Below are 138,565 nucleotides of genomic sequence, written 5' to 3' on the forward strand. Positions count from 1 at the left end.
TAAATGTATTTTTCTAAGAAAATTTTTTGTAAAGGAATTATAGCTAGGTATATTCACTCGCGTGTTTTTAATGTGAATGACTATAGTATTCTATTGGTAGTAATTTCTATTTATTGCAGACATAAAAGCAATTAGTGCAAATTAAATGTATTTTTCTAAGAAAGTATTTTTTTAATATCATCATTACAGTCATGAATGCTTTCAATACGTAGTAATTGACAGAGCAATTAGTGCATACTGCATAAAAGTTTTCAATTGCAATCAACTACGATTTCATCAATTTTTTGTGATGCAATATATTTTTTGCCACTAAACAGAAAATTAAAGATGCTACGGCACGAAAAGAGAGCAAACTAAACTGTAAAGACAATAACATAAACTGCATTACGTACTTTTTTTTTTGCCTTTTTTACCTATGAAAAGCTGATAATATTTGAAAATAAAAACAAAATTATTCTTTCTTTCAAAGAAAAACTTAAATTATTACTAATAAAAAACTCCAGTCATGTGTTTACCAACGTTTGGATACGATAACATATTTTTTGTCCATGACGCACTTGCACTTGAAAATCAACACGTCTCCGCCCTCAATACCATTGGCAGCACAAAAACTCGTCCAACCTTATCCGAACATCACATTTGGTATGGGGTCGTATGTATATTTGAGTCTCGCAGGAATTATATTGTCATAAGGTCCGCACAACATGACGTAATCGTGATGTTTCACTCTAAGGAATTTGCCAAAAGTATCATGTAGTTCCTAAAAAAAACTGTTAATGACAGACAAAAATCGTTTATTATAGCATATATCTAATTGAATAGCAACAAAAAAACAACAAACAACCTTCGGTGATTTCGTCGATCCATATCCAACGATAGGAACTTCAAAGGTACAATAACATGATGCTGCCGCACTCATGGAATGATAGGGTGGATAATCAGCTAGTGTAATGTTATGAGCAAAAACAAAGATTTGAAATCTACTCCCACCAACGTACTGGAATGCAATAATCTTACTTCCACTAAACTCGTAGAATAATCGCAATGCACTCCAACCATTTGTCAAAACGGCCGACAAACTGATTTGTTGAACATGACGTTATGAGTATTCCTATCAGCATCTAGCAAGTGCCATTGCTCCGGTAGCTCATAGAAATATTCAACAACGAAGAATGGTTGCAGTTCTCCGACATCCTAGAAGTTAGGCAGAAAAAGTTTACGGAATAAGTTTATGGAATCCGTTCATCTTATTTAAATAGAAAAAGATTAAATCATCAAGTGAAACAAACCTGATTTTGTACATGCACTGTGAAGAACGAACATTTAACTTTAGTGGTAAAATTTGGGGGAAACTTTACCTTAAAACGCATATCTTCCTGTCACTCTATTTCAGATAGCATTAAGAGTTAGGAGACGATAAAATTTGGTAAACGCATATCTTCCTATAACTTTAGTGGTAAAATTTGGGGGAAACTTCACCTTCAGCAATCGTTAAGAGTTTCTGTAGATAAAAATGATGGTAGGAGATGATAATGGTAGAAGATGGTAATCGTTAGGAGTTATGGTGATTTGATTAGCGGGAGATGACAATGGTTGGAGATGGTAATCGTTGGGAGTTATGGTGATTTGATTAGTATTAACTATGTTTTTAATGGACATTATGACGTATCTGTATGAGAGAGGAAATGAGTAGTTTGAAACATAGCCTTTGAATCAACGACTGAGATTAGATTAACAATGAATTTAAATCAACGGCTGAGATCAGATACATGCTTAGGAGGGAAAAAAGCTAGTGATTAGGGCAAACATGATAGCTTGGCAACTCTAGCTTTTATAATAAAGGATATAATTTCGACTTTATTTAAAAAATGTATGTGTGAAACATTGTAATGTCAGTACGAAGAACACCTTTTGATCATCATTAGTTAGGGGATTGTTGACCGACTTTATTTGCATTAAATACGTCTTCAATTGCATTAACTAAGTAATATGAGAGAAAATTTGTAAACTTTGAATCAACGGGTGTGATCAAGTGTGAAAATAAAGGTTGAACGGATGAGATTAGATTAGTCATTAGTTTATGTTTAGGAGGGAAAAATGCTAGGGATTAGGGCAAAGAAGGGTGAATTAGGGCAAACATGATAGCCAAACAAGTCTAGCTTTTATAATAAAGGATGAAAGAAGTTTTTGTGTGTGTTTACATGAAAGGAGTTTTTCCCTAAAAAAAAAACAAAAAACAAAACAAGATTGTGGCTGGCTGGTGAAGGTCATTTGTTGAGGTTCACCCATAGTCCTTTTAATTTAGGGTCCATATTAGGGGCTCCCATTTCATAATCATTTACAAAGACATGGACTAAATTGGTAGTTTACTCGTTCTTTAATTAAACCAAGGTGACCGTGCGTATATCGATATATAAAAACGAAAATCTCCGTATATTAAGCGTAATAATGTAATTACGCTTTTGATCTTTTTTATCACATTCACAAAAATAGTCCTCTTTAAAATTGATTTTTGCTTCCCTGAAATTTCACATCTGTTAAAATTTTTGTCCTAGTCCAAAATTTTTACCTTAAAAATGGTGATTTTGGTTCCATAAGTGGAGATTTTTTGTTCCAAAAGTGAATGTGTTTAGCCTCAGGTATTTTCTATTCATAATCAAAATTGGGACTGTAAATCATCGCTTCTGGAAACCCACCATTTTTTTAGACAAAAAAAGGGTTGGAACCAGAATCCATTTGAACTAAAAATATAGATTTTCGAAAATGAGACTATTTGCGTGAGCATGATAAAATAGGGACTGCATAATATATGATTTAATGTTATGAAAAAAAATTAAAATTTCAAAATATGTTGTAATCTTTTAGTTTTTTTTTTTATCCCTTTATCAATGTAACAATAGCTTCGGAATCAGGTAAAAAAAATGAACGATGGCTTAGGAGTATTCATGTGACCGACCAGGATGAGTAATGCTGTCATTCATCATACCTTGAGCTATTTGAGTTATGAGACCGTTCATGGTCCATCACTATGTAAGCAGTTGATGGAGACTAGCTGTCATGTGTGACAAATGGTGAGTGTGAAGAATTCGGAATTTTAGCATTATGAAAAGATTCCACACATTTACACCGGCTCAGATTCCATCAACAACTCAGAGTCATAGGATCAAAATATTGGACGGCTCTAAATTAAAATTTGGTAAATCAACTTTAATAGCAAACTCAATTAAAACCTTTCAATCTTATGATCTCTAGATACTTTGGTGAGAAACCAGTAAAAAACATACTTTGGTGGGAAAGAGACCAGCATATAATTAAATTTATTGTCATCATGCAATTACATTACTTCTCACATTAGATTGGTTATTAGTTAGACATAATTAAATTTCGAGTACATATTGGTGTACAACAGTAGAAGTGTCAATGTGACCTTGTTTTCCTCGACAGCGACAAAAAATGCCTCTCAAAACCAATATACTAATGAGAATCTGCTCTAGAATTTGAAAAGGCGATATCTGCTACAAAATAAATAGTTAAATACCAGTTTCTTCAGCTTCTGCAACTCACGTATGACATTTATGGAGGGCTTCTTCAGGTAACAGAACTCTGAAAACAGCATAATGATGGTTTAAGCTCTTTTCTCCCTGTAATCTGTGAACACTGCCCAGGGCACCTGTTTTAGGGTTTGGAAAAGCATAAAATATCCGCCTAATTCTCTGATGGACAAGGGCCATGGCACACCTGACGTCATAGAGAAAAGCAAATATATCAGAAAACAGTGACTTATGAGGAAACTTTAACCATCAGAAAGTGAAATTTGGAGAGAATATCTCCATTTCATGAGGTACAAGGCATTCAAGAAGAAAAAGAGAATTAAAATGCTACTGACAGCTAACTTCTTTTCATGATATTCCCTTTATAGACGAGTAGCAAGACTAGTTCAGACATCAAAGAAATTCAACAGACAATGAAGTGTTTCAACGTTAAAGAAGAATCTTGTCTACAATCTTACATTGTGCAAGGTTCCCAAGCAAGATATATGTCATAACCAGTGCATAAGTATGGCCGCGAAGACAGCAGATCGGAAGTTTGACTATGAAGATTTAATTTACCATCGTCCTCAATGTGATTGGAAGTTTGACTATGACCATTCAATTTATCATCCTCAACCTGAAACGTCATACCAATATAAAAATAACGCTTTCTACATAATATACTCAATTAAAAATGAACAATTATAATCAAGGTAAATGCTATTGCATTTGTATTTTAAATTTCCATATTGCCAATGTTAAATTTGGTGTGAGAAGCTTTATTAGACCTTAGATTTTAAGCAGGAAGTAAATGTCAGTGTTCCATTACATGTATTTTTGCATTTACTCATCATGTCCATCACCGGTCGTCATCTCTACATGCCAAATTCCTTATAGGCGTAATAAATCAGATGTAGGTAAACTTACAGTTGCACTTACAGTTTTTTGCCTCTTCAAAGGAGAGCTTGTAGAAGGGCTTTCGAGATCCAATTCCAAATATTTTTCTCTACTGCCCTCATTGTTGGGAAAAAGACGTCTATCCCTGGTGGCAGATGATTCTATAGCTACAATGGCAGCATGCCGCAAAGGATGGAAATAATATGAACTCTGTGAATGTGATTGCTGCTCAGCCCATTGCCAAGGATATAGACAAGCAACACCTGTATATGATTGTTTGAGATGATAGCAGGAACTTAAATGCAACGGTTTCTCGGGATCCAAGCTATTGGAAATAGATTGAGGACTAAATAAATCTGGTTTTCTACAGCAGCTGTCATCTTTGCAAGGGTTCCAAGCAAAAACCTGATCACGTGCAGTTGAAATTATTTGCTTTGCTGAAGGATCCACTATCACTGCAGCATTGACTACCTAAATTGATCAAATTTTTGGTAAGCGAGTTGAATGTTAAGTTTTATAGTATGAAACTCTAGCCTTTATTAGTTCGGCAAGTGAGGGGACCAAATAAAACATAGCTCAAGCTGTGGTATAATCAGAAGAAATAAAGCAACAGAAGTTCAGCCTGTCCAGTCAACACATTTTTTCTTGTCACAAATTGTATCAAAAGGCCAAATTTGTAAATTTACCAAGCCATCAGATGTTGCCAACTCTACGGCAGATTGCATAAACTTCAAAACTGATTGTGAGTCCTCCTTGCTAAATCCAGTAATGCCCTCAATGCTGCTGTAATTTTATTAAAATGCCAAGCCCACATCATAAGCAAAGTCAGCTATTATCATACGAAACTTTTTGGCAATTTAATCAAGTGAGCTTATTGACAACAAAAAAGATGTAGAGTCCCCTTCTCAAAAATAATTCAACATGAGTTATTTCTTGTAAAGATTTCATGATGAGCATAATTTTTCCCGAGTGACAAACAAGCATGAGAGACTAAAAGATCTTGTTGCACCAGATGGTCCTCAATCTACCACATGTCCAATACTTACACAGTCCAAATTTTTGACAATACCCTTTGATCCTTTCCCATTCGAACTTCCCCAGTTTCTACCCATAGAATATACAACACTTAGATTGTTATATATACATCTTTTCTAAAACTACTTGCAAATCTAATGCATCAGATACTATAATCACAGGAAACATCATAAAAATGTAAACAATCCTGGGTTATTCACTAAGACAGAATACAATTTTTTTGAAACAGAAGACAGTACAATAATTACACATTCGATATCGTAGACACAACGGTGGTCAGTGGTCACATTTTCATCTAGGAAGCGTATATATTGCCCACTACCATCTCATGGACATAATCTTTTGTATTAATTTCCTGGCCATCATCCAAATCACACTTAATCAAAATGAAGGATGTAATTATTGGACTTGGGAATTTCATTTAACAGTACATGCTTTAATATGTATTCCTTTCTTCATCTGATATTCTGATGACGGATGTCATATATAAGCTACTTCAAATTTCAAATACTTAAAAGAAACCAACATTTTGTAATTTTGATAAAAGCCCGCAATGATCTTCCAAGTAAATATATAGAAATAACAATAATTTGAAGCTTACTAAGTTCTTGGATGATATGATGTTGGCCAAAACTTGCATTGCTCTTGCCACTCTTCTTTTGATGTTGCTTCATATTTGCAGACCTAAAGTCAATTAAAGTTGATTTAGCGTGCAAACTAAATAATTTAAAGACAAAAAGGACCAAGTGCCCTCAGGATCCGAACCGAAACTTAAATTGATCTCTTCAATAATCAATAATATTACTTTGTCTTGACATCTGGACCCTAAAAAAAGTGTTGGATGACCATCTAATTATCATGTTTAGTCTTAAACTTTGCATTATTAACATTTGATAAACACATGATCGAATTAAAACTCTGTTCATGTATATACTACTGATTTTTAATGTTGAGGATTTGTTGTTTCTTTGTTTAAAATGGAAGATTTAGTTAGAAAGGAGCAAAAAAAGTGACCTTCAAGATTAAACTTCAATGCTTATTTTAGTACTAGTATAGTAGTACCACAAACTAAAATATAGAATTATTTACATGAAAATGAAAAGTGATTGACCACCCATAGTCCCATAACACTATAAACATCACATAGCTTTCAGTTTCATCGCAATTGCAAAAATCGATAGCTTTCAGATGGCCACTATCCTGAAATTTTTGTATAATAACATACTAAATACATAAAAACTCAACTAGTTGTGACTAACCAATGAGGAATGTAAAAAATTACAGCAGGAGTGAGATAGAGTGAGAGATGAGAAGGCCCAATATTGTTTTGGTATTTTATAACTGTAAACATTTGTATCCTAAGAGCCTTTTTGGAATTTTCTATCTCATTATGAGGGGAGGTATTACATAGCCTGGACAGCCACTATTTTGACCACTACTGTGTGTCTTGTAGTGGCCAGGGGAAAAGCTTTTCTATGATCAAATCTTTTTCTTTGAAACTATAGGTATCTGAAAGTCACATTGGATCTCTATTGATCTGACTCCGAGTCATGATGGGTGGACTACTGGACTGACTTATAGAGAGCAAAGCTCTCTCAACGCCTATGTTATCTTATTTTCTAGTCTTCAGTGATGACACTCAAATCTAAGACCTTATTTAATAGAAATCAAGCTATGTACACATGGATCAAAAGGCATTAATGATCAAGCTATAATCTAAGCAAGCATTAACATTAACCAGTGTGAAAAATCATAATAAAAAAACGAAGACCCACTTTTGTAATAAAAGGACTCAACTGATAGGAATTGATCAGCTCTTGAAGATCAGACGGCACACCATCCAATTGATCGTCACCTTCATAGGCCAGGCACAAGACCACCGATAGCTGTATTTGTCCTGTCAAACATTCCAAATGTCACCAGCAATTGACTTGGTCTATTAACAATATCTCATATTATCAGAGAACAAGGCAGCACAAAAGTATACTTATACAAAGCAATACAACAGTACATGGTTCACACTAATGTTCACAAGCAAACAAGATCTAGCTCCAACTACATGGATGTAAAATCCCTTGTATTAACTAAACCAAGCTTTATTTGCTATTCAGGGTCTGTTTGATTGAATTGACTTATCTGAGCTTATCTGCTGGCATAAGCACCTGTGAGACTGTTTGGAAGAACTTGCGAAAAAAACTTACCACATCTTCATTGGTGTTTTCAGTTTATTTCCATATGTTCTCCAGGACAGTTTATATAAACAATTTGACATTATTTTATCTTTTGTCGTAGAAATAGGTCATTTATGCTATAAGCTGTTAATTAAGCTGGTTATCCAAACAGGGACTTATTTATATACCCCTACATTGTCACTATAGTATAGAAATTAATTTAGCAATGAAAACTACCTCCTTCTAGAACTTTCTTCCGAATCCGTTTGACATGACGAAGATTTTCGAGCGGTGCTAACTGATTCAAACGCCTAACAAGTAATTAAAGCATAGATTAGTTCACAAAGAACAAAGAGTTCATAGAAAGTAGGATATGAATACGAAGCTAACCTAACAATTTGGTTGGCATGCTTTGGGTCGATTGATGAAGCAAAAACACTAACTGCATAAAACAGAAACAAACGAAGTACCACGGTTTCAATTCAAGAAATTCCAAATTGAAAAAACATAGTAGAATATTGAAGTGAAAGGTTTAGATAACGTGACCAGTAGGTTGATTGTGAATGTTGTGTGGCTCCTCGTCAGGGATGTGCACGATTAAGTGATTATTTGTCATTCTTCGAACAACGATGGTTGAGGGAGGACGGGTGCTGAGGGGTGGATCTGGACAGACAATATCAATGGGGCTAATTTTTTTTGTCAAATAACTAAATAATACTAAATTTAATAAGTTAAACTAAAAATAGTTGTAGCAATCAAAATTACAAAGAAAATACTCTAGTATCCATATGTTGAAAATGACCTAAAATTACATCATTACTAACTGTTTTAAGAACATCTCTCTTTCTATGTACATTACAAGATGACCACTTACAAAACTATATCAGATTATTTCTACTAAATCCTGAAACAAATACTCAATATATATATATTTTTTATTAAGCAGCTAATATTATTAACGCCGAGCCGGTGCAAGCTGCACCTAACAACTCAAGGCAGTGACATTAAATACACCCAAGTAAAGGTCCTGTAACAGAATAACAATAACAAAGGGCAAAGCTGCCTAAATAACAAAAAAGCACAGCAACACAAGTGCTGAAGTAGCAGCAGAGGACCGAAAACAAAAGCATCGCAACATGGCATCACCACCTTAACAAGCATTACTTAGGACTCCAACACCACTCATAAATACTCAATATTCAATATGCAACATTTAAATAGAAAAGCAATTCTACATAAAAGTAATGCATCAGTACCACAAAACCTAAAACAACAAATCAATATTCAATATGCCTTAAATTCTACAATGTTTCATAAACCGACAGAGATTACAAACCTGAAACAAGATGCTGAGAAGAGGAGACTGGAGAGTGAGGGGAAAACTTGAAAAAAGAAAGAGGAGAAGTGTGCATAACAGAAACAGAACATGGAAGGAAGAAGGAATTGATTTCTATGCTGATTGCTGAAGAGAATGAATGAATCGCTTTTCCATTTGAGAAAGGAGATGAAGGAATCGATTTCTTCTATGGAAGGAATGGGGGAGAGTGAGCGCGTATACAAAGCAGAAGGGGGAAGGAAGAAAACGCTCTGTTTTGTAAAACTTATTGAAAGAATATTGAAATTGAAAGGGTATTGGGCTGGGCCTGAGTTTGGTTGTTAACTAAAGAATAGTGAATTTTTGAAAATTGCTTTTTTGACATTGAATACTTCCTATTGACACAAGTAAATGACCAAATTGCCCCCAGCGGTAGTTAACTACTGCTTGGAAAATTGCTTTGCTTTACTATCCCACTTGTTCAACCACTTTGCTTTGCTAGAGTTGTCGATTCCATTAACCTTGAAGCTCGCGTTAAGGTCGAAGTTTCCGTTAAAGTTGAGGCTTCAAGCGTCAATTCCGATGTGTGGAAACTTTGTGACAACGAAGTGGACACGGCTCATTTCTTTTCAACCCGAGACACATGGAAAGATAAAGATGAATTGCTCGGTTGGGTCCGTCGACAAGCAAATAGGGCTGGATTTACGGTTATCATTAGAAGATCTTGTGAAGGAAGAAATGCTATGTTGGAGTTGGTTTGTGAACGGAGCGGCGAGCACAAAGTACCGAAGACAAAAGTGAAGCATGAAGGAATGGGATCAAGAAAATGTGGGTGTTTGTTCAAGGTACGTGGATATGTCGTTAGGGAAGACAATGCTTGGAAATTGGCTATTTTAATGGCGTTCACAACCATGAGATGGTGCCGTAAGTAGCAGGGCACCTTCTTGCCGGAAGATTAACGGAGGACGACAAGAAGATTGTACATGACTTGACCGATTCTTCGGTGAAACCAAAAAATATTTTGACAAATTTGAGGAATAAAAGGAAAGAGTCCATGACAAATATCAAGCAAGTCTACAATGAACGTCATAAATTCAAAAAGGCAAAAAGGGGTGACTTGACGGAGATGCAATATCTAATCACAAAGTTGGAAGAGAATAGATATGTTTATTACGTAAAAGAAAAAAAGGAAAGTCAAACCGTTCAAGACATATTTTGGACTCATCCAACTTCGGTAAAGTTGTTTAACAATTTTCCTACTGTTTTGATAATGGATTCCACGTACAAAACCAACTTGTATATGATGCCATTGTTTGAAATAGTTGGAGTCACCTCAACCTATTTGACATATTCGGTTGGTTTTGCATTTATCACTTCGAAGAAGGAGCATAACTTTACTTGGGCTTTGCAAATGTTGCTTAAACTTCTTGGGCCAAATAGTGATATGCATAAGGTGGTAGTGACCGACAGGGACACGGATATGATGAATGCCGTAAAAAATGTTCTCCCGGTAGTAGTGCAATACTTTGTTATTTCCATATTGGCAAAAATGTTAGATCAAGAATCATCACCTTGCAAAGTTAAACAAAATGTTGTTGTGGTGGATGGGCAAAAGAAGATTGTCGACGAGGAGAAGCATAATAAGTTGGTTGATACCATATTTGATGCATGGGAAAAACTGGGTGAATCTCCTACTCAAGAGTTATATACGGGTAATCTAGTGGAATTCCAAGATGCTTGTAAGGATCATCCAAACTTTCTTCACTATGTTCAAGAAACCATATTGAACCCTTTTAAGGACAAACTAGTGAGGGCATGGACGGACCTTGTGTTACATCTTGGGTGTAGGACCACGAATAGAGTTGAAGGAGCTCATGGTGTGGTGAAGGAATATTTGTCCACCTCCAAGGGTGATTTGGGTACTTGTTGGCAAAAAATAAATGAGATGTTGGCAAACCAATTTGGGGAGATACAATCATCGTTTGGTAGGAGTATTACGGTCTTGGAACATAGGTACAAAGATGTCACTTTGTACTCCGGGTTGGGGGGTCACGTGTCTAGACAAGCCATGTACTTTATTTTTGTGGAAGAAGAGCGTGCTAGGAAAACCTTGTGCATTGAGAAGAAAACTTGTGGTTGTGTTCAAAGGACGTCGTATGGCCTACCTTGTGCATGCTTCATTGCTATGAAAATCCGTCACAACATGCCCATTCGATTGGATGAGATACACCCGCATTGGCATAAGTTGTACATGGGTGAAAAGCAAAGTAATGAAGATTTGTTTTCGATCGCGGAGGAGTGGCGTGGTATCCAAGAACGTCTCCAAAGAGTTCCGTTCCAAATGAAACTAGAAATCAAAGAGGCTTTGCGGTTGTTAGAGTTTTCGGAGACCACATTGTTGTCACCACACGTCTCCAAGAAAGGTGGCAACCAAAGGAGCTCCCAAAAAAATCAAAACCACACGTAGTAGGATCCCATCTTCGTGGGAGACTATTGATTCTCAACATCCGGAAAGTCAATCTTCACCACGGAAAAAATCTTCACAAACTAAAAGAAAAGGTGCTCGCATTGGCATTTCTCCGATTACGGTTCCTAAGCCTAGCTTGGTTTCAACAAGTTATGATCCATCCAATCCTATGTATTACATGCCAAAATTCATGAGACCATACATTGAGAGAGTTGTGGATGTTATTGGTGACGGGCATTGTGGGTTTAGGGCTATAGCGGAAGCCTTGGGTTTGACGCAAGAAAGTCATGTTATGGTGCGGAGAGCACTTATTCAAGAGTTGAAAGAGCATAGGAGCAAATACATTGAGGTATATGTGAGCGAGGACCGTTACAACTACATCTTGGATGGATTGTATCCTCCCAAAAATCCTAGTAGCTTTGCACCTCCCGACAAATGGTTGACATTGCCGGATATGGGACACATCGTTGCATCATGTTATAATAGGCCGGTGTTAGAGATGACTACATGGAAAGACTACATCTTCGAGACTTTTTTCCCACTTAGAGGACGGCCTCCGGTTAACCGGAAAAGCAACATGATTTGCCTTGGTCTAATCCCAAACCATTTTGTCCTTCTTTCATTAAAAGATGGTTGCCCACTACCTCCAACATCCACGAAGTGGAGAAATCACAGGAGCGAAGAGGTGGCAACATGGGAGGATGAATTCTTGGATCAACACGATAGTTTCCGAACACTCATGGACATTGAGCTCAAAGAGAGACCGGTTCCACCAAAAAAGCCAACAAATCAAGACAATCCAATTATGTTTGATGACACTCCGGTTAAAGAAAACATCGAATTTGAAGATGTTCTGGAACATTTAGATGATTTGCTTTTATTAGATGAAATGTGACACTTTTTGGTCGGTGTTAATCCGTTTTTTGGTTGATACGCGCCGACGTATTTTTTTGGATATATAATGTAATGACCAATTTTTTGGGTGATATGTAACTAACCTTTAACTATTTATATGTATATCAATATTTTTGGGTGATATGTAACTAACCTTTAACTATTTATATGTATATCAATATATTTGAGTTTCGTATTTATTAGTAATTAATGTACATTACGTGTAATGTTTTGCATAATGTGGAAAATTTGATGAATTTCAAACAATTGTTAAACGTTAACGCATTATCGGTTTGGTGTAATGTAACCGAATAATTGATAAACTACGAAATGTTGATGTTTATGATTGCTGGATGTTGTTGTTTCGGTTTGATTTCCTCCAGAATTGCCGTTTGAAATTACAGGTAAAACATGACACATTTCCTGGGAAAAACCAAGTGCATACTGCACTGGTTCTGTAACTGGTACAAGCGGCAGTTAACTGCCGCTGGAAGCCAGCGGTTGTTAACTGCCGGCGCTTTAACCAGAGGTATTTAACTACCGCTGGGGGTAAAAGCGTAATTTACTTGTGTCAATTGGAAGTATTCTTTGTCAAAAAAGCAATTTTCTTGCTTTTTAGGCTCCCCAATTTCTTTTTAGGCCCCCTTAAAATACGAAAATAACCGCAGTTCATTTTGATTTTTCATATTTTGCACTTCCGGTATGTACACCGACGGCACATTTTCAAATTTGCACATTTAGCACATACGGTAGTTTGAAAAGCAACTTATTCCTTCCTTCATTCCAATCCCATAAGTATAAATGGTTATCTGATTAATAATTAGTAAAAGAATCACTGTTTTTCTACCAAGAAGCTCTTTCAATGTTACTTTCTCTCCAGTACTCTTACTTTGTTTGCATGATCCATTGATAAGCGAACAATAGTTCCATCACCTTGGACTGCCATGTTTGGAATAATTAGTTGTGGAGTACTTTCCCTACTATGACCATTGACCAACATGCATAAGGAGCATTGTAGCATTCTGCAAGAGCCAAACTGTTGGGTGTTGTACTGTTATTATACCATGGCCACTTCCTTTGTTCATTATTTTTTTCATATGAATCTCTTACATTATTAATGGAATTATCATGTTAATTAATGGTATTAATGAAGAAGAAAGAGATGGTACGGTGGTGACAGGAGTGGGGACTGATTTGTAGGTGTGTACTAGGGCAGAACGACGCCGTTAAATTTGCTTTTTATAAAATAAAAAAACCACCCTCGTTTATCTGAAAAACAAGCCCAGACTCAATAAAATACATTGGGTATATGACAAAGTCAGTTCAATAAGAAGAAGGTCGAACCAGTCATATCATCTATGAATGTGAGGTATGTACCTGAACTTAAATCAAATTTAATTTTCATATTCATATTCATATTCATGTTTGATGATTTTGGTTATTAATGCACTAGAACTTAACATGACATGCTGGTGTGAATCCATAAAATCAATGCCTTAAGGTTTTGGTTTAAGAATTGATATTTAAATCACTTGCATGATTGCTCTTGGTCCAAAATAGATGATCCTTTCGAACTCTTCCATATGATCAAACGGTGGCATTAGAGTCGATAGTTCAATGAAAGTTTCAGCTGAATACTAGTATCTAAAGTCTTTCTGATAATTGTGGTCAGACATCTTGTCCTATGGTGCATTTGATAGCGATGGTGCAAGTACAAGTGTGTATAAATCAAAAAGTTGCGTATGAGGGGGAGCATAATGAATTAATGATTCATTTGAGGGACAATTATTGTGACAAATGTGAGGTGAGTTAGAAGTTACGCATAGACACAATGTCTTAAATTTTTTATTTAAGATGTAATATTCAACTCATTTGTGTGATTGCTCTCGGTGCAATATGAATGATCACCCGAACTCCCCATATAATACAAAAGGTTGTTGGTTGTCTTTCATATTTATTCCACATCTTTATTCTTGTTGGATTTTGACTAAGAATTCGAATTCATGGCAAATCTTAACTTACTACTTTTTATTTACCTTTTCCACCTATCAATTCCACTCCACATGTCGTAAGAAATGTGAAATTGCATTGCAATGGTATACACCATTCAGCCCCCCTCCATGAGCAAATTAATGTCCAAACTTTGTATGGAAAACTAAGAATTATCATTTTGTAGAATATAAAATGTTAAAATAAAATAGGATCTTATATTCTGACATACTATCCTCCACTGGTTAGGTGGAAAATACCTTAAAGGCTTCCTTTATCATATAAATACTAAGCAGACAGTACTTTAATTTAATCAATACAATGCATATATAACAAATTAATTCAAGATGAGATACTAACTTAATCATGCCTGGTATGATCAGAATCAATTATATCGAACCAAATCCAATATAGATACTAACAGCACTTGGGATGTCGGTTTTCTTGATTGATTAGTGTATATATACTCATACTAGAGCAGAGACAATAAAGGAGAACCAATCACATTGATATATAGTGCCACCTTTCCAAGTAATCAATGGCACCTTATGCACTTAATAACATTTTTATAATAAAGTCTCTATCCAAGGGAAGCTAGTGTTGAATTTTGAAGTTCCTCACCGCATGTGGTTAAGATCATTTCCTTGCTGTTTTCAAGGTCCAATTCATAATCCTAGCTAGTTGTTTATATTCATTCATATGATCCGTGGAGACTTATTGTAGTTTTATATTCTAAGAAAATCCCCCCACCTAAGCAAAACATGGATTCCGTGGGAATCAAAATATTTCTTAAGCATCTTTAAGCGATATTAGAGATCCAGGCTATATGAGCATCTCCAACTGACTTTTTTTTAAGGAACCTGTTTTATGTCTCGAACAATATTAATAAGTGGTTTTAACAATAACAATTCAAAAAGTTTAGCGGTGCAGTTTATTGCCCGCTTACCTTCTATTCATATGTGTATGTAATTCTTGAGATATATAAGAAAAAATATTAAAAAAATCGTATATATATAAGAAAAAATATTTAAAAAAAATCCTAAATTGCAAATTCAACGTCAAAATTGAAAGATGACATTAGAAAATTTGGGTTTCCAAAATAAAATATAAAAAAAACTAATAATTGAAGGAAAGCAAATGTAATCGCATTATTGTGATGAACGAACAAATCTATTACTCCCTCCGTTTCAAAATGAGTGTCGTTTTAGCCAAAAAAAATTGTTTCAAAATGAGTGTCGCTTTCAATTTCCAATGCAATAATAACTTTTTCTTTTCAATTGTACCCTCCAATTAATACTCTGCACACTACTTCCAAATTATTACTTTTAAAACTAACCAATAGTTAATAAGGATAATTTGGTAAAATAACCATTTTCTTTCTCTTAATCATTGCATTTCTTAATATGTGTGTAAACACCTAAAACGACACTCATTTTGAAACGGAGGGAGTAGAGAAATGTCAGAACGTTCATATTTGTGGTAGGAGGAAAAAACTAGGAAGGTCAAGCGATGATGATGATGTTTGTTTTCCTTCATGGGTAACCTAACTCCTTTATACCATCTTCATCTTGTATTAGTAAAAATTGATGGTTTTCTCGATTGGATATGTTAATCAATTATGTGATAGGTGAAACATTTCAATTAGGTGTGTGTTACTTGATTCGCAAAGATAACAGAGAAGGGAGAGAGGTGACGTATAGCCTGGACCTATTGAAGAATTGGTCCATGTTGGACCAATTATTTTAACGTTTTGATTAGTATATCCCACCAAATCTTATCATACTCTATCTACACCAAATCAAAGTCATAAACTCTATCTTCTTCCTCATTCTTTCTCCCATTTTGTCTCTCTCTTTCACCACTAACTGGATCCAATGTCTCTACTTCCTCAATTCAAGTGACTCCACTTCTCCATTTCTCCTTTCATTCAATCTTAGTGCCTTTTCATTCACTCCTTATTATTCCAACTTAGCGAAACTTTTTTTTTTTTTTTTAACAATATTCTTCAAAAATACTCTCCACTTCCATTGAAATGGTGAAGGTTCCAGTCTTCCAGATGAGTGGTCATAGCAATATATAACTAAATTAAAGAATTATTATGGCAATCAATTGAAACTGATCTCAAGCTTATATACCCATTAGTAGATGATATATACTAGTACATGATAGAAATCTTGAGCTTAAGAAGCTAGTAATAACAATCCATTGCCTTTGGCCATATTTTTCCTTTTTTCCTTTTCGTAGATGATATGTACGACTGGTCATAGTTATGGATTATTAATGCCACTTTTCTACATGATTTCTTTGCTTGCTCTAGCTCATTGGGAGAAAGTCATTATCAATGTTTCGGGAAGAACTGGTGCACAACATACGGACGCAGAAGTTGCTCATGAAGTTTCTTTAATGTTTAAGATAAATCAAGCTTCCATAGAAAAGAAAAGAGATCTGGGTTGTGATTTTTCCCAATTTGACAGAGAGAGTGTGTGCAAAGAGAGACAAAGTTGAGTAGTTGACACATGGGTTAGATATAATGTAGATGGGTCATGATAAGCTTCAGTGGAATGCTCTAATCTAACATTAAAAAAAATGGGTCCATTATGGACCAATTTTTTATGGGTCCAAATTATACGGAACCAGGGAGAGATAAAGTGACTTTGAAAGTTATGGATTTTAATTTTGGATCCATAATAAAATTTGGGTTTTATTGTATAAAGATGATGAAGATGGAAATAGACTAAAATATGAAAAGATCATTCGATTAAAATCTAGAATGAGATGATGGTATAGAGTGACTTCAAAAATTCTAGATTTCATATTCATATCTATGAATGATAAAATCTGTTTTTCGAAATGGACATACCCATATATATGCAGCAATTAATCGGGAAAAGAAAAATTAACAATCATGAAAAAGAATAAATTTACTAAACTTGTCCACAACTCCTAACTCAATTGCAAAATGCCTAAATTGTTAGGCTGGACATCATGATCGGATTCGAATTCCAACACCTCCACTTACATGTGTGAGTTTATAATGACTTTGTCATTTTATCTATCTAAGAAAAAACAGAGAATAAATCTACAACTTAAAACAAACATTCGTGACAGATTCTATCCGTAGGTAAAAGTTTTTTTTTTTTTTTGTTGCAAATTTGATACCTCTGCCTAAGTGTTCAGAGCCTCCTTGCACTTAGTACTGCCTTCAGCTATGTTTATAACAACATTTTTGGGTAACTTTCATGATAGCTACTAGTAGTTTATAAGGAATTTTGGATGCATTAATTACTGAAATCCATTTTATATACTCTTTATAGTTTTTGGGTAACTTTCATGCTAGCTACTAGTAGTTTATTTATAAGGAATTTTAGATGCATTAATTACTGAAATCCATTTTATATACTCTTTATAGTAATTTTAGATGAGCAAGGATCCTCTTCATTTATCAAAATAAATGAAGTATACAATTTAGAGAGAGATAGGCACACAAAAAAGGTAGTGAATGTTTTCAATAAATGGGTTCCGTCATCATTATACTTTTTTCAAGTTTTTTTGTGCCTATATCTTTCCAAATGGAGGAAATAGAGAGAATTGTAAATGGAGAGAATCTCAACTCGCTTAAACGGGTCTCATGTGTCTACATTATTAATTTTACGGTAATACTTAATAAGCACCAATTTTCTCCAACCCAAGCACCTCAAAAGAAATTATTAAATAGGTTCCACAAATAATTATATATCATTACATTTCAACAAAATTTATTTAATTTATTAAATAGGACCAACAAAAAATGAAGAGAGAGAGGCCATAACCACCCTTCTCCATAGGCACCCATATATTTTACTCTACAATGGGGGTGCCTATTTTTTTTTTTTTTGTGGTGGCCGGGGTTTGAACCTCGGACCTTGCATATTTTATGCATTGTCCATACCAACTGAGCTAAACTCACGAGGACATGGGGGTGCCTATTTAATGTAGTGCTAAATAGGTTAAGCACCCACCATTATAGATGGTCTAAAAATAGTGTTATAAGTATTGATATTGATTGAAATGATACGTGTTGGAAAAATTTCCCATTGTTAGTATTGGAAAAGAAGAGGGAGACCAAGAGTCCAAGACCATATATATGTTTTTTAGTTTTAAGATGAACATGTCAGAAACACTTAAATTTGTATTTAATATTTTTATTCTTATCTTAGAGTGTCGTTAGATGAAGTTAGACATTTATTTTGGAGAGTGTGTGTGCATTGATGGGTCAATGAGTGTTTGATAGAAGAGTTTATGTGATGTGTAACTACTTTCACATATGTTACTTTATAGACCGTCATTTCATTAAACAATAATCGTAGTTTTTTCCCTTTGGATTTAGAGTTTTCACATTATATTATTATGTTCTAATTGTGTTTATTTATTTTCTCTATACGGTTTTCTTTATGTTTTTAGTATGTACTGTGGTTGTAGAGCTCAAAATCAGGATGATATTGTGAAAGTGTTGTTTTAGAAAAGTTCTAACTAGTTTGGAAAGACTCTATTTCTCTTTCTTGAAAATCTTTATAGGTGCACAATTTACAATATTGATACATATGCAATCTCAAGTTCCGCCATAAAGTTTGAGTTAGAGAAATTTGATATAATGATCAATTTTGCTTTGTGGACAATTCTAATCAATGACATGTTGATCCAATCAAAAGTACACAATATGTTGATTAACGCATGATTGAGTATTAGTAGATATTGGTGTAAGGTGTGCATTGAGATTATGTCGGTGGTTAAAGAACTTCCTATTCTTATCGATATGGAAGTTGTACCATAAATTTTTAGACCTATTATCAACATGTAGAAATTATGGAAGTGATTTAACTTCAAGTGAAGTATATTGTTTATGATAAAATGTAATAGTTTTTTTCAACTATAATTGTCACCTTAAACAATGTAAAAATTCTTGAAGTGATTTAGCTAATGTAAAATTTTTGTTCAACGTGCCTTTTCTCATTCAGGGTCCTAACATTAACGGCTAGTCAAAACTTAATTAAGACATGAAAGACTGAAGAATTAGTGGTAGGAGGCAGAAGAAAAAAGGGAAAATGATAGAAAAGAATGAAAGTTTAAGAATACAGAGTACTGAAGAAAAAAAGGAAGCAAATCCCAAATTATGTAAAGTTAGCTATTGTATATACTATTTCTAACTATAAATACTCTGAATATATGCATCATCTCCTAAAGCTAACGACATAATTTTAGTTGAGATTAATTAATTAATTTGAATGGGTTAAGATCATCACATGTCTCGCCAACAAATTGGAGAATTCTCACTTTCCACCTCACAAACAACTCATAAAATATGACCCACAAATCATGCGTGAAACAGCTCAATTAGATTTGATCTCTCATCCACTTATTTATAATAAACAGCATTTCTCTTATTATTATTATTGTTTTTATTATAATCATGTATAGATCGCTTTAATTATCGCAATTTTTTGGTCAATCATTCCTTTATTTTAAGCAACCTTGTGGGTCGTTTTAATTAGTTAAAAAGGCATTGGACTCTTTCTTTTTAATCTAAAAAGTGTACTCTCTAGTTCTGAATAAATTGTTTAATTATAGAATTTACAGCTATGGCATTTCAGCTTAAACGTTATTTAATTTTTGGCTTAATGATGTCTTTAGTCCCTGCAAATAGGCGGCGTTTAAAAATTGGTCCCTGTAATCGCTAATCCTGGTATTTTACCCCTGCAATTGTTAATCATTTAAAATTTGGTCCTTTGACCAACTTAATCACTGCCACGTCACCAGATTGGCAAAAATGGCATGGGAATTGACCAAAATACCCCTGGGCTAATTTTTTTTCCCTTAAAAATTTTTTTTTTCAAAATTTTGAAAAAACTTTTTTAAATTAAAAAAATCTGAAAAAATAATTAAAAGTCAAAAAAAATTTCGGAAAAAAATTGTTAAAATTAAAACTGAAAAATTTTCGGGAAAAAATCGTAAAAAAAATTCGGGAAAAAACTGAATTTTTTTTTTAAGGAAAAAAATAAGCCAGGGGTAATTTCGTCATTTCCCATGCCATTTTTGCTAATCTGGTGACGTGGCAGTGATTAAGTTGGTCAAATGACCAAATTTTAAATGATTAACAATTGCAGGGGTAAAATGTCAGGATTAACGATTAAAGGGACCAATTTTTAAACGCCGCCTATTTGCAGGGGCGAAACACACCATTAAGCCCTAATTTTTTTAGACAAGTTTATTATTATCGATCAGCTGGGACAAATTGACCGTGTGCTAGGAAACCACATGCAAAGTGGAACCCACAAAAAGCTTTGTTACCTTACATCAATCAATGCAGCTAAACTAAAATAATCACCATAGCTCAAGGAAGATTGATGATCATATATATTTTTTTTTTTTGAAAGAAGATTGATGATCATATATAAAAACAAGAATCATGATAAATTAAGCAAAATGTTATTTGGACGCCCATACACACTATACAACTTAAAAGAGAAAGAAAAAAAATTGAGAGTTAGAGAAAAAATAAGTGTTAAATACGTGTTAAAAAAATAGAAGTTTCTTAAGAACATTGTTAGTCCCTTATAAAACAATCATCGATAAGTTAAAAGAAATGTTAACGAGTGCCTCTAGTCACTTTTTAAGGATTTTAAATGGTAACTTTTTTATAGGTTAATAATAAAAATAGCAATGAGTCATATTGCGCAAGTGCTACGAAACAAAGAAGCGTTAAAAGTATTTTCAATGGTAAAAATATACTTTGAATACTGTTTCGTTAAATTATTTTTAACATGGCCTTCTACAATTTTAAATTGAATTTAGGAATTCAATTTCATTTGACTTAGGTGGTTTGACTTTCTACTCACATCCCTTGTTGAGTTTAATTGGAAATTCTTTGATTGTTGGATCATACGTAAATTTTATTGTAAATTATTAATTATTTGTTAGATTATCTATAGACGGTGTAACATTTTTCTCTTTCAATTTTACCTTTTACTTAAACCTTTTTTTACCATTTTATTCTTACTTACTGATCAAATAATAGCAAAGGTAAAAGTTCTTACACCATCGATGTCAAATGTTTCATATTGGTATTGGATCCTTTATTTTTGGCTAGCTGCACATTGTTCGATCAAAATATAAAATATTTTTCATATTTTATATTTTGATTTAACGATCTACGGTCAGTTGCATCATAAAGTTGGTTGTAAAGAATTTAAATTCCTAATTATAAATCGATGTCGATTCAATAAAACCATACACCGTCTTGTTGCATACAGCATATAGTCTCCAAACGTGTGTGTATGTATGTGTATATATATATATATATAGTATATGATAGTTGGGTAGAAAAAACTATAATAAATAATAATGTAAACATGATTGATATATAATAATCAAATACATGAGTTGAGAGATTTATATTATACTTAGGCAAGACCATAGTTGGAGAGAGAGAGCATATATACAAATATCTACGTGTAGAAACAAACATATATTTATATATAATATAAAATATAACATTGAAATCTATACATGCAGAATCTGATCAATCCAGCAAGGTGGCATCAACTTATATATATAAAAACATCACTTGTGGAGGGGATCTCTCATTTCCCTATCATCACATCATCCAGTGAAAGCAGTTCTTCCAACACCTCCAAAAAGAATGGATAGCAGTAATTATTTTGGAGAAGCAAACATTGGATATGAAAGAGGAAATGGATCTTCTTCTTCATATTCTTCATCAAGAAAAGGGAAGAAGAGTAATTCAGATAAGCCAAAGCAACCTCAAAGAGGACTTGGTGTTGCTCAGTTGGAGAAAATCAGATTACATACTCAATTACCACCCCCTTATCATCATCCACCTACTCCTTATAATTATAACCAACCATCTCATTTCAATTACAATGTAAATTTATCTTACTCCTTCATTTTTGCTAAATGCTAAGCTACCAAATTTTTATTTACTATTCTTGAATAGTGAAATTCAATTGATTAGTAATTTTGTCTATCAAATAATGCAGGAAGATCAAAAAGCATTACAAATGTCATATTCATCATCATACTCACCTAATTCATATGCCTTCCAACCACATAGTAATATGGTATGTCTAATTTAACCAATGCTTAATTTTATCACATACCAATTGGTCTCACACACATTAATTTTTTGATGTATGGGTGAATATGTTCCTCACTAACATTTTCACTCCTCAGTGTTTATGCTACTAGTTCAGAGTAATTGCACTCCTCACTTATAATGTGTTACATAATACAAGAATTAATCCTTAAATAATGCAGATGGGTCTATCTGAATATGAAAGAACAAATATCACATATGGAGATTCTTACCCAAGGTAAACTCACTTCAGATCCTTGACAAATTCATTTTTGTCATGATTATCATTATCAATTTGTTCTGATATGTGAGTGTTTTCTTAAATCAGATGGCAACATGGCAATGTGATCTTGGAGAACCAATATCCAGCTCAAACTAACATAACTCAACCCTTTCTAAATTTATATGTAAGCATTTTCAATTTTATTTTATATTACATGCATAAAATTGTGTATACTTATTTATCAGTGTATATAATTTAATTGTAAAGGCTTAAATATGTTATTCGTCCCTGCAAATAGGGGTCGCTTAAAATTTCGTCCCTGCAATCGCTAATCCTTTTTTTTTGCCCCTGCAAAGTTTAATCAGTTAAAAATTCGTCCTTTGACCCAGTTAATCACTGCCACGTCAGCAATTTACCAAAAATGGCATGGGAATTGACGAAAATACCCCTGGCTTATTTTTTTTTCCTTCAAAAAAATTTTTTTCCCTGATTTTTCCCGAATTTTTTTTTACAATTTTTTCTCCGAAAAATTTCAGTTTTTTCAGTTTTAATTTTAACATTTTTTTGTCCGAAATTTTTTATGATTTTTAATTATTTTTTCAGATTTTTTTTAATTTAAAAAAAAATTTCAAAATTTTGAAATTTTTTTTTAAGGAAAAAAAATAAGCCAGGGGTATTTTCGTCAATTCCCATGCCATTTTTGGTAAATTGCTGACATGGCAGTGATTAACTGGGTCAAAGGACGAATTTTTAATTGATTAAGCTTTGCAGGGGCAAAAAAAAAGGATTAGCGATTGCAGGGACGAAATTTTAAGCGACCCCTATTTGCAGGGACGAATCACATATTTAAGCCAATTGTAAATTTAAAATTGACTGTTTCTGTCCCTCCATATATATTTAGGACTCTCAAAACATAGATATGAAGAAGAGGAGTAGTTCCATGGGTTCAGAATCAAATGACACTCAGGAGCTAGATTTGGAGCTCAGATTATCTCTCTATTGATGATTCTCATATTTTACTGCTTTTTACAAATTCAGAATTGTAAAAGCTCAACAAATTAATGAAACACAACATTGGCGTTCCACTCTTCTATTCTCTATTCTCTAATTATGAAACTTAATGTCTACCAAAAATACAATCTTACCCCTTCTTAATTTTTTGACACGTCATCAAAATTATATTCATTTGTGTCTTTTGCATCAACTTCCCCCTACTTTTTCTCTTTAAAAACAAATTAAAACAAACTCATTCGATAAAACACACTAACTTAATCTTTTTTTAAACAACAAACAAACTTATTCTTAATCTCAATCAAAACAAATTTTCCTTTAATTCAACTTCTAAATATCAAAAGAGTTGAAAAAAATTGCAATCTTCTAGAGTATTCTCTAATTCTCTAATTATAAAATTAATGTCTACCAAAAATACAATCTTACCCTTTCTTAATTTTTTGACATGTCATCAAAATTATATGCTTTTATGTCTTTTGCATCAATTTCCCCTTATTTTTCTCTCCTAAAAATAAATTAAAACAAATTCACTCGATAAAACACACTAACTTAATCATTTTCTAAAGAACAAACAAACTTAATCTTAATCCCAATCAAAACAAATTTTCTTATAATTCAACATTTAAATATGTAAAGAGTTAAAAAAAATTACAAAATATTTGCCTTTGTTTTTTCTTTATATTTTTTTTTACAAGAAAAATTATATTAAATAAAAAGAAATAGATAAAGAGACTGCGGGCATTATACCTGACTTAGGTACAACCTAAAACGGGGATACCACATAATAAATCAGATCAAGTGTATCGACCCAAACCTATCGTAACAAAAATTCACTAATCAAAAAGCGAACCCGTACACGGGCACGAAACCAGGTCACAAAAAAATATGAAAAGTGAACCTCTACGAAAAACAATTAATGGATCGACTGTCAGCACGATATCAAAATCCAAGTGCCAACAACTCCATAAAAAAATTAAATAGCATAAAAGCTCTTTCAAGCTTGAAGAACCAGAGTGTAGACAAACAAGACACTTTGAAACCGGCGGATCTCAACATATTTGGAAACAACAGAGAATCAAAGAAACCAGGCTACCATGTCATATTATAATTTTTTTTTTATTGTTGTAGAATATTAAGTATTATATATATAGAAAGATGACTCTAAAAAACACTGAAAACATGATAAATGAGTCACTAAATGATATTGTTGTACAATTCATACACGGGACTCATAACGACATCTTTATCACTAGACATGACAACAAAACCCATACCCGTGGTTACTCGCCCGAACCAAACCCAATTTGACGGGTTTTCCCCGCTTTGACTGGGTTTGGATATGGGTTTGGGTTTTCTCTGATTTCAAAACACGGGTATGGGACGGGTAACGGGTATATACGTACCCACCCCGAACCTATACCCTAACCCGTCCTGAATGCAGGAAATTACTTTATGTTGATATGTCATGTTATTTTGTTTGATAATTGTTGTGTTATAAAAACTGTCATTGATATTTTAAGGAGCAACTAAATCAATCGGTCTAACAAATATTAAAGTGAGCATATTTCTAGATAATGCATTACAACATTTCTCTAGAAATTGCAAAAAAACTTCTATTTTTTATTAAAAAAATTATTCAATGTAGGGACGGGGATGGGGCGGGGATACCCGAACCCATCGGGGACGGGGATGGGGTTCAATTTCTCATCCCCGTTGGATATGGGTAGGGTAACAGGTAAATATATGAGAATCAGGTATGGGGACGAGGAATGTAGAACCCGTCCCCACTCCTCCCCATTGCCATGCCTTTTTATCACTAATGAAATCTTTACTATTTTAAACATTTCGACATTTTTTTAATTTACCACTTCATAATATTTAATAACAACTATTTCAATGATTTTATCATGGACAAACTACACTAACATCCCTTAATGTCTTCTTAAATAACACAAACACCCGCTCTATTTTTTAACTAAACACTAATCTCCCTTATTTTTTTTATCAAATTGACAAGCACTTCTCTTATAATATAACATTGTTTAAACTTTGTAAATTTGATCCATTTATTTTGAGAAATTAACTTCTTCATACGAATATGAACTCATTTAATTTTCGACCATTTTTATTTCCATTTTTTACTTGGTGATTTTTCTCAACTTATTGTTCCTCAGTCAATGTGGTTTAATTTTTAAATGGATATATCGAAGATGATTTTATTTTCATTGATCAACCACAATGTCCATCCATCAAAATTCTTCTCATTTTTGTATTCTCCTTTGATCTCTTCTGTAATTGCCGATGTTTGATTCTATTTGATAGTAAAAACAAATGTTGTTATAGTTTCTCCATTGCGAATAAAAACCTCATTTAACTTAATTTTGAAAAGAGAAAACATATACAAACAAATCAAGAAAAAAACATCATTTAACTTTATTGTGAAAAGAGAAAACAGATACAAACAAACCAAAGTAACTGAAATTAAATTGAATATTAACAAAGTTAATGAAATGGATAAAATGAGGGGAGATTGATTTGTTTGGAAAATAATAAGTGCTGCTGGTGTTATTTAAGAAAATCTCAAGGAAAGTCAAAGTAATTTCCCCTTTTATCATTAGCCATCTTTATCATTAGTTTTTTCTGATTTTCTCAATTCATACAATATTGCAATGCGCTTTGATGTATAGCCCCCCAACTCGAATTAACCCGTGCGGAGCACGGGTTTGTTGCTAGTTATTTTCAATATATAAATCAATTATGCAAAAAAATTCTCCTTGGATATAGGGCCCGTTTGTTTTGGATTTTTTTGAAAAAAAATCTATTTTTTTAACTAAAAAATCACTATTTTTATTTTTGTTGTGTTTGTTTTAGATTTTTTAAAAATCCATTTTGCTAAAAAAATCATTTTTAGCCTCAAAATGAAAATCTATTTCAAGTAGCTTTTCCAAAATCTATTTTGTTCTAAATGCAAGGAACTCAAGTGTAAGGGTTTCCAATCTTAAAAAAACGATTCTTATGATAGTAAACAAACAGAAATAGCTTTAGATTTTTTTAAGAATCTCTAAAAAAAAATCTCTAGATTCTTTTAACTCAAAATCTATTTTTTTAAAGCTGAAACAAACGCACCCATAACTAGCATCGCTATCTATTTCATTGAATTAACTAGCTCAGAAATTTAACTAATTTGTTATTTATTTATAATGCATTTACAAGCAATTAAAATTGGTTCTGTGATAAACGATAGCTAATATAGGAATTTAATACTTCTAAGATAAAAATTCCACAAAAATTATTTCTAAAACATTTCTTCTTTTCTCTAGTGCACGAGACTAATAGAGGAAACTTTTATTTTGTTAAGCGTTATAATGAATATTGAAGTTGTTGTTAGAGTCTCACATTGTCAAATTAAATTCTCAAACTTTTGGATGTATATATGGTTTGGCACACTCATTTTATGAGCTAACTTTTAAGAGTGGGGTTGGGTCTTGAGGGGAGTCCGGAAATCATGGCTTCACACTTGGCACAACAATCTCCCCTTTAAGTATGAATCATCCATCCATTCATCTAGGTATATATATGCCACCCCCCCCCCCCCCCCCAAACAAAAGTTTTTTCATCCATGTACACTTTTACCATCGTTGTTGTGCTCAACATAATAAACGTCTAATCACCAATGTCAAAAGGACTTCTTACAACACAAGTATCTGGTCCAACCCTGCGAACCATCTGATTCCGTTGTTGGGTTTTGAGAGAAGTCCATGAGATCGTCCATATTTGGTCTCTAACTCACCTCACAATTGGCACAACAAAGAAGATACCAATTTATTTAACACTATTCACATGGAGGATTCTCAAGTGCACTAAAAAGAGATTTGTGTACAGTTTGCAAAAATTGATGGTAGCGAACACACACACTTTAGAATCATTTCATATTCTTCACATGAAATTATACTACTTTTTTAATAAGCAGGAAATTGTATGGATGTATACTAATTTTATTAACCAAAAATGCCTTACATAATACATCACTGATATTTGGACTCCATATATTCTTCAATACTCATATTTAGATTATGTGGTGGCGAAACTTATGCTTAATGCTTAAAATTTAAAAAGGATGAATTAGTTTTCCGATGTTGTGAAAAAAGTAGTAGAAAACGGGGAAAATATATGTTTTTGGAAAGATTGGTGGATTGGAGAACAACCATTTTGTGTGCGCTTCCCTCATTTATTCAGCTTGGTTTCCAACAGAGATGTTAAGGTGTCCAACATGGGCTGTTGGCAAGATAATATGTGGATTTGGAGATGGAATTGGTCCAAAAATTTGCAGCCGGACGAGGAAGCGGAAGCTGCAGTTTTGCAGCAGGTAATTCTGCAGGTGCAGCCGCGAAAGCTGCAGTTTTTGCAGCAGGTAATTAATTATGCATCTGTCAAGCTTGCAATGTGGAAATGTGGAGACAAGTTGTATGCTGTTTGTTTGGGATTAGGATTCTCTCCATTGAAAATTCTCTGAAGTTTTCTCATGTGGAATCTCAACCATCAATCATGAGAGAGAAAGTGAGAATTAAATTATAATAAAAAGTGGTTGTTGTATTTTAATGGTGGAGATTGAAAATGGAGAAAATTTGAGAAAAATTTTAATGGAGAGGATCCAAATCCGTTTGTTTGATGGTGTTGGAGTAGCTTTGCACATCTTGTGTTAGTTTTCTCCTTTTAACAAAGAAGTTATATTTGTACAACTATTTTATGATAATTTTTATGACAATTTTATTTTTTATACTCACATTATATTTTTACTTTATCTCAATTATTTTGATTTTCGTGTCAATACATACTTTTCTTTGTAAAATTATGTTGTCCTAAAAGTTGTTACACAAATGATTATTCAAATAACACATCCATTTTAATAAAAGTTTGCTATATAAAAAACACACCTGACCAAAAAAAAAAAAAACACATCATCAACTTATAGTGTGTTTGCAGATAGTGTGTGTACCATGCCAATTTGTTGTGAATTTGTGAAGCTAAAAAGGAAAATGTTATGTCGACCACTCTTAAGTGGTACACCCTTATACCACTCCTGATTTGGCAAAAGAAATATTTAAAAAAGAGAGAGATAATGACATGGAAAGAAACATAATAAGATGAAAATTAAAATAAAAAAAATAAAAAAATACCAGATCTGTTTTCTCTATGTCTCAATCCCACTATTTCATCTCTCTCTCTCTCAACTAACACGCGATCTCCAATCACCGCCATGTCACCTTCAGTGATCTCCTCCCACTGCTCCGTCCCCTTTCAGCCACCGTCAAGTCACAGCAACTGTCGACACACAGTCACCGTTGCGTCAGGTCTCAATCGCGACCTTGCTCCCTCACTCAAATCGTTGGAAATCCTTGTTACAATCCTGTCGGAAATTGAATATATCTGTTGAAGGTGATGTTTTTATCAAATTTTTCATTTCATTTTGTGATGAGGCTTTGTATTTATGGTTTAAGGTTCTGTTTTGAATTTTTGTTTCCAAAATTTAAATTTGTTTTGAAATTAGTTGTAAAACCATGTATCCAGACCTAGTAAAGCCTGATATTTGCTTTGAAATTAGTTTACCCATTTTGAAATTGCTTTTCAAAATAATTGTTTAAAGTAATTAGAAATCCATGGTGAAAAAATGAATCATAAAAATGACTCACATAAGTGTATTATCTAGGTTTTTTTTAACCCTTCTCATATGTAGTTTGTGCTTGTTGTTTATTACAGTATAACTAAAATCCATCTATCCAACTTTATATTGAAATCAATGGCTATCATGCAAGTCTCTACCGAAAGTACATGCTTTGAGTTTCTATGGAAATTTCCACCAGCAATTGAAATGCTTTTGCTTGTTGCATAAATGTTTGACTTTAAAAATTGATGATTGAAATACTTGTATGTTTGATAAAAATTGGCCATTTGTTCATTTGATATTTTTGTTGTATTAGTGTGGAAGAAACCCAAGACCAAGCCACAAGCCTTGCTATTACATATCAATTTTATTGCACAATAATAGAAACTCATCTTGCTTGATGTTCTGATATTTATGTAATGGATAGAGACATTGAGTGGTGGAATTGGTTGGAAGGGCTAGTCCATTTGTTTTGTGTTGAACTTATAGTGTATTGGTGTATTGATTTGGATTATAGTATATTGTTTGTTGAATTTATTGATGTGCTGCTGTTTATTTTTGGGAATTTAGTGTAGTATAATTGTTGATGTTATAATGTTGTCTAAATTTTAGTGCAGTGAGAGAGGTAATTTATTTGACGTTGCTATGTTTCTTTGCTTTTTATTAGGAAGAGTATTGTAGTTGAATTGAAATTTTGTTGCTGGGTCGCCTTATGGTATGCTGTTCTTTTGATGTTTATAAGAGGAATTGATTTTCTCATGAAAGCTTCAAGTGACTTGTTATGATCATGGCCTTTTGAGATTGATCCTTGGAATATCATGGTAGCTAGCATGGATGGAAGATGGTACTAGTGAATGGAAGGATGACATGTGTGAAATAGCATGGATGCAAGATAGTTATGGTTAGTGAAAGAGGTTTATGTTTATTTATTTTTTATTATTGCATTAATTTTGTGCTCGGTCAAATAGCTGCGTTCTTGATCTTTATAAAAGCATAATCATGAACTTTTCTTTATAGTTGACATACTGGTTAGTTCTGCTACACACTTTGATGATGACTAGCTAGAGTTTCACCACAAGACTCACGATAACTTATGAAAAATGACATTTGTTAGCAACCAATAAAATTTGTATGTGTTTTGTTGAAACAACAACAGATGTTTAATCTAGGATGTTGGTATTGCAATGCTAACTCTATTGAATTGTGAAGGGCATGGCTGAAGCATTAGGTGGTGTGCTCATGTGATGATTTTCTAATCTATATATTGAGGATTTTGTCTTTCTAGTTTTCGCATTTTAGAAGTTGCAGTTGAGTTTCGTATGTTGAAGATTGAGCGAAGACGGAACTAGTTATCTATGCTGGATTGATGGAGTTTTTCGGTGATTAATGATGATCTAGCTGTCTACAAGGCCAGATAAATTCACAAAGCATGGATCATAAATGGAATAACACCTATGTTTTTCCTGAGCATGAGGATTTGATTTCTTGTAGATAATATGCATTGCTAGTTAGGTGTTTCTATGTAATTGGTTTATGCAAGGTAGAGGTTGAAGTAGCTTTGTAATTTCTGAAAAAATAGTGGTCACGCACCTTAAACAATGTGGTCACACAGACCATATATTTGGCTAGTTTATCCTTCCCAGGTATAAATAATCTTGTTTTAGGTGAATCGAACACATAATCTAATTTGATCACTGCACTAAAAGTCTTTCCAACCATAAATAACTTCTTTTACAATCTGCGAGTTTATCACGCCTAAAGACGGACAATTTCTAATTTCTGAAAAAATAGTGGTCGCGCAACTTAAAAATTGTGGTCACACAGACCATATATTTGGTTAGTTTATCTTTCCTAGATATAAATAATCTTGTTTTAGGCGAATCGAACACATATTCTAATTTGATCACTGCACTAAAAGCTTTTCCAACCATAAATAACTTATTTTACAATTTGCGAGTTTATCACGCCTAAAGACGGACAAGTTCTAATTTCTAAAAAAATGGTGGTCACGCACCTTAAAAAATGTGGTCACACATGCCATATATTTGGCTAGTTTATGAAAATTGTGAATTTACTAATAACAATAACCATAACCCTCATAGTACAAGTGAAGGGGGGTAAACTAAACGTTATACAAGGAAATATCTTACAAGAGCATCCAAAAAGAGTAAAGGAATCCCAATTTTGAATGCCAGAAAACAATATGGTTATGCCTTTGAAGAATTGTGGTTATATTGTTCATTTCGTTGGCTATATGTCATTTTTATGTGTAAACAATATCATTTCAATACAATTTATCATTGAAATAAGAAAAAAAAGTTATCATCTTCCATGTATCTTGGACTCTTAATTGTGATACTTCGCTGTTGTGAGGTTGATACATTTAAAGACGACCAATTTTGAACGCAAAAATAATATGGTTACACCTTTGAAAATTTGTGGTTATATTGTTCATTTCTTTGACTATCTGTAATTTTCATGTGTAAACAATAACATTTCAATCCAATTTATTTGTGAAATAAAAAAAGTAATCATCTTCCATGTATCTTGGACTCTTAATTGCATTAGTTTGTTGTTGTAAGGTTGGTACACTTAAAGACGACCAATTTTAAACGCAAAAATAAAATGGTTACACCTTTGAAAATTTGTGGTTATATTGATCCGATTTAAAAATACACATTTTAGATCTGTTCACCCGATTCAAAATCTAGTTTTTTGCTGTTTTTTCTCTCATATTACATGATTATAGTAAATCATAACTTAATACACACTTATTTAATAACAAAATATCATCATAGAACCTTTTATTTCGTACCGACTTGCAAATAAAATCATCAACAAAATATAATCATTGTAATTGCTTCAACATATTACAACAATCGATTTACACCTAATGCATTTACTTCAAATAAATCCAAGAATCAATGCCATTACATAATTTTGGCACAACTTAATAATTTCATAGCAAGCATCTGAAACATATTTAAAATAAGTTCGACAGTGTTACCACGGCTAACTCTGACACATTTTACAGAACTCCTTTGCCACACAAAAAACTGACCAAGCGGGCTATACCAAGCTCTCTGTGTCATCAAAAGCTTTAAATTAGTGAAGCCACATTCAACAAAAATGCAAGTAATCAAGAGCAAATGATAGGAACAACACATTTGCACAACAAGGCAGGAACAAGCAATACCAAAGCAGAACCTCACAAACAATACTAGGACTACAATCAAATAAACCACTACAAGATCTGTAACTCTTTTAAAAAAACTATGCAGTCACAAAAAAAAAATATACACCTTAAAACACCATCTCCACCCAAATTATCAAAGAGAAAAAATAATTCACCTCTCACTCATGCTCATCAGACAAGATTCACCATTGTGCCTCAAAGGAATTACTTTTGCAGAAAGCATGTGGACAAATAGTGAGAAAGACACAAACTGGGCATGAAAATAAAAAGTGATTACACCTTTGATAAAACATGGTTAATTCAGTCTCATTTTTCGTTAGTTTTCCATAAGTCTGTCAAAGATTGACAATATTCATCAGCTGCAATTATTGTTGTGTATCAAGTGAGTTTTTGCTGCAATATGAGTACAAAAGAATTGAGTTCACAAGTAAGAATTTTTGTTAACATAGTCACTCAACTCATACACCTTATAATTTCCACGACCCTTCCATTTTTTCACTCAACTCACACCATCATGTTGTAGTGAGTATAAGGTGGTGTTCTTCACAAAATGTTAAAAGTGTCATTTGAATAATCTTATTGTAGCCATTTTGATTTACTACCTATGCCTTATATTTTCAAAAAAATTGTTTATTAAAAACGAGTAGTAAGAATCTATAGACAAAATAGACTAAAAGAAATAATATCAATAATCTAGAAAAACACAGGAAACTTACGCTTATTCCAATTTAAAGCAGCAGTAATGAAATCAAAGAAACTTCAAAGTAAAAATAAAATCAAAGGTACACCTATATTTTTGAACTTCAGATTATACTAGAAAGAGTACTTGATCATTAGAACTATAGAAAATATCCCTTGTTCAAGAACTATGGGAACATAATCATACATATACAATACAAGAGCAAAAGGAAGTTTTAAGGGCCATTATATACTCATCAAGACCCATCCAATAACAAGTTCAAATACATTAAACATCAAAGATCGGCAAGTACTTCAACATAATAAGGTAAAAAGCCCCATATTTTGCTGAAGAAAGATCCCAATACACATCAATCTTACTACAATAAGCAAAATCATCATTAAGTAAATATCAAACCAGTTGAATCCAATTTTAAAAAATCTGAATCTCAATTTCAACAATTCAATTTTCATAGACATTTGAAGCAAGTCATTCATTGAGATTCACAAGTCAATTCTTAATATTCATAAACAAAATTAGATGGTCATTCATTCAGATAAAAGCTAGACATAATAGTAATTTGCCTAAGTATTATAATTTAGAACCTAGTAATTCGCCTGTGGTCTTGGTTCACTCCATGAAAACGGTATCGGTGGCTGTCGTGACCGTTTTGTGACGGCGAAATCGCGCTACTGGACCGTTTTTTAAAACCTTTTTTTGTTAATAACTATGTCTGCTACTATATAATATATGTTCATTATCTTTGCTTTTCATACACCAAATTGTTTTAAAAAATCAATTTCTAACATACAGTTTTCTTTAATAATTGAAATCTATGAATTTACCAAGAGACTAAACCAAACTTCAAAGACTGTCAACAAACTTTATCACTCAATAAAACATTACTATAATGTAAGAATATTCAATGAAATACTTAATTTTGTTTCAAAGAAATGCTTAAATCTAATTCAAATTAGATAACAGTGAGGAGCAAAGAACATTAGATCACCCAAGATCTCAGTGAAGATCTTACATAAATCACAAATGTAACAGCCAAGAGGAAGAGGAATATGGAAGAAAATACCTGAGTTGAAAAGGGAACACCGTGAAAGAGATCGTCGGAGATGAAGAAGGAGACGGCGGCGCGCGGCTAGGGTATGACGGAAGGAAGGGTGTGGCGGAATGAATGGTGGTGGCGGAATGGATGGAACTAGGGTGAGAGAGAAATTATCCACCGAATGAATTGAAAGAGAGAGGGTACGGCTAAAATTTTATTTTTTTTGTCATCTTTGATTGTTTTTTGACATGGAATTGATTGATTTTTTTATTATTAATGGTATTGCCACACAAGGGTGGTACAAGGTGTATTGGCACCTATGGTGGTATACCTATCACTGCTCAGCTAAAAATCCCATCTCAACTTCTAGTAGACGTACGTTCGCTACCATTCCTTCCGTGGAAACAAATGTGTGCTTATTCATCTATCATCATTCTTTGAATGTCCACCAAACATTTTTCAACATCAACCATTATATTTTCCCTCAAACATCAACCATTATAGTTGTACAACTATCATTGCTAATTTTACGAGAAATGATATTTGTACAACTATTGAACAATTTTTATATAACTTTCTCTCTTATACTCACATGATGTTCTTATCATCTATCTTCTTTTTTCTTTCTCCATTGTTTTTTACCAATAAGAAGAGAGAAAAACAAGGTTGTCACTAAAATTGTCATGAAATGGAATAATTCTTGGATGAACACAAGAATTTGGACCCTCTATTTGGTCACACACACAAAAAAATGGACATGCTATAACCATTTGAAAATTAATGATAATTTAATTATTATTGTTTCTACTTTTTTTTCTTTTTATGTGTGTGTGACCAAATAGTGGATCCATATCCTTGTGTCCATCGAAGAGTTGCTCCATCAAATGGATGTACAACTATCATTGCTCAAATTCTATACATGGTTAAGAGTAACTAACTCTTCTTTTAAAAAAAAAGTGTAACTAACTCTTAACCATATTATTAAGGAAAAAACCAAAAAACTTCAAATTAAATGAATTGACACAAAAAAATTAAATGAATTGACACAAAATATAAAATCAAATCTCTAGTTTTATGCTTGCAAATTTGAGTAATAATAATATGGTTAAGAGTTAGTTACACTTCAAATTACAAGGACGAAATCCAAAAAGTTTTTTGGTTTTGTACCTTCATGAATTTTAACTGTACAAAATCGATGATATGGCAGGGGGGTAACTAACTATCATTGCTCATGAAGGTACAAAATCAAAAAACTTCAAATTACAAGAACGGAATCCAAAAAGAAAATTTTACAAGGGGGAGAACCGGAAATGTCCTATATTACAAAGGGGTAAAACACTATTAACCCTAATAATTATTATGACTCACATAATGTATTTTGGTAAAAAGTTGTAACATATTTTGCCACTTAACAAATGCTGTCCCGAAAATGATTATTACACACACATTTTAAGTTGAATTTTTCTGTTTTGAGTACAACTCAAAAAATATTCTTGGTGCTTTGCTATATTGTCGTCCATCCCTTAACATATAGCACAACGGTTTCTAAGCGCGTCCCCTCTAAAAAAAGGTCGAAACCATTTTCTATATTGGCAAATGCATAGATTTCTCTACCCTACGGCTATTAAAACCTATCAAGATGCATTATTTTGACAGAACCTTTTTTAAAGAACAGGCACCTTAAACAGAGGCTTGTAATTTACAAGCCTCGTTAAAGAGTGTCTGGGTCCAAATTCATCATTTGTTTAAGGTTTCTCATCATCCACAATGACAAATTTTTACAAGGTTGTTTTCATTCTCGTTCTTTTGTTCCTTGCCGTGGATGCCAAACATAAAACTAAAAAGAAAATCAAAATCAAAAAATCAAAAGATCATCACAAGATTTTTAAGAATAGCCTATTCACAGTCCCATACCTTCCACCATTATATGACAATGATGATGGTAATAATAACAACTACGGCGACAACAATCCACCATTATATGATAATGGTGATGATGGTAATAACAACTACGGGAACAATGACACTCCCACTTTTAAAGATCTTAAGCCTGTAGAAGAAGATCTTCTTAGGCCCGTAGAAGAGGTGGCCAAAAAAGTTGATTTCGAATTAGCTTCTATTGGTCGTTGGGACCTAATTTCACCGGATTCTGGAGTATCGGCGATGCATATTAATTTGTTGCCTACAAATAAGATCATTATCATAGATGCTTTGATTTATCGTGTGTCAAGAATCAAATTACCAAATGGGGTGCCATGTGTGCCATACAAAGATTTGAAGACTCAAGAAGATAAAATTGATTGTTTTGCTCATTCAGCTGAATATGATATTGAAACAAATCAAGTTAGACCACTCAAGGTTTGTACCATCATTATTATTGTATATATTCTTACCATTTTCGTTAACATGAAAAAGAATGAATTATAAATTTGCTAAATATCATTAGATGATTGGAGGAGATCCCTGGTGTTCCTCCGGCGGACTTGCACCTGACGGTACACTCGTGAGTACTGGTGGTTTCATGGAGGGGGAAAAAACAATCAGATACTATGGTGGCGGTTGCCAAAACTGTGAATGGAGAGAATATGACGGGACATTGTCTGAAAATAGATGGTATGCAACTCAACTATGAAATTTGTGATATATTTTCTCTTAATATGCCATTTGAAGCAATATTGATATAAGTTCTTATGAAACTGTTTAGAAGAACTTATAGAAATGGTTCATGGCAGGTACATAAAATATTTTTAACTTACTTCCATAAACTTTTAAGGACAGCTTATGAAAGTAAATTATGACTTATATGAAACGCTTATAGAAATAATTTATACAAAAACACTTAAACGTTTAATTGATCAGATGTTTATTCAAACAGTTGATCTAATTTTTTGTATTTTTTTTTTTCATAACTACATGTGATCTAATTTGATTATAATGAATTAATAGGTATGGAACTCAACAACTTCTTCCAAATGGAGAATTCATGGTGATAGGAGGACGGAGATCATTTAGCTACGAATTCATCCCACAAGAAGGACAAAAAAGTGGAAAACCTAACCTTTTTCCATTCCTATACGAAACATCTGACATAGACGAGAACAACTTGTACCCTTTTGTTCATCTTGCCCCAGACGGAAACCTCTTCATCTTTTCAAACAACCGCTCCCTCCTTTTGAACCCCACCACCAACAAAGTAGTACGTACCTTCCCTGTTTTACCTGGCGGCTCGCGTAACTACCCGGCCTCCGGTCAGTCGGCTCTCCTCCCAATAGACCTCAATGCTGAAACCACCAAGGCAGAAGTCATCGTTTGTGGCGGCAACCTCCATAATGCTTTCGAGTTAGCCGAACAAAAGAAAATATTCCTTCCAGCTCTTCAAGATTGCAATAGGTTAACAATCACCGAACCTAACCCTAAATGGGATTCTGAAATGATGCCATCAAGGAGAACCATGGGAGATGCTCTTATCCTCCCAAATGGAGAACTATTGTTCATCAATGGTGCACAATACGGTACATCTGCATGGTGGGATGCTGATCAGCCAAATTACACACCTGTGTTGTATAATCCAGATAAGCCTAAGGGTTTGAGGTTTAAGGTGATGATGGCTACTCAAATTGCAAGAATGTATCATTCAACTTCTGCTGTGCTTCCTAATGGTAAGATTTGGGTTAGTGGAAGCAACACACACGAAACTTATAAAGATAATGATAAGTATCCAACTGAGACTAGAGTTGAAGCATTCTCTCCTCCTTATTTGGATGAGGCTTTTAATAAGTATAGGCCACAAATCAATGAAGATGCAACTAAAAAAGAGTTAAAGTATGGAGATTTATTTGAAACAAAATTTTCAGTGGAAGATGGGGCTGGGTTGACAGCTAAAGATATAAAGGTGACAATGTATGCACCACCTTTCACTACTCATGGTTTCTCCATGGGTCAGAGGCTTATAATTCTCAAGATCGATGAGCTCGTTGAGCAAGAACCTGGAAGTTACACCGTTAGGATGGCGGCGCCACCATCTGGGGCTATTGCTCCTCCAGGATACTACTTGCTCTTTGTTGTCCACCGTGGCATACCTAGCACAGGAACATGGGTGCGCATTCAGTAGAAGTAGAATAACCTCTATTTATCGGGCATTCATTATTATTCTTTTATCTTCTTTTTTATAATTCTATTCATTTTTAAAAGCAAATCTGTAAACTTGAAAAGAGAAGAACATATTTTCAAGTGTGTTATTGGTTAACCATACAAAGAATGTTTATGAAAGAAAAAAAAAACGTTCTTATATGATAGTTTAATATCATATATCACTGCTCATTATTCTTCAATAGGTCTCTACTTATCAATTTGGACCTGACTGAATACTTGTAAAATTTATTGATATATGAGTTTTATTGTAATTTGTATCCAATTCAAATCACCCACTTGCTTAAATGTGTGTTGTGAATGAGTAATGATATTTGTACAACCATTTTGTGATATCTTTTGTGACAACTTTCATTTTTCTCTCTCTTTTTATTGATCAAAAACAATAGAGAAAAGAAGAGATATAATAAGAACATAATGTAAGTAAGAAAGAGTTGTTCAAAAATTCTCACAAAATAGTTCTACAAATATCATTTGTTGTCGTGAATAATTCCAATAAAAAGTCTTTCAAGTGTCTCAAAAATACGACAACTTATGAAAGTTTTAAAACTCTTGATACGGTGATGGTAAGGGTATATACTTGAGAAAACCTAAAGGTTCTTAAACTATACTTCCACCCATCAATTTTGTCCCTCCATAGGAACCAAAATAATAGATTAAAGTATAGTTTACGATCCTTTAACTTATTTCTTTGTTTCGATTTAGTCTCAGAACTCTTAATTTTTACAAACTGGTCCCTCAACTCACCTGCCTTTAATCAACGTGGTCCCTTCCGTTAGTTTTTTTTCTTCATAAAACGTTAGATTTGTACATGTGGCATGCCCGTTGTCGAAAACTTGAGATGATATGGCTTGTATGATTCAGCAGTATATAAAGGGATAAAAATTTGACGAATAAAAATTAGGGTTCATCTTCTTCCAATTTTATTCTTCTCCGCCTCTCTCTCCATTTCTTCTTCTTTCTCCTTCATCTTATCCATTTTTCTGCAAGCATGTCGAATCAAGCATCGAAAACACAGTCATCATTATTTTCATCTACACCCATTCTATGAATTCCTTCACCTTCAAATGTTACACCATTTTCCCTAACTAGACTTAAAGTTTTTTGAAAAGAAAAAAAACTAACGGAAGGGACCACGTTGATTAGCGACAGGTGAGATGAGGGACCAGTTTGTAAAAATTAAGAGTTATGTAACCAAATCGAAACAAAGAAATAAGTTAAGAGACTGATGGTTCAATTAAGCCTTGATTTTAATAGTTTAGAGACCAAATTGATGAGAGTGTTATAGTTTAAGGATTAAATTGACTATTTATTCAAATAAAGATTGTGGTTAGAAAATTTTCTCCACCCAACATCACTTCAATATACACATCTAAAATAATGTAATTTTTGCACCGCTTTGTCAACCAAAAATACCCAAATTATATGATTTTTAAAGGACAATTTGTCTCTTATTTACCCATGAGTACAACATAGATAGAGTTATCCATGTTGAATCGACACCAATCAAAATCATTTATTTTTTCCCCTAACATAAATAGCAAAAGACAAATGAATAATTTTTATTAGTGTGAATTCAATACGTGTAACTCTTTCCATATTTGATTGATGGTCAATATAGTCGTCACCTTTATAAAAACATTTTTTTTGAAAGAACCTTTATAAAAACATGGAGAGTGAGAAAAGTTTCTATCATATTCTCGTCTCATTGCACAACACCCTAATAGTCTCGTGCACGAAATGATGTTCCCTCAGTATTCCAGCTTGGTTCCTGGGATCACCACACCAGCTTCCCATGAGCCTTACGCGCACGAATCAAAATACCCCCATGGATGAGGTAGCTAGGTGCCAATTTTAAAAAATGAAACAACATAATGGAACCAGACACTTGATGTACCCGATCAGGAGCCAACTTATTTATGAATCCTGAAATAAATTCTTTAGGCTCTCCGTTTTAGAAGTAATAATGTCATGACGATAAATCCCATGAAGAGGTCAATATATCCACAGACTAATTAACTATATAAACACAACACCAAGGCAACCAATGATATATCGTCCAAGTTTTTAACTTCATAAAAACCGCGTAGGTGAAAGTATTCATTCGAGTAAACATGATCAAATTTGAAAAAATGTTGGTAGCTTTTTTTATCTTTGCATTGATGATAACCAACATAATCCAGGTGAATGCCAACTTTACAAAAAGCATGTACCTCACCTGGGGTGCTCAACATGCATCAATTGTGGGTGAAGATCTTCACCTAGTCTTAGATAAAACCTCAGGTGAAAAAATTTATATTTACCACGCATCAGTTTTGGTTTCAATAGGTTTCTGTATTCTTGTAAGATATAAGAGTTGTGAAATTAAAAATTTATTGTCTTTATCAAAATGTTGCAAATGAACATTTAGTGGGGGGAAAAATGATATTATTGCCTAATACCAGAGAATTTGCCACATTCTTCATGAAGGGAACTTTAGTGCTGATTTTCTTGCTAAAGAAAAGAAGGTTTTCTCATGGCTTTCTTAAGGCTGATGCTATGAGGATCCTTTTCCCACGTGCTTAGGCTTTCTTTCCTTTTCTATTGTTCTTTTTTCTAGTTTTGTTTCCTTTTCTTTTTTCTCCATTGTACCAAAAAAATGTTCATGTATCGCTTAATATTTGCAATCTGACTAAACATTATGCAAACTGCAGTAAAGTGATTAAACTGAGAGAAACATATTCATCGGTTTATTGGCTAATCTGGAAATATTACATGGTTGTTGCCTTTGAATTTCAGGATCAGCTGCTCGCTCAAAGAGATCTTTCTTATTTGGAAGTATTGAAATGTTAATAAAGCTGATACCTGGTAATTCCGCAGGAATAGTCACAGCCTACTATGTAAGTTCACTTGATCTACAAGAACTATAACACAGCCATAATCTCTTTTATAAATCACCCCCAAAAAGAGACAAAATTTAAATGTACTCCAGAACAGTAAGATCTAACATAAAATCCGCACAGTTATCTTCGACAGGAAGCCAGCATGATGAGATAGATTTTGAGTTCTTAGGTAATAGTACAGGACAACCATACACAGTGAATACTAACCTATTTACACAAGGAAAAGGGAGCAGAGAGCAACAATTTCACCTCTGGTTTGACCCAACAGCTGATTTTCACAATTACACCATTCACTGGAATCCCACAGAAATTGTGTAAGTTGTAACAGAACAAAGTTAATTCACCTTCTCAGTTACATGGCAAAGAACTAATATAATATTAACACCCAATTTACCATCTAATTGCTTGATCTATATGATCATCATGACTATTATTTCAGGTGGTATGTTGATAGCATACCAATACGGGTTTTCAGGAACTACGAACACGAAGGCATTGCTTATCCAAACAAGCAAGGAATGAGGGTTTATACAAGCCTATGGAATGCAGATAACTGGGCAACAAGAGGCGGGCTTGTGAAAACCGATTGGAGCAATGCACCATTCAAAGTAGGGTTTCATCATTTCAGAGCAAGGGCTTGTAAGTGGAATGGAGCAGCAAGCATTAATCAATGTGCCTCTAATGTCAAAGCAAATTGGTGGACATCTTCAGTATACAAACACCTTAGTTATGGCATGATAAGGCAGTTGAATTGGGTGAAGAAGAATTTCATGACCTATGACTATTGCAAAGATTACAAAAGATTCAATGGACACATCCCTCATGAATGCTTCAAAACACAATTCTAATCCTAAATTATAGTTCTAATTCTAATCTAAGCATTTGCCATAAATAGCCATTTCTTTGCAATTTGTCACAGTCTTGGTGATTTACTGATTTCATTTTGTATTGAATTGAATCAAACTATTATCTTATAATAAATGAAATGATAATAAATTTCCATGAACACGATGCTTGTTGTACACTTCTATGTTACTCAACTAAATACTCATTCATATCAAACATGAACCCTAAGCTAAGGATATATAATCTACTAAAGCTGACACGCCGACACCTCACACCTATAATAATTTTTACTCCCTCCGTTTCAAAATGAGTGTCGTTTTAGGTGTTTACACACATATTAAGAAATGCAATGATTAAGAGAAAGAGAATGATTATTTTACCAAATTATCCTTATTAACTATTGGTTAGTTTTAAAAATAATACTTTGGAAGTAGTGTGCAGAGTATTAATTGGAGGGTACAATTGAAAAGAAAAAGTTATTATTGCATTGGAAACTGAAAGCGACACTCATTTTGAAACAATTTTTTTTGGCTAAAGCGACACTCATTTTGAAACGGAGGGAGTAAAAAAATGACAAAATTGAATGCAATCATGTGTATAGGCTTCGATTAGAAGTTTCAGTGCTACAAGATATATAATTGAATTTGAATTTCATAAATCCAATTACACATAATATTTTACAAAAAAAAAAAAATAATAGCGAAACGGAATGAAAGGAAGTTAGGAATTGATACATAAGCAAATGCCGATGATGATGAGAGCGGTACCGAAGAAAGTGCGAGGGAGGTTGGATTGTTCACCAAGGAGAGTAGCAAAGAGAGCGGTGGAGGCAAAGGTGGTGGCGTTGGTGACGGGGACGGCGAGGGAGAGAGGAGCATCGGAGAGAATGGAGAAGAAAGTGGCGGAGGCGGAGAGGTTGATGAGAAAGGGGATGGAGTATTGCCAGATCGAAAGAAGCTTGAGCCAGTTGCGTAGAGAGTTTGAGATTTTTTGGGAGAGATTTGTTGAGGGAGGATGTGGTTGTTTGGAGGAGGATTTGAGTGCTTCGTCCCAGAGAAGTGCACCACGGCGCATGATAGCGTTTGTTGCGCCCCATACTATGCCTACTGCGATCATCTTCTCCATCTTTGCACCTCCAATTCTTCAGTAGTTCTGCAGTCAAACATAGAGGTATAACATTGATTTTGAGATTCTTCCAACAAAAAAAAAAAAAAAAATTTGTGATAAAATTGTCCAAATATAAAGGGCCCGTTTATTTTAGTTTTTTTTTTTTAAATAGATTTTTATAGTGTAATACCTTTTTGCTAAATAAATTTTAACAAGAAATATTTAAGAAAAGTTTTGAATGAAAAATCCGATTGAATAATTTATTTTAAAATGTAATTCTAATCATTTTGTTAAAAAAAATTTTGGATACTAAAATTTTGAAAAATCTCTAAAAAAAATTTCAAATAGCTTTTCATAAAAATCATTTTTGAAAGATGTCACTTTGAAAAAATATGTGATTTTTACTATGTAAAATCTCTAAAAATGAGTATTTAAGTTAGTGAATGTCAAAATCTCATTTTTAAATTATACTAAATGAGTTTGAAATAATTTTTTCTATTTTTGAATAAATTTCTAAAACATCCATTTTTAGAAATACAAAGAAAAATCTATTTTTTGAAATCTAAATCATATGGGCCCAAAAATCATACGTAATGTTTTTTTTTGACCAAAACAAATTTAACTATTATCATTAATCAACCAAGGTTCAATACAAGAAGGATAAGAATCAAAAATACGGTGACTAGCCCAAGAACAGGCCGCCCTAACTAAAGTATGAGCAACCATGTTCGCTTGCATCCTAACAAACTTCACCTCGAAGTTGGAATGTAAAGATAGCTGATAAATAATACTAGAAACAATAGCATAGAATAATTTATTAAAAAAAACTTATGTTTTATTAAAAAAAACATAAATGATGTTAAATTTGGATGAATTGTTAAAATAATTTATTTTGGATAAGTTTTTTGATATTCACGTCTCAATTGTAATTTTTCTCAAAAAAAATTGCAATTGTAATTTTTTTATTAAAATTAAATAACATTATGAAGAAACAGTAAAATAATAAGTTTACCTTTAAAAAAATAAAATAATAAGTTTAATCTTCTCAAACAATAAAATAATACTATGCAGGAATACATTTATAAAAAAATAAAAAAAAATTGTTAGGTTTTTTTTTTTTTTTTTGTGGTGGCCGGGTTCGAACCCCGGACCATTTATTAGGTTTATTGAATATCTAATGTAATCGATCTATAATATATATCAAATACATTAGATATTAAATAATATCAATTTTTACTTATAAATATAAACCGAAGAGAGTAATACAAAGTCTTTATATATATATATCAAATAGTCTAATACTATAAATGCAGTCTTTTATTTTTATCAAGTAGTCTAATGCTATAAATGCAATAAGTAATCGAGTTCGAACATCAATTCTACTTATTACATGCAATGCAATGTTTTTGTCAATTGAATTTTTTTTTTCCTTCTAAACTATCAATCAACTAAATTATAAAAGACAATCCACCTATCTCAATTGACAACTGGAGTTAAGTTGAAGTCTTGTTTTTTAGGGGAAGTTGAATTTTGTTTTATTGATTTAGGATCTAATTGGTTTTATTGATTTGGTTAGGATTCAATGGTCATATGAAACAGTAGTTTTGTTTTTAACCTATGTGAAACAACACAATCAAAGTAAGTTAACACTGAACACACACACACACACATACACACGAGGGAAACAAAAGGTTGTACAGTTACACAAGTCATTAAAGAGACAAAGTCCCCCGTGAACAAGTTAGTTACTACAAGAATACATAAAATGACGAATATACCCTCCTATTGTGGCCCGTGGGCTTCTCTTTGTCTCTAGTCTCTACAGTATAATAATATACTCTGGTTTGTGGCTCTGGTTTCTCCTTCATTCTCCATTGCCGAAGCCGCACTCACAAGCCTGCACTAGATTCTGGAACCTTCTTCAAAACATGGAGCGCATCGTTGGCGGCAGCTACAAGCTTGGCCGCAAGATCGGAAGTGGATCCTTCGGTGAAATTTACCTCGGTGACTATCCTCTCTCTTCCGTTCTTCTTTTCATTCACAACGATTCTTTCTTTATTCTTATCACTCTTTTAACGTTTTCATTTCTCTCCGCAGCTACGCATATTGATACCTTCGAAATCGTCGCCGTCAAAATCGTAAGTTTCTGCTACGCTTTTCCTAATACTCACTCTCTAATTTGCATATTCCAATTTTACTTTTAATATTATCATTCAATTATCTATTATTTTGCTAATTTGCTTCTTAATCCACCAAAACTTAACGTTACATTGCTAATTCGTTACAGGAGAATAGTAAAACAAAGCATCCACAGTTGCTTTACGAGGCCAAGCTCTACAATATTCTTCAAGGAGGAAGTATGCATTTTGCAATATTCAGTAGTTGTTTTTGTATTGTTCTAAGGAGGTAGTGGTTAGAGTCATGAGTTTGAGATTTCGTGTTTCTTGGTGCAGGTGGCATTCCAGGCTTAAAATGGTTTGGCATAGATAGGGAGGATAACGTGCTTGCTATCGATTTACTTGGGCCTAGTCTTGAAGATCTTTTTGTTTATTGTGGAAGGAAGTTTTCGTTGAAGACTGTGTTAATGTTAGCTGATCAAATGGTATATGCTTACTGACTTGTATGTTTTTCACAAAACTATATGCTTATTTCATATATTTGATGCTAATTCGTTCAATTTATCTCTTTTTTCATATTTTTTATGTGCAGATCACTAGAATTGAATATGTGCATTCTAAAGGATATTTGCATAGGGATATTAAACCCGATAACTTCCTCATGGGACTTGGTCGGAAGGCCAACCAGGTAACTGTCTTATTATTGCCACCCAGTTGAACTTGCCCGTCAGTCAACTACTTGTTGCTATTTAGTATGGTTTCACTTGTGTGTGTAATTTTGTTGTTCTTGTCACAACAACAACCAAGCCTTATTCCACTAAGTGGGGTCGGCTGCATGGATCAAATTACACCATACAGTTCTATCATAAACCATATTTTGGTCCAATTCATAAATCTATGTGCTGTTTTTGTCAGGTTTACATAATTGATTTTGGGCTAGCAAAACGGTATCGGGAATCCACAACCAATCGCCACATCCCTTACAGGTAGTTCTACAGTGTCCATTTTTGTTTCATTCTTTTATTTTTGTTTTCATTTTCGACATTTATATCTTGTAAGTTGCATTCATCTAATTATGAATTATTTTCACATCCCCACCTCCTTAGTTTTTGTGACTAACAAATATATCCTACAGGGAGAACAAAAGCTTAACAGGGACTGCTCGATATGCAAGTTGCAATACTCATCTTGGGATTGGTAAGTCTTAAGTTAGAAGAATATATTAACCTTTCAGCTTGAATAAATGTTTACACATTCTCATTCACTATATTTTTTTTTAGAGCAAAGTAGACGGGATGATTTGGAATCACTAGGATATGTACTTCTGTACTTCCTTAGAGGAAGGTATGGCATTCTGTTCCACATGATCTTTCCTGAAGTATTTTTTCCAGAACCCGCTGTTTCTCGAGACAATAATGAAATGTCATGACTTATAGTTTTAAATTTGTAACTATTTTTGTTTAGCCTTCCTTGGCAAGGTCTAAGGGCTGCAACAAAGAAACAGAAGTATGAAAAAATATGTCAGAAGAAGGTATCGACTCCTATCGAGGTCAGTATTTAAGCATTTATGTGTGTTGTGAAGCACCCCCTCCCCCCTGAATAAAGTAAAATAACTGGCATACTAATTTTTTTTTCCCTTTCCAAAAGGTACTATGCAAATCTCATCCAGTAGAGTTTGCTTCATACTTCCATTACTGCCACTCATTGACATTTGATCAGCGGCCTGATTATGGATTCTTGAAGCGCTTATTTAGAGACCTATTTGCTCGTGAAGGTGATTGTTTTTCATTTTTCAAATAATATAAAAAAAGATTGAACCATATCATTTGATTGCTTTTGCAATTGTTTCTTGGGGGCATGGACATTATTTTCAACTTTTATAACTACAAATTTGTCGAATACACCCGAAGGTATACCTTGCTAACTTACATCTGCGAAATAATGAGTAGGTGTAAGCTAGCAAGTTATAACAAAAAATTTCACACACCTGAAGACGTAACTTGCTTACTTATCTGCCAAATTTTTAATTATATGGGTATAAAATGTTTTGATTTTGGTAACTGAAAACCTATGATTGGCTAAATTTAAGGAATAGTATTTTAGAGGAATAAAAAAATATCCTTCTTGATTTCAAAGAGGTCATGTGGCAAGGACATTGAGGAGGTTAGATTAGGAGAAGTCCTCGTTTTCTCAAGAATGGGGACTCAAATTTAATACATAGTTGTTAATTATTTTAAACACATGCATGGTTTTCCTCCCTCTGATCTTCGGTACCAAATATAACTTTTCCTCTCTGTTTTTCCTTTATGTATGTCAGGCTATGAATTTGATTTCGTTTTTGATTGGACCATTTTAAAGTATCAGCAATCACAGAAGAATTTAGTTCAGCCTTCCTTATCTGTGAGTATATTTGATTTTTAGTCTCTGTGCATACATCTTTGAGCCTTCCTTGTCATTTATTGGACTGAGGGGTTACTAATGGTTTTGCAACTTGAATCTTCCCTTGCTTCTGATAATATTAAAATTGTCTTTACCACAGCCAGTTCCTGGTGCAAGTAACCGTCATGCAGTAGCAATGGATGTTGACAATCATCAAGGTTTGTGTGCAGTGTCTTAAATAGGTTATGTGATTTTATAAATTATAGATGTTTCTTATCAAGAAGTAATAATGTCTGTTGGTTGCTAGAAAAAGTCATTGTAAAGGCAACAAAATTAAGTTTTGTTGACAACCTGCAAGGTTGGCTGAATCGGATCCTTTTGTGTCTTAGTCCTGTCTTAGAAGATGGATGGAATGACGTTTAGTTTTCTACTTTATGAATATTATTATTTTTTTAAAACAAAATATCTTGTTTGTTATGACCTAATTGGAAGATTTTCATGCATATTCAGGGCATGGGGAAGAGCGAATTAGATCAGGAAATGCTACTGGTTCTGGTGTTAAAGTTCAGTTCAAATCACCAGCCGGTAGAAACTTGAGTTCTGACAATCCTCGTGACAAGAATGTAAGACATCTTGCCTTAATAAACTCACTCTTCCTGTGATGCAACATTGAATTTACTGTTCAGAGATCACACAACATTATGTCTAAAACTGAGTAGATCGGTATTTAGTAATTATTCTCTTTTTGGTAGATTTTTGGAGAAGCAAATATGGCCTCTGCTTCTTATGCTCCTGCTGGTACTTCAAAAAGGAACCCCTTAAACCCTGCCTTGTCTGCTGAACCTTCCAACACTGGACATGGGCAAGCCAGTAAAATTGGACCTTCAAGTAGCTGGATGTCATCTCTGCAGCGCATATCTTCTTCCAAATGAATGTCAAGCATGGTAATTTTCTGGTTCGTGCTGTTTATTTTTTTAGGAAAAACGTGTGGTTCATGCCGTTGTTTTGTCCCTTTTGCTGCTGTGAGTTTTGTAACTACACCTATCCTTATTTATTTGTATTTTGTAGTATTTCTATTTCCAGGCTTGAATCGTATGAAGATTCCCAGAAGAATAGATATGTGAAGCTGCACACGTGGTTTGATCGCATCTTTCCCAAAGTGTTTGGTCAAGAATATTAAAGTGGTGTATTCATGGACATGGAGACTGTGACTGTGCTGGAAGGTTGGCAAATTGCATAGCTCCTATTTGAGGCCTTTACATGTTGCTTCTTTCCTGTGGTGACTGACTACAAAAAATTGTGAAGTATGAAATACAGACTATCCAGGCTTGGGTCCCGGTGCTGTACATAGATGTCAGATGTGGCACACAGCATTGTGTATTCGCGTTTCATGTAACATTAATGTGTGAAGTAGCTTCTTTTCCTGTTATGTTACTTGATGATTATTATCCCCGTGCCATATGATAAGTGCCAACGCAGCTTTTGGTTTAAATTTTTTGAACTGATTGACAATATTATTAATTGCAAATGTATTTATAGTTTTTTTTTTTGAGAGGATTTTTTCTTTTACATATCTAATCACCGTTTTTGATAGTCTTTGTTCCTCCTTTTACTTGTTCATGTTTGCTCTCTAAATAAGAAACAGTACACTTGCATTTTTACAGCTGGCATAATTTATTAGAATAAGAGATATCTAAACTGAAGGAGTTTCACAATATCAATTGTTCTCATTTAGACTAATTTTCTTTAATCACATCATCTGTCTTTCATGATGGTAAGTTGCATTTTTTCTTGTTATTTTACCAGGTTAGAAATTATATTAATACACAGGCAAATATTTTGGCTGAAAGGTTACTGAAATAATGGTTTCTTGTCAGGTATTGAAGGCAGTTCTTGGTGGCATCAATGCCACATTCACATGATATCATGATTGCCTTTTATTTGGGTGATCGGATGACTTAATTATCAAGATCTGTATCTCATCATTTAGAAGACATCATTTTGGTTTAAAATCTTGAAGTTTTTATTAAAAGAAATAAAAACCTGTCCCGCCTATTGATAAGTTCTGCTTCAGATTGTCTTTAATCTTATCAACTTGGTTTATGTTTTTTTCAACTATAATTTTGATGCTGGTTAAGTACTTCTTTATGTTTTTATCAACATGTTTTAAGTGTTTTATTTTACTATAACACTGATGCTGAACAAGCACTTCTTTACTTGTAGGTAGCACAATTTGACACTTGCCCAGGTTAATTTGTGATGTCATTCTAGGGATGAAAGTGTAGAATCTAGTTTTGTTTCATGTGTGATTCAAGGTTTGGATAAACTGATGCATATTTCATTTTCTTGTGATAACTAACTTGTAAAACAAATTTGGTGATGCTCAGCTATCAGTCCATACTTTTACTTTTGCAGGGCTTCCTTTTCCACTGAAATTTATGAATGCCACTATCTAGGGAACATACCCATGACGCTGCTGCTTCTGATGAATAAGTCAGCATAAGCATTCTGGATGAGAATACGCCAAGGAAATATTAATATTGGTATAACTGAGATTTTGAGTTAATATGACTTCAATGGTTATGCGAAAGTAGTCATTGATTTCAATTGGAGAGAAAGGACCTAGTTATGCTGCTTCAGTGTAAGAATCTTGGATTCTTTCTGGCTCAAATATTAATGATAAGTGGGGAATGACTTGATTTGTTTTTACTGGTTGCAATAGTGTGCAAAGTATCCCCCTATCTGGAAAATTTGTAAAATTCTTTGTGCTGATATAAGGTGTCCATCCGATACCTTTGATAGTGGGGCCAAAACATTGAATTCACATTTTATCAATTTCCAATCGATGGTTCCACAATCCCATATCCCTGCATATGGACGGACACAATCTCGAAGTATTTTGAATCTGTTGGAAAAGTTGAAGGTTGGTCTCCTGAAGTATAATGAGCTTTGGATATTTCATGTCTGTTTGCTTGAGAAAGTCTTGCAGTAAGGATTTTTCAAATTTCTTCAGAACTATTTGTACTTGGTGTGACAAGCTTGAAACAAGAGTTGCTTATGATATGAATGTCAGTCCGACAAGGTCTTTTGGATAGCATTTGTTTTGCCCTTATTCAAATCCTTAAGGTTACGAAAAGACATGGTCCCTGATCAGTGTTTTGTGCTAGTCTGGATGGGTCTGAACAAGTTAAAGAGCAGACCTTTCTGGATGGCTTGTTTCATTTATCCCAAGCAAGATTTTATTATTCTCACATCCATTCCACATTTGTTGTAGACTTTGTTAAATAAACTGATAAGGCGCGTTCATCTAGTGATGGAAACCACGTATGTGCAGGACTCTCTGGAGGCATTTGGCACCTAGGGTTGTTTTCGTTAGTATTTATTCCAAAGAATAATGCTAAATCAAGCGAATTCTAGAATCATGAGCGCATCCCGAAAACGTGGCACGGTGACATGCATTTATTTTTTGTTTCTCTCTTGCGTGTCTCCCTTTGATTGGTAATTTCAGTTATATATCTCTAGTCTTCCTCTTCCACAAACGCTTCACACCTTCTATTGCATCTATCATTGGAGACAAAAGTGGAATCACCTCAACTCAATGTTTTGTGTATGTTTTGACACCTCTGTGCATTTTTGTTGCACACACCATGTGATAGGTACGAGAAGATTCTGGATCCAATTTGAGAAGTGGATATGCCAAAGTAGAACATGATGGATCTCATAATCTAGACCTACACAATAAAGTGCCTCTGTTTTATTCGACCGTGATGGGAATAAAAACTGTATGATAGAAATGGTGAGATAGCAAGTCATAGAATTACGAGACATAGCATAAGAGATGCTCAATTTCATTTTGGCCACAAAGAGTTGAAATAGTACTTATGAAAGAGGGTCTAGCCATGAAGAGCCTCATATGATATTACTTCACATATCAGGCAATCAGAGTTAGCGGTGATACAGGTTTGAAAAGTGCTTGTGTGTCCGACACGGAGTAATAGAAATATTGTTTGTGAAAATTTCGCGTGAATATGTCTTTGAGACATATAGCATTACTCTTATTCCAAATTTAAAATCTCATTTGTAAAGAAAAGAAGGAAAAAAAAAAAACAGAAGTTATGAGTTTTAATTAATAGAAATAGGAGATTGTGAAGATTATTACGTATCCATGTGAAAAACGCCTCCTTTGGTAAGTGAAGTGGAAATTGTGCTTCAAACAAACGAGAACAATATCAATGAGTGGTTCGTTACTGGAACACTAAAACTGTGATACTTACGGCATTATGCATAAGGACGTTAATGTTAGGAGAAATAGATGTATTCCTCCAATGGAAATATGGAAAAGTTTTTTTTTTTTGGTACAAAGTAATTTAAAATACGAAAGACGTAAATCAGTGCTTCTTGAAATGTATGGTCAACGTAAATGCTAATATAAATTTTGCGTGTATGCTAATGTTTGTGAAGCGTTACTTGCACCTTCAATATTCCGCTTTTACCAATCACTAGTCTTAAATTACAATAGTGATGGACAATTGTTGTTTTGATATTCAATATGTCTTAGAAACACAAGTAAATGACCAAAAAACTCAGCGGTAGTTAACTGCTGCCGGGTTTCTAGTTATAAAGTCAGCGGTAGTTAACTACCGCTGGGGGTATTTTTGTATTTTACTTGTGTTTTTAGGAAGTTTTAGATGTTAAAACAACAATTGTCATAGTGCTGTGGAATGAAGTGGAGTGGAGATGAGTCATGTTATTAAGGCTTGTCAAAGTTAGTTCAGAGAGATATTGTCTATTATGCACAAGCGCATTATGAATATTTGAGCTTATCTTTTGAATTAAATATTTCTGCAAGTTTTAGAAGACCTTAAGAAAATAACTTACATATACTCTTAAATTGTTTTCGGTATATTTTGTTAGACAGGATAATTCATGAAAACGGATTATGGAGTTGATTGAATTTATTTACATTTTCTTCTGAGATTGTCATAGTGGTGTAGGCTTAAGACATTTAAGTATGTTTCTCTCTAGATCTTAGGTTTCTCTAGATCTTAGGTTCGAATACTACTGATGCTAACAATTCCTATGTGAATTTTGATATGGCTTCAAGTAAGCCCCCACTAGTAGACGTGGAATTTTTCCTTAGATTAGTCGGTCATTTGGATCGGATAAAAAAAATTATAACGAGTTTTTAAAAAAATAAAGATCTAAGTGCTGGTCTTGATGATGTAGGAAGGAATTTCTAGGACAGTTATTCCATCCACAGGAAGCTATTTCCTTTCCATCAGTACTAGCAATGAAAACATTTCCAAGGCCTATATAATTGGAAAGAAAGAAAGAAAGTGAAAACCATCAAATTGAAAGAGATTCTCAAACTCATATTTAATAAAAAGAAGTGAAGAAACATAAACATAACAGGTCACCTATCCACAAGAAGAAAATCATTAAAACCATAGTGGGAGAACAAGTAAAATAAATATTATCAACCCTTGGTTAATAAATTAAAAGTAGATATTAGAAGTACATCATAACAAATCACAAGTTTGTTGAAATAACAATTCTCGATTGTCTCACTTATACTCAATTTAGAAGAGCTAAATTCGTAAAATTTTATGGATAATTTAAGTATTAATATTTATTGGATACTGGTTCACTCTCTTTAAGAGCTTAAGAACTCTCACTACTTCAGTCAACACAACCGCTGGTTCCTTAGTATCAACTCCAACCATTGCAGCCAACAGGTCAATTTTGTTCTTTGCTTTTCCATCATGCAGCACCTCATCCAAACTCGAGTCATTATCAGATGCATCACCATCTACCTCGCTTGACGAGTCGGAGTCTGAGTAGTTCTCAAAAGAATGTTCCTCATCAGAATAGCCTTCACTTGGAACAAAGAATACATAATTGCATCTGTTAGTGTTGCCTTTTGTATTCTCTAGCACATTGAAATTCATGGGGTAGATATTGTATTCTTCTTGTTTAGCAAAGGTTTGCAGTTGCTTTGAGTTTTCTCTGACATCCATTGTTGATGTTGAATGAGGAGGAACATGACACAAAGGTGTTTATATATACGAGGATTGAGTGTAGTACTGGTCCTAAAATGCCATAATGAGGACCGTTATAAAACGAAGAAAACGTAGAAAGCAAAAGTTATGAGGTAATTATGATAATAATTCAATTGGACCCTGGTTTTGGAAATTTGAGTAAGGTCGCATCCTTCTTTTGAAGTGTTATTATGGCCCCTTTTTGACACTGCTGTTTTACTATATTTGACTTCTGTGGTTTTGCTCCCTATATTATATTCTTCTTGCACAATATTAATTTGGTAGTAGTAAAATAAGCATAAACTATGCTTTTTGTCTCATAATAAGTGCCACATTTACGCACAAAAATCTCAAAGAAAAATGTCACTTTCAATTTGTATTTCTGATTATTACTATGTGCATCACTCCGGCGTTATTATTTTAGACTTTGCATTTTTATGATAATGAAAATATATCAGTGATTAATAAAGATAATTTAGTAAAATTGTTATTAATTTCCTTTTATTTATGATTTTTTTCCCTTAGGGTCATATTGAAAAGATAAAACGATTTATTTTGAAATGGATGAAGTATTGGTTACCAGACATAGATGAAAACACTCTCTACCCTCTTGGGTACAAACTGTTTTGAGAAGTGGGGGGGGGGGGGGGGGGGGGGGGGGGGGGGCAGAAGAGGAGAGGGAAAAGATCATTACCATCTATTTTCCCTAGAATAAACCATGAAGGTCTAGTTATATAAATGCAGGGACAGACATAATTGGGTGCATGCATTTGAAAGATGTTTACAGTGAAAATAGCACTGTCCAAGTCTAAAACCACCTTAAAGTGGGGGAACAAGATGGTAGATTTTCATTTACTAATTATTATCAGTACATGAGACCAAAAGAAAAAGCATCTAAAAAGGGCAGGGCCATCAACAAAAATCGAATCTGTCCCTTCGACTATAATAACAAGAATAGTAACTAAACTGAAACTAAATATAAAGTAAATCACTTTATTCTTTAAATATTTTTATAATACGGAAAATAAAGTAAATTTCATTCCCAAAAAAAAAAAAAGAGAAGAAAATATTAAGTAAAAATAAAAAATAAATAAACAGTTCAAATAATAATTTCATGCTCTTCCTTTCCACCAATTCAAATTAAACCTAATATCTTTCCATCCATAAAAATGGCACACCCACCATCAAAATGATACTAACGTAGTATCAAGGTAAAACAACTTTGGATTTGGTTGAGCATTATAACTGCTTTCACTCATTGACACCAACCACCAAATAGACATGATACTTAAGTTAGCAGAAAACAAGTCAACTAATTGCTGGCCACTGGCCAGTATTAAACTATTGGTTACACATGCATGTCATATGGTATAACCGTACATATTACATTTCTCTTGGTGAATTCACGGCAAAACACACACAAGACATAATTTGTAATTTCATTCAACCAAAAATTTGCTTCCATGCATGTCAGTCATCCTCTTGAGCAGCAGCTTCATTGCATGCAAGCTTGGGGTCTATTAGTAACTGATCTCAATATCAAAATATATAACAGGCACTTCTCTACCGGGAAGAATCGCATTCACTCATCATATGGCTTTCAGCATACGTTATTTCTGAAAAATCAAAATTGGTCTATTGAAACCAGTCGTGCTACCTGTCAAATCTGAAGTGATTGCTTCTACTGTTCTAAACCCAATCTACAAATAAGTTAAATATCATCCATTAGCATTTGAATGAAATTGTTATAAATAAATTGGCAAAACAAAATGAATACTTATTAATAAAACAAACTTCAAAATATAATTCCTGAAGTATTTAATACAAACCTTATCTAGCAGTATTTCCTGAAACTCTTCAGGTCGAAACTTAATATTACGGTAGTTGGCAGCAGTGATCTGCATAATGGGAAAAAAATGAATCAATACTAGACTCTTCCTTATTTTTCGTAAATAATGATGAAAAAATTTGAAAAACAAAGTTTAAATATTAGCAGATTGATAATGCATAAATTGCTCAACCAACATAAAATGAAATTATAGAAGAAAACATAGGACATCTATCCATTTAAAAGGTAGGATTTGCTTTGTTGAAAAGCAAATCCCTAAACAAAATAGGTTCAAATTTCACGAAATTGATTACACAACCACACCATGCACAACATTTACAAAACAAACGAATACAAGATAACTGAATAAAGTAAACTCAGTAAGCTCGCCATATATCATGTAAAGGTTTCCACATCTCAGTACACCCTTTGAGCTAAAAAATCAATAATCACAAAAAAGAAGGCAAGCTAATTGTTACCTCTGAGGCATTACGGTTGCTTTCATACGACTTCCATGGCTGAGGTTCCAACACAAAAATGCCACCCTGCTCAGAAGAAAGATTACATTGTAAGAAACGGAATATATTTAGCTAATTGTTACCTCTAGAGGATATGTGCAATGTTAAATCAGTCAAGTTTGAACAACGAATCAGAGCAGGAATAGAGAGTGCAGAGAAAATGCACTTGGATATAGGGGAGAGACGGGGCTTTAGGAAAGAGGGCACAAGAAAACAGGCATTATTACCAAGATAAAGAGAACGGAAGGAGAAAGGCGTAGATTGTTTACAAGGGTTCATGCACAAGCATGGAATATAATATGAAGCTAATTTTTTTTTTTTTTGAAGAAGCTAAATTAGCCCACCCAAATTGGCACCACGGAGAATCGAACTTGAGGAGGAGCACACTCCCAGGTCCCAAGTCAATACCACCAGGCCAACCCAAGTGGGTTAATATATGAAGCTAATTACAGCATAAATACATCATTCTCTCACTAGACAGGTCTCATATCATGGCCTTTTCTTTTTTCAACTGAACTTTTATATTACGTGGTTAAGACCTAAGAGAAGGAAAGAAGAAAAAAAAAACCATAGGATGGTAGGAGATGATACTTACTGGTCGGAGCAGCTTCCAAGTCTCTGCAAATAATGTAATTAATCCATCATCCCCCCAATTTAGATGTATCCATTTTGATACACTAAGACTGCAAATAATAGTTAGTATATAAAGAAAGGGTAAGTCACATGACACTTAAGAATTTCTTTCTGCCTGCAGCTTAGTAATTTAAAAAGAAGTAAATGCTGGGTGAACATAAAAGCAGTTGTGCTCATGTTTAACAATGAAAAACTACAACAAGAAGATAACCAATTGGGATATAAACTATCTAGCAGAAATAAACCCAAAAATTGGGCCAGAAATGGCCCAAGAAGAACGTAAAGATAATCAAAGGCAAACAATTTTGAACAATGGGCCAGAAAGGGCCCAAAATAACATAAAGATAATAAAGACAAACAAAAGGAATGCCAATTTCTGCCTTCCTCTCCTCAAGAGCTTAATGCCCCCAAAGAAAAGGTTCTACTTAGTGAAGCAGAAAAGGCAAAAGCAACTCACCAAAGAATAGTATCATAGTGCTTTTCTGGTGGGTGCCGACTGTGAACAAAATTTTCTCGTTCAAAAGAAACAATATTGACCAGATCAATTTGCTTCAAAGAAGAAGGCTCTTTGGAAATCTCTTTTGTATTAACATTTGATGATACAGTGGCACTGTTCTCTGAATGGTCTGTATGGCTGTTGTCCTTGAGTTTGGAAACCTTTGAAGGTTTATTCCTGGCAGATTCCAATCTAGCGGTTTTTCTCAAATTCCAATTTGCATCTTCCACTCGATCTAGCAAAACAGAGAAAAGCAAAAGAATAAACAATTGAAACTAAACAATTTGGGATTTTAAAAATGAGGACTTACTCTGTTGCCAAATTACTAGCAGTATTAAAAGAATTGAAAACTACATATTCTGATAAGCATCCAATAGGATTCAAGAGTCGGAACAAATAAGTGTGCATCTTGAATATGATGAGTTGAGTGTGTCAATCTACCCTGATTTTTCGCATAGTATAATGCATACTAGCCACCTGTTCATACAGCTTTGTAGTATTACAACTTACAAGGAGACTTTGCTAATAGCATGAGTTGGTTTAAGTAACATATAGCTAGTTATTGCTCTTCGGCATTTTAAAGATTCATTTGCAAACTTAATGTCTCATTTTGAGCACACAAATCCGAAATATGTTACCTTTAGCACATATATAAGCCTCATCAGATAGTAACATAAAAAGAGAGAAGCTAACTTTTAAATTGAAGAATACCCTTCTGCAATAGAGATCAGAATAGATATGAATCTTACCAGAATCAATGTCGATTCCAAGAATGCTCCGGCAGTTAAACTTCAGTGCTGTTGGGAGAGAGGTAAATTGAGATCATCATGATAGAAATTACATTTGACATGAAAATTATTACATAGGAATTAAGTTTTATTGCTTTTAGAGCTTTGCAATTAAATAGAACTATAAGATTAATACCTAATGTAATTTCTTTATAACATAAGGAGAACGGCTGCATGTGTTTGGTCTGCGGTGGCGAGAATTGATTTTGTATAATTAGTTCTAGCTAAAAGTGAGTTGAATGTATAAAATGGTCTGTGTTTGGATGTATTTAGGTAAAAGTGAGCTAAACAATAAATTCACTGCTAAAATCAGCAGTAGAAGCCAATAACTACACATTCTAGATTGAACTTGAATAAATTTTACAAGCAAAATTAAATCTATTTTAAAACATCGAAACATGTCAAAATCAATTATACTCTTCTAGAATCAATTTTAGCCCTTCCAAAATTGAAACCAAACATACACTAAGAGAATCAATAAAATCAACCCAATGATGCATGAAAATTAGACATTACTAGGATAACATTGTAGAACTTGATAACATGGTTAAAAAATAAATAGTTTGGTGGAAAAAAATACCAATTTGTATGGTGATTATCCCACTGTTGCAACCAATATCAAGACAATCCTTCCCTTGAAACCATTCTTTCCTGAACACTTTCAACCGAGGGTCTTCATCCACACCTTCAGCAATCTGAAACAACATTGATTCATGTAAAGTTTGAAGCTTTTGATTAAAATAGCAAAAAAGGGGTGAATTGAGAAGAAGAAGAAGAAGAAGAAGAAGAAGAAGAATAGAAAAGATTACTCGATAGTTGTAGTAACTCTTGTAGTTTCCGTATGGGAAAACTTGTTGTCGCTTTTTATTGTTGTTGTTGTTCTTGTGATTTTCCTTTAGGGTTTCAACTTGTTCGCGTTTTCTTCCATTTTTCTGATCCATCTTTCAATCAACAATCTAAAATGAGGTTAGAGTTAGGGTTTCAACGAACCAGTTCCAAACAGTGAGTACTAAAACCCTGTTTTTGTGTGTGTGATTGTTTTTTACCTTTTTTGTACACCCCCTCCAGGTGGCATCACATGCCACGGTGGAAGTGAGGACTTTTGTTGCTAACTTATTTTTTTTATTGATATGTTACGTATTCAACTTTTCTTTGTGTTAATTTTGGTGGGTTAATTTGTTTAAAAAAAAATGCATTATATTATCAATATTATATGCCCTTGAACAAATTTGATTTTTGAGCATGCAACGTTTGTCTGAACACAAGTACTAATAAAAAGTAAATATTAATGTTTACGTATGCGATTTGGTTCGGTTCGATTTAAAAAAACAAAATTATCCAAAATCATCCGATAAGAACGGTTGTTACAAAAACACATCCAATAAATTTTGATTTTGTGCATTTTTCTATTTCTTTTAGATCGTTTTATTTTGAAACAGTTTAAATGTGAATACCCTCCTAAAAGTACAAGTTTAGTGAACCAAACTTAAAAAATTTATGTCGAAACTTGTAAAAGAACAAAAGCTTGGGGAAGGAGGTTTTGGGGAAAGTTTACAAAGGATTTATAAGAAAATTAGATGACTATGTTGCAGTTAAAAGGGTGTCAAGGGGATCTAGACAATGTATCAAAGAGTATGCATCTGAAGTAAAGATCATTGGTCAACTAAGGCTTAGGAATTTGGTGCAGCTCATCTGAAGTTAAAAAAAATGATCTTCTACTCATTTATGAGCTCATGTCAAATAGAAGCCTAGATTCCCACTTGTATGGAAGCAAAAGCCTACTCAAGTGGGAAACAAGATACAACATTGATGGAGGCTTGGCCTCAGTATTACTTTACCTACATGAAGAATGGCAGCAGTATGTCATTCACAGGGATATCGAATCAAGTAATGTTATGTTGGATTCAAATTTCAATACTAAGCTTGGTGACTTTGGACTAGCAAGAATGATGGATCATGGAAAAGGATCACAAACAACAATTTTAGCGGGAACAATAGGATATCTGGTTTCTGAATCTGCTACAAGAGGCAAGGCTAGCAGAGAGTCTGATGTGTACCGTTTTCGTGTTGTTGCTTTGGAGATAGCATGTGCAAGAAAACCAATTTAAGTAAAAGCTAGCGAAGAACAAGTGCTTTTGGTAGAATGGGTTGGAGAACTCTATGGTATGAGTAATCTAATAGAAGCAGCTGATTCAAGGTTGTGTGAAGATTTTGATGAAAATGAAATGGGAAGGTTGATGATTATTGGCCTATGGTATGCTCGTCCAGATTATACTTTGAGGCCTACAACACAATTAGGCAAGCAGTACATGTGCTTAATTTTGAAGCTCCATTGCCTAATCTCCCAGCAAAGATGCCAATACCCACATACATTTATCCTTCTAGTGTTAATGCTCAACATCTTCAAGCTCAACATCTTCTAGTGTTGATGCTCTTAGACTTGCCCAACCTGAGCCTTTATCAAGTAGTTCTTACACTCACTCTTCACAATCCAACACATCTGCAGCTCTTTTGCATACATATTAAGCTGATATGTAATGTGTATTTTAACATGCAACCCATTCTAGTTCTAGAAGATAAACATTGTTGTGCTTGTGCAGGATCCGGAATATTAATTTTCTGATTGATAAACAAAATATTACTGTTTTTAAGCATTTGCTTTCCGTGTAATCTCTTGATTCGACCATGACACAACTGGCAGCCTTTTAATAACATAAGAACAGTTTGCAAACATAACAGTTTATAAATGTGCATGTTATTCATTAATTATGCCCGGTATAAACCACCCCGACAGTACAACTCGAAGCATCACAACCAACATTGTCGTCTCCAACCTCTCCATCCTCTCTGATTAATAATTAATCATTTATAATTAAGGAGTACTAAAGTAATCTAACTATAAATCTTAAAATAATTTACAAATAAAAAAAAAAACTTGATCTATGTGTATTTTTTAACATTGATCCTTATGTTCTAATGAAACAAATATTGCACTACAAATTTATTGTTGTAAAGTCTAGATTGTTTGTTCAGTATATGCGTGTATCAAATAACATAAGATACAAAAAAACAAACTTGTTATGTATATAGACCATCAAACAATATATTGAATAAATAACTGCATTTGTAATTCAACAACTTTTTTTATAAGCATTGTAATTCAATCACTTACCCTACGCTGTTCTAGCATTTGTTACAAGCATCATCGCTAGAGTCATTATTACATTTCCTACAAAATCGAATTTGGATGTGATATTCATTCTCAATCTATAGACATACCAATTCTTTGGCAGACGTTTGATACAGATATTACAAGATTGTTGTGATGATGACCTACCTAAATACTCTTCTACTCCAACTCCTTTAGAAAATCAATATTATCTACAAAAACCTGAACATTTGAGATTGGAAAAAACAAGTTAGTCACAAATGCTTGATTACAAAAAATGAACAAACAACAGAAGGGTGCTAGATCTCCAATTGACAAATAGAAGTACTAAATCAGAAAAAATAACACAATGAAATATATGCATGCTTTACACTCTAATATGAAACCTTAAATTTGTCTAAAATGGATCAATATGGCTTGTTTATGCATTATACGCAGAAAAATAAATAAAAAAACAGTCAATATTATAGTGTGTGTGTGTGTGTGTGTGTGTGTGTGTGTGTGTGTGTGTGTGTGTGTGTGTGTGTTCTTATGTAAGATGGAATTCACACACCAAAGTAAACAGAAGGGAGGCGATAAATTGAATGCAAACGTACAAAACAAAGGAATAATGGCGACTTGTAAAAAAATTGGGAGACACAAATCATACCGAACAAATTTTTTAACTAGTGCGCTTGGCACAATAACACTCAAAATCCAATTTATGGATTTTAAAAAGGAAGCGATAATGGAGAAGTTGTATGTAACAAGACCAATATGGATACGGTGATATGGTCTACCATCTCTAAATATTACTACGTTGATAATTGATTATTGTGAATACCATAAGGTACCAAAATAAGATTTCAAAGTAAAATTTGAAAGAAAACTTTAACCTTCATTTTAGCATTGGATTTTTTATATAAAATTATTATATAAATTTTGCGATAGTGTCAGTATAAAGGGAAGAGCGACAGATAGAGAGGCCAGTTACTTAAACAGTTAGGGAAGTTGAGTAGTTAGAAGTAATATTATGTTCCTTCAAAAAAAAGAAGTAATATTATGTATAAATAGGAAACATGAAAATAGATTAAGGCATTCTGTACATTTGATAGTTGTATTTGTATATGACAGGAGAAATGATAAAGAAAGAGACTGGTGACAGGGGAATAATTTCCTTCGTTGGGTTCCGCTATTCTGAGGTCAAACTTGTGACTCCTGGAACTACAGTTACCCTGAGATCATGAAGCAGGTTGATGGAATTGAGAAAAATAAAGTATATGTTGCATGAGTTGTTGAAGAGTCAGGGAATTGATATCAATGAAGAGGAGACAGAAGCACATAATTGGGCATGACAATCAAGTATGCAGCAAAGAAAACACATAGATGAAAGGGTGTTTGAATTAAAACAAGTCTCGCTCTTGAGTGACGATGGAGGAGTTGTCTGATTTTAATGGAAGACACATGTTGAGTTGGATGCCAAATAAAATATGAAGTAAAAGCAAGGACAACCTGAGAGGAGGAGTCACTTTAAAGTAATGATGGAGAGACAGTTTAGGAGAGAACTAGAATGAAGTGGAGCTTACAGGTAGAAGCAACGTGGAGCCAATGGAGTAGCCGAAAAGCATATAAGGACAAAATCGGTATTCCACAAAATGGGTATGCTTCTAGACTTAATTGGCCAAGACCACACTAAACGACTATATGTACCTAGAAGGCTCGTATAGAGTTCCTCAACAAGACTCGTCAGGTTATTAATGCCAAGCTGCTTGCTTAAAGGGCAAGCCCACACTTGGAGCATGGACAAATAAGGGTAGCCTAAGAGCAGATCTAGAATGGAATCAGATACGATCTTAGAATTTGGACTTTAGGCCTAAATCAACCTCAAAAGCTAACTCAAAAGACGAGGACTGCTCAAGCCTAACAAGGATTAGGAGTGTCTTTAATATGGTATCAGAAACTTTATGGCCAAATAGTTAACAGTTTGATCCTTGTTATCCTTATTCTTTTATATACAAAAACTTTCAACATACAGGAAAATGAGTATGCATTATAAGCTTCAACCTCAACAACCTCTTGCATGTGGTGATCTGTTAGGTACAAAACCATTCACAAGCCTTCCCTTTCCATGTTAAACGTTTGAGTGAATTGCTCATTAAAAAATCAAATCACAAGTTCAAAGAGACATACCGTCTTCCATCCATCAGGATCCAGGCATGCAGTAATTTTTGTGTTGATACCAGGCAATGGTCCAGGTTCCCGAGTAAGCTTTCCCGTGGATAGTTTAATCGCTTCGGCAGTTTTGTACACATCATCTGTACCTATTGCAATCTGTAAAGTGGGGAAATGAAATATAACTGATAAAAGAAACCATCTTCAAATAGAGGCAAGGAACTACGGAAATAAATATTCGGGGTAAAAAGCATTTAAATTATTTTAAAAATGAAATCTGCAGTAGTTTCTATTAGCACAAAAAAAAGTTCAGATCATAACCACAGCAGTGAAAACCTCTTCACAAGATTCAATCGAAAAAGAAGAACTTCTGGTTACCTGAGCATAAGCATTTCCTTTATCATATTCAGTGACTCCATAATTGTAAGTCAACTCCAGAACAGTCGTTTTATCTTCTGGACCATAACCAAGCATTGCTATGGTATACTGCACAAAAAAGCCATAACATGAAAGAAGGTAGGCAAAGGACATGCCAAAGTGTCAAAAGGCAAAAGATAAGCAATAGATACCTAAGACTTGCAAAAGATATTTAGTGTACCAATATTTCAAAACAGGTATACATCAAAAGAACACAAAAGCAAAAGGCAGATGACAGTGAAAAATACATAAAGTAGGTGGGAAATAGTACCTTGTTGTCTGGATTATCCCGCGTACGAAGCAGCTCCATACCAAAAGCCTAAATGGCAGGCAACCACGTAATTGATTTAATGTTTTGTGCATAAAATAAAAACTCTGAAGCATGAGCTGACACAGAATAGGATTGATCCTCACCTTCTCATAAAATTCAATTGAACGGTTAAGATCACCCACTCGAAGCATCACTTGGCACAATGGCTCGGGAGTGGGACCTCTTTCCAAAAGTTCAAATTTGTAACCATCAGGATCTTCAACAAATGCGATTACTGTTTTGCCTCCTTTGACAGGACCAGGCTCTCTAGTTATTTTTCCACCTTTAGCTCTTATTAGTTCCACTGTTTTTGTAATCTAATAAAGAATCATATAGACAGAAATTCCAGCATCCATGTTTGTCAAAAGGCCAATGGAAAGAAAATCCTAAATAATGACAAAAACAGAACCTCCACACCATGTGAGATTGAGGATCAAGGCCACCAACTCAACAGGAATGAACACAGCATGAGAGGTCAAGATGTTAATGACTGATACTAGTGATACTAAAGTTTGGAAAACTTACATCATCAACAGCAATACCGAAATGGCCAAATGCAGTTCCAATATCATATTTATCAACTCCGTAATCTGATATTGTTAAATGAAAAATAAATACTAATTAGAAGCTTTCTTTACACAAGCATGAACAACCTACTTCATAAAGTCTAAATTCATAATAATTCTAACATCTTAAGAGGAATGTCAACATAGTCAAAACCCATAGGTCAATTTGGATTGGCTTTTAACTTATAGAACCTTCTCAATCCAATTAAGTTTATAGTTCTTCATTAAAGAAAAAGTATTTATAAGCTTATACTAGATGTTAATGAAGAAGTTAGACGAGAGAGCTATTGAAAATATTGAGATGCAAAAGCTAATTTGAACTTATACAAAAAATCATTGTTTAAAGAACTCAAAGTTATATACCAAACCTGGTTTAGCATTTAGTACCTGTTTGGATTGACTTATTTGAGCTTATCTACTAACATAAGCACTTGTGAGAATGGTTGTAACAGCTTATGAAAACAACTTATGACATGTTCATTAGCTATTTTCAGCTTATTTTCATAAACTCTTTAGGACAGCTTATTAAAACATGATATAACTGATATGAAAACTGTTTGACTTCATTTTATCTTTATTATTTATCAAAATAGGTCATACATAAGCACTTAACTTAATTGTTTACTCAAATAGGACCTTATTTCTATAGAAATGCTTATTGAAAACGAGCCTTACTGTATGTGAGTTCAATAACAAAATGTGAATCTTCAGGTCCATATCCAAGAAAAGCATTGGTATATCTTTCTTCCGGTATGTCGCGCTTTCTAAGCAGCTTCATTCCCAGACACTCGGTATAAAATCTGAAATCACAAAGAGTATAGTAAACTAAATATGCAGAAATTGATGATTAAATTAGAACTCCAAAATAATAAATTGAATATGAAAATACTATAGTATTTACTTAATAGTTCTATCCAAGTCACCAACACGATAAACAACATGAAGCATTCTTCTTTTATCTTGTTTGACCCATTCCAGTACATTTTCTGATGAAGCAGCAGTGACTGATGATGACACGTTCCCAGATGACATCACTTTCAGAGAGTTTCCATTTTGTTTGAATAATCTACAAGCTTTCAAGCCAAAACTATGGGTTTGTGAAACTGCAGCTACATAACAATACAAAAAGATAAAAAAAAAAAAAATTAGTTCAGGAGAAAAAAGTATACATGTATCAATCAATTATCATCATGAGAAGTAAAGAAAGGTTGCAATCGTGAATAAGTTGAGAGAGAGGGAGAAATTACCGGTGGAAAAATGAGAGAAAGAGATTCGGGGAGAGCGATTGAAGAGAGAAAGAGTGGGTAGAATTGAAAAACTAGCGATGGGAATTACTCTCACCATAGCTTTGAGTCGGTGATGATTGTGAAGTGTGAGTGAGTGAGTGAAGGAAGTGTTGTGGATGATGAACTATGTATGAGGAGCACAAGAAAAGAAAGGAATGGAATATTATTTAGTACCCAAACAAAACTTTACACCTTTAGCTGTTTAACTAATTTTTTACTCACTCTAGTCTCTTCTTTCACACAAACAACTCTTTTCACTTCAATAATTCAAAACAAACAACTCCTCACTTCAATAATTCAAAATGAAATAGGCTTAAAGGAGTTTTTTTTTTAATCCCTATAAAAATTTAAATGTCCTTTGAAAAATTTCATCAATTTCTCGTCTTTAAATATTTTTGTCATTATTTTTAGTCTCGAATTTATGTGTATTTTTTAAATTTTGAATTTTTTCTTGTAATTGTGTTTAGTACATTATAAAAATCTATCTTGCGAAAGTTTAATTTTCTTTTAACAAGGGATGAATTAAATATGAACTTTTAAGTTTAAAGTTTGAATTTATCCTTCAAAATTTATATTTAATTCATACTCTTTTAAGAAATTCTACATTTTGGTGTGAGAAACTGTCATCTCTCTAAAATTTAATTAAAAAAAAATATGAAGGACACACAAGTTTAGTTAAAAGTAGGAATCAAAAGTACTAGCAAAAAAATTGAGGGACTAATACTTGATCAGAAACCTTTTTTTTTTTTTGACAAAAACTTGATCAAAAACCTTAGAAGGACTAAAAAGCGAAATTTGAATATTTTACAAGAACCAATGACTTTTTTTTAAGAAGCAAGAACCAATGACTTGTTTAACCCAATGAAATATAAAAAATTAAAAAAAAAAAAAAACATAGTTGAGTATTGTTTGAGTTTTGACTCAAAAATCAATGTTTGTTTTTTAGCAAAATCGTGACACATAGTTTAAAGATCATTGGACACTCTTTATACTCTTTCAACATCTCAATTCATACCACTAGATTTTTTCGAAATAGCATATTCAATTGAAAGCCAAGCACAAGCTGTGCAAGTAGCAGAAAGATACAACAGAGGCTAAAACATCCTTTCAGGATCAGAGAGCACAACACTCCTGATAACCAAAGGCGCTAGCACTACGAAGAAAACAGAAAACAAACTAACAGGGAGGCAAAAAAGCCATGCCTAAGATTCCATAACAGCCTAATAACCAAAAAGTCAGGGAAGCCGAGACCCAAAAACTCCCCCACCAAAGCCTAGACATCACTTCCTAGTAATACACTCTCTTGGGTTCCAACACCACTCATAAAAGAGGCAAGAAGCTATCCTCAATCTACTCAGAGACCAAACCCAAGATACCGCTTTGATTTCTTCCACAATCTCGTCCAAGTGCTTGAATTGGTTCCTAAAAATCCTCGCATTCCTTTCCTTCCAAATCATCCAAATAGATGCATGCCAAATCAACCAAAACGCTTTCCGGATGTGACTAGAATTCGCCGCTCCACTCCAACACGCAAAATGAACAAGCAAATTCGGAGGAGTGATAAAGTCGATGTCTAACCAATTTAGCACCTTACGCCAAACTAGCAACGCCACCTCACAATGCAAAAAGAGATGGGAAGTTGTCTCCTCCAAAGCACCACATAGCACACAAGCACTAGATTCCCCGGGAGCCAATATATTTCGACGTTGAAGATTTACCTTTGATGGAATACAGTTCAAAATTGCCATCCAAGAAAAAGCCACGACCTTAGAGGGAGCCGGACTCTTCCAAAGATTGCCAAACACTTCCTCCTCTATCCCACTTAACCCCTCTTGAAGAATAGCAAATTCCTCCAACAATCTATAAGACGACCGCACCGTGAACGTGCCCCCCTCTTCCGGCAACCAACACCACCTATCCTCTTCCGTACCCAAATCAACATCTTCTATAAGAGCTATTAAATTGGCAATAAGGTTTCTTTCCCATAGGAATGGTTGTCTCCTCCAAGTAAGGTTCCAAACCACCCCACCATCAACCATACTCCACATGTCCCTTACGGTAGCCTCTTTGTGTGTCGAAATCGAATAGATACGGGGAAAGATAAGAGCTAAAGATTGCTCGCCGATCCACCTATCCGTCCAAAAACTAGTATTCCTCCCATTTGACACCTTACGAACCACATTTGCTGAGAACCAATTCTCACCCGAACCAACTTCCAACGTCTTCAAATCCTTCCACCACCCCGATGCAAAGCGCAGCCATCTAGCCCCTTCCTCCAAATTAAGCTTACAAACATTTTCCCCGTATTTCTCTATCAACACCACCTTCCAAAGAGGAAGGTCGTCTTGGAGTAAACGCCACTTCCACTTGGCCAAAAGACTTGCATTTACAATCTTAACATCTCTCACCCCTAAACCTCCCTTACTCTTAGGTTGACAAATCCGCTTCCACTTTACCCAACAAATTTTCCTCCCTCCACCCACCCCTCCCCAAAGAAATTCTCTTTGGATCCGGGTAACCATCTTCACCACTTTTGCCGGAATTAATAAAAAGGACAAGAAGAAAATAGGGATTGCATTCAAAACGGAGTTAAGGAGAGTAATTCTACCTCCAAGGCTTACATATTTGTTTCCCCATGAATTGAGCCTATTCCGGAGTTTTTCCAACATTGGTTCCCAAGTGGATAGCTTCTTGGAGTTTGCTCCGACCGGTAGCCCCAAGTAATTAAAAGGCACACTACCTTCTTTACAACCCAAGAATCTACAAGCCGTCTCCATAAAATCTCTCGTAACGTTCACTCCAATAAGAGAGCTCTTGTGATAATTAACCTTTAGACCGGACACCATCTCAAATCCACTTAACATAGCCTTTAGAGTCCAAAGATTATCAATCGTTGGAACCCCTATACAAAGCGTGTCGTCGGCATATTGCAAGTGGGAAATCATCGTTCCTCCTTGCTTTATTTCAAATCCTTTGAACAAATTCCGGTTTACCGCATTAGACATCAACCCACTAAAACCTTCCGCCACTAAAAGGAACAAGAATGGTGCAAGCGGATCACCTTGTTTCAAACCCCTTTTGACATTTATTTCTTCCGTTGGGCTCCCGTTGACAAGGATTGACCTGTTGCCCCCAAACACACAAGCCTTCATCCATCTAATCCACTTGTCACACATACCCACCCTTCTCATCATATACTCCAAAAAACCCCAATCCACGGAATCATACGCCTTTTCGAAATCAACCTTGAGAATCAAACACTCCCTTTTTGATTTCTTTGCCAAATCCACCACCTCATTCACAACCACCACACCATCCACCAGATACCTACCTTTCAAGAACGCCGATTGGGAACCGGAGATAATAGTATTCATAACCTTAGAAAGTCTTGTAGCCAAAACTTTTGAGAGGATTTTATAAAGGCCTCCTAGAAGAGAAATAGGACGAAAATCCTTCAAGGATGACGGAGCTTTCACCTTAGGAATGAGAGTCACAAAGTAGGATAGGAAACTCCTAGGAAGTATCTCATTCGCATGGAATTGGTCAAACATAATATGAATTTCATGCTTCAAGAGGTACCAAAATTCCTTAAAGAACGCAAAATTGAAACCATCGGGACCCGGACTTTTATTACCATCACTAGCTTTGATCACCACTTCAATCTCCATTAGCGAAAAAGGTGCTATTAAATCCCGGTTTTCATCATCGGTTAAGATGGAGAAAGGAACTCCATCTAAGTTCGGCCGCGCCCACCTTTCATCCGCCACTTGCCTTTGGAAATACTCCACCACTTCTCTACGCACCTCCGACGGAGAGTCAACCCATCCATGATCCACCTTAATCGCCTTTAGGGAATTTCTAACCTCCCTAGCCTTCACACATCTATGAAAATACTTGGAGTTATCATCACCCTCTTTGAGCCACTTTGATTTTGAACGTTGGAACACACTTGCCTCTTTGGATTTGAGAAGTTTCCACATGTCATCAAACTTAGCTTTCCTCCTCTCAACATCTTCACTACTCAAGATCCCCAATTCCCCTTTTACATCAAGATCCGCTATATCATTTATCAAGGAAGCCACTTTAGTATCAATATCTCCATATTCAACTTTGTTCCACTCTTTAATCGCTTCTTTCAAAACTTTAAGTTTATTCTTCAACACCACCCCCATCCAACCGGTAGCATTTTGATTCCTCCACACTTCCTCCACCATTTTCTTGAATCTTTTATTTTCCAACCAAAAGTTGTTGAAACGAAACGGTTTCGGCCCCCATTCCATATTCCCACTTTTAAGAACCAACGGACAATGATCCGAAATTGATCTAGGGAGCACCCAAAGGGAAGTACTCCCCCAACAATTAATCCACCCTTCCGAGATAAGTGCTCTATCAATCCTACTCATCACTTGGCCATTAGCATGATACCAAGTAAAATTACGGCCATAGGGAATAACATCTAGTAAATCCACATCCACAACAAAGGAATTAAAAAAATTAATTTCCGTTACCGTGTTTGAAGAAGCAACCAAGTTCACACCCCTCCTCTCATCCACATGAGTCACCGCATTAAAATCACCCACCATACACCACACTCCATCTCCAAAAGTATTTTTTAGCAAAACAAGTTTCTCCCACAACCTTTGCTTTGCTGCCAAATCACATTTTGAGTAAATATTAACCACCAAACACCTCTCTCTTAATCTACCCCATTCCAAACAAACACCCACAAAACCTTCTCCCATAAAAGAGAAAAGAAGATTTGAATCGGATTTTCTCCAAATAGAGATGATACCGCCGCTATTACCGACGGAAGGCAGATACACCCAATCACAATCATCACTCCCCCACAAGCTACGACACAATGAATCCGTGACCACTTCAAGCTTTGATTCCTGAATTGCCAAAAAATCCACCTTTTGATCATACACCAATTCCCTAATAACTTTTTTCTTCACTCTCCCCCCCAAGCCTCTAACATTATAAGAGAGGACTATCATTGGGAAACCAACTCTCTCTCCCTAGTGGCTTCCTTGACCACTTCTTTATCTTTAAGTTCCGCCAATTTAGTCCCCATTGATTTATCAACCACCTCAAAATTAATACCATTTGTTCTTTGCAAGGAAAAGATGCGGGAGGCATCTAATTCCTTCCTACGCGCACTAGGCAATGCGGTAGGAGTAGATGGCTCCCTTGTCCCCGACTCGTCCAAAATCAAACGAAGACCCGATGTCGACGAACCTGGACCACCTCCTACACCCTCCTCCTCCACGTTGAAAGCACCTAGAGTTTCACCCAACGCCTCCTCTCTCCTCGTCAAAGGCAGCTCGGAGTGGATGGAGCTCCCATCACCTAAACCACCTTTCCTCTTCACTCCCCCTTTCCCATCTATAACCGCCTTTGCAAATTGAAAGCATTTAGGAACTCCCAAATCCAAAACTCTATGCTTTTTCTTTCTACCCCTCCTATGATTAAGGGTCTGTTTAGAGATATTAAAATCTGATAAGGTTTCTTCTGAGTCCAAACTCTCTTCACTTGTAAAAAGCCCATTTCCAGCACTAGGCCCAACAAAAACACCACCTGGTCCCACCTTCCCTCCACACGTGATAGGCTTGGCTGGACCCACTTTGTTGACTTTCAAAACCTCATGTGTTGCCTCTAAGGAATCATCCACGCGCTCCCAAGTATCCTGGAGTGAGACATCTTGGTGGGTCTCACCATCCACCTTCCCCAACACGCCACATGGCAGGCGTTGTTCCCCTTCACTAATTTCCTTTTCATCACACGCTCCCCCACATCCCTGCAGCAAGGCTTCCTCTCCAAGTTTGGACACTTGTCCACCTACCACAGGCAGATCTGTCTCCATATCACATAAATCCTTCCCCTTTTCCTGTGACACAGAAAAGGTCTCCTCACACCTTACTTTTTGTCTTACACCCTCTAAGGCAGACCTAGGAGGGAGATTGACCCCACCCAGTCCTAGGTTGACAAGTGGCACTGTACCATCTTCTTCTTCCTCACTACCTTCCTCATCGGCAGAAATGGAGTCTTCCTCCCCTACCTCCATTTCCGGCCGCCCCTCAACTTCATCCTCCTCCCACTCACCTCGCCTATCCTTCGACATTTCTGATCCCTCCTCCCTACTCCCTTCCCCCTCTTCAAACATAGTAACTCCCTCCACCACCCAAATACAAAAGACTGCTCCCATCACCTTCACCCTCAAAACCTCATCTATTTTCCCCAACCTTTTGGTAGAAATAAGCAGATTGGCCACATCCAGCCTATTTCTAGTGGCAGTTTCCTCATCAAAGTCAATGAAAGTTCCCAAAAGAGAGGCAACTTTTTTAAAAAACCCCTCATTCCAAATATGCAATGGAATGCCTCTAATTTGCACCCAAGTTCTTCTAGTGACAGCAACAATATTAGGGGACCAAGGCACTACCTCAATAAACGTTGCATTCCACCAAACCTTTTTTCCCTCCCTAGCCTCCGATATCAACCCCTTCCTGTCCTCCTTTAACAGCACCAACTTCTCACCCAAAGGGACCACTTTTATGCCACGCCATCCCTCCATGAACAAGCACGTTTGTAAGGCGTCGACCTCCAAATGGTACCGCAATCTGCCCACTACACAGTGCTGCAACTCTTCCAACAAAGCTTCATCTGGAAGGAACTCTAGCGCCGGCAACTCCTCCTGGTTCCGCCCCTCTACACCCTTCTGCAGGACCCCTTCCGTCACATTCCGATAGGAAACTCCAGCTACCACTTGCTTCCCCATCATCCATGGCTTTTGTTGTACTGACTGCTTTTCACCTTCCTTAGCTTCTCTGTTAGTTTCTCTTTGTACTTTGATAGGTTAACCTTGAGTTTAAGATTACCCCACCACACCTCCCTTAGACTCTCCTCTAGCACCACTGCATCCACCACCTCCCTGAATCTGATAAAAGCAAATCTTTTACCCCTTTTGTCTAGTTTCTTAGGGATGAAGACCTCCCACACTCTTCCAAACTTAAGAAAAAGTTTCCAAAGATCTCCCATGGAAACCTCATCTGGAAAGTTAGTGACAAAGAAGGAGACAGTTGACACTCTCTCTTTCTTACCACCACCGCGCCTTGGGGCTACCGGTGGAGGAACTCTCCCCTCATTTTTGTTTCCCTGAGATGCCCCTTTTTTCCCTTTTCCCCTTTTTTGAACTTGCCACTCTCCTTCTCTCTCTCCTTCTCTCTCTTCTTTCTCTCTCATGATGTTTTTTACAATATTTTGATCATGCAAGTTTTTATTCATACCACTAGATTATTCCAAGAATTTGTTAAATCCTTAAAGTGTTCTTGAATGGGAGATTTTGATTTCAAAAAAGCTTATAATGGTATTTTGATTGCATTTATTTAATGGGAAATGCTATAGAGTGTATTTGGGGTATTGATTAAGATGATAAAAATAGAAATATTGTATTGAAAAATGGTGAAAATGATAAATTTAACTTTTTAAAAGTCAAAATATTGTTGAATTCAATGTAAACATACTACTATTTTTAATACCTATCAATTGAAATTTTTTAGTTTATAATAATTAATTATAATGGAATAAAATTGTTCAACCGCTATATCTTTGCTTACTTTGCCAAAATGGTCATCTTTTGTTACTTTATTTTCACCACAATTGAACGAAGGACTTTGTTTTACGAGCAAGGCTGGGGGCGAAAAAAAATTGTGTCATTTTTTATTTGGTTCTTCGACATAATTTTTTTTAGGGAATAATTTGTTACATGTTAAAGGACACTTTAACATAGCTCAGTTGGTAGGACAATGAATTATTATATGTAGGGGCCGGGGTTCGAACCCCGGACACCCCACTTATTCACCTTACAAGGTAAATTCTAGCCACTAGGCTACCTGACAAAAAAAAAGGACACTTTAGCATTTCTACATTGAAAATATTTTTTATTTTGAAAAAACACATTGGAGATGTTAATTAACACTTAATTGTCCCTTTTTATTCAAACATTAAAGTGTCATATTTAAAAAGGTAAAATACTTTTTTTTAAGGAAGGTAAATACATATTTGAAATTAGCACAAAAAAATGTACATATTTGAAATCTATATTAAGAAAATTATGTGCATTGTATCATTGGTTGTTATGACAAAGTGTGCATGTGCCTTTCAATGATCAAGAAACTTCCTTAAAAGAAAATGATCGAAGAAACTTTGTTAATGGTTATTATTATTCAATGAAAGCAATGTCATTGCGAATCACCCTTGGTCTTCTCCGTTACCTATCAAATAGGGATAAGGCTCGAAATCAACGCACTTGTATCCTAAAATAATATCAAACAATCACCCTTGGTCTTCTCTTTTACCAATCAAATAGGGATAAGGCTCAAAATCAACGCACTTATATCCTAAAATAATATCAAAATTTGTTTTCTTATCATATCTCTTCAATTCTATTTTGAGAGTGTTTTTGTTTAAAATAGGAATGTAAACTCTTCTATATAAACCCTCATAAAAGGATGTTCATCTCAACACTTTTATCCTTTTTGTCTCTCCTTTTTCATGGGATAAAAACAATAAGGGAGACAAAAGGAGAATATCTATAAAAATAAATAAATAAAACATAAAAATATGGCAGGTGGAGGATTTGGTGATGGTGGAAATCTCAAAAGGGCTCATCTTTATGAATACAAGATTACAGGGTACTTCATCTTTTCTTGCATTGTTGGTGCTCTTGGTGGCTCTCTCTTTGGATATGATCTTGGTGTTTCAGGTGAGAGTGAATGTTTTATCAATTGTCAATTCTCACATTGTCATATAAATATTACCTAATAAATTACCAAACATAACATACCAATGTTTGGTGTAAGAAACTCGGACACCTTAAACAAATATGGATTTTCTCGTCCCAATTAAATTTGAGTGAAGACCTAAATTAGTCCCTGACAATTAATTGATTATCCTTGCAGGTGGAGTTACTTCTATGGATGATTTCTTGAAAGAATTCTTCCCAAATGTGTATGAGAGGAAACATGCACACTTGGCAGAAACAGATTATTGTAAATATGATGATCAAATGTTGACACTTTTCACCTCATCTCTATACTTTGCTGCCTTGATTTCCACATTTTTCGCGTCCTCCATAACAAAAAACAAAGGTAGGAGAGCCAGTATTGTTGTTGGTTCCATTAGCTTCTTCATTGGAGCTGTCCTAAATGCTGCTTCTCTCAACATTTATATGTTGATTATTGGTCGTATCCTTCTTGGCGTTGGAATTGGATTTGGTAACCAGGTAACTTGAATGCTTCAAAATGATAAATAATGAGTTTATGTCAATACACACACACACACACACGTGTGTGTTATAAACTAACTTCTTGTTGTTATTATTTAGGCTGTTCCCTTATATCTGTCAGAAATGTCTCCTGCAAAAGTGAGAGGAGCAGTGAACCAACTCTTTCAACTAACAACTTGTTTGGGAATTTTGGTTGCTAACTTGGTAAATTATGCGACCGAGCAAATTCATCCATGGGGATGGAGATTATCTCTTGGTTTAGCAGTAGTTCCAGCCATTGTTATGTTTATTGGTGGTTTGTTGTGTCCTGAGACACCAAACAGTCTTGTGGAACAAGGCAAAATGGAAGAGGCAAGAAAGGTTTTGGAGAGAGTTAGAGGTACGCCTAATGTTGATGCTGAATTTGAAGATCTTGTTGAAGCAAGCAGAGAAGCACAAGCCATCAAGAATCCATTTCAGAACCTTCTTTTGAGAAAGAATAGACCACAATTTGTAATTGGTGCATTGGCTATTCCTGCATTCCAACAACTGACTGGAAACAACTCCATCCTCTTCTATGCACCTGTCCTTTTCCAAACTCTTGGATTTGGATCTGCTGCATCTCTTTATTCTTCTGTCATCACTAGTATTGCACTTGTTCTTGCCACTTTGATCTCAATGTTTTATGTTGACAAGTTTGGTAGGAGAGCTTTCTTTTTGGAAGCTGGTGCTGAAATGTTCTTGTGCATGGTAAGTACTACACCATCTTTTTTTTCTTCTTAATTTTCACCTACTTAAATAATGTTTCAAAACTGGACCGAACTACCAAGTTCGACCTAGAATCAATTAGTTCACCGGTTGGTTTGATCCCGATTACATTGGAGTCTGGTTGAAATATATTTTTTCAAGGCGGGTCGATTTAACTGATTTTAATGCTAATATATGAGACCATTTTGATTTGCAGGTAGCTGCAGCAATTGTTTTGGCTCTTGGGTTTGGTGATGGCAAACAATTATCATTTGGTGTCAGTGTCTTTTTGGTTATTGTGATTTTTCTGTTTGTGTTGGGATTTGGAAGATCATGGGGACCCTTAGGATGGTTGGTTCCAAGTGAGCTTTTCCCATTAGAGATAAGATCAGCTGCACAAAGTGTTGTGGTGTGTGTTAACATGATCTTCACTGCCATTGTTGCACAATTCTTCCTTGTATCACTCTGCCACCTTAAATATGGAATCTTCTTACTTTTTGCTGGCTTGATTCTCGTCATGAGTCTTTTCATATTCTTTCTATTGCCGGAAACAAAGCAAGTTCCCATTGAAGAGATTTATCTTCTCTTCGAGAACCATTGGTTTTGGAAGAGATATGTAGCAGATGGAAATCAAGAGAGAGCATCAAATGAACATGCATAAGATGTCAAGAAATTCTACAACAACAATTTGTTGGATTTATTATTTATCTACGTAAAGATATTCAACAACAAAATATGTTGGATGTAATATATTATTGGCATCTTAAGTTGGAAGAGTACTAAGAAGAATTAAAAGTGTCAGTTGTAGGCTTCTTTTTCCTTTCTCCATAGTATGTATATTGGTTTAGGGAGGGAAGCTAGGGCTGAAAACTATGGCTAGTTAGTTGAGGACTAAGTAGTTGACCCTTGTACCTCTTGACATAAAGATGTCATATTTTTATGTTTTATTTATTTATCTATTTATTTATTATGAAATCTCTCTTATGTTTTATTTATTTATATATTTATTTATTATGAGTTTTATTTATTTATCTATTTATTTATTATGAATCTCACGATTAGCATTGCTCTTTTTCTATTACACTTTTTACTATAAATTAAATAGTAAAGAGCATAATGGAAAACAAAGTTTGCAACCACGCCACCACGTTATCACGACGTGGTTTGTTTTAAATGATGCAACATATAATATGATTATGTGGAATGATCAAAACTCCTAAAATTGCAAGAAAATGCCCTAAAATCTTCTTCCGAATTCATTTTTGTAATTTAATTAATAACATGTATATAATTAAAATCCATTTAAATGACTCTAAATCATCAACTTTACTTCAAAACACACCACATGACCGTATTTTACTTCAAAAATATGAGTGAGCGTGGGAGAGAAGCCAAAATTGTAATTAACTTTTTTTATTTTTATATCATATCTTTTGAAGAGGATTTTTATATCATATCTAATTTTTGCTTAAAGACATCTATATCATTTTGTAAATACATATATATATTTGTTTACTTTTATCTTTTAGAATTTTACTTTTATTTTCTTTCATACCAAACTATTAAATAATCATCTCATTTTTTATTCTTTTTCTCTCCTTTAAACTTTTTTTTTATAACAAGAGAAATAACCTTAGAACGAGGGAATGATGGCTCAGTCCAAGGCAAGAAAGACTTTCGATCTAAAAAGCACTTATAAAAGTATTTACATTTACCTTCATGCAAAGTTATTAGTGGAACTCGAACATTAGAGTTTTTAGATCCAAAACATGTCTTTTTACCACTAGAACAAATCCTTGGAGTTTTTTCTTTTAACTTATTTTCTTTCATTTTATTTCTTATATCTTTCCTTCCTCAACCAAACAAAATCTAAAGAAGGGAGAGACTAAAAGTTGCCGCGGTTGAAGTTCTTATGAACTAAAAATTGGTTTTATTGTTCTCAAAAACTAGATTGGATGGCACATTTTTTTCAAAGACTAAAGTGTATCTTTACTTTAATTATTATTATTACTATATATATATATATATATATATATATATATATATATATATATATATATATATATATAAACAGAGGAATTTTCTAACCATTTATTAGTGCATGTTTTGCAGTATACGTATAGTTAGTAACAATAGTTGTAACAGACTCTAAGTTCAGCTGTGAATACATCTACTTCAATAAAAACGGCGAGTACACTATCAGTTGATTTTTCTTCTCAGTTTTAGTCATCAATCTCTATCTTAGAAATAGTAAAGTCACCAAAGTTGCAAAATAGTAAAAACAAAAAATCTATATCCCTTTCAACAACTGTCTTGATAATTTCCTTAAAAAAAAACTGTCTTGATAATTGTTAATATGATAAGAATAAAATTAGAAATAGAAAAAAAATAACACCAAAATATTTTATCTAACATAATTGTAAGACAACAGTTGACTATTTAAGGTAAAGAAATTAAAAAATGAATGTATAATTGTTGGCCAACATATCAGCCACCAAGTTAGACAATACTGGACTTTTAATTCACAACCAAACATGGACGACAACCATACACTGATTAATATGAAAGGTAAGATTGGATATTTAATTTCTAAGTCAAATCTGACTGTATTATTTTTCTTTGTCTTTATCCAAAATTCAATATAACCCACTCCACATCATACATTACATATCTATCAGATTAGCCGTTGAATGCAAGTTACTACCAAGTTTTTATTAATTTTCCATTCACAGAAAATATTTTTTATTTATCCAAACGTAGTAGTAGGACTTTTCTATTGTTTGTTTTTTTAATCACAAGAAAACAGTGTCGAACCTACCTAGTTTAAGCTTTACTCTACTGGTTTCAGTGGTTTTGTGACGGGTATTTTATATATTTTTCATAATATTTTCGACGAATAAGTAAGGATAACTTTATTGTATTTTATGAAAGAGAAATGATAGATAAGATGAACATTAATTTTGTGTATATCTTTCTCCAATGTCAATCTGTTTGAGATTTCCTAACTTTGTGGAGAGAAAATCCGCATGATTTTCGTTCTATCTTTTCCTATACTACTTTCTTTCTCATTTTAACTATGATTTATTTTTTATCTATCTATTTCAAAAAATACTTTAAAATACATTAAAATCACCATAATTATAGATGAGAGATATACACAAAATTATTGTGACTTTTGCATCTTAAATTTAGCTAATGAGAGTCACAGTTCACACCATTTCATCCATCCATATCTTTCCCTAATATCAATCTCTTTGAGATTTCCTATCTTTATGGAGTAAAAATCTTTTTGATTTTCTCTTTATCTCTCACCTATATTACTTTCTTTTAACGTCTTTGGGATTTTAGCGTCTTAAATTTAGCTGATATGAGTCGCAGTTCACACCTTTTATCCTTTTTGTGGTAAAGGGATTGGATCAATTTCCTTCTTTTGCTCCAATTTGATCTCATTTTAGTTAGTAATTAGATTAGATGAAATTGAGATTTGCTGACGTGTATATGTACAGTTGTAATTTTTTTTTTGAACAAGTGTGTACACTTGGAGTTGACTAATTGGCACATTAACTATTATTAGTCAGTCATTTGAAAGCAAAGAGTCCTTCCTTATATTTATGTGAGTTTGAGTTCATTTTGTTCAGAGAAGAGAAGAGACAGACTGACACGAAGAGAGAGAGAGAGAGAGTAATGGCTGGTGGAGGATTGACAAATGGAGGTCCAGGCAAAAGAGCTCATCTCTATGAGCACAAATTCACTGCTTATTTTGCCTTTACCTGTGTTGTTGGAGCTCTTGGTGGTTCTCTTTTTGGTTATGATCTTGGTGTTTCAGGTATATCAATTCTTCCTTCAATTCAATTCAATTCAATTGCTGTTTTTATTAATATGAGTAAATATATATATATATATATATATATATATATATATATATATTCAAGGTTTTTTATTTTCTCTTATCACTTGTATAAACTCTTTAGATTCAATTTTTGTTTTGTTAATGTCCATTTTCATTTTACAGTCAACCCAAAGATCCAAATTAAAGTGTCTAATGACATACTTTTCCTTCAATACAGTTGAATGTTTTTGGTATCAATGAGTTTGCCAGAATCACGGTGAGCCACTGTGATTTTGGCAAACTCATTGATAAGAAACATCGATTGATTTTTATTTTTTCTTATGATCCCAATCCTCTTGTTTTTTCTTTTCATGGTTTTTTAGTTCTCATATCACTTGCATAAGCTCATTAAATTCAATTTTTAATATGTTAATGTTGAATTTCATTTTACAGTCTCAAAAGATCCAAATTATCTAATGATATCCTCTTTTTTGTTAATGTACAAATTTTCATTTTGTGAATGTTCATGTTCTTGTTTGTTTTTGACAAAAAAAGCACATATTCTTGTTGTGCGTCATCATTGTATTACTGTATACTATGATAATAGATAATAGTACACCACAAATAATTGTATAATTTAAGGTTCACATGACGTGTTGAATTCATGACCTGTTCTGAAAATGGACAAAAAGCCAAGTGCTGCAGACGTACTACAAGAGAAAAGAAAAAAAGGCATTTTTAACTATTTGAGAAAAGAGAAAATGGAATTTATGATTACTATTAGGTCCACTTTTCTGGTTGTTTTAGGATATTCCTTGTTTTGTGCATATCCAGAAAATGAAATTTGCACTTTTTTGGGAACATGAAACAAACACTGCTTCTGTATTTGGCTCTTTTATTAATTATTTTTTTGTCGATTATTGTTATTATTAGAAAAATTCTCAAAGTTCTTTCCAGAAAGGATATTGGTTACATCCCACTTATATGTTCACAAATTATATGTTTAACATATGCATTATCATATGACAAACTAACTTTGAAAGAAGAAAAATGACTCTAATTTGTATCCCATGTCAAGACTCATGAGCTTAGTCTGTTATAAAATGTAAATCTTAAACAGAAAATTGTGAAATTTTAATGTAATTTTCTAATGTAGCAGTGGACTTACAGTATAAGGTTATTGCTTATGGCTAACTTAATTCAGGAATCATATTCAATTATTCATATTCATATTGATATTGATGTAAAAAATCACCAGAAATTTACTCGGTTCTTTGTCAGGTGGGGTGACTTCAATGGATGATTTCTTAGAGAAATTCTTCCCGGACGTGTACAGAAAGAAGCACGCACATCTGAAAGAAACTGACTATTGTAAATATGACAACCAAGTGCTGACACTTTTTACATCATCGCTTTATTTCTCAGCACTTGTTATGACTTTTTTTGCTTCCTACCTAACAAGAAACAAGGGGAGAAAGGCCACTATCATAGTAGGAGCTCTTAGCTTTCTTATTGGAGCAATTCTCAATGCAGCGGCACAGAACATTCCAACTCTAATCATTGGTAGAATCTTCCTTGGTGGAGGCATTGGCTTTGGAAATCAAGTAAGTGACATGGATCAAGTTTTATTATGAACCATGTCTTAATAGCAGCAAATATCAAACCTTAGACTTCATTCATAATATTTTTGCAGCGTTTCAACTCATACCACTGAACTATAAATTGAAAACTATAGTCAACCTATTGACATCTAAATATAAACATAATTGACATAAGTAACTAATAAAACCATGTATTGGAATAAACTTAGTTGAAAAAGGATAATAAAACTTAATTATTTGAGAAAAAAACTGATAGAGCAGTTTGTTCCCTTGTCTAATTGTGCAGGCTGTTCCCCTGTATCTATCTGAAATGGCTCCAGCTAGCAGCCGAGGAGCAGTTAACCAACTGTTTCAGTTCACAACATGTGCTGGAATCTTAATTGCGAACTTGGTGAACTATTTCACTGACAAAATTCATCCTCATGGTTGGAGAATATCACTTGGTTTGGCAGGTATTCCAGCAGTTCTAATGCTTCTGGGAGGTATTTTTTGTGCGGAGACACCTAACAGCCTTGTGGAGCAAGGAAGGTTGGATGAAGCAAGAAAAGTGTTGGAGAAAGTTAGAGGTACAAAAAATGTTGATGCTGAATTTGAAGATCTAAAAGATGCAAGTGAACTAGCACAAGCTGTGAAGAGTCCATTTAAGGTACTTCTAAAGAGGAAGTACAGGCCCCAACTGATAATAGGGGCATTAGGGATTCCAGCATTCCAACAGTTAACAGGAAATAACTCCATTCTCTTCTATGCACCTGTCATCTTCCAGAGTTTAGGGTTTGGATCTAATGCAGCTCTTTTCTCGTCTTTTATTACCAATGGAGCTCTCCTTGTTGCTACTGTCATTTCAATGTTTTTGGTTGACAAGTTTGGCAGAAGAAAGTTCTTCCTAGAAGCTGGTTTTGAAATGATATGCTGCATGGTAAACACTAAACACTATCTGTTTGTTTATTACTCTTATGTTATGTTTCATGCAACAAATACAATAATAAATATAGATTAATTTTGATACATAGTGTATTTTTTCTACACTGTCTGTCAACCAATCACAGATCACATATGGTAAGAGTTTTATGGTAGATAATATCAAAGTCAAATATTTCTACTGAGATCCATTGATCATTATTAACTGACATTGTAATAGATCTTAACATTGTCTGTGCATATAAACTAAATCATATCATAATAAGTTATAACCATTGTTAATTAGCTTAATTGTTTGTTTGACTTTACGATTGATGTGCAGATTATTACTGCTGTGGTTTTGGCGGTAGAGTTTGGACATGGCAAAGAACTTTCAAAAGGCATAAGTGCATTTCTTGTTATAGTAATTTTCTTGTTTGTGTTGGCATATGGAAGATCTTGGGGTCCCCTAGGATGGTTGGTTCCAAGTGAGCTCTTTCCATTAGAGATAAGGTCAGCTGCACAAAGTATCGTGGTTTGTGTCAACATGATCTTCACTGCCCTTGTTGCACAATTGTTTCTTTTGTCACTTTGTCACCTCAAATATGGAATCTTCTTGCTTTTTGGAGGCTTGATTGTCGTCATGAGTTGCTTTGTATTCTTTCTATTGCCGGAAACAAAGCAAGTTCCAATTGAAGAGATTTATCTTCTCTTTGAAAACCATTGGTTTTGGAAGAACATTGTAAGAGAAGGAACAGATCAAGAGCAAGGAAAATCAAACGGGAAGCCAATAGCTCCTTAAAATTCTCGGCGAAGTAGATCGAACAAGTCTAGATTTTACTTTTCTTTTTAATCAATTGTTTATGCTTGCATTACAACTATAAATAGATTACGATGTTTCTGTTAAATATTGTTGGTTTTTGGATGAATTTATGTTTAAACTCCTGGAAATATATTGAGTAAAATTATATTATTTGACGAAGTACATGTTATTCAAGATATATCTCCATTTCTCTTTCCTTCAAATTTAGAGATAGACAAAACCAGCTTGTTATTTTACCAATCTCACCGTTACCTCTACTTATTAAACGGTAGAATGGAGACAGCCCTTCATTCCATCATAAAATATTCAATCAATGGAGTAGTAATAACCGTAAAAAAAAAAAAAAAAAAAAAAAAAAAAAAAAAAAAAAAGTGCAGGCTTCAGGACAGATAAGTTTATCAAATTTTGATTTTAATGGAAGTAATTTTTATTATTTTTTTTAATCCCTTTAAAATCACAATCTTTGGTCCACAAATAAAATTTATTTGATGGCTCAAAATAATATACTTATATGACACTACAAACGTTATCAAGTGTCATCTAAGATCAAATTCAAAAAAAAAAGTGTCATCTAAGATGGTAACATTATATTATTTCTTTGGTTAAGTAACCTAGTATCTAAAAATTTACTTGCTAAGGTGAATAAGTGAATAATCAGGATTTGTAACCGGCTCCTGTATATATAATGCAATATCCATGCCAACTAAGTTAAGTTCACAAGGATAGATGATAACATTATCTTCTATTACACATAAGTAATTAAAAGATGTCGCAGATGGGGATAAAAAATAGCCATTTTAAATTTTGTACCAAAAAAAAAATTGAAAGGAAAAGAAACATGAGAACTTTTTTGACGAGATCAAAACCAAAACCATATTTAACTTTTTTTTTTTTTTAAATATTTTATCCTACAGTATTGAATTCCATCTCATCTACAAACCATTTCCCATCATTGACACATGAACATGACCTAACGCCATTGGCAACCTAGAATATTAAGATAATATTATAAGAATAATAACAAAAGTAGTGCAAAGGACAGAGACAGCTGAATAAAAACTTAATATTTCACTGTTAAAGATGCACCAAGTAAGATTTAGTTGGGAAAAAATACACTCTGATGGCATCATAATTCCAGCCAGTATCATGTTAGTAGCTTAGCAAGTTCATCAACTCCTAATGTTCCTTGCGGTACAAGGTTCATAAACCGCTCATCAAAATTTTCTTTTCTTCGAATTCTAGGACTCCTCTCCTTTTTACCTTTCGTGGCAACGGTGGCACCTTTTGTGGTAACAGTGGTAGTTTCTCTTGTCTCCAGAGTCGGAGCTCCTTGCTTGTCACTTTTTTGAACCGCAACCTTTCTATGTTTCATAAAAACAGGTCCAGGTGGAGCTGATTGTGCAAAGGAAACTGTGGTTCGATAAACATTGTCTGCATCCAAAGAATCTTTATCTAAAACAAGTGCACTGCCTTGCTCAACAGCTTGCTCCAATAGCAATGAAATTCCTTTCATAAAAGGGGCAGCTGCCCTTGGTAGCGGACTGACATCAGCCGCTCCTGAATCATTTAGCAACTCATCAGCGTGAGGATCCACTGTGCCATAGATATTACTGTTTCTAGATCCTAGCATTGCATTTGATCCTGAAATTGAAGTAGAAAGACCGTCACCGAAGCCTTTGTCATCCATTATATCCGAAGTTCCATGGCTATCACTGATAGCGTTTGAGGGGCATTCAGTGTGCCTACCATCATGTGAAATGGTCATACCTGGGCTGGTGTTGCTGCAAGATTCTGGCTCACCAAAGGAATCTGTGGCAACAGTTGTGGTTTCAGCTTCGTAGACTTTTGTAAGCGAAGCATCAGCAACCACCGACATAGATTGCTCGCTATTTTCGGTGGGACAGGGAACCTTATCCACAGTCACATCATCTGGACAAAAGGATATGCTAGTGTCATGTGATAAATTGCTTACATGCTCCACGGGATTATGATGTAGACTTGGTGTTGAGACATCTAGGGCTTCTGACTGCAGTGTTTTGTCATTTTTGTTGTCAGCATCAGCTTTAGTGGCTTCCTTGAAGTCCTCTACGAGATCTGGAAAAGAGGACTTCCAATTCCGTCCTCTCCACATAAGTATATGCTCATTTTCGTATGAAAGCAATGTGCACGGAACAAGATCCTACAGTCAAAGAACATGTGTAAGAAAAATGTTAGAATAGAGATTTCATAAAAAAAAAAAAAAAAAACCATGATACATGTCTATCCTATGACCAAAAAAAAAATAAAAAATAACCAAGAAGAATCCAAGTGCTCTTCAACACTTGATGCAAAGTTGGTTATACCCTTAGTTTTGCTCCAATCTTTCGATAGTCACTTTTATTTAGTCCTTGACAGTTTACACGTACTAGTTCACACTCTTCAAATGCCTCTCTAACATTGTTTACAAGGTTATAATAAACACCATTTTTTCCTGTTGCAAGAAGGAAAAAAATCAATTAAATAAACATGTGTATCGGAAGAATAAAAGGACAAATAGCTAGATTTAGTTCATTGTTAAACTGTTATGAACATCCTTAAAAAGATACCTAGCTTGCATATGGGAGTCAATGTCCTTCCCTTTTGACGCATTTCAGTTGCTTCTTCTAACGTTAAACCTTCTGGAACTTGCTGAATCAGCCTAGGATATACTGGAGGCACAGGTTTCCACAACATGAGAGGAAAACGCGGGCGTGTTTTATAATTGTAATTTCTTCCTCGGAAAAGGTATATAACACCGCCTCTTCTGTAAATGACTTTCCCTCCTGTCTTTTCCTGGAAAACCACAACATATGTCAAGAGGAATATAAACAATAAAGGTTGGTCTTATTTCCATATTTCCATTTCCCCAATCTTCATATCCACCAATCCTATGTTCCATCATCAATACCCGTGGTGGTGGACAATTGATGGATGTGACTTGTGAAATATGTGAGCAAATGATAATATTGGGAAAAATAACAATTAACCTACAATCAGTGACGGAATGAGAGACTTGCTGTTAGGGAGGAAATAATTAAAGACACTGACACAGCGGCTTCCTAGAAGAGGGGGAGTCAGCAGTAGTCATAAACACCATGTCAAATGCCACAGGGAATAGCCAAAGACATTAGGGAGGGACAAACTTAATTGAGTCTGTTTTGATGAAGAAGAACATATGACAAGAGGAACATTAATAGTAAAGCATGATTTCATTCACATATTTCCATTTCCTCCCAAATCTAGCATTTCTCAATCACCATATCCATCCGTCCTAAATTTTATCATCAATACCAATGGTGGTTCGTGATTAAGGGACGTGACTTGTTAGATGTGCGAGGAAATGAATATATTATAATGAAGTGGACCGTCATAATATTCCTAAAGACTCAAAATCCCTCCATAAGGACCTGGACGCCCTCCTGAAGGGCCAAGTCGCCCACTAGAAGGGCCAGGACAACTTCAGAAAGCATATCCAGGCCCAGGCGCGTCTTCCATAAGGGCGCCGCCTCACTTATTCTCCAGAATCCTCTAAAAACACCCAAAATACGTAAATACCCCTGTTGCTTGGGAACCAAGCAACCGAAGCCCAAGCCCATAGCAGGCTATAAATACCTCTCTTGAGAGCAGTCTCAGACCATCCAATAATCAGTCTAAACCCTAGAATCCTAGTATTCCTTACCGTACTTTTTGCAAGTACATGAAGTATGGAAAAAAAATACAAACAGTGACGAAGCCAACTACCAGAATTATGGAGCCAGTAGCCAAGACACTAAGCCACAACTTACTAAGGGGGCCCCTAGTCAAAGATACCAAGACAAAGGCTTACAATCTGTTTGTTTGATATTTGTTTCAATGTGAATGTGGGAATTTGGCTTTACGAGGAACTTGCTGCATTTTCTTCTGTTTGTGGGGAAACAAATCTCAAACAAACAGGCACAAGAAACAACCAAATATCAAACAAACAAGCACAGGACATAGCAAATACACAAAGGCAATTTAAGGTTAACCACTTAAAGAAAATGAAACTAATCAAGGAATATGCCAATGAACAAAGGAGTGTTAAAAACGGAATGATTAAGAGTTTCTCGAACATAACACCCCGACCCATTTTTCTTTTATCATTCCATAACTTAATTTTATAGAAAGAAAAGGAACGAAAAACAAATATTACAAAGAAGCAACACACATTGAAACAGCTGTTGAAATTTTTATGTGAAAAACTTGTTACAACATATTATAGTTGTTATTTCTTCAAAAGAAGACCTCTAGAATCAAGATGATAAACTGGTTACACGCTATGAGGGAATAGGAAACAAACCTCCAATTGCTGGCACACATTATCCATGTCAACCGTACACACTCCTATACACTTGATCTTACACACCCTTCGACGCTTCCAATGAGCATGTATATTATCCAACATGTTATGTATGAAACCATCTCTACCTAAAATTAATGCACATGACACAAAATGGTAAATACCTACAAACATAATCTACGCATCATTGGATAAACTACTTCTTAACTAAGAGCTTATAGCATCATCGTAAGTGTTATGACATAAGTACTTGTATAAATCAATTATACCCAAATTGAGTTGGCGACTAGATTTCAAGGTACTTCGAACCAACTCGTTAATCTCCTCCTTCGTCAATGGTTCACCCAGCACCTCTTCTCTAGACCTCACATACCTCGGGCTAGTTCCGGGCAAAAACGGACCGGGAGACTGAACCGGTTTAACACCCTTCTTATGCGGCGGTGGAAGAACAAAAGAATCAAACTCCTTGAGCTTCTTCTTACTCGGTGGAAGTGGAGGCCGACCGGTCCAAGGTCTAGGCATAGTAACCGGTCCAAACGGAACAAAAGGCGGTTCACGCATTTGAACGGGTTTGGATTTAGGAGTTTCGGTGTAACTGTATTTGAATTCGAATGGAGCACCTTCGATTACGTAGGAGACACCGTCTTCGCTGATTTTTACATTTTCGGGGGTTTTGTTAACTGGTTTTAGTTTCTGTTTGGGTATATTTGAAAACTTGAGTGCTGGGTGTGATTGTGGGTCCACTTTGGGCTTTGATGGGTTTTTGTTGGGCTTTCCGGTGGGCCGCCGGGATGATTGGTCGGCATTGGAGGCGGAGATGGGGAAAGTGGTAGCGAGTTTTAGAGCCATTGAAAACAGAAAGTGGTGCTTCGCATTTCTCAGGTAAAGTGATGAAATGGAGTGAGTGGTGCGATGTCGTTTTGAGCGATTCTTCGCCGACGGCAGTGACACCGGTTGTTGTCTCCACAAACAAATGTTATCCGAAACAATCAAGACTATGTGTGTGCTTTTTTTAACAGCAAATTATTTGGTTAAAATTCTCATAAAATTGTGATTATAAATTTTTAATTTCTGACTATACTTTAGTTTTTCTGAAAAGAACAGAAAAAAAAAAACAGTTTAAATACAAACCATACATCAATTTGTAAAAATCATATTTCAACCTTCATTTTTACATTAAATTAAATTACTTCATTAATTAGAAAATAGGAAGATTATTACAACTAGACTGAATAACCAAAAAAAAAAAGTTGAGTTGGGATTTTTTTTTAGCAAAGTTGGGATATTATATATCGAACATTCAAGAGTCAAAGCAAGGCCTAAAGAAACAAAATTGATAGATAAAATACACAGATAAAAAGTAAAAAGTGCATCCCGCCTCCTCTTTAATTTTGGGCACCAACTCACCTCGAATCCCGCCTTCTATGCATCCCGTCTCCTCTTTAATTTTAAAAAATAATAATAAAAAGTGCTCCATCTAAATCACTTGTAATAATAAATTGCAAGTACTGGTAATGGTGTGAAAATGAAGATAAGTGTATCTATGTAAGTGTCGGTAAGTGGTGTGAACCATAATTGTATAATCAAAGTTGGGAGTGATGTGAAAATATGTGTTAAGGGAAAATTTAATGTGGTAAAAGAGTCCGTATAAGAAGAGTTTAGATTGTGTGTAAGAGGAGTGTGAAATGGCTAATGTGATAATGGCAACGGTAGTGTGGTGAATATAATAATGGTAATGGTAGTATGAGTATAAGTTATTCATTCTTCGGTTATTATTATAAACAAAAACGAATTTTTGTTTATACTAGTGTCCAAATGGAGTGTAAGTGCTATAAATAGTGATGGTTGAAATGCACAATGTATGTGATGTGTTTTATTACAAGTGTGGTTGTCTTTATTACAATTTGCCTCTAGTCATTTAATTGCGACATTTGAGTTGTCTCGTGTTGGTTTGCCTTGTGTTGGCTTTAAAGGGACGAATTTAGTCTCACATCGGTTAAATAAGATTCTTGATAAGAATTTATAAAGATGAGACACTCTTAACCTTACAATAAATCGATTTTGTAAAGATGAGTTAGATCTAAATTTCTATATCTGAGTAAGGATAATTAGGGTCAACTTGACAAAGCAAATGAAAATAAATATGATTTTGAGTTTTGAGCTATGCATAAATGTTTTCTCTTGTTAGGGTCAACTTGACAAAGCAAATGAAAATAAATATGATTTTGAGTTTTGAGCTATGCATAAATGTTTTCTCTTGTTTTTGCTAGAGTGACACACTGACACTAATCAAACATTGTGTCACACGCTATAACAAGGATGATTGTCAATTCTCTTTAAAGTTTGCAACAATTTACAAAGGTGAATCTAAATCTCACATAGTCAGGCCCGGCCTTGAAGGGGTGCAAACAGCTCAGCAGAGCTGGGCCTCCCTCAGCCATGGGCCTCAAAAAAAAATTAATACCCACTAGTACTACTGCCCTCCAATTTTTTTTTAATACCCCAGCCATTTTCTGTCCCCTTGTTTTAGCCTTTTAGGCCTATTAGAATTAGGTCATCTTGCTTTTGGTGTTAGGTGGGGGTTCCTTATGTATACGGTAGTCATTTTCACCTTTGGGTGTACCACATATATACGGCACCTTATATTTATCTTTTAAAAAATATAAATAGAACATTGCTCTTTTAAAAAAGATACGTTTTAATTTTATCACTGACCTCTTTTTATTCCCAGAACCGAGCCTCCGAATTCTTAGGGACGACCCTGCACAGTGCCAACAAAATTTCATTACTTCAATTTGACAATAAGAGCATATAAAAGAATACCAAACTGTTGACCATAAATAACTAAAAACAGCGTGAGTGGGGTCACAACAAACAAATAAATCAATAACTTCACAACAAACAAAATTTATGCTAATTATTATAAAATTAACAAGTTGTTGTCTTTAGATTCAAAATTTTGTAACTTTAATCAAATCTGCTTTGTGGGTTTAGTGGTTCTTTGTTCAGCTCCTGAGAAAGTTGAAGATCGCAAAACAGAAAGAGGAAAGAAAAAGAAGAAGAAAAAAACATGAAGTGGAGTGTAATAACACCCGAGTCTTCACTACACTGAGGTTAGTACTGTACTGCTCCATTTTGTCTTTTTCCTTCAAATGTAGATCAATCAACAATAATGTTAAACCCTTTCTGTTTTCTTGCCTTCATATTTACTTGATCTGAATCACATCAACTTTCTCTAATTATCTCAAGGTCCATTTTTTTTTAGGACCCTTTGATTTCTTCTCAAGCTTTCTGTCTAAAATTTACTGACTTGGGCACTCATACATGCAACTGAGTATTGGGAAGATTGAACTTTGAAAGTTCATTTTTGGAGAAAATGATTATTGAAGTTATTTTGGGGTTACCTTAGTTCTTTGCCAAGTTAACATGTTTCAATATTTTCGTGAGTTATGTCATATGGGAAACCAAAGATTACTTTTTTTGTTGGGAGCACTTGCTGTTAATTATTTACTGTTTCAATCAATTTTGGTTCCATATGAAAATGAAAAAGCTCCTTGGTCTTCTTCTGATTTCAATAATGCTGTTATGGTGGAGAAAGTGGAGAAAGTGAATATTCCCATTATTGAAGATGTAGGAATGCATAACTATGCAAAGAGTAGTTTAGTTTCTGATGGTGTTTCTGAACATGGAGTGGATAGAAATGATTTTCATATTTTACTTGAGAAGAAAGATGTTGGTAAAAATAAAAGCTTGGAGTTAGATAATGTAGGTTCCAAGAAAAGTTTCATAGCAGTTTTGGCCAAGGAGAGTAAGGTTGACTTTTCAGTGAATCCATCTTTGGAGACGAAAAGGGGAATTTCTACAATTTCTCAGTTGGTAAAAAGTAAAAATATTGATTCAAGGGAGCATGATGGAGTTGGTTTTGGTGCCTCACAGAGTTCAATTTCATTGACTGATCGGACTCGTCTTGAAAGTTCTCCTCAGATTAAGAAGTTGTCTGCCTCAGATAAAAGTGTTGCGGCGAATAATATTACTGTGAGAAAGATGAGGTGTAATATGCCCCCTAAGTCAAGAATGTTGATACAGGAGATGAACCATTTGCTAGAGCGCCGCCGCACTTCTTCTCGTGCAATGGTATTATTTTTTACAATTACGAACTTTCTTGTTGCTACCTGAAAAATTGTTGTTGTGGAGTTTTGATTATTTCAACCTGAAATTCTACTTTGATTGCAGAAACCAAGGTGGAAATCCAAACTTGATATGGAAATTCTTGCAGCAAGGTCAGAGATTGAGCATGCTCCTACAGTAACAAATGACAAGGAACTCTATGCACCCCTCTTTCGCAATCATTCTATGTTCAAAAGGTAATCTTAATGAAGTCGTTAAAGAAAATATAGACTCAACTAAAGTAAGTTCTACTCTGGCATACATTGGTTTTGACACATGCTTGTTTTGTTAACAATCTTTCCTAATTGTATGTGTAGGAGCTATGAACTGATGGAACACACACTCAAAGTATACATATACATGGAAGGAAATAAACCGATCTTTCATCAACCTATACTTAAGGGGCTATATGCGTCGGAGGGGTGGTTTATGAAATTGATGGAGGAAAATAAGCAATTTGTTGTGAAGGATCCTGCAAAGGCCCACCTGTTCTATATGCCATTTAGTTCACGTATGTTAGAGTTCTCCGTTTATGTACGTAACTCTCATAATCGGACAAATCTCCGTCAGTATTTGAAGGACTACACAGATAAAATTTCAGCGAAGTATCATTACTTTAACAGAACTGGCGGTGCTGACCATTTTCTTGTTGCTTGCCATGATTGGGTATGATGTTCGCTCTTTTATATTTTTCCCTTTAATTCCACTTGCATGATGAACCAAGATATTATTCTATTATGATGGTTGAATTAGATGCCTATTTGATGTCTTAATACATATTCATTTTCAAGTCCTTACCTAGCATTGTCCTGGCCTTTTTGATGAGGGTCGATAAGCGTAACAACCTTATTTATTGGACATCTCTTTAATACAAAGTATTTGTTGGGGTATGGCTCATAATTTAGGACTCGGATCCTCTACAACTACTTTATCTCTCTAAATACAACAGTTCCTACATCTTTTGTATAAAGTATTTGTTGGGTACGATTCAAAGTTTACTGAAATAGACATCTTTTATACAGGGACAGTTCACGGTTAATCTTGTAAACTGGATCTTACTATTTAAACACGAGTTGTACTTTATAAACCCTAAGCTTGAATAATAGAAAGGTACTATCACCGCTCTGCAGTCAGAGATGTAGGCACAATTATCCGAACTCCATAATCAAATATCCAGTGTTCTCAGTTTGCATTTTTTTTCTTGTATCTATTTACTTTTGAACCAGGTATTCTGCTGAGTTGCTTCGTCTTTTGTTTTCTACTGTAGTTTGTATGCCATTATAAAAATCAGCAATGTGTGTAGTAGCATTGCTCTTTGCTTTTGAACACATAGCTAAAAGCTTAAAAGTTTTACTTCTCATGTTGTAGGCTCCATATGAAACAAGGCACCATATGGAATACTGCATAAAAGCCCTCTGCAATTCTGATGTAACTCAAGGCTTTAAAATAGGAAGAGATGTTTCTCTCCCTGAAACTATGGTCCGGTCGGTACGAAATCCTCAGAGAGATCTAGGCGGAAAACCTCCACAACAAAGGTCCATTCTGGCCTTCTATGCTGGAAACATGCACGGTTATTTGCGTCCGATATTACTAAAGCATTGGAAGGACAAAGACCCTGATATGAAGATATTTGGCCCAATGCCTCATGGCGTTGCACACAAAATGAATTACATCGAACACATGAAGAATAGCAAATTCTGCATATGCCCCAAAGGGTATGAAGTTAATAGCCCTCGGGTAGTTGAAGCCATATTTTACGAGTGCGTACCTGTGATCATATCTGACAATTTTGTGCCGCCATTTTTCGAGGTTTTAAATTGGGATGCATTCTCATTAATCCTTGCAGAGAAAGATATTCCAAACTTGAAACAAATACTACTTTCAGTGCCTGAAGAGAAGTATCTCAAGCTACAACTTGGTGTCAAAAGAGTTCAGAAACATTTTCTTTGGCATACTAAACCTTTGAAGTACGACCTCTTTCACATGACCCTTCATTCAATTTGGTATAATAGAGTGTTTCAAATAAATGTGAGAAAAAAATGAATGTGAGCCCTCTGAACTAGAAAGCAGAAGCACATCTGGCTAAAAAACTTAGCAGAAGAAATGAAAACTTAATTATGTGAGACACTGCTTCTTAAGCTGTAGAGGCAATAAGAACTTGAGAAAGAATATGACAAGAACTAGGAATTTGTATTCAGTGTCCTAGTTTGTTACTAGTACTGAATGTATCAAAAATAAAATGTTCCAGATTATGTCAATGTACTTAACAGTTACAGGCTTCTTGCAGTTTTCAACAGTCCAATTTGAAGATAAATAACTGTAAATATATTTTTTTTCTTCAATTTACCTGTGAGTTTCAACTTTCCACCCCTACATACCTAAAATCAAACATTTTTTTTAATATCTACCTTTTATTACTGAAGAAAGTATCCATAAAATGACGCAAATATTAGTCAAGTTAAGCAACATTAGCAACCAAGTATTACATCACTAGTTTGAATGAGCTATTTTATTTTTATGGGTAATGTATAAGAGCCATTTCCAATGAGTGCATGTTACTACTTCTAAGTTTTAACATCTACTTATATCTTTACATTAGCGGGGAGAATGGTTAGAATAGTTACCTAACTATCATGAATAGTAGGAAGTAAGAACAGTTTGTGCAATAACGACTAAGCAAAATTTCTCACATTTTGTTTCGCTCATCTTTCCAACTCATGTAGCAGACACTAGCGGTCAAAGAAACATGGCACTTGTTGAGCACAAAATAATTTGCCTCCTCTAAATAATAAAGTGTAAAATGGGAAGGAACAGAAACAATGATTGTTTGTTATTTTAACATACTCTTAATTTGTTATGATGTATTTTTAATATTCACCTTTCATTTATTAATCAGTAGTTGATAATATTTCTTTATATTTGTTAGATTATTTTTAAAGTGAATTGCATAAGTTTTTTTTTTCTTAAAAGAGTGAAATATAAAAAATGAAGTATACTAACTAATCCTCAAGGTTTATGTTTTTGACAAATTATCAAGAAAAGATGGAAGGTCAAATTGTGCATGTCCACGAAATCCCAAGATGTTGCTTCCAACCCTCCACGTGTCCCATCATCATCAAAGTGAAACAGCGATGATCTCTGTCTGTCCTATCCAAAATGGATTTTCGATACAACTATGAAGTATGAACTATGTCTATCAGTTCAAACCTAACAAACCTTCTGAATTTAATGAAACAACGAAACCAACAGTAGTATAAAGTTTATATTTTATTACATACACATACATACTAAAAAAAGAAAAGTAGGAGTGGTCCAACAACCACTGAGTTGGAGAGATTGATACAACATGCCAGTAGTAGGTATATCCCTAAAAAAATATAAAATAAAATAAAAAACAAGTAGGTAGGTATAGTTATCAAATCCGATCCATTCTATAATTCTTCTGATGTACTAATAAATCTGATTTTGTATAAAATTTATTAGTCAGTGACTCGGTCTGTATTTGCAGGGTTGCTTGGTAGTGGTACTGGTACGAAATCTATCTAGTTAACATGGTTAATTAGATACTTTTATCAACAATATGTTAACTTCAGATAGAGATTCTTCCATTTATCACAAGTATAATTAAGGAAGGTAACTCAGTAGATTAATCATTTCATTTGTCACTAACATTTTACTTTAGTTCATTTTATGATAATAACATTGTTTCGAAATCTTACATGGTTCCTAATTTCAGGATATGATAATTGCATTTTGATCATTAATGGATGACATACTAACAAATCTTTTGAGACTCACAAGTTGTATTAGTGACCGATTCTTGAAATTCATAGGTGTGTTCTTGATTTCATGATCTCTACCAAGATATAGATAGCTATTAGTTATGTTCTATAACTATTACTTAGAAATAATATTTTCCATGATGTCAATGCTGCACAGAGGATTTGGTACTTAGAGATGCAGTTAGGTATACAGAAAATTTTGGGGCCACTCCACTGGTCAATTCAACAGCACACAATTCAATAGGTTATGATACAAGAAGCACATCTTTGCAACCTTCTCAAGTAGGAAGTGAAAACCATGAAATCTATGGAAGAAGAGCCATTAACAATAATAGTGAACTGCTTGTAGATTCCAGATCTATTACTGTAAATGCAAGTTATGTCTCTGCTGCTGTTCCTTCATTTTTATTAAAAGGGTAATGAGCTTTTGTTCTTCATGCTTAACCATACTACTACCAAATGACATTGCATGAATTGCTCTATCATTGAAATTTCACTTATGTAGCATCGATACTTTAGATTGAAGTTGTGTCTGGTGCCCGACATCGACATGTGTGATTACATTCAAATATTTGACTTTCTCAAATTATTACTATTGTTGGTGTCGTGTTTGGTGTCCGTGCTCAGCTATTATATTAGACTAAATGTCAGCTTAAAAGAATTGTTCATTTTCTGTTAATATTTTGAAAATCAGCATTTTGCATTTTTATATTTGCTATTGCATTATCCTCATATTTGTGCAGTTTGACACTCCCATTTCTTGGTCTACAATATGCTTGGAGTTTGGGAATGGCCTCTTGCAGATATTCTTTCTCATGCATTAGATGTGGTCAACTTCATGTTCATAGGTAAATAAAACAACTAGGTTTGTGGAAACAAACTTCTTTTTCTTTCTGAAAAATTGGGGAAGGCGAAATTATTAGTGACAATGGTGACCCCTAATGTCCAGTTTATATATGCCTTATATTGGATTTGAACTCTGTCATTTGATGTTACAAAGTCAACCTTTTACCAATGAGCTTGACACCTTGGGGACATGTGAAAACAAACTGATGGAAAATATTATTTTTAAAAAATAGATTACTTATTTCTGAGTTCACTTTATTTTCCTTTGTCCATTCATTATGGTCTACAGATTACTGAATACTGCTATAAAACTATGGAATTTCTCAGAATTACATCTCGTGTGTTGAAAACATTGCGCGGTTCTAGTGATGATATTGGGTGGTTGCAGCATGCTCCTGGAATGCCTCCAGTACAAGATGGAACTTCAAGATTCTTGGAATTGCTATCAGACATAAGGTCCCCTATCTATTTTATTATAAGGTTTAATCTGATATAATCTGGATTAAATATATATTTTCCTTTCTCATTTACCTTTTGAAGACCATGATTTTCGTGCAAAATCATTCATTTGGTACTGTTGAAGAACATCAAATATAACTTATTCACAATTTTATATTATTGCATTTCTTTCTTTTTATATGTTCCCATTATCTTAGTCTTCGATATTTTGCTTGCTTTATTTTTATACCATCAAATATTAAAATTCTTGTTCATCTTTTCTTGGGAAACTCTGTTTACATAGACTGTTCTTGGGTTTCATTTTACAGAAATGGAAAGGATTCACTACCTAGTTCATTTGTTTATTTGCTGATTCCAGGTATGACAAAATCCACATCATCTACCTTGGCAGTTGAGATTAACATATATTTCCTTATTGTTAAGATTAGAACATACAAATGTTGCAGGTCTATTTAGCAATCATGGACCCTTGTATTTTGTTGCCACTAAGAGGTTCTTTTCAAAGATGGGTCTAGCTTGCCATATTGCAAAAGTTCACAGTGAGGTAATCAATTAATCGTTTATCTAAATTAGTCAATCAGTGTCGTTTGAACCTTGGCTGAAACGATTGTAGTCAAACTTTACTTGCCTCTTGACAGAATTTGGGATTACCGAGGATCCTTTCCCTTGAGAACCGGAGGGTTAAGATATAGAAATTAGTTGATCAGTCTTAACCAACAACATATATATTTTCTGAAATGCATTTAGCTTATTACGCTTTTTCCTTTTGAAGTTTGAACATTTTTCTTAACACTCAGATTTTCAAGTCTCTTTTTCACTTACATCATTCACCACAAAATTGCATCCTTCTAGCGTCTGAGTTTCGAATATATATTTGTTTCTCTTTTAAGGCATCAGTAGAACACAATGCCATGGAAATCAAGCAGTATATTGAGGAGATTTACTGGGGTTCTGGCAAGCCTGTTATGCTACTTGGACACAGTAAAGGTGGTATTGATGCTGCAGCTGCTTTGTCTCTATATTGGTCTGACTTGAAGGGCAAAGTTGCTGGCTTGGCACTGGTACAGTGTCCATATGGTGGCACCCCCATAGCTTCTGATATTCTCCGTGAAGGCCAGATTGGCAACAAAGAAACCCGGAGGATCTTGGAACTTATAATATGCAAAATAATTAAGGTAACCATTTCACATGCCTTGAAGTTTGTGGTTTGACTAGAGTGTACTAATTGCTCATTTTATTTGTATCTAAAAATGATATCAGAAAGAAAACTCTTAGAACTTTAGATGATGATGCCTGTCCAAGCAGGAAAGTACCTGCAAAAGGCACTCGAATGCTAAAGTCAATCTCAGCATAATATGATAAGGATAGTGAATGAGAGACATCTGAAATAGGGTAAACCATTTTCCTTATAAAGGAGATTTGATTGATTAGCAGACTGACTCTATTAAGGAGGACTGAGTACACAGCCCTTCGAACAGCAAGCCTGAAGGGCAAAGGTGTTCGCTAACTTGGCCACGTACTACAGTATAGTACACACACAATGAAATTTGATACTTGGGCAGGAAGTTACTTGGCTATTTCACCCCCCTTATGGGAAAAGAATATGGTATGACTATGAGCAAATTGCTAATTGATTAAGGTGTTTTTCTTTCAAACGGACTGATATGGTTTTGAAATCGGGTTGCTAGGAATCACATGTTACAGTCCTAACTGCATCTGATTTTGGTCTCTTTTGTTGTTAATTTACAAAAACTAAACTAATTTTGTTAATTTCAAATTCCATAAGGAAAACTTATCCTTTCTCTCCCTTTCTGCTAATTGTATGTCATTTGTATGCTTCAGGGTGATATAAGGGCATTGGAGGATCTCACATATGAGAAGCGGAAGGAATTTATCATGAAGCACAAGCTCCCCTTGGATATTCCTCTGATCTCCTTCCATTCTGAAGCAAGCATTGCCCCTAGTGTTCTTGCAACAATGACACAGATAGCTCATGCAGAACTTCCCCGGCTCATTCTACCAAAATTTGGATCAAAGGTGTCTGATCAATTTGTCGAATTAGGACGCCAAGTTCCTGTAGTGGTTCCTGTATCTGCGGCAATGGCTGCATTTGCTCTCCACCTGCAGCTGCGATATGGTGAAAAGAGTGATGGGGTAGTGACATGCCGCGATGCTGAAGTTCCAGGATCAGTTGTTGTAAGGCCTAACATGAAGATAGATCATACTTGGATGGTTTACTCTTCAAATTCAAAGAAGAAAAATTCAAGCGAACCCGATGCTCGCCAAATGTGTCAAGCTCTATTTACTTTACTTGTAGAGCTTGGTATGACAGAGGGAAGTGGAGAAAGTCTTATAATTCCAGTTTTGGGTCCTCAAATCACTTAGTTGTGTTGTTTGTTCAGTTTTCTTTGGTTGTGTTGGTTATTTGATGAAATGTAGTGGTTATAACAAGAATGAACAAAGAGAAAATATGAATGCAAAAGGCTTGTATATTATTTAGCAGGAAAGACTGGTGTACTTATACAGCCATAAGGAAAGTAGAAAGGCAAATACGTTGCCACTAATTAACATAACTGATGCCTAAATAAAAGGAAATCAATTCAGCCACTTAATCTTTATTGCCTAGAATTTAGGAGAATTAAAACTGACTGAGAAGCTTCAAGGGTCATTCATTAAACACTCCTCCTTGACACTGGAGCTGCATATTCCAAGCCTCATGAACTCAAATCTAGCTTTAGGAAGTGCCTTTGTTAAGATGTCTGCATTCTGATGTTCTGTTCTACAATAGACAAGTTGAACTTCACCATCCTTCTGAACTTCTCTTAGATGAAAAACTTGATCTTGAAGTGTTTGGTTCTACCATGGAACACTGGATCATTAGCAATTGAAATTGCAGCTTGGTTGTCCACAAATATCTTAGTGCTTTCTGTTTGAATCATCTGCAAGTCTGTCATGAGCTTTCTGATCCAAATAGCTTGGTTCACAGCAGCAGCAGCGATATATTCTGCCTCTGCTGTTGATTGAGCTATAACTTCTTGTTTTTTTGAACACCATGAAAAAATTCCAGAACCCATTGTAAAACAATAACCTGAGGTGCTTCTCATATCATCAACACATCCTGCCCAATCACTGTCAGAATAACCAAGAAGGCTGAAACTTTTAACTTGACTGAACCTTATTCCGTAATCAAGTGTGCCCTTAACATACCTCAGAATCCGTTTTGCAGCTTGAAAGTGAATTTCACTAGCACAATGCATGTACCTTGACAGTAAAGTTACAGCATACATAATATCAGGCCTGGTTGCTGTTAAATACATCAAACAACATATTATGCTTCTGTACAACCTTTCATCAACCCTTTCAGCTTCATCTTCTTTGGAAAACTTCTCTTTTTGATTCATCGGAGTTGCAGTTGGTTTACATTCTTCCATATTGAACTTCTTGAGAACTTCTTTTGCATATTTTTGTTGGCACACAAATATCTCATTTTGCTTCTGTTGAACTTTCATTCCAAGGAAAAATGTCATTTTTCCAAGGTCTGTCATCTCAAAAGCACCTTTCATTTCTTCTTTGAACTTGTAAATAAGCTTCTCATAACTTCCTGTAACGAACAAATCATCAACATAGAGTGATACAACAAGTATTTCACTCTCAACATACAAGGTAATTCACTTGGACTTTTTACAAAGCCTAAGCTCATCAAGTGTGTATCGATTCTACTATACCATGATCTCGGTGCTTGTTTTAGCCCATATAAAGCTTTATTCAATCTATATACATTCTCCTCCTGTCCTTGAACAACAAAACCATCTGGTTGTTCGACAAATATTTCTTCCTCTAAGTATCCATTCAAAAAAGCTGACTTGACATCCATTTGATGTATGACCCAGCCATTTTGTGCAGATAGTGCTAGCAACAACCTAATGGTATCCAATCTAGCTACTGGAGCAAATGTTTCAGAGAAATCAACCCCAAAGATTTGGGCATATCCCTTAACAACAAGTCTTTGCCTTATACTTGTTTACAGAACCATCAGGATTAAGCTTGGTCCTATAAACCCATTTGACTCCAATAGCCTTCTTATGATTAGGCCTGTCCACCAATTTCCATGTCTGATTTTTTTCAATCATATTGAGCTCCTCCTTCATTGCATCTATCCATTTTTTATCAGTTGCAGCTTCTTCATATCCAGCAGGCTCCATGATCGCAACATTACACCTCCGATAGATGTCAGAAAGTGATCTTACTCCTCTGACAGGTTCATCGTCTACATCTTCATTCACTTCTTGAGATTCAATCTTGTCATTTTCTCAGCTCCAACTATCAAATTCCATGAATTTTACATCCCTGCTTACAATTATTTTGTTGTGGTGCGGTAAATATATTCTATAGGCCTTAGCAATTATAGCCCACAAAAATTCCTGGTTCTGCTTTCTTGTCCAGCTTGTCTCTCTTAACCTGATGTATATATGAGAAACATAGGCAGCCAAATGTCTTCGGATTAATTAGCTTTGGTTTGCTGCCATGCCAAGCTTCAAATGGAGTCTTTTTCTGCACAGCTTTTGTTGGCAATCTGTTCAGCAGAAATACTGCAGTATTTGCAGCCTCTGCCCAAAATTTATTTGGCAACCCTTTATCATGAAGTAAGCACCTTGCCATCTCCAAAATTGTTCGATTTTTCCTCTCTACAACACCATTCTGTTGTGGAGTGTATGGTGCTGTTAGTTGATGTTCAATACCTGCATCTTCACAAAATTTGTTAAATTTTTCACATGTATATTCAGTCCCATTATTCCCATTATTGGACCTGATGACGTGCATCTTGCTTTCACTTTGAGTTTCAACCCAAGCTTTAAACTTCATGAAAATATCAGCAACTTCAGATTTGAACATCATAAAATAAATCCAACACATCCTTGAATAATCATCAATGAATGCAATGTAATACTTACTGTCATTCAATGATGGTGTTTTCATAGGTCCTCCCACATCTGTATGTACCAATTGCAGCTTTTGTGTAGCCCTCCAAGCTTTGTTTTTTTGGAAAAGGAAGCCTTTTTTGCTTCCCATATTGGCAAGCAGTACATTCTGGAGGCATAACTTCTAAATTGGGCAGGTCTTTCACTAAGTTGTTCTTTTTCATGAAGATTAAAGCAACATGATGAAAGTGGCCCAACCTCTTGTGCAAAAGCATTGTATTGCTGACCTCTTTGTGCATTGAAGCCTGCTCATTGTTCATGAAATTTAAGGCAAAACTTTTACCTTTCATTTGAACTTTGAACACCTCTTTACCTTCTGAATCTTTAATCATACAAATTTTATCTTCAAAAAACACCTTATAACCTTTTTCCAACAATTGCGGAACGCTCAACAAATTTTGATTTATTTCAGGAACATATAAAACATCAGAGATAAGTTTCAGACCTGTGTGACCTTCGATAGCCACAGTGCCTTTGCCTTTTACTTCAATGTATGCTCCATTTCCAATCTTGACTTTAGAGATGACACTTTTATCAAGCTCTTTGAAAAGCTCACGATCGTAAGTCATGTGATTTGTACAACCACTGTCAATAAGCCAGCTTTCTGTGGAATGATTTGAAGCAAAACATGACGCAGTAAACAATTGTTCATCCTGTGATTCATCCTCAGCAACCTTGACCTCTTCTTGCTGCTGTTGAGATTTGCATATCCTTTCAATGTGCCCTAACTGACCACACTTACGACACTTTACATCTGGTCTCCACCAACACCTTTTTTCTGGATGATTGTTTTTTTTGCAATGAGGGCAGGGTGGATATGACTGACTGCTAGTGCTTTGATTGTTGTTGCTGCTGCGACTTTTCCCATTTTTGTTGATTTGCAGCTTGGCTTAAAATGCACCTTCCATAGACCCCTCTTGTCTCATAAGCCTTCTTTGCTCTTGTGCCTTTAGTGCATGTAACACTTCTGCAAGAGTGATGTTGCACAAATCTTTTGTGTTCTCCAAGGTGGTTATAGATGCTTCATATCTTTCAGGTAATGTCACGAGAATTTTTTCTACAATTCTTGAGCCAGGAAACTCAGCACCAAGCAATTTAACCTTATTGGCAATGTTGAGTAATTTATCAGAGTACTCTTTGATTTTCTCAGATTCTTTCATTCTCTGCATCTCAAATTCTCTTCTTAAGTTTATAACCTGCATGCTTCGTATCCTCTGGTCTCCTGCGTATTCTTCTTTCAGATAATCCCAAATTTCTTTCGCCGTTTTGAGAGTCATGACTCTGGTAAAGACGGTTTTTGAGACACCGGAAAATAGACATGCTTTTGCTTTTGACTTCTTGGTTTTTTTCTCTCTGTGGTTTTTAATCTGAGCCATGGTGGGATTGTCTGGAAGCGGAGGAACATCATAATCTTCTTCCACAGCTTCCTAAAGATCTAAAGCATCTAGGTAGGCTTCCATCCTCACAGCCCATAGATCATAGCTTTCAGTTTCACCATCAAAAATAGGAAGAGCAACATGTGAAAAACTTGTTTCAGCATTCATCTCACAGATCCCGTAAGAAAAATGCTCTGATACCAATTTGTTGGTTATTTGATGAAATATAGTGGTCATAACTGTAACACCCTCCTTTTTATTTAATTATTTTTATTAAGTTAGAGTCTATTTATGTGATTTATTTATTTATATGAGGTGTTAGTATTTTATTATGTGGCATTATTCTATTATTTATTAGAATATGATAATTATTAGAGTAAGTAGATTTGGAGGTAATTTTGAGATTAGATGTCTTTTTATGATTTAGTCGATTTATTTTGATGAGTTGGTATTTACTAGAATAATATATATTTGTTATTTGTTAGAGATATATTTGTTATTTGGTGTAGAAATATATTTGTTATTTGTTAGAGATATATTTGTTATTTGGTGTAGAAATATATTTGTTATTTGTGAGAGATATATTTAATTTAGAAATAAATAAGATTATGAGGATTATTAGTGTGAGTGGAATTGGGGGTTAGAATAGAAAGAAGAATAAGTTGTTGGGCCTAAATAGATTTGGGAAGAATATTTTAGTATTATAAATAGAGAAGCTTAGGTTGGAAAGAGTTTACCTTAAACCGCTTTTTGGAAAAGAGGAGAACAAGAAAGAAGAGAAGAGAAGAGAAAAGTCAAGAGAAGAGGAGAAACCTTAGGAAAAGAACGTTGCTGCTGATTCAGGAATTAATCTAAGGTGAGGGTGAGACTATCTTGCATTAATATTAAGTTGTTAAATCATTAGATTACATCTAACAAGTTGGGGAGAGTTTGTGAGAATTTGAGAATTAGGGTTTTGAGAGAGTTTTGATGATTAGATGATGAAAACTTGTTGAATTGATGTAGAAATTGTGTACAAACCTTAGATAATCCATAGGATGATTATTGGAAGTAGTTTTGAGGTTAGAACCATGAGATTAGGTGAAACTTGGAGAAAATCTGCATTCTGCTCGAATTTTGATATTAAAACCTGTATTGATCAGTGCGGAATTGGTCTTAGGTGTAAACACGAAAGTTGTAGGTATGGATGTTAGCTTTCTAATTTCGTTGGTCTCACGTCAATAGGATTTATAGAACTTGAGTTATGGTCAAATTACTGCACGTAGGTCACAGTGAATTTTTATGGACTTTCAGCACAACTTTTCCGAATTTAAAATGAAAACTGGTATTGATCGGTACAGAATTGGTATTAGGCGTAAACATGAAAGTTTTATATAATTTTGTTAGCTTTCTAGTGGCTTTGGTTTGACGTGAAAATGATGTTTGGTCTTTGAGTTATGATGAAAATACTACAGGGAGGTCTTAACAAAATTGTACGGTGACAGCATTCTCTGTTTCATGTTTTTGCGTTTTGTTCATATGTTTCTGTTTTGAATTGATCTTTGTTGTAAACATGAAAGTTGTTGATATTTGTGATACCTTTCCAGTAGCTTTGGTTTGACATGAAAATATGTTGTGGATAATTTATTATGTTTTTACAAAGATACATAGTGAATTATTGTTGATGTTTAAATATGATGTTATATGATGTTGTTTATGATTGATGAATATGATGTTTTAAGATGTTGTTTATTATCATTTGATATTGTTATATTATGATATGACATGAATTATTTATGTGATCCATATGTTGTCAAGATGCTAAGATGTTAAGATGTTAAGACGTTAAGATGATATGAAGTTGTTAAGTCGTCGAGTCGTTATGAAGTCGTCAAGTTGTTAAGATGTCATAGATGTTCATGAAGTTTCTAAGACGTAAGATGTTGAGTCCATGCATACTCATTTATAGATGAGGGCTCATGCCCTGGAGCTTTTGCTCAACCACGACGATGGAGCTTTTGCTCAACCACGACGATGGAGCTTTTGCTCAACCACGACGATGAGGTCTTATGCCCTAGGAGTATATTTATGCTCACAAGCGACGAGGGCTTATGCCCTAGATTGGTACCACATGCATTTGCATTTTCATGATGACTCAAGATGATTTAAGATGATAAGAGTTGCATAGTCGAGTTGAGTCGCATTGTCAAGTCAAGAGTCGAGTCGATCATGAAGTTGTTTATGACTATGATTATGAAGTCGATTATGAGTTTGATTAAGAAGCTGTTATGATGATTATAAGATGCTAAATTATTATTGTTTTTGATGTTCATGATTGTTTTGATGATGATGTTTGTTTATGAGTTGATGATTATGATTTGATGATTATGGTTATGATTAGTACTTGATGTTATATGATGATGTTTATGTCTATGATTAAGATGCTATGATTAAAAGGAATATATGATAATGCTTATGACCAATATTTGTAGATATGTGATGATATTTATATGATGATATGATACGAAGTATATGACTAATATAGGAAGAATAGTGACACTAGTTAAAGAAGTTTTAAGTTGTTAGATATGATTAATGAATTATAAGATGTTTAAGTTGTTGAATGTACTTTATATGATTTATATGCTTAATATTATTGTTTGAGAAATCTCACCCCTCTGTTTGGAAATGTTGCTCTTCGTATGGGTAACTTGCAGGTAACCAGGATTAGTTGTGGTCATGAGTGGACTCCTCACAAGTGTGTCTTAGGTGCTCTGATACGTAACGGGATGGGATTATGTCTTCTATTTCTATTCCTTCCGTATTACTTATGGATTTTTATGAATAAATGTTGAACAAGACTTATGAGATTTTTATGTTGAGGCCTGCGTGCCAAAGACTATTTTTATGATGTTGAACTAATTCCGCTGCGAAGTTTTGAATTACTTATGTTAAATGATTTGAAGAATAAATTGTTATTTATTCAGTTTATGAATTTTTAAGAAGTGTAGCATTCCGTTTAAAGTTGAAAAACTCTGATTTATTTATGAAATTTTTACGTTGGGAAAACGGGGTGTTACAATAACAAGAATGAACAAAGAGAAAATATGAATGCAAAAGGTTTGTATATTATTTAGCAGGAAAGACTGGTGTACTTATACAGCCATAAGGAAAGTAGAAAGGCAAATATGTTGCCACTAATTAACATAACTGATGCCTAAATAAAAGGAAATCAAATCAGCCACTTAATCTTTATTGCCTAGAATTTAGGAGAATTAAAACTGACTGAGAAGCTTCAAGGGTCATTCATTAAACAGGTTGCTTTGTTTTTTCAGCATTTCACCTCCATGTTTAGCTACTATAATGCACAATTCAGTCTAGTACTCTTTTGAAACATTTTCGTCCCACTGGTGAAAACATTTCAAGATTCTATTATATCTTTGTTAACAAGAAAAATTAACATCAACTTTAAAAAATAAAAGAAGAAAATATTTTAAAATTTAAACGTGGCCTTATTGTAATTTTATAACATCAAAGTTATTCATTCGGACCATCCACCAAAATTATCCAAGGACAATAAGACTCAACTGAAAACCCATTAAAATATAAGCTCCCACAATTAGCATTTAGTAAAAAGAACAAGGAATAAACGTTTTAATTTCAATTTTAATCTCTTAAATCTTGGAATTATGTAATTTTCATTCTCCACTTTTCAATACCCTGAATTAGATCCTCATACCAAGAAAAATGGCATCATCATCACCATATATAATTGTGAAGCTAAAAGTGAAACGACAGCATAAATAAAATTGAGTCACTCATTATTATTATTATTGGTATCAACCCTCCGGTTTATGTGAAAAGAAGACTTAGATAATTTAAAGTTCGACTAGAAGGTAAGTAAAATTAGAGTTTCAACCAAAATTCATATGAGTTATTATTATCGATGCAAGAATACTGTTTTGGTGGCATAATAGCACTGCAGTGCAGGACCACCACAAGCAAATGCATTAGTGGTTTGGGCCATTAATAGTTTGGTAGGACTAGGAAGCACTGCTCTAGGCCCAAAGTGTAATATTATTGTTCTAGCCCCACTATGCCGATGTATTGTCTGCGTGCAAATATAAATATACCCAGGAAACATAACTGACAACAGGAGCCATTTTCATGTAAAAAATCTGCGACTTTATGTGACATCGTAGATACAAATTTTAGGTGCAACTAACATAGTAGTATTACAAAATATTGCTTTCGTCTATGTTAGAGAATATGAATATGTTCTGTTTCACCTTTAAATACGACACATCCTGTTTTGATTGAGGTATTGTCCGCTTTAGATTTAAGTCATTCACGATTTTGTCTCTTATAAAAGGCGCCTCGTTGGATCGAGAATTGTGGGTGGTGTTCTATATAAACTACTGTTGGCCTTGATTCTCAAGTAATGTGGGACTTTAAGGTGTATCGAATCGGTCACACCTTTAGTCGAGGCAAAAGGAGAGTTTATGTGTGATCCAAATGAAGTTGTCAATGCTCCGTTTCCACGCTATTGAAGCTTGCATTTGGAGGACCATATCATATACACACCCCTTAAAATGGATTGTGACCCGAATCATCAATCTGAACCATCCAACCCAGATTCAATGTTGTAGCTCCAGATCATTATAGAAGTCTCTAAGACACGGTTGTCCAAATAAAGGCCTAATGACTAAAAACCCTACTTATTTTCTATAAAGACTAATGCATAGTGTTGGGCCACGTACGTCACATCTTACCCATAACTTGCCTCTTACTCTTGTTCTCTTATTGACTTGAACGTCAAGGCACGTGTAGTTACACCACCCCTCATCTAGTAGAGAAGGATTCACAACAGAAACCTCCGTCTTCAAAACCTCTACCAGTTCAAAGACCATCAAACTCAGGTCTGAAAGGAACACTATATATTATTGTCTAAAGTAGATTGGTATCAGCATCGATCAAATGGAAAACTGGAGCAATGTAATATAACAAGTTTGGTTTCTCCATTAGAACATGAAATTATAATTTAGACAGCTCAACAAAAAAGTTACATAACAATGCTGTAAGAAGAGGGATGGAGAAATTGAGAATTTATGATTTACGGAACCGCCAAGTTGGATAGAAAATGGAATTTATATGTATGAGACACGAACATGCAGCAGTACTTAAGATCAGAGACATACAGTAAATGATATTGTCACCCAGCGCATAACACCGGAACCGAACATTTTTTTGACGAAACCAGAAGAGAACATTAAATTGTTCTTGATTTGTAACTTTCAGAAAATATTTTTCGAAGAGCATAGCTATTTATCTAGAGAGTTTTTTTTTTTTTTTTGTAAAGTAGCCTAGTGGCTAGAGCTTACACAATTTAATTGTGGAGTGTCCGGGGTTCAAACCCCAGACCTTGCATATAAAATGTAATATCCCTACCAACTGAGCTAAGCTCACGAGGATATCTAGAGAGTTTTTATCAAGAATTTATCAAGAAAATGTCTCAACCAATTAAATTTGTTATTTGGCGGAAATCAAGGGAGGTAATGGTGTGCAATTAAGAAAAAATGTTAACAAATACACTGTTTTGAAATTTTCTTGATAAATTTTGTCACTGTATCTATCATTTCCCTCTTCCGAAATACATGGAAGTAAATGCAATCTCTTTCCATTATAATGTTTGTAACATTTTTTTTTTGTTGTAATGCCCAAGGTTTGAACCCCGGACCTTGCATATTTTATGCATTGTTCATAACAACTTAGCTTAGCTCACGAGGACGTGTTTGTTTGTAATATGTTTGAGCAGTGGCAAATGTAAAAAAAAATCATGTTATCATTATTATTTTTTTTGGTTTCTCAATCAAGTTATTATTCATTATTCATGGCAATAAAAATAATAATTTATATGAATTAAAAAAAAATTGAATTTTGTAATTTTTTTGACCAAGGTATCAATATAAAAAATTTGATCACAACCACCAAATTAAATCCCTAAAAAAACCCATCAAATTAAATGTTCGGAAGTCCAAGGTCACAAGAAAAACAACATGACACAAATGTTCCAAAACTACAAAAAAGGAAGACGTCACATCTCCACTAAAATATATAAATATTAAGGTATTAGCTGTATGGATCAACTCGTATAAATCTAACATTTTACTCATGTAAATTATGTGAGACTTGATCAGTCATACTTGAAACTCGGCTTTAAAAACTAAGCATCAACATCATTTTTTTTTTAAACGAAATCAATGAAAGATTTGATAATAACTAAATTTGAGGATGGCATTTTATATCTATATATGACTAATATTATATATATGCCTTACATGATTTGTGTATGCTCAGATAAGACCTATAAAGCATTAAGCATGCATCCTTAAAAAAAATAAAAATTAAGCATGCATATATGTGAGAATGGTAGAACATATACATGGATGATGATATGATTTCATTATGCATCGTGATTTAATTGTAACAAAGTAAGTAATGGCTCCTTTTAATTTTAAGTTTTTCTTAACGTTGATGTACTCGAGTGGAAGATGATCACATGATATCAAAACTTCCTCAAAAGTTTTAATATTGATGTATTTATAAGGATTAAACTTCAAACACTTGACTAATTGAAATTGAGAGACACGACATCATCGTTTCAGTGTTCTTTAGTGGTAAATCAGTAACGAAGATATCTCTAATATTCTTTATAAGAAGTGAAAATTGGACATTCTTTTATCCAACTAGACCCTAACCCGTGCGATGCACGGGTTTGTTTCGATTTTCATATATAAGCATCAGGTTACTATATTATTAGTTGTCAACATATTTAAATATATTATGTATAACATTTCAATAACGACTACAATGAATAAAATGCACCGAAGTTGGAACTCGTCATACAAAATCTAAACAATGAGCAAAATTTAAACAATGATCTAATTAAATAGTTCAAAATACACATCAAAGGAAAAAAGTTATTGTATAAAGTTAGTATGAGAAACATATCAAGTGATTCAACCATATAAACCTATAAGGTCACCTACATTTTCATTTTTCAAGACATATGTCATAGGAAAAATGAGGAAGAAATGGTTGAAAACCGCAGACTTTTGGGTTTAGATTGCGAAGGAGAAAGGAGAAAAAAGGGTTCGAAACTGTTTGGAAAAAAAAGAAAAGGAATTAATTGGTTTTTTGAAAAGGGAGTTTAATATTGGATATCATGTAGTGGAAGCCAAATGATATCACAAAACCAGCAAGTGGCTTGGTGGTTAAAATATTTTGAAGAACCCTAAAAAAAGGGCGGGATCAGGGTTAATCAGGGTTGCTTGCAACACTGTTTAACATTTATATAGGTCTTATAGCCAAATGATTTAGTATATAACTGGATAAAATATTGTCAACAAAAAACAAAAAAACAAATGGATAAAATATTGTCAACAAAAAACAAAAAACAAAAAAACAAAAAAAAAACACATAATAGCAGTTAAACTTACGATTGGTTATATCTGAAAGTGGACTCCTTGAATGTTGAATGCAAGACCCTGGAGATCCTGATTCCTTGAATGTTGAATGCAAGACCCTGGAGATTCTGATGGCCGATTTTCACTTTGTGTAGTCATGGTGGATAACTTCATCCTTTTCCTGCTGTCCATCTTCAAGATTTCTACTATAAACTATGGGACATCAAACTATGCGTTCAATTCATAGAGCAATGCTTCAGACAATATTCTTTATGAAACTTCAATAAATTGAAAATTAATTTCTGAAAAATTCATCCACTATAGTGTTTTAGTGCAAATAGAACATGAAAGGACATCCACTATAGTGTTTTACTGCTGAACATATCCAATAACTACTTCCTGACCATGGAATACGAAAGATTACATAAAGATTGTGAAAATTATTTTATACAAAAAGAAGTTAGGACATAAAGAATGCAAGAGTTTTAATGGAAATGCATAGAACCGTAAAATAATTAGTTTTTTGAGGGAAGTACAACCACGTTTTTTTTTGACAAAAGTGCAACCACATTTGTAACTTGTATTTAATTTTTTTTTTCAATACATAAAATTTGCATAAATAGTTATATAGCTTACACCATTTTTGGATAAAATTTGAAATGGAAACAAAATTAAAACTGGTTTAGGGCAACGTTAGTTCAATACTTTTACTAAATGTGTACACAACCTCGGTATGCATCGGCGTCATCGGCTTTAAAATATGAGGAATTTAATTTGATTCCAATACAGTTAGAACAATATTGTATGTATAGCAATAATTATTCATTCTCAAAATTGTACTGCACTTGTATAATTATAAGTTGTTACTAATAAAATTTATATTCCTAATTAGCTATGATTTGTGGATATACAATTTCACTATACTTGTAACTTACAAAACTGGATGATTATAACTACCATGAATGGACAAATATTCGAAAGTCGTTTCGAAAATGATTAGTATCTAAATATATTGACCGATTATGTGGTTACCGCAATTTCAAAACCACTTCCTATGTGTGAAGATAATAACTGATGAAAGTAATAACAGACTTTACTTAGTAGCAGACTTTACTTCATGTAATCATGATTTTCAGCATACATATAATACAATTTGAACAAAATTGGGGATCAATATATATAATACAGAGAGCCTTTTTTGCATAAATTAAACCTGACAACATCACTTGATAGTTTGAAATGGAAACTTAAAAGCAATAACATGTCTTTAGAACAATAACAAACCAGAACGACTACTTAGTGTGGATACTCCTAAGCCAAAGTACACAGCAAACAGAAAATGAAGGACCAAAAACACAAAACTAACTATGAAATCTATATAAACTCCTTTGTGACAATCACTTGTCGATTTGTTCGACCTTCACGTGAACCAATTTTGGTGGCTTGGTGGTAGAAGCAGATCCACTCTCTAGCTCGACGCCATCATTACCATCATCAACATCAGAAGACCTCTTAACACCTCCTTTGTTACGTATGACCTGTACTTCATCTGCAGCTTGTTGATAGTCCTGTCCATCTCTGAAACTGAATTATTCATCAAAGGACCTATTAAAACAACAAAGGCAGAAAAGTTACTAAGGTCTTGCTATTACAGAGATGTATTTCGAACAAAGAAAATATGAGATGTATACCAGTCAAGCAGTTATGCGATAGCAATGTTTCAATGTTACGTGAGAACATTTCTAGAATGGAATAACAAAGGAAACAAAAAGGATGAGTACAATTCCTGTTTATTTGGCATGTATTTATAGATGAAATATATGAGGGTGGAGAGATATGCGTTGGAAACTGTTACCCTCAAGGAGCTGCCCAAAAACTGACAGCAGCCACCCCACACAAAAGATGAGGCTGAGGTCCCTTTACACCAAACAAAAGCATACCCCTGCCTCAAGATTCACTAAAGTAGCACGGTCAAAACCCAGCCCCCATGCACGACAATAGCAACCAAAAAACACAGCTGCAACTTTCATATCCTATTGACAGAAGGCAAAAACCAACTGCCAAACACACCAGCAGCCAGTCACAACCGACCTGCATGCAGAAACAGAAAAAAAAAACCCTGAAACAACACCAGCAGCCGCCAAAGAGAGCACTATAAATAGGAATTAGTTATGATTGAAGCAAAACCATAAGTTTGCAACAGAAAAAAACGTGGGAGATACACACCAGTTAGGGAGTGGTAGGCCAGCAAGGTTTGAATGTTGCATCCAGACATTTGCAAGTTGAAGAAATAAAAGAATACAAACTGATAAGAGGAGAAATGGAAGAGTACAGTTTCAATTCTTTTTTGGCACTTGGTTATATAATTAAGTAAGGTATGCTGATAGTTTTGCATTGGAAACAGCTGATAGTTATTAAGTAGTGGAGAGGACATGAGAAAAGAAAGAGAAAGAGAAAGATGAAGACTGAATTTTTGCTTTGGAAATAAGCGTGCTGAGTATCTGCTTTGGAAGCGTGTGCTGAATTTTTGCTTTGGTTTACAGTGCAAGGGCCAACTGATAGTGCTAAAATCAAGCCTTAGTTAATGCACACAAAGTAGAGGGAAAATAACAAATGGCAAGGCAAAGTTTGAAATTCAAATTTAACAAATAGAAAGAGGGAAAAAAAATTTAGGGTTAAAGTGATTAGCAATTAATGCAATAGAATTAGAGGGAAAAAATTAGGTTAAGTGATGGCAAGACCTAATAAGCTTTAAGAATAAGTGATAAGTGATTATAAAGAAAGAAAAAAAGAAACATACAAAAATTTATGATTATTAACCGTTAGAATTTCTTTTATACCCTTTATAATGCTAACTAGAAATTCACTAAAAAAAATTGACTCATGTAAGAGTGGCAGTGTTGTCTTTAAAACGTAGTTCAAGTGTTTGAATCGAGACAAGAAGTATGATAAAAAGGTCTAGGGTTCAAGCAAGAGCCAATCTTATTTATGCACAATTTATTTTAGGGTATTGTTAATGAGTGTTTTTAGAGGACTTTTTATAGATTTTAAATTAAGAAATTATTTCTAAGAAAAGTAAAATACTTTAATTTTTTTAATGTATTAAATACACACAAAAATTATTAAAAATTATCATTTAAAGTTTTTAAAGTGTACATTGAAGGCTTTGTAACATTTTCTTTCGTTTTATACTACTATAGAATATTTGTTGGATCGAGATTCTTGATGTGATGTTTTTGCAATCAAATACTTTGCCTAAAAAAGATGAGAAAAAGCACCTGCATTTCCATTAATCATTTAATCCCATGATATATAGGAAAATTTCCATCAATTTTTAGATGATATTTATTTGGAGATATCTAATATGGACACGGTTCAACGGTGGACCTTTTTATTTTTGGGAAATTATAATAGAATATATTTTTTTTTCAAATTTTTCTTATTATAAAATTTAGTTTTATTAAAAATTGTAAAACTTTACCATTGAACAATTTTCTAGAGATTCATATTAAACACATTTTATTGCTTTACTAGAAGGACAAATACTTTTTTGGTCACAATTGCAAAAAAAAAAAAAAATTATTAGATACATACATAAAATTTTACATCATTTAATAATTTTTAAAAAACATACATTATTTGTTTTTTTATTTCCTTTTCTTTTACTATTTTTTCTCTTTTAAGTGTACATGTTCAAATCTTGTGACAATAGAAGATCTTCTCTTTCTCTTCTAGCAGTACAATATGAATTATGAAATGAACTTTGACTGATTTTTATTTATTTTGAAACAACTTTGACTGAACTTAGAGCATCTCCAATGGGGGGTCCTTACTTAACAAGGACCACTCCCCGTTAAGGACCCTCCATTGGAGGAAGAAAAAATGAGTCCCCGTTAAGGAACGAGCAACTATATAAGGACCCTCTCTCTCCTGGGTAACTAACGGGTCCCACGTTTAAAAAAGTAATAAAATGTGTACTACTTGGTCCCACTTGCATAAAGGAGTAATAAAATGTGTACTACTTGGTCCCACTTGTAAAAAGGAGTAATAGATAAATTATTTTTGTTTAATGATATAAAGATAGTGGGACATATTTAAGTACTTTTCATTGGAGTCCTTATTAGTGTATTACCATTGGAGTCATTGAGTCCTTAATAGGTACTTTTATTTAAAAATTATAAATAAGTGATGTGTCACGTGGGGTCCATTTAAAGAGTCCTTGTTAGGGAACTACCATTGTGGATGCTCTTAAGATGCTACGACACTCAGCTTGGAATTTCCATTTACTTACTCTATCATTTAATCCGTACGTACTCATCGTTTCTAAGTAAAAGATTCCCAGAAAGGAAAGGGTTCATAATTTTGTTCATTAATGATGTCACCAACCTCTCAATCAAAAGTTTTCCACAGTTTTCCACTACTTTAATTAGTTCAATGCTATAAATTTCTGTTTGCTTATACGGTGTATGTACGTTTTTTGTTGTTGTTGAAGATACTAGTGTACGTCTGTGATTAACTAACTACTATAGTCTATAAAATACCTTTTGGTCATTCATATAAAGTATCATACTAATATTAATATTAATATTAATGTATACAGTCACTAAGTAGATGCCAAATATCTAGGTTTGGATTTATCTCCAAGAGACATTTAGTTGAATTGTTGATTTTCCTAATAATGCTGGGACCAATATTCTTTTATAGCTCAGATTCTATATTTATCCCGAATTCAGATATCTAGCAATAAACGATGAAAACAACAAATTGTAGATTTTGTTCATGTTCTGTCATAGTTTCGTTTTCCCAAGAAAAATTGGTAATCAAGCCAAACCCCAGTGACTGAGTGTACATGATGAACAGTTCAATACAAGCAAAGAAAAACGCCAAACCCTTCTTCCAAGAGCTCACTGAAAAGTGAAACAAAGTTCCTTATCCCTCCTTGCTGTCAGATATGTGTGAGTGTGACAATGTGAATATAGTCATAGTACCCTTTAGCCTTAAATATACTTCTTTCAGCTTGACTATACAAGATGACAAAGGAGGCTAATTTAGTTATGCCATATATTTAAGGAAAATGCTATTTATCTAGAAAAATAGCATCAAGAATTTTTCAAGACACATGTGGCAAGTTTTAATTGCATGATTTATTTATCCACTTTCTATTTTTTAGCCACACCTCCTTGAATTGTGGCAAATAGTGCATTGTGATTGGCTACTCTTTATTCTTGAAGAATTCTTGATGTTTTTTTTCTTGATAAATAGGTGAGAACTAGATTACCCTCTCTTGTTTAGAGGGTATTTTACCCTTTCAACATATCAACCAATCAAAATGCAATATAGAAATGTAACATTAATGTCAAATAAATGAGTCAAATTTTATTTTATTTTTAAATAAAAAACTCAATTTTAATCCTAAGGTAACTTTTAATTTTTATTTAATTATATTTAGGTATACAAGCTTAATTAATTTACATTATAGGGCTTGTAAGAATTAAAATTTCACATCAAATATACAATCTTAATTAATTTACACTATAGGGCTTGTAAGAATTAAAATTTCACATCAAATACGTTCATAAATTTTGTTCCATTCCAAAACCTAGAACAGACATAACCTGCAATTTCTTCTTCATTCTTCTTCCCATCTTGATTGTTCAATCCAATTATCGTAAGAATCGCTGCAACCCGTTTGATTCCAGACATCGTGAGAATCGCCGTTGTTTCCAAAATCACATCAGGTATCGTGACTTATCTTTCTTATTGATTTGATTTACACTATCGTGAGAATCCTGCTGTTATTAGGCACATCGATCCTGTTGTTATCGTGAGAATCCTATCGTTGGTAATCCTATCGTGCTATTTCTTGATCTGAAACCTAGTTTCAAATTGAATCCTAGTTTACACAAATTTCTTAATCTGAAACCTATCGTGAAATCCTAGTTTACACAAATTGAATCCTATCGTGCTATTTCTTGATTTGATTTACACAAATTGAATCCTAGTTTCTTGATCTGAAACCTATCGTGAGAATCCTATCATGCTATTTCAATAAATTCTTTGGTCTTCTTTGATCGTCTGCTGTTTTTAATGGAAGGGGTGAATCCCATAGATTTGGCATACTCTTGATAAAATGAATATGCTGCTTCATGAGTTTCAAATTCAATGCCGTTAGGTGGCTCAAAATCCGTGTCCCCTTCAAAGAAAGCTATGCCCCTCTTAGGGGAAGCAACCAGTGCACCACCCGTGTGATGCTCTTCATTGACAGAGTCACCCATACTTCCACTCACTGCACTACCACCATTCCATTTTGATGAACTAGCAGGAATCCAATTGTAGCCGGGCTGCGGCCACTTACTGTAAAATACACCAAAACAAAGTTTCCAATTAGCGAAACCATCAAACTCTAGTCATTAAAATATAAAAATTACAGTGATACCAGACAAAAAATAAGAGTGCATAGCATGCAAATAAATAATGTTAACATATACTTAAGGACAGTATGTTATGCTAAAATGAATGATTTTCATAATTAAGAAAAGATAGTTCAAAATTCTAACTGTTTCCAAACATGAGCAGCCCAATCAGGAACACTGAACAGAGAAGAACAATGTTTCCACCTCTACATTCATAATTCACGTTTTACTGAAGCTCGCGTATTTAAAACACATGAGCTTGAGAAACGTTTTTTCTTTCTTAGACTACAAGTAGTGTTTTTTTTTTTTTTTCTCTCAGCAAATTTAACACCTTTATGCTACAATTATCTTCAAGTTCAATAGAATTACAAGACCCGCATCATGTTTTAGCATTCCAAGCATTTTCCACAAACCATAAATAAGCGTAATAATAATATTTATTTGTAGTAAAGTGTGAAGAACAAAACACAAGGGAAGAAGGTAAAAGAAGAAACCTTAAAGAGCGGTGAAAAATGACAAACAGCGAGTACGAAAAATATGAAGTGACTCTGCATCATTGATTCAAGCTCTCTGATGTGTGGACTTTGATGGAATATACAAATGTTCATTCTTTTGGTTTATTAGTCTACCAATCATTTTTAAAGATGTGAGGTTCGGACACATTTTCATCATGATCATAATGAAACCATGAATTTCTCTTCTTGTTGTTGTTTGAAGCTATGTTGTCAATAGCGCGCTATAGGAGTATGGTAGCGACTAGCAGTGGTTGGGTATAACGCGGCACTTTTGGCCAGCGAGCCGCCATCAGCAATTGCGGTTGCACAACATGTGTTGAAGATTCATCATCAGCAATAGCGCTTTTGGCTTGCAAGCCGCCTATCATCTTGGACTCGGTCCTTCTTGCTGAGCTTAGCAAACAAATCGAGTTGAAATCATAGTAAAGTGGTTTTGTTCATGTATAGAGCATTTCATTTTTACTGCTGCAGATAATTGTTTGAACTTGAAGAAGTCAGATGTCAATTAGAGTTACTTGTGTTGCTGTAGAGTAAATTGTTTGGACTTGTATTAGAGCCTGCACTCTGTTAGTCCGAGGCTTGATGTGGCTGATTCATGTAATTGGTTGCCGAATTCGGGGGCCTTTTTTTTTTCCTGTAAAATCATGCTATATGTTGATGTACAGCTTGTGTTTTTTCAACAATGTATGTTGATTCATGTAATTTCATTGTAATAGGTTTCGAGTACCCCTTGTACTCGTTTTAATAAAATCTTGCTCATAAAAAAAAAATTGTACTTAATTGAAGCTACTCTTTGGAATTGCATCTGTTGTACTTATTCTTATGTTGTAGATAGCTATGAACTTTGATCAATTTTATTTATGTTTGTAGGGTTCTTCTTATTGTAAAAGAAGATAAATGCATTACACTAGTGTAAAATTTTGAGAAAATTTTGATCAAATTAATTTAAAATATAAACGAGTAAGACTCAAGCCATTTAAGTATACTCATATGTCCTGATCTTGTATAAAATTTATGAAAACGTGTTGCATTATAGAAGACGAAATTTGCAAGGAGGATAGATGTTTTTTTTTTTTGAATCGGCAAAATTTATTAAGCCAAGGAGGTGAAAGAAACCCAAACCTTGGACCACAAAGAGATAAATACAAAAGTGTCGTATATATGCGGAACACCTCAATGGTGGAACGCCAAAAACTCCGTATATAACCCCTTTACCCCTATGGCACTAAAGACCTCTAACAGCAAAATGCCAAGGCCAATCACTCCTAACTATGACCTCCACTACCTGATTGTGAACCAAAGAAAAAGTCCCTAGCATACTGTCACGCCAAAACTGAACATGCAGCAGACTGGAAAAATTGCACAGCCTACACCAGCAAAAACCAGAAGACAGCAGCAGCAAAATGCGCAGAGCCAGACCACAGTTCCAGGTAGAAAACGCACACAGCCAATCCACAGACCCATACAACAGACATCCAAACAGTTACAATGCAACGACACCGCAATTACCTCAAAAGGAAATCTTTCGGATTCCACTTCCATTCGTAAAACATACAAACCGAAGTTTTGATCCTAGTCAAAAGCCATCGCCAAGATAGAATAATGTAGGTCACTACGTTGTGTTAAGTTTTACGTTTTTAAGATTTCTTACTTTAACAAAAGTTGTTTTTCTTCAATATCATATAAGCATGTACTTTAAAAATTGAAATCATCAATAGTAGGTGCCTATTTGTCATTGAGAAAATACAAAATTTTATTTTCACACCACAAAGACGGTTCGATCGTTTCTCAAACAAGAATATGTCAAACAATTGTACTTTTCAATCATAAATAATTGTAAGCAAGAGTACAATTCAGTGAGCCTGATGCGGTGGCTGGCTATTAGTCTTAAGGAAAGTAAATAACAAGTGCAAAAAATTGAAAACAAAGTATGAGAATTTGATTAAATCTGCCAAAGCTAGTTTCCACCCAAGCATAAAACTACTCTCCCTTATCTCCCTTCATGAAATGTTATCTGTATTTCACCGAATTCCGCAAGATCAAATCCCTCTTTTTATTGTAAGGATGCATTGTCAATTGCAGTGCCGTTTGTAGTCTTGAGCCTTCATCCACCTGTTAGTGTAATTGTGGTAAAGTCAGTAGTGTCAATTGCATATAATGTAATAAATTTGAAAACTTAATTGAGCAATTTTTTTGCATACTTTAATCTTATATTCATCAGCTCCTTTTTCCATCATCCATTTGATTACCCAAATCGCACAATCATTCCTAAATAAAAAATTATGAGTATTATTATTCAAAATAAAAAATAAAAAATTATGAGTAGAAACTTTAAGAGTAACTAAAATTTGATAAACAAATATTTTTTTATATCTTACGAGTTTGGCCCTTGACTTCCGTAATCACGTGGAGCAACAAACTTAAACTCTGATATCTTGTGTCCATAAGTTGATTTGAAACCACCCACATAGAAAGAGGGATCCATCAACAAGTTTTCCATGAAAAGAGACTAAAAATGTATGATTTATATTTGTTAGTGATTTTCTATAATAGTTGAAATTGTAAGATATAAACTATAAAATGTATTTTTCATACCATTTTCTTGATACTTGTCTTCCTCTTGGGAAGAGCTGACGAACTTTGATACGAGTCAAGATAAACCAATTCCTTTCTGCCGATGTCAATTATGAGAAGGAACCAATGAACGGTATCATGTATCGGCACAAATATCTGATTATATTCAAAATATTAGTATCATAGCTATGTAGATAAAAAGGGATTTGTAAGTGTTATAAAAATACATGTTAATTACCTTTGAAATAAACTCAGCACTCCCCCCCATAAATCGCTTTCGATAACCCTTTATCATTTTTTCTGTTGGTGTTTCCAATGCCAACACGAGTTGCTAAATAAATACATGTTAAACCACAATGAGCATACATTAAAATTGTAACTTTTACATAAAAAATATTTATCATTAATAATTTACCGATAATGTGGTCGGAATAAACCAATATTTAGGATAAAATGGTGATTCCAGACTCTCATCAAAAGTCAACATGCAAGCAGCCAAATCAATTACCTGAAACAATTTAAAGAGAAATTATTATCTTATAATTTAACGTTAGAGATTTAAGTATAAAATCAATTCAATATTGAAAAAGAAACTAGTTTGTACATCATCGTCAATAAATTTGTTGGGTTTCAAACCCTGCAGCAACTTCCTAGTTCCTTCAACGTAATCTATCTCTGTACTGATCATGACCTCTTGCCTACAGCAATTAAGATTAATTATATCATTATATGTACAACCTATAAAATAAGATAATATTTAAAAAATTATAATAATAAAAAAATCAAAATAAAATAAAAAGTATAATTAACTCATCAGCTTTTTGATTATATTGATGGCCAAATATGTAAACTGCCAGATTAGATTCTTCATCATTTAACTTCAGTGTGGTTTTAGGATGATATAATTCAGTCAGCCACTGCATAAACAAACATATAAAATAAATTAAATAAAATGTAAAGAAACTACAATTATATGAAGAATATGGTTAATACCTTTGGAATATTAGCTCCAATTAATTTCGAGCGAGATTCCTTGCCTTTTGAGGTATCTAATTTGTAACCTAAAGGTGTTTTGGTTACAATAATCGGAGTGGTGTCTCCTTTAGTTGAGAAGAGTTTCCTAACACTCTGATTTTGTGCAGATTCTTTGCCATGTCTATGTTCTTTCTCATATAAATCTTTTTCCTTAGCAAACTTTCGCAAAATTTCTTCCAAACTTTCGACATGAGCAATTTGTGAGCGTTTTGGTGTAGCGCTCTTCACAAGTATTTCCTTTATTTGATCTACAGATTGTTTTGTGCTGTAAACAACCGTCTCTACCATTTTCATCCTTTGTGCTAACCTCTGTAAAAATAAGAAGTGTGTAAAACAAAATGTGCAGTAACAGAATAATAAATAATAGTTTATTTTTCCTTTTATTTTAATTGTTACTTACATTATTTTACATTCTTAAATAAAAATTCCAACAGAGGGAAAAGAAAAAAAAACAAATATTCTTGGCTAAATATGATTTTTAATACAATAATGTGTACATGAACAATTATCACTATATACAAACCATTATCACTAATGTGTACATGAACTATATTGTAGTCTTTATAAAAATCTGTAACATAAAAATTACAGAACTAATCATAAAAATTACACCATTAGTTCCTACCAAATCCACCATTAAATTGTGCTAACAGATCGACCATTAAGCAATCCACACATGATATATATATATATTAGTAACACACATGAAATATATATTAACTCATAGAAACAAATAAGATGCCTACTAAAACATTACCTCATAGGGACACGAGCACCTCATTGGAAATTCAAAATCCTCATTTGTTTGATTAGGATGCAAATCAGAAAAATATTTCAGATTGTCTGCTTCTTTGATACTATAAACCACCACACACAAAAAATGACATAAGCACTTTATCAAACAATTTCATAAAATAAAGTAATAAATTGTATACCTGTCCGATAACACTATTACAGAATTTTTCTTTTCTTCATTCAAAGGTTTTTTATTGTTATCATTTTGTTTTGATGGTGGAGATGAAACGGAATCGGTTGATCTTTCTTCATTGTCATTTTGTGATCGTTTTCTTTTGTTATCCATGCGGAATAAAAGTTTGCAAATACACTGATTCAGTACAAACAATGGAGACAAAGAACGCACCAGATTTTGGTATAGCAATGATATTTAAAAGTAATGAAAATAGCGACAAATTTAAGGAGAATTATAAGGAGAATTAATTATTGGAATAAAATAGAGTAAAAATAGCGATTTTAATTTAATGATGATTATTCCAAATTTGTGTCTTAATTAAGTGAATATTTAACTGCCTTTATTTCAAAACAATTTGGGGAGAGAGATGTAATATGACCTGATTAATAGGGAAATAAGATATCTCTCAATTGGTCAATCCTTGTTTAGTGGAAAAGAGCAACAAAAATAAAATCGAGAATTCCTCAAAAAAAAAAAATCAAGATTTGTGCCGTTAGGTCAATCCTTGTTTAGAATAGAGCAAAAAAAAATCTCAAGAGATAAGATTTGGCACATGTGAGTCGAACCCGAGACAATAGGATGAAAGGAATAGGCTTTATCAATTGCCTATTGAAGTAATTCTGAAAATGTAGAAAGGAAAGATTTAGTTAACGTTTAATCTTTGGATATGGTTTACCACTTCAACAAAATTAGACTTTGGTTGAACACAAGATTAACCATAGTTGACTAGTCTAAGTCAAGCTTACACGTAGTCCATCTAACCGAGAACATTTATCGAAAACTAAACTAACCATAGTCCATCGGACCATTTTTTTATAAATGTATGTATCAAATTATATTGATAGTGTGGAACGCCTCAATGAAGTTGATAGGGCCAAACCGCAAGTGCACGGCCTATCGAAGTAATAGTAGTAAGTAGAGTATCGTTCCGCTAGGGAATTATTCAACTTAATTAACTTTTTAAAGAATGATTAAAGGAGAGGAAGTTTAGTAAAAAGGAGGGTTTTGATAGCTGAAGGTAAATAACAATATTAATAAAGAGCCTTGGGATTATTGGTTCGTCATAATAACAAACCCTTCACTAGCCAAGACTTAAACATCTAATTTCATGGTTTACACACTAATTTCTAAAGACCGGTTTCCCTTAGCCCCTCACCTTTCCGATGAAAGTCCGGTGAGAGTTTACTTCTAGTAACCAAGCCTATTTCGCTGACTTGATTACTAGAAGATGCATATAGGATTGAAACTACCTGTGTCTCAATAATTGCAAAGACTATTTCACTGTTTTGCAATTATTGTCTAGATTCACTTGTTCCAACATCAAAGCTCCGCTCTCGCTTTATGAATTGATGTTAGGGATGATGGATTAACGATTATCAAACCCTCCGCTTTCGCTTCCACAGTTTGATAATTGTTAATCCACGTTAAGACGGTGAATCTAGATTAGAAATTAGGGTTACATAAAATTAGGGTTTAAGCTTGGTTTGTTTAGGATTATGTCATTAGACTTCCCAACAATCCCAAGACAAAGAAGTCTACTCACTCATGTTCATCGTAGACATGGGGGGAGAAGAGAGAAAATAATAGTAAAATAAATTGCGAGAAAGAAAGAAAGTAATAAAAGACTTTTATTGGAAATTAAAATATTCTAAGCAAAAGTAAGGTGAATGTTTATGGTGGAGAGCTACTCTATTTATAGCTTTACAATTGACTTAGAAACTAAGCAACTAAAAGGATAAAACAGTAAAGCTGCAACATACTAACTTGGGCTCGAAGAAAAAGCAGCAAAAGAGTGTTCTGGATCGGGCACGGCCGTGCCACATGTTGGCACGGGCCGTGCCAAGCTTCTGACTTGGTGGGATTATATTTTTTGTCCCGTATCTTCGTATTTTTGCACTGTATTTGCTCCAGTCCTCTTTCTTTTGCTCCAAGACACCTTCCACCATATATTCGTTCCTAAAATATAATAAAAAGCAATTTAAAGTAAAATATTCTAAAAGGAAATAAAATGCAATAAAATTAAATCAAATCTTAAATAAAACTAAACTAAATAATGCAATAAAATAGACTATTCTATGACTCATCAGAAGTCCACCTGAGTCATAAGAAAGGTCAAATATTGTTGAAAACTCAACTAACAATAATTAGACTGATCTCAAGTCAAGCTTACTTGTAGTTGATCGCAAGTCAAACCAAACTCTTATAAAAAGGTTCTGACTGGTTTTTTAAAGTTAAGAGACTGAATTAAACTTTTAAAACAAATTAAGGGACCAAGGTGATATTTACGTAAAAAAACAAGCTTACTAAAGTTCAGTCGATCGAAAGTAAAGCATGTGAATGATAAATACGATTCACTTTTTAAGCGGAATAAGTGGGGTGTACGAGGACATTTTGATTTACCGTCTACATATTACAATTCTCTGTCTTTTTTATTTTATTTACAAGACTATATTGTATAACTTTGTAACATTATGAGATGAACTAAAGTGGGTAAACTAAGTTTTTTATGTGGGGTCAAATTACCATATAAGATTTAAGCATCTGTAGTTGATCTAAGTAGTTTTTACTAGGGGTGTTCAAAACCGAACCAATCCAATAGAAAAACCGCAAACCAAACCAACCCAAACCAAAACCGCAAAAAACCGCATTTGGTTTGGATGTATTCAGATCACTTTTTTACTCAACCGCATGGTTTGGTTTGGTTTGTGGTTTTCATTTTACCAACCGAAGCAAACCAAACCAAACCGCAACATAAGATAAAACTCTAATTAAATCTATGCCAACTAGACCAACACTCATAGAAACTTAATGGAAACTTTTATAAAATGACATTTTTTTTATTGTTAAGTTTCTTCTTTGCTTTTTATTTCAGAAATGTATTTATGATAGAATTACTTTATGTCCACATTTTTAATTTGGTTTACGTTGTTTGGTGAAAATGAAATTGTAATGTGGAATGAAATTAAAAACATTGACGGAAACATTGCTGGAAATATGAATGGTCTCGCTTGCTAAAGCGTGAGCAACCACATTTGCTTGTCGCAGATTGAACTCTACCTGAGAGTTTGTAAAACTTGAGAAAAGATGCCTGCAAGCTGTAATGACATGACCGAATTCCATAACATCTATCCGTCTTGTATGAAAAGCATCCGTTGTTATTTTGGAATCGAGCACGAAATTAGCGATGACAATAATTTATTTTTTAAAAGGTTTAAAATTAATTTTTAAGACACATGTTAAAATAACCCAAAAGTATAAAATTAGCTATGTGTCGAAATTATAAAATTATCTACGTTAATATTGGATGCAATCAATAACTTTTCTAGTTATAATAGTAAAAAAAAAAAACTTAGTAAAAAAAAAAAAACTTTTCTAGTTATAATTGATTCAATTTTTATGATTAATAGCAGATGTATTATTGTAATGAGAAATGATATTTTGACAACCACTTTTTGACAACTTTTGGACAACTTTCTCTCTCATACTCACATGATGTTGTTATTCTCTCTCTCTTCCTTTTTCTCTCTCCATTGTTTTTGACCAATAAAAAGTGAGAAAAACAAGGTTGTCAACAAAGGGCCTGTTTGGTTTGGCTTCTGAGAAGCAATTCTAGCCCAAAATCAATTCTCTACAGTGCCAAAAGCAATTCTAGCCAAAAACAACGTGTTTGGTTCAGCTTTTCAGAATTGCTTTTATCCTCCAAAAACAATTCTCCATGAAGCTACAAATCCTAGCTTCTAGCTTTTCTAGAATCAATTCTCCTTGAACAACGTGTATAGGTTTGTATATTTTATTATTACAACATGTTATTTTACTTTATTGCCCTTTATCAATTCTCATTCTTTATCAATTCTCCTTTAGCTATGTCTATTTTAGTAATTATACATTCAAAAACAATTCTACATAATTGCATCCAAACATAAATCATTTTGTTTAATCAATTCTACATAATTGTATCCAAACATAAATCAATTCTCTCAGAATCAATTCTGTCAGAATCAATTCTATCAGAATCAATTCTCTCAGAATCAATTATATTCAAAGCTGAACCAAACGGGCACAAAGTTGTCATCAAATTGATGTCAAAATATCATTACTCTATTGTAATATCCATCCATGAGATTGTTTTTAAGCAAGGGGTAGAATTGTAATCTTGCTATTCAAGATTTTTTTTTTTTAAAAAAATAGTGACAAATATTCATTCCTTCTCCATTCTTCTACACTTTTCTGACTAAAAAAAAAAAAAAATTCTCCTTCTCCCTCCACTCTCTAGCTACACGCCCTCACCCCCACTTCTTCCAATCCTCACAAATTAATCCAAACAAGAGTAAGCAATCCAACATGCCATGGTTCTAAGTTGATCCTTACCATGATTAAAATCTAATTCAAGCTTGATTTCTCCTACCTTTCTCCATATAGTCAACCAAACCTCATTCTTCTTGTAAGGAAATTGGGAGTCTTGCAAGGATAGGATGATTTAAGCTTTGTATGCAAGGGTAAGTGAAGTTGATGATAGTTTTCTATTTTGGTTGCTAAGATCAAAGTTTGAACTAAAAGCTCAAGTTGGGAAAGCTTATACTAGTAAGAGTTATTGTAAAGAAGGTGAGAATCCTAAATTTAAGCTTGAATTGAATTGTTATAGTATGAATTGTTGATTAAGCTTGATGGGTATGTGAATTGTGTGTGAAAGATATGATTTCTATGATAATTTCATTTTAGAGTAGCTTGGTTCATGAAAGGAGTTAATTTGAGAATTTTGTTTGATGATCATTGTTGATGGTTTATTGTTAATGTGAGTGAGATGAGTTGGTGATCAAAATTGGAGTATTATTGTTAAAAGTGGTTGTACTTGAACCTTATGAAAATTGGGTAGATTTAGAAATTAGTAGTATAGTTATTATTATGTTTTTCATGATAGACTATTTATATCTGTTATGTAAGAAGAGAATTAGTTGTTATTAGATAAACTATATGTTTGATTTAGGATCAATGGAGGGGATAAATTAATTTAAATTAGAAAGATGGAGAAAAAGAACTTGAATATGCAGAGCGGTACCTTAATATTGTGATTATGGTAGTATTGTTAAAAGTTAAGAATCACTTGACTATAGTATATGTTTTTCTTTGGTTGTTCCAATTCCCTGTTTAAATTTTCGGAAAAGTCCTTTTGTTTTGTGACATTCATTGAGTATGGTTGAATCCTTGTTTAACCTTCCATGTAATTAACTCTTTTGGGTCACTTTTGTACTCAAAGTGCTTGTGTTCAATGAGAAGTAGCCCATTCAGAAGAAAATTGTGATATAAAAGCAATAGAAATAGAATTCTTTAGAAATAATATTTTAATGTACTTGTAGCTTGAAAGTAACCATTTGATCATTGATTGCATATTTTTTTTTCACTGCTGTGAAGTGTTTTTGAGTAAGTGTTTGTGTGGTTGACTAACAGAGGTTAGTTTTGGTTTAACCTAACTACAAGTTACTAGCATGTCATCACTCCATTAACAGATGAATCTTCCTATATTTGTGGGCGATTTTAATTTACAAAAGGGGTATGTTAATTTTTAATCTTTTGTGCAAGCATGACTACTATGCCATATGAATGGTATATTTGAAATAGAATAAATATAAGATAGTAGAATGATTATTTCTGAATTCGGTATATATCCTTACTTGTTTATTCTAAAATATCAAAATAAGCAAACAAAATCTTTCATAGTTGGAAAAAAAAACTCCAAATTATGGGTAAAAGCTTTTCCTCCCATAGTTTCTCAATGTTTTGGTCCACAATAGTCACTGCGATGTTTTGCTAACAGCTCCACATTCTTCAACGCACTCATAAACTGTTTTAAATATAGGAAAATTATCAGAAGTATTAAAAATAATCAAATTAAATACAATTAATAAACTAAACAATCAAAATACTCACCGGTGTATAACTCGGAACATTGTGTGTTCCAGGAACATTGTGTGTTCCAGTATGCAGAGCAGTGTTAGAATGTGATGATAGGGTAGTTGTCGGAGGGAATTGTGGAAAAACTGATCCACCATTATTTGGCACCCCATAGTGCATATTAAAATAATTAACACCATACCCAACATTATGGTTCCAACTTGCACAATGGCTGTCTTGTTTGAGAGTAGATTTTTCATGTCCAAAGTCACGGGTCACACCATTCTACAACAATCAAAACAAAATAAAGAAGTAAACATATAATATTCCAAAGCAACACAATTTTCAGCAAATATACTATAACAAAGGTATTACATTATCAATGTTGATTGTGATATTTGGAGTCACACAAGCATCACCCTTTCTAGTGCTTGTATTTGTTTTTGTTTTTCTTTTGTTGACAGAGTCTTGTGTTGAAAATGCAACATTGTCACATTCCCTCTTACGTGTAATACCAGTGCTTTTCTCAACATCTCGTCCACCATTTGACACTGCTACAGAGTGGATGTCATCATTCATATCATTACTCATAGACAGCTGGACATGAAATAAACCAAAATATCATATACAATTTCAAATTCATTTGCAGATTAAACAAATAAAATAACAAGAAATGCACTATAATCAACTTACACTTAAACTTTTTGATTCATTATCAGACTCAATAGGTGAAGCCTTCTCCCCTTGATCTTCAGACACGACACCAATTCCAGCAAGTTCTGGACACGTCCGTATTGTGTGCCCAGGATTTCTACAATTAGAACAACATCTTGTCCTTGGTGTTGACTTTTTACTCCTACGGGCACCTTTGACATTCACCATCAGTGGATCATTCGCAACAAATTTGTTGGCCTTATCACTCGCAACAAATTTACTGGCCTTATCCTCGTCATGTCCATTTCCCTCATGACGGCTATTTATCTTATTACACAGACTATAAATCCCTTCTAGAGCCTCCTTATAATCACTTGCGCTCTTACACGAAACATCACATAGACTATTGAACGCAGCGGCAAGTGCCCCTCGACGAAACATGGTCATTTTTTCATCATTACCTTCTTGGGAGGCAAATGACGAGATGTGATCACTCTTTGCAGTCTTTGTCCATCTCTTGCAAATCAGACTTTCAGGAAACACATCCATGTTGTCATACTTCATGGCACAAATAATGTGGGAACATGGCAGTCCTCTACGTTCAAAGCGTCTACAATCACATAAAAATTTAGTCTGCAACTTGTCAAGGTATACCGAAAAAGCTACATCTTTTTTGCCAAATACATTAACCTTGAAAATGACAATGTTTCCATCCTCATCTTCATCTCGTTCAATGACTGATAATGCAACAACATCCTCTATCGCCTTTTTGACATCTTTAAACTTTTTACCGGTGAATATCTTTGAAGCTTCAGACTCAAAAGTAGTCAATGCAGTTGTCAGCATAGGATGATAATAGAACGACTTGAAATCAGACAATAATTCATTATGTCTGTATTCTTTGAGAGCTCTTTCAAAATTATGCAAGAAATCCACAAGGCTGTTTTTGTGTCGGACATACTTCTTGATAAATGAATTCACTCCTTCACAGATTGATGTCGTTCTAACACCACACAAAAAATGGTCTCGCATGTATGCACTTGCCCACATTCTCTTCAACCGATAAATTTTTTTTACCCACCTGTTGTTTGATAGGTCAAAATTTTCAACAACCCTCTTCCACTCAGATTCAAACTTTTCAGGTGTACAAGGAGAATACATCAGTGACTTGAACTCTTCTAAAATTTTTGAATTCTTCACATGTTGAACAGCATTTCGATGCAAATGCCAGGCGCAAAGGCGATGCCTTGTATTTGGAAACACAACTCTGATAGCTTTTCTCATTGATTTATCCCCATCAGTAATCACCGCTTTTGGATGTTTGTCATACATGGCCTTTGAAAACAAATTTAGAACCCACTTGTATGTCTCTATTGTTTCATCACAAATTAAAGCACAAGCAAAAATGGTTGTTTCTCCATGGTGGTTATATCCACTAAAAATGACAAGGGGTTTTCCATACTTGTTCTTTCTATAGGTGGTGTCAAATGCAACAACATCGCCAAAACACTCATAGTCAAACCTACTAGTAGAATCTGCCCAAAAAATGTTTTCTAGGCGTCCATCATCTGTAAATGTAAACTCTGAAAAGAATGATGTATCAGTATCAGCCTTACCTTGGAAGTAACTCAAAGTAGCAAAAGTATCCCCATCTTGTATTTTAACCCTTGCCTGATGATCCGTGAAATTATATAAGTCCTTTTTGATAAACCCAAGTCCTTCATGGCCACCCTTTTGACCCATCAAAAAACCCAAGATATGACATGTTCTTACACCTTGCGAATGTAGACCACTAGCAACTTGTTTATCAACTTCACTCAATTTACGGTAATTAGGCATCAAATGGACAAAACGCAAAGGAGCTAATTCATGGTTGTGAGAGGGTTTGAAAATAGAAACTCTCCAAATCGTACGAACAAAGTCGTAGACTACTCGAAGTTTCGCAGAACAATTAGTTCGAATGGTTAGCGTAGATCGGCTGCCATTCTTCTTATTTTTTCCATCATTAACACCCTCCTTATTGCATACTAATTGACGCATAATAATGTTCCCATTAGAATCACGCTTCACATCATCCTTTCTTACTTCAAACCCGTGGTATTTTGCAAACAATACATAAAACTTTATAGCTTCATCCTCTGTGTTGAATTCCATATCCCTTATATCATCATCTGTCACATCACTGATGCATTTGTAGCCATCAAAGTTCTCTTTCCCTTGCTCATTGCAAACACCATTACCATGGTTAAATTCCACACCGTCTGCATCTCCATCAGTACGAACATCGTTGTTGCTATTGACTTTTATATCTTCAGTATCACTATCAGTGTCACTATCAGTGTCAACATCATTAACACTATTAAATTCCACCCCATCTGTATCACTATCAGTGTCAATATCATTAACACTATTAAATTCCACCTCATCTGTATCACTATGTACATCAAAAGGCAATGTTGCTTCACTATATGTAGACATTTTAAAATTATAACCTACAAAAAACACATTATAGTGATGATTAGTTAATCATTGTGAGAAATACTACAAGTCATATAGGGTGATGACTTGGAGCCAATTAGACTATAAAAAGAGAAAGATGTAGGCAGGCAGTGCAGGATTGAACTATTATCTAAGGTAAATGGGCTATAACATTATAGTATCCTTGTTAGCCATAGCCCTTTTGTTAGATTTTAATGAACAATTAACTCGTGTTAGTTCTTAGTTTTGAAAGTATATACAAATGTTAGATTGTATCTTATGGATATGGGGGCCATGGTACATTTGTATTTAGGCCTACTTTATTTAACAAAAAATCCACCTGCTATCTATTATAATTGTTTGATCAGGCGTATAGTGTATATACGCATATATAAAAAAAATGCATGTTATTAAGAATAACATTTCTGATATATGTTAATGACTAGATGTGCAAAATTTACTTTGACATGACATATATCGAGTCTTCAAGAGAAAAATCATTTTTGCAGCAGTGAATTCTGAATTGAGTCTAATTTACTCTGATATATTGTCTTATCTCTTGACCCTTGTAACTGATATATGTTTTCTTGTAGTAAAAATCATCCTTGTTTCTGAAGTTAAAAAGTTTTAGGAGCATATAAGTCTATATGAGCAATTTCATGTACTGATAGCAGTTTCTGTTCTGGTTTAGTAGCTGGTGTTTTTATATTTTTCATATGGTTCTGTTTTTCAGTTAATTGTTATGTGTTACGATCCTATTATATAATCTATGTTGTTTTGCATCTCTGTCAATCTAGAGAGTCCACTTTTAATGCTTTTAGATAGAAAGGCAAGTGATCAATGGATTTGAGATTCAAGTTCCTCTTTTGCATCCTCTTTTAATGCTTTTTTTTTTATCAAATTGATGTTGTTTGATGAATTAGCATTATGTGAACCTTATTTGATATATATGCATGTGTGTGCATGTATCAGAGAAGTTGAAGACATTATGGAAATAAGGGGACCAAACATACATAGAAGGGATCAGAAATAAACTCTACAACATTATTGAAGAGCTCAAGTTTACTTTATAAACATTCATAGCTTGTTGGATTTGATCAAAGTGAGTGGATTGATATGTTGGTAATGGCATGCAAATTTGTAACAACCATTCAATTTAGCCCCTAAATATTTTGAAATAGCATGATAGGATTCTCACGATAGGTTTCAGATCAAGAAACTAGGATTCAATTTGTGTAAATCAAATCAAGAAATAGCACGATAGGATTCAATTTGTGTAAACTAGGATTTTACGATAGGTTTCAGATCAAGAAATTTGTGTAAACTAGGATTCAATTTGAAACTAGGTTTCAAATCAAGAAATAGCACGATAGGATTACCAACAATAGGATTCTCACGATAACAGGATCAATGTGCCTAATAACAGCAGGATTCTCACGATAGTGTAAATCAAATCAATAAGAAAGATAAGTCACGATACCTGATGTGATTTTGGAAACAACGGCGATTCTCACGATGTCTGGAATCAAACGGGTTGCAGCGATTCTCACGATAATTGGATTGAACAATCAAGATGGGAAGAAGAATGAAGAAGAAATTGCAGGTTATGTCTGTTCTAGGTTTTGGAATGGAACAAAATCTATGAACGTATTTGATGTGAAATTTTAATTCTTACAAGCCCTATAGTGTAAATTAATTAAGATTGTATATTTGATGTGAAATTTTAATTCTTACAAGCCCTATAATGTAAATTAATTAAGATTGTATACCTAAATATAATTAAATAAAAATTAAAAGTTACCTTAGGATTAAAATTGAGTTTTTTATTTTAAAAAAAAAAAATTGACTCATTTATTTGACATTAATGTTACATTTCTATATTGCATTTTGATTGGTTGATATGTTGAAAGGGTAAAATACCCTCTAAACAAGAGAGGGTAATCTAGAAAAAACCTGATAAATAGCATTGCTCTATATTTAATTGTAGTTAAGAATATATAATGCGTAATCGACAGGTGTTGGAAATGAGTAATGATAATGTAATAAAAAGTTATGAAAAATAACGAAACAATTAAGAGAACATGAGTTCAAATCATAATAATTGAAATAAATATGGGTCGTGCTTACCGGTGCCTCCGGGGCGTGCTAACCAGTGCCTCCGGAGCACCAGTTAACCATGCTATAAAAGGAATTAGTACCATAAAAGAAAATTGTTTTTCACTTTATTATAAATTAATTACAGAATTTCAATGCATTAACTATTGTATAATTTCCTTTTTCATATCCTTAACCAGTGCCCCGGAGGCACCGGTTAACATTTCCCAATAAATATTGATGGGATTTTATCGAACAACTCATTTGTACAACCGAAAATTTATCTACTGGAGTCTTGATAACAAATGTCATAATGACACTTATTAATGATTAAAAAATGGAAACATTTAATAACTTTTATGTAAAAAAAAAAAGTTTTTGATGTTTCAATCTAGTGAATACACAAATTTAAAAATAAAATTTTTATTTTAAATTTATAATCAAGTGTCTTTATAACACTTGTTGGCATTTCCCTAATAATCGATTTTCATTTACATGTCCCTCACAATGTTATATGATGTTGGATTAATTGCTTAATTTTAGTTGTACAAATAATATAACTCTTTATTTACTGTGGACATATAGAAGCTGTTGTGAATTCGTTAAAAATCATACAATAAAATATTTGATGTATGGAGCAAATTAATTAAGCAACCAAAACAACGTGGGTGACAGTTATAAACACAAGCAAAAGATAGAACAACAAAGGGGAGAGAGAGAGAGAGAGAGAGAGAGAGAGAGAGAGAGAGAGAGAGAGAGAGAGAGAGAGCAAAAGATAGAACAACAAAGGGGAGAGAGAGAGAGAGAGAGCACGAAAATTTGTTTACCCAATTCGGTCCAATACTGACCTACTCTGGGGGAGAGAGCAGCTCTCCATTCCACTATAATTTTTGAGTTTCTTTACAAAGAGATACCAAAGGGTTACAAGAATAGTTTCAAACATAAATCTACCCAAAGTCCCGAATCTCTTCCTGTGATCAAGAGACTCAATCATAATAGTGTTTCTCCAAAGTGAATCAATGATGATTGTTATACCCTAATTTTGGACCTAAAAATACCAACTCAATTCTTCTTTTCTTGCATTTCAAGTCATTTGATATGTCTCTGATCAATTGCATCCTTCTCTGCATTTTATTTCAATATTATTTGCAATATTCATGTAAAAGGGTATTTTAGTCATTTCCTGCATTCAACTCATTTTAATCTCGGAAAATTGTTTGGGTCTTTCCTTGTTTCAATCTCATGTCAAAATTCATTTCAAAAAATATCAGTTAGGTCATTTTTTAGTCAATTTAGCCCCTAGGGGCATTTTAGTCATTTCTCATGTTAAAATTTCTTTCAATCTTTAAAAATTTGTTTGAGTCTTGTCAAATAGTGTGAATAAGTTTTCATTTCAATTCTATGTCAAAATCCATTTTAGAATTGCATTTGAAGTCATTTTGAGTCAGTTTTGCTCCTAGGGGCATTTTAGTCTTTTCATGTGTTAAAACCCTGTTTAAATTCTAAAAATTTGTCTCTGAGTCTTTTAATTTGTTTGAATAAACTCTTGCTTTAATCCCTTGTTAAAAAATCATTTTAAAATTGCATTTGAGTCGTTTTTAGTCGTTTTAGTCTCTAGGGGCGTTTTGGTCATTTCACATAATATTTCTGATTCGTTTTAATCTGCTTTGTTGTTTTTAATCGTCTCGCTTTACGTTAATTTTCAATTTACTTTTTCAATTCAATTTTAGTTTTAATTTTCATTTTAGTCCGCGCACTTTTGTTATTTACGTTTTAATCCCTCTTAAGTTTGTTAGAGTCCAAGTGCCATGTGTCCAAATGTTATTGGTTCTTAAAAGTTTGTTACAAGTCAAGTGCCACATGGCATTATTTCATTGGTCCAAGCTTACCACATCACCTATATAAGTCAAACCCCTAGTCAAAATTTCACAACTAATCATTTTTTCACACTAATTATTTTTTCAATCATTTTCCAAAAAAAATCACAAAAACTTTTCTCTCAATTTTCCCTCCACCTCTAACAAACTTTAACAACCTCCATCACCACCCTAACTAACTTTCCACCACCACTTCCTCCACCCTAACAAACTCTAACTACCTTCAATCTTCACCTTCAACCTCCATAACCACCACATTCATCACTTCAACCTCCATAAACCACCACATTCATCACTTCAACCTCCATAAACCACCACATCTACACCATAACCACCTCCAATGTCGTAAATTCGAATCACAATCTTCATCTTCCTTTCTTTTTCAGATTCAACTTTTAACAACAACATCTTCAAACCCTTATCCCTTTTCCTTTTTCAAATCCGATTCGATTTTCTCCCAAAACCGGTGTCGATTCTTTCACACTTTGCTCGTTGCTCAAAAACCCTTTCTTCTTCATTCTTCACATTTCATTTCGTTCCTATTATGAAAACCCTAAAAATATTCCCGATTCGTCTTTCATCATAAACAGCACAAAGATTTTCGATGTTCGGCAAAGGCAGCAGTCAGTTTTCTCATCAAGGAACAATGTGCAAATCGTTGCTTAAGGAACTTCAGGTAATATGGGATGAACTTGGAGGATCAGATTCTCATAAGGATGCAATGTTGCTCGAAATAGAACAAATGTGTCTAGATTTGTATAAGAAAAAGTGGATGAAGCTAAACTGCATAAGGCACTGCTTCAGCATCAAATTGCTGATTATGAAGAAGAAACTGCTTCGGTTGTTCTGCAATTGGTGAACATTCACCACTTTTTGAGCCTAAGTCTTTTGGAAGCCTGCAGAAAGAACGTGAAGCTGTTATTTCACAACTGGAGGAGATGCGCAAGTTGAAAATGGAAAGGAAGGAAGCACGTAAAGCCGAGTCCAAAGAAGAAGAATTAATCCAAGGCGAATTCAAGTCTGAAGCGAGTCGAGATGCAGAAGCAAGAGAGGTAAAAAGTGTTGGTTTATTGTTGATTTTGATTGCTAGATCTAGGTCGTTTGTGTTTGTTTTTGCTAAGAACCAGTTTCGGAAACGAGTAGAGGAAGGTGAGACGAATCTAGATCCGCAAGGCTTTTTTGATTTGGAGTGTTTTAAAACTCCGGCACGGTGGCGCCACCACCGGCCACCGTGCCGGAAAACTCAAACTCGACGGAGAAGAAATGGAAAAGGAATGGCGCTGCGTTTTTCTGTTAGAGGAAGAAGAGAGTTCATTTCAACATGTGAGAAGTGAACAATCTTTTTATTCTAAACTGTTTTTTTGCTTAAGCCCAATAGTGTTTCTGTTCCACTTGCATTTCCTCTACAGTTTTCCTAACTGCGCCCCCCTTTTCTTGTGGTTTCTTGGTATTTTTATGCTGTTTACACCCCCGTATGGTTCAAAGAAAATAATAAAATTCTGCAAAAATTTCTATAATTTTCTTTGTATTTTTCGATCAATCTTGACATATTGCATGTCAAGATTGATCAAGAGATACTGGAGAATTATTTTTACTTTGGTTTATTGTTCTTTTTTTCAATTTTTGTTGAAAATCTTGATGAAAAACTTGTAAAAATTTGGGTGAGCTTTATTGCAATGATGTCGATCAATTTAGGGTTGTTTCTTGTGCATTTTCAGTGCTGGAAGTTGATGGAGAATCACATGTGGGTTTGTGTGTGTTTGTGTTGTTTTTTTGTCATATCTTGTGAAACTTTTTGCATGTTCTAGTTCCAATATCTTGGCTCATGATAAGTAGTACTTGATGGGTGATCTTAGGGTGTTGTTTGTTGCATAATATGTAGTGTTTGGTGCTGTTTTGAATGAGTGATAATTGGTTGCTTAGTTAGCAAGTTATTTGTCATTTTAATATGTGAATTGGTGCAAAAATAGGCCTAATTTCATATCATGATTTCTTGGCCTATAATTTTCTTGTAACTCTCATATTAGGCTGACCCCAAAACTCTTTAAAAAATGTTATAATGTGAGGGTTATAAGTCTTTTGTTTGCTTGGGATTTTGGTATTTTGTTAGGTATATTTTGCCCTCTTTCCTTGCCATTTTATCATGTTACCATGCTTTATTTCCTTGTCAATTTTTTCCTATCATACTATGCCTATTATCACTAACTCTTTTGTTCATCATTTCATAAGCATCTCCATTTCATCCCATATTCATCTCTATTTTTCTTGCAATTGAATTTGTACCAAAGTTAGAATGTAAACACTTAGGAGTTTTGTAATATTTTACTTTCATGTCATTTTAATTTCTTGGCAAAGAGGCCATAGAATGTATCTAGGGTATGATGTAAGGGACAATGGACTCTAATGATGTACACCGACACAAGCACCGACACATGCACACACATCACTTTAGGTATATAGCTAGAATATGCATGTTTAGATGTATGTTTAGGATTGTATGTTTAGATGTATGCTTAGGCTTTACACTTAGAAAAATCAATTTTCCAAAAAAATGTGAACAACATCACTCAAATCATTTTCAAAATAAACCTTGGGATCGAAATCCCATTGAATTTTCCTTTCATTTTCTTAATCAAATTTCAATGAAAATAATCATACTTTGACCTATTTTGCAATTCACTAATTCAACCTCACTATTTCCTAATCTCATGCCCTTGAGGCCTCTTTCTATTCTTCAAAATCTATTTTCAAACTTAAAATCAACGAACAAATCCAAAAACATTCTTCTCCCTCCAATTCTTCACTTAGAACATTCTTAGGCTTAATAAACATTTTCAAATAGCATTTAAGAATAAAGCGCGCGCGTAGAAATTAAAGACGGTTCCTATAGGTTACTATAGTCGTTATGGGTGCCTAACACCTTCCCGTAGCGAAAACAACTCCCGGACCTCGATTCTCAAGGGTTTTGCTTACTTTTTCCCTTCCCAAGAAAAAATAAGATATCACCGGTTTAAAAGGTTCAAACGTAATCAATGTTTGACACCCGAAAACCAAGATAAAACAGCTGGCGACTTCACTGGGGAGATCCGAAAAGATCCATATTGATTTCCTCAAACTTAGCACGAGTGATTGATGTAAAGAAATCAATTCCCTCAAATAAAGAATCTACCTCAATAGTGGTGACAACAGCAAAAGATAATGTCCTTTTTGCTCTTTCACATGCTGTTCTCAACCTCCTTAATGCTCTTGGGTTTCCAGTAATGTCCACCTTGTTCTTCTTCTTAAACTCCTCTGCGAAGTAGTTCACCATCCTATTATCAAAATCCTCTCCTCCGAGGTGAGTGTTTCCAGAGGTGGCCTTCACTTGGAAGACCTTATCCTTTTTCTTTTTGAATAGATCAGAGACCTTATCGTTAATTGTAAGGAGAGACACATCAAAAGTCCCACCACCCAGGTCAAAGATGAAAATATTTCGTTCCCGCAAAGAGTAAGTTCTTTTGTCCAGACCATATGCAATAGCTGCAGCAGTGGGTTCATTGATTATCTTCATAACATTAAGACCAGCAATGGCACCAACATCTAT

General features: G+C 34.1%; 19 protein-coding genes, 6 long non-coding RNA genes and 2 pseudogenes across 39 annotated transcripts; 15 read left to right on the forward strand and 12 right to left on the reverse strand.

Moving 5' to 3' along the window:
* Positions 1 to 3,284: 3,284 nt before the first annotated feature.
* LOC146934516 (tRNA-specific adenosine deaminase TAD3-like) lies at positions 3,285 to 9,267 on the reverse strand. 2 transcript variants are annotated; one of them, XM_085706414.1, is made up of 10 exons: positions 8,970 to 9,267; positions 8,180 to 8,296; positions 8,024 to 8,075; positions 7,871 to 7,944; positions 7,238 to 7,359; positions 6,064 to 6,146; positions 5,114 to 5,210; positions 4,470 to 4,898; positions 4,010 to 4,167; positions 3,285 to 3,738 (listed from the first exon to the last, which is right to left on the reverse strand). In XM_085706414.1, exons 1-10 carry the CDS (start codon positions 9,043 to 9,045, stop codon positions 3,561 to 3,563), a joined length of 1,386 nt encoding a protein of 461 aa, XP_085562540.1. In that variant the 5' UTR covers positions 9,046 to 9,267; the 3' UTR covers positions 3,285 to 3,560. The 2 variants fall into 2 exon arrangements, with proteins under 2 accessions (XP_085562540.1, XP_085562538.1); XM_085706412.1 differs by having other exon boundaries at positions 4,458 to 4,898.
* On the forward strand, positions 9,105 to 9,880 carry LOC146934517 (uncharacterized). The gene is made up of 2 exons (XM_085707923.1): positions 9,105 to 9,262; positions 9,451 to 9,880. The coding sequence occupies exons 1-2, from the start codon at positions 9,105 to 9,107 to the stop codon at positions 9,878 to 9,880; spliced, it is 588 nt and encodes a 195-aa protein (XP_085564049.1).
* Positions 9,453 to 15,743, forward strand: LOC146934518 (PKS-NRPS hybrid synthetase cheA-like). The gene has a single exon (XM_085706415.1). The coding sequence runs from the start codon at positions 10,003 to 10,005 to the stop codon at positions 11,413 to 11,415; it is 1,413 nt and encodes a 470-aa protein (XP_085562541.1). The 5' UTR covers positions 9,453 to 10,002; the 3' UTR covers positions 11,416 to 15,743.
* On the forward strand, positions 11,594 to 12,310 carry LOC146934519 (uncharacterized). Its single transcript, XM_085707924.1, has one exon. It carries the CDS (start codon positions 11,594 to 11,596, stop codon positions 12,308 to 12,310), a length of 717 nt encoding a protein of 238 aa, XP_085564050.1.
* Positions 15,744 to 21,751: 6,008 nt separating the features above from the next.
* Positions 21,752 to 23,734, forward strand: LOC146934520 (protein SPEAR1-like). Its single transcript, XM_085706410.1, has 5 exons — positions 21,752 to 22,216; positions 22,332 to 22,412; positions 22,609 to 22,664; positions 22,755 to 22,833; positions 23,551 to 23,734. Exons 1-5 carry the CDS (start codon positions 21,974 to 21,976, stop codon positions 23,650 to 23,652), a joined length of 561 nt encoding a protein of 186 aa, XP_085562536.1. The 5' UTR covers positions 21,752 to 21,973; the 3' UTR covers positions 23,653 to 23,734.
* A 4,934-nt stretch (positions 23,735 to 28,668) lies between these two features.
* LOC146934521 (uncharacterized) lies at positions 28,669 to 30,991 on the forward strand. The gene is made up of 2 exons (XR_015007793.1): positions 28,669 to 29,096; positions 29,990 to 30,991. It is a non-coding gene; the product is annotated as an uncharacterized LOC146934521 (long non-coding RNA).
* A 1,162-nt stretch (positions 30,992 to 32,153) lies between these two features.
* On the reverse strand, positions 32,154 to 34,696 carry LOC146934522 (uncharacterized). Its single transcript, XR_015007792.1, has 2 exons — positions 34,282 to 34,696; positions 32,154 to 32,405 (listed from the first exon to the last, which is right to left on the reverse strand). It is a non-coding gene; the product is annotated as an uncharacterized LOC146934522 (long non-coding RNA).
* Positions 34,697 to 35,911: 1,215 nt separating this feature from the next.
* LOC146934523 (aldehyde oxidase GLOX1-like) lies at positions 35,912 to 38,736 on the forward strand. The gene is made up of 3 exons (XM_085706416.1): positions 35,912 to 36,612; positions 36,701 to 36,867; positions 37,201 to 38,736. The coding sequence occupies exons 1-3, from the start codon at positions 36,022 to 36,024 to the stop codon at positions 38,363 to 38,365; spliced, it is 1,923 nt and encodes a 640-aa protein (XP_085562542.1). The 5' UTR covers positions 35,912 to 36,021; the 3' UTR covers positions 38,366 to 38,736.
* Positions 38,737 to 40,447: 1,711 nt separating this feature from the next.
* On the forward strand, positions 40,448 to 42,291 carry LOC146934524 (putative xyloglucan endotransglucosylase/hydrolase protein 26). Its single transcript, XM_085706417.1, has 4 exons — positions 40,448 to 40,686; positions 41,182 to 41,282; positions 41,406 to 41,599; positions 41,725 to 42,291. The coding sequence occupies exons 1-4, from the start codon at positions 40,518 to 40,520 to the stop codon at positions 42,131 to 42,133; spliced, it is 873 nt and encodes a 290-aa protein (XP_085562543.1). The 5' UTR covers positions 40,448 to 40,517; the 3' UTR covers positions 42,134 to 42,291.
* Positions 42,292 to 42,754: 463 nt separating this feature from the next.
* On the reverse strand, positions 42,755 to 43,333 carry LOC146934525 (uncharacterized). Its single transcript, XM_085706418.1, has one exon. It carries the CDS (start codon positions 43,254 to 43,256, stop codon positions 42,852 to 42,854), a length of 405 nt encoding a protein of 134 aa, XP_085562544.1. The 5' UTR covers positions 43,257 to 43,333; the 3' UTR covers positions 42,755 to 42,851.
* A 1,771-nt stretch (positions 43,334 to 45,104) lies between these two features.
* On the forward strand, positions 45,105 to 49,284 carry LOC146934526 (casein kinase 1-like protein 3). 2 transcript variants are annotated; one of them, XM_085706421.1, is made up of 15 exons: positions 45,105 to 45,242; positions 45,336 to 45,376; positions 45,526 to 45,595; positions 45,692 to 45,840; positions 45,948 to 46,043; positions 46,271 to 46,341; positions 46,491 to 46,552; positions 46,636 to 46,699; positions 46,820 to 46,904; positions 47,003 to 47,129; positions 47,673 to 47,755; positions 47,895 to 47,952; positions 48,245 to 48,357; positions 48,487 to 48,689; positions 48,803 to 49,284. In XM_085706421.1, exons 1-14 carry the CDS (start codon positions 45,167 to 45,169, stop codon positions 48,664 to 48,666), a joined length of 1,275 nt encoding a protein of 424 aa, XP_085562547.1. In that variant the 5' UTR covers positions 45,105 to 45,166; the 3' UTR covers positions 48,667 to 48,689; positions 48,803 to 49,284. The 2 variants fall into 2 exon arrangements, with proteins under 2 accessions (XP_085562547.1, XP_085562545.1); XM_085706419.1 differs by having other exon boundaries at positions 48,487 to 48,678.
* A 5,586-nt stretch (positions 49,285 to 54,870) lies between these two features.
* Positions 54,871 to 59,060, reverse strand: LOC146934527 (S-adenosyl-L-methionine-dependent methyltransferases superfamily protein). Its single transcript, XM_085706422.1, has 8 exons — positions 58,845 to 59,060; positions 58,616 to 58,730; positions 57,997 to 58,044; positions 57,209 to 57,482; positions 56,714 to 56,801; positions 56,080 to 56,145; positions 55,602 to 55,670; positions 54,871 to 55,472 (listed from the first exon to the last, which is right to left on the reverse strand). The coding sequence occupies exons 1-8, from the start codon at positions 58,974 to 58,976 to the stop codon at positions 55,383 to 55,385; spliced, it is 882 nt and encodes a 293-aa protein (XP_085562548.1). The 5' UTR covers positions 58,977 to 59,060; the 3' UTR covers positions 54,871 to 55,382.
* Positions 59,061 to 59,532: 472 nt separating this feature from the next.
* Positions 59,533 to 60,681, forward strand: LOC146934528 (L-type lectin-domain containing receptor kinase IX.1 pseudogene; annotated as a pseudogene).
* Positions 60,682 to 61,141: 460 nt separating this feature from the next.
* Positions 61,142 to 66,091, reverse strand: LOC146934529 (putative lactoylglutathione lyase, chloroplastic). Of its 2 annotated transcripts, none has more exons than XM_085706424.1 (9): positions 65,896 to 66,091; positions 65,550 to 65,751; positions 65,324 to 65,448; positions 64,608 to 64,672; positions 64,187 to 64,399; positions 64,044 to 64,091; positions 63,734 to 63,841; positions 63,374 to 63,514; positions 61,142 to 61,426 (listed from the first exon to the last, which is right to left on the reverse strand). In XM_085706424.1, exons 1-9 carry the CDS (start codon positions 65,990 to 65,992, stop codon positions 61,385 to 61,387), a joined length of 1,041 nt encoding a protein of 346 aa, XP_085562550.1. In that variant the 5' UTR covers positions 65,993 to 66,091; the 3' UTR covers positions 61,142 to 61,384. The 2 variants fall into 2 exon arrangements, with proteins under 2 accessions (XP_085562550.1, XP_085562549.1); XM_085706423.1 differs by having other exon boundaries at positions 65,550 to 65,757.
* Positions 66,092 to 67,214: 1,123 nt separating this feature from the next.
* On the reverse strand, positions 67,215 to 72,709 carry LOC146934530 (uncharacterized). The gene is made up of 3 exons (XM_085707925.1): positions 70,940 to 72,709; positions 68,928 to 70,826; positions 67,215 to 68,801 (listed from the first exon to the last, which is right to left on the reverse strand). The coding sequence occupies exons 1-3, from the start codon at positions 72,707 to 72,709 to the stop codon at positions 67,215 to 67,217; spliced, it is 5,256 nt and encodes a 1,751-aa protein (XP_085564051.1).
* Positions 72,710 to 74,453: 1,744 nt separating this feature from the next.
* On the forward strand, positions 74,454 to 76,918 carry LOC146934531 (sugar transport protein 14-like). The gene is made up of 4 exons (XM_085706431.1): positions 74,454 to 74,695; positions 74,892 to 75,214; positions 75,317 to 75,946; positions 76,161 to 76,918. The coding sequence occupies exons 1-4, from the start codon at positions 74,554 to 74,556 to the stop codon at positions 76,602 to 76,604; spliced, it is 1,539 nt and encodes a 512-aa protein (XP_085562557.1). The 5' UTR covers positions 74,454 to 74,553; the 3' UTR covers positions 76,605 to 76,918.
* A 2,661-nt stretch (positions 76,919 to 79,579) lies between these two features.
* Positions 79,580 to 83,252, forward strand: LOC146934532 (sugar transport protein 14-like). Its single transcript, XM_085706435.1, has 4 exons — positions 79,580 to 79,769; positions 81,054 to 81,376; positions 81,660 to 82,289; positions 82,614 to 83,252. The coding sequence occupies exons 1-4, from the start codon at positions 79,628 to 79,630 to the stop codon at positions 83,070 to 83,072; spliced, it is 1,554 nt and encodes a 517-aa protein (XP_085562561.1). The 5' UTR covers positions 79,580 to 79,627; the 3' UTR covers positions 83,073 to 83,252.
* An 890-nt stretch (positions 83,253 to 84,142) lies between these two features.
* On the reverse strand, positions 84,143 to 88,416 carry LOC146934533 (CRS2-associated factor 1, chloroplastic-like). 2 transcript variants are annotated; one of them, XM_085706433.1, is made up of 6 exons: positions 87,699 to 88,416; positions 87,430 to 87,557; positions 85,679 to 85,904; positions 85,436 to 85,563; positions 84,861 to 85,272; positions 84,143 to 84,734 (listed from the first exon to the last, which is right to left on the reverse strand). In XM_085706433.1, exons 1-6 carry the CDS (start codon positions 88,276 to 88,278, stop codon positions 84,238 to 84,240), a joined length of 1,971 nt encoding a protein of 656 aa, XP_085562559.1. In that variant the 5' UTR covers positions 88,279 to 88,416; the 3' UTR covers positions 84,143 to 84,237. The 2 variants fall into 2 exon arrangements, with proteins under 2 accessions (XP_085562559.1, XP_085562558.1); XM_085706432.1 differs by having other exon boundaries at positions 84,143 to 85,272.
* A 1,966-nt stretch (positions 88,417 to 90,382) lies between these two features.
* LOC146934534 (putative glycosyltransferase At3g07620) lies at positions 90,383 to 93,938 on the forward strand. The gene is made up of 5 exons (XM_085706434.1): positions 90,383 to 90,542; positions 90,695 to 91,563; positions 91,663 to 91,793; positions 91,914 to 92,262; positions 92,965 to 93,938. The coding sequence occupies exons 2-5, from the start codon at positions 90,856 to 90,858 to the stop codon at positions 93,637 to 93,639; spliced, it is 1,863 nt and encodes a 620-aa protein (XP_085562560.1). The 5' UTR covers positions 90,383 to 90,542; positions 90,695 to 90,855; the 3' UTR covers positions 93,640 to 93,938.
* An 807-nt stretch (positions 93,939 to 94,745) lies between these two features.
* On the forward strand, positions 94,746 to 106,452 carry LOC146934535 (uncharacterized). Of its 11 annotated transcripts, none has more exons than XM_085706443.1 (11): positions 94,746 to 94,998; positions 95,105 to 95,229; positions 95,333 to 95,429; positions 95,536 to 95,794; positions 96,122 to 96,226; positions 96,552 to 96,680; positions 96,992 to 97,041; positions 97,130 to 97,227; positions 97,574 to 97,858; positions 98,526 to 99,094; positions 106,335 to 106,452. In XM_085706443.1, the coding sequence occupies exons 3-10, from the start codon at positions 95,360 to 95,362 to the stop codon at positions 99,066 to 99,068; spliced, it is 1,539 nt and encodes a 512-aa protein (XP_085562569.1). In that variant the 5' UTR covers positions 94,746 to 94,998; positions 95,105 to 95,229; positions 95,333 to 95,359; the 3' UTR covers positions 99,069 to 99,094; positions 106,335 to 106,452. The 11 variants fall into 11 exon arrangements, with proteins under 11 accessions (XP_085562569.1, XP_085562570.1, XP_085562567.1 ...); XM_085706444.1 differs by having other exon boundaries at positions 94,746 to 94,994; XM_085706441.1 differs by having other exon boundaries at positions 94,746 to 94,955.
* A 5,209-nt stretch (positions 106,453 to 111,661) lies between these two features.
* On the reverse strand, positions 111,662 to 112,971 carry LOC146934536 (uncharacterized). The gene is made up of 2 exons (XR_015008464.1): positions 112,710 to 112,971; positions 111,662 to 112,574 (listed from the first exon to the last, which is right to left on the reverse strand). It is a non-coding gene; the product is annotated as an uncharacterized LOC146934536 (long non-coding RNA).
* Positions 112,972 to 115,748: 2,777 nt separating this feature from the next.
* LOC146934537 (uncharacterized) lies at positions 115,749 to 118,303 on the forward strand. Its single transcript, XR_015007795.1, has 2 exons — positions 115,749 to 116,221; positions 117,614 to 118,303. It is a non-coding gene; the product is annotated as an uncharacterized LOC146934537 (long non-coding RNA).
* On the reverse strand, positions 116,025 to 117,448 carry LOC146934538 (uncharacterized). The gene is made up of 2 exons (XR_015007794.1): positions 117,391 to 117,448; positions 116,025 to 116,837 (listed from the first exon to the last, which is right to left on the reverse strand). It is a non-coding gene; the product is annotated as an uncharacterized LOC146934538 (long non-coding RNA).
* A 911-nt stretch (positions 118,304 to 119,214) lies between the features above and the next one.
* LOC146934539 (uncharacterized) lies at positions 119,215 to 120,280 on the reverse strand. The gene is made up of 5 exons (XM_085708435.1): positions 120,224 to 120,280; positions 120,007 to 120,141; positions 119,790 to 119,920; positions 119,613 to 119,679; positions 119,215 to 119,523 (listed from the first exon to the last, which is right to left on the reverse strand). The coding sequence occupies exons 1-5, from the start codon at positions 120,278 to 120,280 to the stop codon at positions 119,422 to 119,424; spliced, it is 492 nt and encodes a 163-aa protein (XP_085564561.1). The 3' UTR covers positions 119,215 to 119,421.
* Positions 120,281 to 126,209: 5,929 nt separating this feature from the next.
* LOC146934540 (uncharacterized) lies at positions 126,210 to 132,825 on the forward strand. Its single transcript, XR_015007799.1, has 2 exons — positions 126,210 to 126,592; positions 131,984 to 132,825. It is a non-coding gene; the product is annotated as an uncharacterized LOC146934540 (long non-coding RNA).
* On the reverse strand, positions 127,466 to 131,145 carry LOC146934541 (protein FAR1-RELATED SEQUENCE 5-like). The gene is made up of 4 exons (XM_085706448.1): positions 128,573 to 131,145; positions 128,255 to 128,476; positions 127,916 to 128,164; positions 127,466 to 127,829 (listed from the first exon to the last, which is right to left on the reverse strand). The coding sequence occupies exons 1-4, from the start codon at positions 131,009 to 131,011 to the stop codon at positions 127,758 to 127,760; spliced, it is 2,982 nt and encodes a 993-aa protein (XP_085562574.1). The 5' UTR covers positions 131,012 to 131,145; the 3' UTR covers positions 127,466 to 127,757.
* Positions 132,826 to 138,055: 5,230 nt separating the features above from the next.
* Positions 138,056 to 138,565, reverse strand: part of LOC146934542 (heat shock 70 kDa protein 4 pseudogene) — a 606-nt pseudogene continuing 96 nt past the window's right edge.

This window comes from Medicago sativa, chromosome 4 (genome assembly GCF_051527215.1).
Source record: "Medicago sativa cultivar Bolivia chromosome 4, Bolivia_mono, whole genome shotgun sequence".
Taxonomy (NCBI): Eukaryota; Viridiplantae; Streptophyta; class Magnoliopsida; order Fabales; family Fabaceae; genus Medicago; species Medicago sativa.

Bases quoted from the DNA above. Each gene is read 5' to 3' on its own strand.
- LOC146934516 (XM_085706412.1), bottom strand. From the start codon at position 9,045: ATGCACACTTCTCCTCTTTCTTTTTTCAAGTTTTCCCCTCACTCTCCA. The intron at 7,945-8,023 runs GTTAGCTTCGTA...ATTACTTGTTAG, and splicing joins CATGCCAACCAAATTGTTAG to GCGTTTGAATCAGTTAGCAC. The intron at 4,899-5,113 runs GTAAATTTACAA...TGATCAATTTAG, and splicing joins TGGCAACATCTGATGGCTTG to GTAGTCAATGCTGCAGTGAT.
- LOC146934517 (XM_085707923.1), top strand. From the start codon at position 9,105: ATGAATGAATCGCTTTTCCATTTGAGAAAGGAGATGAAGGAATCGATT. The intron at 9,263-9,450 runs GTATTGGGCTGG...TTGCTTTGCTAG, and splicing joins AGAATATTGAAATTGAAAGG to AGTTGTCGATTCCATTAACC.
- LOC146934518 (XM_085706415.1), top strand. From the start codon at position 10,003: ATGACAAATATCAAGCAAGTCTACAATGAACGTCATAAATTCAAAAAG.
- LOC146934519 (XM_085707924.1), top strand. From the start codon at position 11,594: ATGCCAAAATTCATGAGACCATACATTGAGAGAGTTGTGGATGTTATT.
- LOC146934520 (XM_085706410.1), top strand. From the start codon at position 21,974: ATGGATAGCAGTAATTATTTTGGAGAAGCAAACATTGGATATGAAAGA. The intron at 22,413-22,608 runs GTATGTCTAATT...TAAATAATGCAG, and splicing joins TCCAACCACATAGTAATATG to ATGGGTCTATCTGAATATGA. The intron at 22,834-23,550 runs GTAAGCATTTTC...ATATATATTTAG, and splicing joins AACCCTTTCTAAATTTATAT to GACTCTCAAAACATAGATAT.
- LOC146934523 (XM_085706416.1), top strand. From the start codon at position 36,022: ATGACAAATTTTTACAAGGTTGTTTTCATTCTCGTTCTTTTGTTCCTT. The intron at 36,613-36,700 runs GTTTGTACCATC...AAATATCATTAG, and splicing joins ATCAAGTTAGACCACTCAAG to ATGATTGGAGGAGATCCCTG. The intron at 36,868-37,200 runs GTATGCAACTCA...ATGAATTAATAG, and splicing joins ACATTGTCTGAAAATAGATG to GTATGGAACTCAACAACTTC.
- LOC146934524 (XM_085706417.1), top strand. From the start codon at position 40,518: ATGATCAAATTTGAAAAAATGTTGGTAGCTTTTTTTATCTTTGCATTG. The intron at 40,687-41,181 runs GTGAAAAAATTT...TTTGAATTTCAG, and splicing joins AGTCTTAGATAAAACCTCAG to GATCAGCTGCTCGCTCAAAG. The intron at 41,600-41,724 runs GTAAGTTGTAAC...CTATTATTTCAG, and splicing joins TGGAATCCCACAGAAATTGT to GTGGTATGTTGATAGCATAC.
- LOC146934525 (XM_085706418.1), bottom strand. From the start codon at position 43,256: ATGGAGAAGATGATCGCAGTAGGCATAGTATGGGGCGCAACAAACGCT.
- LOC146934526 (XM_085706421.1), top strand. From the start codon at position 45,167: ATGGAGCGCATCGTTGGCGGCAGCTACAAGCTTGGCCGCAAGATCGGA. The intron at 45,841-45,947 runs GTATATGCTTAC...TTTTATGTGCAG, and splicing joins TAATGTTAGCTGATCAAATG to ATCACTAGAATTGAATATGT. The intron at 47,756-47,894 runs GTGAGTATATTT...TCTTTACCACAG, and splicing joins TAGTTCAGCCTTCCTTATCT to CCAGTTCCTGGTGCAAGTAA.
- LOC146934527 (XM_085706422.1), bottom strand. From the start codon at position 58,976: ATGGATCAGAAAAATGGAAGAAAACGCGAACAAGTTGAAACCCTAAAG. The intron at 58,045-58,615 runs GTATTTTTTTCC...CTCTCCCAACAG, and splicing joins GATAATCACCATACAAATTG to CACTGAAGTTTAACTGCCGG. The intron at 56,146-56,713 runs GTAAGTATCATC...TCTTCTGAGCAG, and splicing joins CTTGGAAGCTGCTCCGACCA to GGTGGCATTTTTGTGTTGGA.
- LOC146934529 (XM_085706423.1), bottom strand. From the start codon at position 65,992: ATGGTGAGAGTAATTCCCATCGCTAGTTTTTCAATTCTACCCACTCTT. The intron at 64,673-65,323 runs GTAAGGCTCGTT...TAACAATATCAG, and splicing joins TGTTATTGAACTCACATACA to ATTACGGAGTTGATAAATAT. The intron at 61,427-63,373 runs GTATGTCTCTTT...TCAAATGTTCAG, and splicing joins ATCCTGATGGATGGAAGACG to GTTTTTGTAGATAATATTGA.
- LOC146934530 (XM_085707925.1), bottom strand. From the start codon at position 72,709: ATGGGGAAGCAAGTGGTAGCTGGAGTTTCCTATCGGAATGTGACGGAA. The intron at 70,827-70,939 runs GTTTCCCAATGA...TTGGCAATTCAG, and splicing joins CCACTAGGGAGAGAGAGTTG to GAATCAAAGCTTGAAGTGGT. The intron at 68,802-68,927 runs GTAAACCGGAAT...TGGACTCTAAAG, and splicing joins GTGGGTTGATGTCTAATGCG to GCTATGTTAAGTGGATTTGA.
- LOC146934531 (XM_085706431.1), top strand. From the start codon at position 74,554: ATGGCAGGTGGAGGATTTGGTGATGGTGGAAATCTCAAAAGGGCTCAT. The intron at 75,215-75,316 runs GTAACTTGAATG...GTTATTATTTAG, and splicing joins GAATTGGATTTGGTAACCAG to GCTGTTCCCTTATATCTGTC. The intron at 75,947-76,160 runs GTAAGTACTACA...TTTGATTTGCAG, and splicing joins CTGAAATGTTCTTGTGCATG to GTAGCTGCAGCAATTGTTTT.
- LOC146934532 (XM_085706435.1), top strand. From the start codon at position 79,628: ATGGCTGGTGGAGGATTGACAAATGGAGGTCCAGGCAAAAGAGCTCAT. The intron at 81,377-81,659 runs GTAAGTGACATG...CTAATTGTGCAG, and splicing joins GCATTGGCTTTGGAAATCAA to GCTGTTCCCCTGTATCTATC. The intron at 82,290-82,613 runs GTAAACACTAAA...ATTGATGTGCAG, and splicing joins TTGAAATGATATGCTGCATG to ATTATTACTGCTGTGGTTTT.
- LOC146934533 (XM_085706432.1), bottom strand. From the start codon at position 88,278: ATGGCTCTAAAACTCGCTACCACTTTCCCCATCTCCGCCTCCAATGCC. The intron at 85,905-87,429 runs GTTTGTTTCCTA...GTGGTTTTCCAG, and splicing joins ATGTGTGCCAGCAATTGGAG to GAAAAGACAGGAGGGAAAGT. The intron at 85,273-85,435 runs GTATAACCAACT...CTTTGACTGTAG, and splicing joins AGATTGGAGCAAAACTAAGG to GATCTTGTTCCGTGCACATT.
- LOC146934534 (XM_085706434.1), top strand. From the start codon at position 90,856: ATGTTTCAATATTTTCGTGAGTTATGTCATATGGGAAACCAAAGATTA. The intron at 91,564-91,662 runs GTATTATTTTTT...CTTTGATTGCAG, and splicing joins GCACTTCTTCTCGTGCAATG to AAACCAAGGTGGAAATCCAA. The intron at 91,794-91,913 runs GTAATCTTAATG...TTGTATGTGTAG, and splicing joins AATCATTCTATGTTCAAAAG to GAGCTATGAACTGATGGAAC.
- LOC146934535 (XM_085706443.1), top strand. From the start codon at position 95,360: ATGGATGACATACTAACAAATCTTTTGAGACTCACAAGTTGTATTAGT. The intron at 95,430-95,535 runs GTGTGTTCTTGA...AATGCTGCACAG, and splicing joins CCGATTCTTGAAATTCATAG to AGGATTTGGTACTTAGAGAT. The intron at 97,859-98,525 runs GTAACCATTTCA...TGTATGCTTCAG, and splicing joins TAATATGCAAAATAATTAAG to GGTGATATAAGGGCATTGGA.
- LOC146934539 (XM_085708435.1), bottom strand. From the start codon at position 120,280: ATGATAAAGGGTTATCGAAAGCGATTTATGGGGGGGAGTGCTGAGTTT. The intron at 119,680-119,789 runs GTAAGATATAAA...TTTTTTATTTAG, and splicing joins GGAAGTCAAGGGCCAAACTC to GAATGATTGTGCGATTTGGG. The intron at 119,524-119,612 runs GTATGCAAAAAA...TTACACTAACAG, and splicing joins CTGATGAATATAAGATTAAA to GTGGATGAAGGCTCAAGACT.
- LOC146934541 (XM_085706448.1), bottom strand. From the start codon at position 131,011: ATGTCTACATATAGTGAAGCAACATTGCCTTTTGATGTACATAGTGAT. The intron at 128,165-128,254 runs GTAATACCTTTG...TGATTGTTGTAG, and splicing joins TCACAATCAACATTGATAAT to AATGGTGTGACCCGTGACTT. The intron at 127,830-127,915 runs GTGAGTATTTTG...TATTTAAAACAG, and splicing joins ATGTTCCGAGTTATACACCG to TTTATGAGTGCGTTGAAGAA.